This window comes from Emys orbicularis, chromosome 2, assembly GCF_028017835.1.
Source record: "Emys orbicularis isolate rEmyOrb1 chromosome 2, rEmyOrb1.hap1, whole genome shotgun sequence".
NCBI classification, from domain to species: Eukaryota; Metazoa; Chordata; order Testudines; family Emydidae; genus Emys; species Emys orbicularis.
The window spans coordinates 41,117,575-41,261,753 of NC_088684.1; the positions used below are offsets into that span (position 1 = coordinate 41,117,575).

The window sequence follows — 144,179 nt, forward strand, 5'->3', positions numbered from 1 at the left end:
TGCGCACACACACAAACTGGATGCAATCTAACAGCATGATTACAGAATGCCATCACTTACTGCTTCAGTCTAGTTTGAGACTACCATTGTAAAACAGTCATGTTTTTCTTTACCAGTTAGCATGTTGCAAGGGGAGACTTGTATTAAGAATTTGAGTCAAAACAGTAAATACTTTTGAAAATTAAATTATTCATTCTCAAAAATGAATTGTACTTAAGTAGATATAAAATTAACAGGACATTACGAGATATGTTTACAAAGCAGTATAAGCTAAAGCTGTATACATTCATGCAAGAGTTACGTAATTGTCAAGTACCCAAAAAAATGGTCTTCAAGCTGCTGTGTTGTAAACACATGCAAAATTTGGAGGTACCAGGAACTGCAAACCATTACTCTTGAGTCTGCATGGAGGGATGTCACTTAACCCCATAAACTTATTACTGTAATATTTGCATCCTCCCAATGGATGAACTGCTCTTTAACAAGAATGTGCAAAAAAGGCTACTGCTTTTTTGGAAAGAAAAGCTAGGAAATGACTATTTTGACAAGCTGCAATCAAAAGGGAACATGTATACTTTGGACTAGATCTCCTGAGGTCTCTTCCAACACTAATATTCTATATTGCTTGTCTGTACTTTAAATTGTTACATTCAGAGCAAGAAAAAAGCAATATAATCCACTCTCCCAGGAGAGAGGATGGCAGCAACAACCTAAAGGATTTTGGGAGGGAGAGAAAACACCCTTCAGGTGTCTTGGGAATAGAGATGGTTTTCATCTGTAAAAGTGTCCATGTTCCCCTAGAGAACATCTGCTGTCACAGTTGTGGCCTAAGACATGTAAGTAGATTTACTCATGACCAAAAGGCTCCCATAGGTGGTGGTTTTTTTTTTTTCCCCCCCCCAGAGACTGGAAGAGAGGGTGAAATTGCAGTTCAGGAAAGCTTTTGCCCAGCACTGCTAAGTTGAAATCTGGGGTTTTGTTGTGGTAAGAAACAAATTCAGTGTCACTTTGAAACTAACTTTTTTTTTTTTTTTTTTTAACACCACCACATTGAATAATTAGTAATTTGCTCAGCTCTACTGTTGAGTTATCCAACAAGAGTAGGATTGTCCGGCCTGAGAGAATCTGCTTCAGAGAAAACAGTACCTTCTATATGGCTCTCAAATTGGAATATTTGAATGTAAATTCACCTGAGGACCATTCTCCCTGAAACATTTAGTGCCCCATATTCTGCCCTTTATCTGGAGGAAACTTGCATGTCTCCAACTGTAGGCTAGATAGAACACATAAGAAAAGACCCTTGACCTGAAGAGTTTACAATGTGATAGAGTAGAATATAGAGTGGGACCAAATAATTGTGAATTCTGCCCAATGACTAGAGTGCTAGGTGAGAGGACAGTGTGTGTGCGCGCGCGTTCTGGATGTAGAAGGCAGATGGCAAACTGTTACTTGAATGTTGCTCAAACACCTGGAATACTGCAAGAAAACACTGTAGTTGGAGTTAATGTATACATTTGTGATGCAAGTAAAAACCTATTAAGCTAGTCTACATTCCCTCATAGCTAGTTTTCTATAGACAATGTTTTATGCTAGGCAAAGGAGAGTATATATGAAACAATTGTTTCATAGTCGCATTTATGCAGCACACTTAATATTTTTAGTATGATGGGGGAGGAGGGGGGAGAGGTGGAGCACAACTAATGAAGCAAAAATGATTTACAGAGTATATTAAAGTAGAGTCATAGATTCCCAGGCCAGAAGAGGGCCATTGTGATCACTAGTCTGACCTGTGTAACAGGCCATAGAACTTCCCCAAAATAACACACCAGTAAGTCTAAAAATACCCAAACACAGTATGGAGGTTTCAAATTAAAAATAAAAGCATTTTATTAGATTGCATAGCTTATAAATTCAAGTGTTAAATTCTACTTAGAAATTTTGCTAGTTACTATAAAAATTTTAAAGTTCCTTTCAACATTTGTCTTACTGCAATCAATGCAAGAACAAGATGATGCTCTACCTCAGTATGTAAATATTGGGTCCAAAAATGTCCTTTTCCCTCAAACACAAAAAGATTTGTGCTACATAGCTTTGTACTGCTTTAAGAAAATAGCTTTGTTGCAACTTGTATGTATAAATATACAGTACAGTGTATACTTCTGTTAAGAACTCTTGATCAGTATCTTAGTCTGTTTTCCAGGGCTTCCATTCTCTTAGTTATTTCTTCCAGTATTAATAAGTTAAGGAAAAAGCTATCTGGAATACATAGTATTATACAAAAACTTGCCAGAAAGTCCTTCAAATATTAATTTGATTCTCAGCATACTGGAGGGAAGGTGAAATCATTTTTAAAATGACAGTAATTTGACAAACATGTCATGGCAGCCTCTAAAACTGTACACACCTGTATTTGTAACAAGCTAAATATTATAGTCTGTTGTATCCAGCACAACGCTGCATAGTTTTCTACTCAGCATTCTGGCATGTAATGGCTACATTTTTCTTTCATTATCCTTTAAGTGCCCCCTCCACACCCCCAACTTATTATGGAGGGAAGAGAGAATATAACTGCAGCAGATGCTGCTGGTTGTGGGGGTTTGTAGTCTGTTACGGACGTGCTGTCGCTCTCATTCTCCACTCCCCTCAATCCTTGTATTTCACAGCTCAACCCTATTTCCTCCTTTTCAATGCAGGGCTAGACAAAGGAACAAAGGGAGCTGTATGGAGCCCAATATGGAACGTTACAACTGGGTTTCTTTATCACCCCTAAAAGTTTTGTTGCTTAACATTTAAAGTGCTGTCCACTAGCGTTACCAAAAGTACCCATAGACAGGAGTTTCAGGTCACTGCTTATATCTGCTTCGCACAGTGATAGGAGAAAAGGGGCTTCTATTGGCATTTTAAAGTGAAGTGAAACTTTGTTCCTTGCTAGTGCAATCTTTAAAAATGTTTCAGCTACTTACCACTATGAAGCATTATTTATATATAAACATACTATTTACATTAGATTAATATAGAAGACACGAAGTCCCTAACCCACAAATAGATCTGGTACAATACAGGAAAACGTAGTTATGAGTACTGTACTATTTGAGCACCTCATGATCTTTAATATGTGTATCTTCAAAACTTATGAAATGCTATATCCCCATTTTACAGATGGGGAACAGAGAGGCTAAGGGCTGGATCCACAAAGGAGACTGGGCTCCCCATTTGTGAACTCCCCATTGTTGGAGGTTTTTAGGAATATATTGCACAAACACCTGCCAGGACTAGCCACTGGACTTGAGGACCTCTCAAGGTCCCTTCCAGCCCTCCATTTCTCATTCTTTGCAACACCTAACTTCTAGGTTCTCTGCTGCCTAGTGGAATCCGCAGGGGGGGAATTGTGTGCGTAAGAATGGGATACACAAAAGCCAGCAAGCTGAGCTGGGAGCTGTTTAAGCTACTGAGCAGAAAAATTGTAGAATGAGTGCAGCCTAAGCAAGCTTGCCCTTCAAAGGTAGTTAGGCACCTAACTCCAGGCTGCAGAAAGGTGGCTGTTGCTGCTTGGGATTCATAGCCATGAACCTTTCCCAGAGTTAGATGCCTAAGCCAGGTCAGCTTTTTCCTGCAAAAAAGAGGAGACTAAAAAAATGAAAATTGAAGCCAGAAGTGGTTTGTGTGTGTAAAATCAGTCATCATCACTGTTCTCTGTATAATATCCTGACATTTTAATTTGTAAATTATATTAAGTGACTGGTTGCATGTGGCTATTCCCTGAGCACAGCAGGAGACTTCTCTTCTGTATTCTGATACAAGAGTTTCCTGTTGCCAATAAACACTACTCAAAAATAGTATGATGGAGGATTAAAATTTCAGCCGAAGTGATAGCCAAATCCAGAGAATAGGATTATAGTCTCAAAATCAGTATCCATTTTCTTAGCCGCCCTATACCCTCTACTCACCTGATCTAAGATGGAGACTTGTCTTGCTATTCAGTGGTTATGAAACATTTAAGATGCATGTTTATGAATAAAAACTTTGGTCCGTTGATTGAAGGAGCTGTGTAAACAGTAATAGAATTATTTCCATTAATAAATTGCTTTTGGGCCCAAGGAGACATCTGAGACTTTGAGTTTTAAGTGTGTGGCCCTAATTAGCATTTATTGTAACTGTCTTCCCCCCCCCCCCCCCATAAATAACTTCCTTTCTACCTGTGATCCAGGAAACAATTATTCAGAAAGGATATATCGCTGAGTTAGTTTTTTTACTTCAGCGTTGGCATGGTTCTGGAATGTCATGAGATTTTCACAGTTGCACTGCTCCTTATCTTTTGAAGGGTTTGCTGGAAAAGCAGACAGAGGCATTCAGAGAAACTGTGACATATAATCTAAATATACTGAATCTGCAAGAGAATGTAGCCACTAAATGCAGAGCATGTTCAATATTTTCTTGGCATTGAAACATAGTATAATCACTATCAAAAGATGCACATATCAAATCCCAGTTAAATACTTAGCTGTAATCATCACAGAGGAGGAGGCACTTAGAGTGGGTACTATGAAGAAACAGGTAGGCAAGGAACGCCACTCTGTGGCCAGCATTGTTTATGAATTTCCAGTCTTGACATGTCTTTCTAACTTGTGTAATCAAAGGAGAAGGCTGGAATTGCCTAAAGATTACCTGAGCCCTGGTAACTAATTACCTGATCTTGCTGTTGACTGTGAAACACTCTCCTCTTCAAGAAGATACTTGTGATGTACTGCAAAATTGGAACAGGCAAGGAGGTCTGTGACGGCTATGCTGGCTGGTTCAGATCCTGCAGGAAACCCCAAGACAGAACTGTGGTCATGATTATGCAACACATCTATTGAATTTTGTATGTAACACCTTATTCATTTAAGGCCAGATTCTTCCACTCACCCACTGATCAGCACCTTAATCCAGTGGATTTTAGCAGGGACTTCTAATGGTGTAAGGTTCTACTCAGAGTTTGCATTTTACACAAAGAATCTGAGCTATTAGATTGTATACTGTAGACAGACTGTTTAAGTGTTGTATTCCAGGCCAGGAGAGGGACTTCAGCTCTGTATTGGTTACTGTTAAGTCAGAGCACTTTAGAGTCTATTAAGTAGTAAATGATCATGTAAATAAAAAATGTTTTAAAGTACATCAACGTACAAGGTTGCTGTGGAAGTTGCAGTATCCAAATAAACTACTCCGGGGGATAAGGCGGGAGCATGCAGCCATAAGCATGTTGCAGCAAAGCTCAGAAGACCAAAAAGGGTTTGTGGGGGATTTTGTTTTTTTGGTATGGGTATCCCTCTGGGTGAATGATGAACTTTCTATACTGGATGCCATGAGAAGAATGCTGAGTGGGGAGCCAGCTGAGGTGAAAACTCGACACAGATTTAAAGCATCTAACCTGAAGAATGAGAACCAGTCTTGTGAGGTCTCCCTGTCAGTGGATCCTGATGGGGATCTGACTCTTCCAAAGCTGGCAGAAACAATTTCCAAAAGAGAAAGATATTAATAGAAAAAATGATTTTATTACTTTGCACAGAACAGTAACTTCCAATGACAGGAAAATGGTATTTCTTTCCTGATGATTTTCTGTTAGCAGCTTCCCTCCTCCTTCATAACAAGTTGGCAATGGCTCTCCTGTGTGGAATTCAGAGGGGGCTCAGCATTATTGCTGGAGGCTCCAGGACTAAGCCCTGCCTTCATCTTAGGCCATCAAAAGAGTTCTTCTAAAGCTAGAAACACTTCAGCAACTGACAACTAATAACTTAAAATTATATCAACTAACCATAAGTCAGTTACAGAAAAATTTCAGGTCAAACCCGCCATGGCTGTGTGCGCGTGGCCCTGGCTTGCCAGTTTGACTCAAAGCCCCATGGCCTGGCAGAGTGAGCAATGGTGGCTTGCAGCAGCAGGGCATAACTTGCCCTCTGAGGCTCCTGAAAAGCTGCCTATAGCACCTCTTAGACTTGTCTTGATGCTTGAAGGGCTTCTCTGCTACTGGGCAGGGGGTACAAGGGAGCCAGCTAGAGAGATGCTGCACTGGAGGAATGAGGGTGTTAGAGCCAGTGATTCCTCAACTGAAGGGAGGGTGAGAGGAGCTTGCTGGAACAGTCATTGCTGCACAACAACAAATACGAATTAAACTTATAAATAAAACAAAGTGGTTGTGAGAAACTGAGCTGCCAATTTGTTCCATCACTTGGGGAGGAATTTCTGGTGGCCCACGTTAAAGTGTGGTGCTTAGTTAGGGTGACCAGATGTCCCAATTTTATAGGGACAGTCCCGATTTTTGGGTCTTTTTCTTATATGGGCTCCTATTACCCTCCACCCCCATCCCGATTTTTCACACTTGCTGTCTGGTCACCCTATGCTTAGTCCTGGAGCCTCCAGCAACAACCCTGGGCAGCCTCCCAGTTCTGCAGGTGAGAGGTATTACCCATTTGTAATGAATGAAGAGACAAGCTGTGCAGCAGAAAACCAGGCAGCAGACGGACACATCAGAATTTCTAGTTTGGAAACTGCCTCAAAGGGGCAAGCTTTACTTATTTTTGGTTTAGCAAATAACACATTTCTGAAAAGTAAATGAAATGTATGGCAAACAGCACTGCAGCTATCTAAGGATGTTTGATAGGGAGAGAGATTTATTAGAAGAGTTGCCTGAGAATTTTGGACTTGGAATCTCCCTATGCTTTTGAAATTGTCATCATCTGTTTGCCTACCTAGTCTGCAGGTGGATGAACAGAACTGCTTTTCTACAATCTCAGTATTTTGCATGTCCAAGGGAGCTAGCAATAAGCTCCTTAGGGTTGAGGCAGAGGCAGAGGATACACAGTCTGGCTGGAGGGTCCCCAGTCAGATTCTTTTTCCTGACTCCTCCCAAAGCCCGGCCTAAAAGGAGGAATGTGTTACTTCCTACCAGGCAATCCTGCACAGCAAAGAGCCCTCTAGAGTTCCCGGGCTTCATTCTCCTGTTACAGGAAGTGACTTCAGGCATCTATGTGAACGAGCAAGTAATACTGAGTGCCAGTTGTGTGCGAATGGGTGCAGGGACGTCATTGGGTCCCTGGTGAACAGGGGTCCATTCCAGCTCAGAATCCCCCCACCCCTTGAACAGATGCTATGGGAAGCAGGTCTAGAGTGTGGCTGCTAGTGACACAGTGGGAGCAGGGCAGGGGAATGATTTTGGAAAGTCAGGTTCTGCGCTCATGGATCAAAGGACTGGTTTGAAGCACAAACTGGTTGTTTTTCAGTTTACTTACTGGGTACATCAAATTATTTTGTTGCTGTTGTGAACACTGCACAATAGCCCATAAGAAGTCATCCTTAAGTCTTTTTTTTTTTTTTTCCTGCTGAGCCCTACCACTGACTTACATAGGGAGACATCGGCAACATTCCCCTACACTGGAGGTTCTCAAACTGTGGTCCGCGGACCACCAGTGGTCTGTGAGCTCCATTCAGGTGGTCCGCGGATAGTTCCCTCTAAGGTGTGCGCCTGGGCAGCTGCACACGAGACAATGAAGGGCCGCCCACGTAATTAGTGGAGCCGCGCAGACATGGGTCCACTAATTAGGTGCCTGGACCCTGGAGAAGACGCACATGTAAGGTGAGGTGGTGGCCTTGAGGGAAATAGGGGGTAGGGGTGTGAGAAGAGGGGATGGGGGGAATTTGGGACGTGCAGGGCTGCAGCAGCCAGAGAAAGGTGACTTTCCTCAGCTCCAGAGCTGCGGCTGCTGGGGAGAGACCCCCATCCTTCCCAGCCCCAGCTCTGTGGCTGCTGTGGTGGGGGTAGAGACCCCCCTCCTTCCCAGCCCCAGCTCAGGGGCTGCCACAGTGGGGTGACCTCCCCTCCTTCCCAGCCCCAGCTCGGGGGCTGCCACAGCGGGGGAGAGAGGTAGAGACCCCCCCCCTCCTTCCCAGCCCCAGCTCGGGGGCTGCCGCAACAGGTGAGAGAGGGGGAGACCCCCCCTCCTTCCCAGCCCTACCTCAGGGGCTGTGATGGCCAGGGGAGAAAGGGCACATCCATCGCATTACAAAGGTAAGACTACTGATATTAAAATATGAGTTTTGTTCTTCTATTTGTAGAACAAATTATTCTATTTGTAGAATATTAATTATTAAGTTTTTTTATATATAGTGCTTTTATCCAAAGCTCTTTACAATAGCTAGCTAACGGTACGAACAACATTTGGAAAGATCATTAAGTGGTCCACTGAGACCCTCTGCAATTTTCAAGTGGTCCGCAAAAAAAAAAAAAAAACATTTGAGAACCACTGCTCTACACAATTTTAAACATGACTCATATAGACCATAAGTGCAATTGTTCTCTCCCAATAAATCATCATTTGGATTTTCCCTCCCCCCACAACCAATATTCCTAAAGAAATAGCTCATGTTTAGCCTGGGTGGGGTTCACTGATCTAACTGCAGCCTGGAGGAAGGGGGGCAACATTACCAATCCTCCTGGGGTTTAAGTGTATATTTTATGCATCATTTATTAAAAACAGAAGAGAAGCAAAATATAAATGGCTGTTCACTTTTCTTATCTCTCAATGGAAGAGGCATGTGGTACCTTCACAGATTCGTTTTTTTAGTTTTTCACTTATCTCCCCCATGGTACTGAAGTCTTCAGCATAGAAGAGATGTTTGTCTGGTGGCTCAGAAGCAATTTCCAGTAATTCTTCCTCAATTGCTTTTCCTATTCCAACAGCATAGATAGTTATACCTGGGTGCAAGAGAAATTGCACATTATTACTACAGCAACATTTTTTTTAAATCCAGAGTTTCAGTGAAAGGAAGATGTATTATTGATTACTTATAGCATCATAAATGTGCATGCCATATAACTCCAAAGATTCTGTTGGATGAATAATCCTAGTTACACTGAGTTATATAACATCTGAAATGCTGTAGTAACTGACTGCTTTACTGTTGGTTTTATTAACAAACAAGTCTTCAGCTAAAGAAGCCATGGACATATGGTTACCACTGAAGATAAATGAATCCCAAAAGAGCACTGTGACTGCAACATACTGAGGGAGAGAGAGCACCTCTGATCAATTTAGCAGTGGCACTGAGAGACTCTGGAGGGACACAGAGCTCATCAGTCCCTTTTTTGATGAAATGATAGATAGACTTGATGTAGCAGCAAGGCAGGCGGGGCACAGAATCCTGAAAGAGATCAGTAGTTTGCTGAGAAATAGACTTAAACACAGAGTCTTCTCTGATAGAGTCAGCTAGGCAGATTAATCTGGAGCCTTGGAATCTAAGAGTTCTTGATCATCTAAGAGAAAAGCAGAATTTATGTTGGGAGAAGGGACTGAGAGAGAGGAGCCATTTATGGGGCTGGAGGAAAGAGATTAATGAGTCCTGGGGCAGGGATCCTGGGTGTAAGAGTCTCTCCTGCATTGGGTGTTCGTTTTTTTGTCGAGGGAGGGATGGGGAAGGAAGAGAACTGAGAGTAGGAGATCAGTTGTTTAAGGGGATTCATGCCATAGTTAGTCTTAATACATTCTGGTAGCTGGGCTGGGGGCAATGGCTCACATTCCTCTGAGACAGATTTTAAACATACACCACACAAAGCAGAACACACTTCATATTCCTGTTTTCCAACAGCTGGCAATAATTCTTTGCTTCTGGTTTACACATGATCCGAATATTCGTTTCTAATTACATCACTTCTGCCTTTAGAAAATGTACTCACCTTGCACTGACTGCTTTGGAATTTAAAAAAGATTAAAATTTGGTCCTTGTCCTGTCTGCAAAAGGTCATTGTGAAATGAGTGCAGAAGATCTGTCTGGGATCCCAGTCATTTTTTAAAAAAACCCACAACAATTATCCTTTTAAGGACTGAAGCAATTTTTAAGAGAGCTTCAGATGCCAATGACAAAAACTGAATTTTCAGCTCCTTGGTTTCAGATAAAAAGTAGTGCGTGGGGTTAGTATATCTGCTTTCCTTTGCTGTTCAGTGATAACATCTATGTGCTCACTATGAATAACCACTTTCAACCCTCCACTGGCAATGCAGGAGACTAGATGTGATGACATAGTAAATACACCTCTTCCATCTCCAGTGCCAACATTTTTATTAAGCAGAGTCCTGCTTTCTATCAAGACCCTGGATGACATTGTTCTAGCCAGGAAAGTAAAACATCCACCACATTACAGAGGTTGATTCAGTTTAATGAATGGACTGTTCATGCTGAGGTCTGCTGCTTTTTAAAGACATGGAGTTAACAGTGATAAAACATTCAGTGCCAAATTTCTGCTCAGCAAAACTACATTGCCCCCAGTGGGATTACACTGGGGATGTATTTGGCTCCTGGTGTCTCAGTGAAATCAATCCACTGCTGACGTTTCTCACTGAAAGTAAGTGGGGTTGGCTAGTACTTCTCTCCACATCTTTTACTTGTCAAGGTCTGTAACTCTTCCATACACTGTCCCAAATCCTACCTACTCACTCCTGTGCATGAAACCATAAGTTATTGGTTTAATTTTCAAAGCTTCAGAAAGAGGCGTGGTGTTGACATTTCTTTGTGAATACAAGTTTGTTAGCTCTGTTGCCTCCTATTCTGTATTTTTCCACACTGTTTCTTCCTCATCTCCTTGTACCATCACTTCTTCCCTTTTCTCCTTGGCAGAGTCATATCAGGACACACTCCAAACTGGTTGCACAAATGGGGGCCCCTGCCTGCATTCAGGTGTGCAACAAGCTATCATTGTGTCGATATGTCAAAAAACAAGGTCTGAAGCCTCTCTAAGGTCCTGGCAGCTTTATTTGTGCCACGGTCCATCAGCCCAGGTTAGTAGTAGGACTCTTGCAAAACATTTCCTGTTTTACAGACAAGTCCTTTTTTTGTTGAAAATTTTCGGTTTTTAAATCTCTAGCTGTTATTAGATACTGTGTGGGAAAAGTGATTTTTGCCAAGGGCGCCTTACAGAATTGATTTCTGCCACCTTGATCATAGGCTACAGTTTTATGGACTCCCCCCCAAAACAAACAAACCCCAAACAACAACATATTGTAGACCATGTTTACTGTTCAAAATCATCAGTTTCCAATTAAATCTGAACATGAGTTATCATCCTGCTAGGCCCACCTCTATAGCAAACAATGGGTTTCTTTTTCAGCAAGACCAGTGGGATATGGACAATAAAGCAACTGTCACAGGGTCAGCTCACCACTAGGGCACCTCCTCCTGACCGCTCTGGGGATTAGCTCCTTCCAGGCATAGGCACCAACTTTTCCCAGCGCAGGTGGGTGCTCGACCCCCCCCCCCCTCGCCCCGCCCTACCCCACCCCCTGCCGCCCCTGCCCCGCCCCATTCCAACCCCTTCCCCAAAGTCCCCACCCCAACTCCACCCCTCCCTGCCCCTACTGGATCCCTTCCCCAAATCCCCGCCCTGGCCCCGCCTCTTTCCCGAGTGCACAGTGTTTCCCCTCCCTCCCAGCACTTGCTGCCACGAAACAGCTGTTTTGCGGCAGGAAGTGCTGGGAGCTAGGGGGAGAAGTAGGGACGCGGTGCGCTCAGGGGAGGAGGCAGAGCGGAGGTGAGCTGGGGCAGGGTGGAGAGCTGCCCGTGGGTGCAAAGCACCCACCAATTTTTCCTCGTGGATGCTCCAGCCCCGGAGCACCCACCGAGTTGGCGCCTATGCTTCCAGGTGCTGCACCCATCTCTGGCAGTCTCTTCACCCGTCATCCTCTCTCACCATGCCGCCCCTCACTGCAGGAGCTGGAGCTTCCTCTTTGTGACTTGGCCCTCTGGTCTGTGCCACTTCCCTACTGGCTGTTAAGGGAACCCGGGCCCACCCTCTATTCTAGGTTCCAGCTCAGGGACCCTCTAGTCAGCAGCCAAGGACCTCAGTGGCTTTTCCCTGAGCCTTTCCCTACCTGGTTTGTTTAGTCTGAAAAAGAGAAGACTGAGGGGGGACATGATAACAGTTTTCAAGTACATAAAAGGTGTTACAAGGAGGAGGGAGAAAAATTGTTCTTAACCTCTGAGGATAGGACAAGAAGCAATGGGCTTAAATTGCAGCAAGGGTGGTTTAGGTTGGACATTAGGAAAAACTTCCTAACTGTCAGGGTGGTTAAGCACTGGAATAAACTGCATAGGGAGGTTGTGGAATCTCCATCATTGAGATTTTGAAGAGCAGGTTAGACAACCACCTGTCAGGGATTGTCTAGATAATACTTAGTCCTGCCATGAGGGCAGGGGACTGGACTAGATGACCTCTCGAGGTTCCTTCCAATCCTGATTCTGGCTTTCCCCCCATCTCTGGGTTTGCCAGATGCACAACTCCCTCCTCCTCCTCCCAGGGAATAACTGAAGACTACTTTCCTGCAGCCCCCAGCTGTTCGCAGCTCCTGGGTTTTATACCGGCCCTTCCTATCCTCATCCAGCTGAGCCTCATCTAATTAATCCTGTTCACTGGCTCTTCCTCCAGGTGCAGCCTGGGCAGTTAACTGGATCACTTAGTCACCTTAATCCTTTCTGGTCTTGTGCAGGGTGGACACCCAATCACAGCAACATATGATTGCTTCCAAGTCTATGCTGTATTTTTAAAAATTATAGCATAAAGCAAAGGCTCTGGAACAACATATATCTGATATTTTGAGTGCAGTGTTTTATATTAATATTATGTGTTAAACGGAATATTTAATAAAGCTCCTAATATCTGCGATCCTTTAGTGGAAACACGCAGGGCACAGCTCAGCATTCAAGCTATACAATGCAACTGCCTTGTGCTGATTTGGTTCTTCAGTACATAGACTCTCTCAGAGGTACTTATTCATTACTTCCTGAGATAGTAGTTGTAATGCAGTGCTTTGTGGTAAAGCCCCTAGACCAGTGGTTTTCAAACTTTTTTTCTGGCAACCCAGTTGAAGAAAATTGTTGATGCCCGTGACCCAACGGAGCTGGGGATGAGGGATTTGGGGTATGGGAGGGGCTCAGGGCTGGGGCAGAGGGTTGGGGTGCAGGGGTGAGGGCTGTAGGGTGGGGCTGGGATTGAGCAGTTCAGGGTTTTGGGGGGCTCAGGGCTGGGGCAGAGGGTTGGGGTATGGGAGGGGATCAGGGCTCTGGGCTGGGGGTGCGGGCTCTGGGCTGGGGATGAGGGGTTTGGGGTGCAGGAAGGGGTTCCAGGTTTGTGGGGCTCAGGGCTGGGGCATGGGGTTGGGGTGTGGGCTTACCTCAAGCAGCTCCCGGTCTGCCACGCAGCAGGGGTGCTAAGGCAGGCTTCCTGCCTGTCCTGGCACCGTGGACCGTGCTGCGCCCCAGAAGCGGCCAGCAGCAGGTCCGGCTCCTAGGCAGAGGCGCACAAGCAGCTCCGTGCAGCTCTTGCCCGCAGGCGGCACCACCCCCAGCTCCCATTGGCCGGTTCCTGGCCAGTGGGAGTGCAGAGCTGATGCTCAGGGTGGGGACAGTGCACGGAGCCTCGTGAAACCCCCTGCCTAGGAGTCAGACCTGCTGCTGGCCGCTTACAGGGCGCAGCGCGGTGTCAGAACAGGTAAGGACTAGCCTGCCTTAGCCAGGCAGCACTGCCTATGGGACTTTTAATTGCCTGGTCGGCGGTGCTGACCAGAGCCGCCGCGACCCAGTACCTTACATTCTGTGACCCAGTACTGGGTCACGACCCACAGTTTGAAAACCACTGCCCTAGACAGAGAACCAAACGTTTGGGAAAATATAATTCTCTCCAGCAGAGGGCAGTGCTACATGCACTGGCCAGTACATTAATCTTGTCTCTTCATTAATATACGCTGAAATACTTTTTAAAATAAATAAATATAAACATCCTTAAAGAAACAGTGACAAAGAAATACTAGATTACCATTCTGCTTTGCTTTGCTGGCCCACTCAGAGACTTCATCTTGGGCTCGTCCATCTGTAAACACTATAGACACCCTGGGTACTTCTGCTGAAAATGGCCTTGCCCCTTCTGCTTCAGTAAAGCTTCTCTCAAACATTTGTTTCAAGGCAAGTCCAGTCATAGAGCCTTTCCCCATGTATTTCATTTGGGATACTGCTTTTTTCATGTCTTTGGCTGTGCTGAATTGTCTTAATGTGAACTCTGTGCGAACTTGAGAGGAATACTGCAGCAAACCAACTCGAGCAGCTTTGGGAGAAATCTCAAGAGAATCCAAGATTCCAGAGACAAATTCCTTTACAACTTCAAAATTATCCTCTCCGAGACTTTTTGATCCATCAATCACGAACACCAGATCAATTGGGCCTTCAGTGCATCCTGTATAAATAAAATAAAAGCAAAGATTTTAAAGAGAGGAAGGATTTCTCAGTCGTTAGGGAACTAGCCTGGGACTTAGGTTCAGTTCCCTCCTGAGCAAGTCATTCACTCTGTCTGTGCCTCAGTTCCCCATCTGTAAAATGGGGATGATGATACTTTGTTACCTCACGGGCATTATGAGGATAAATACATTACAGAGTGTGAGGTGCTCAGACAACATGGTGATGAAGGCCATAAAAGTACCTAAGATAAAGGAAAATATGACTTCATGGGAGCCCAATAAAGGAGCATGACAAGATCCAGAATAGATTGAAACCACCTCCCCTCACAATCAGATGCTCGAGTTAACAGCTTGAATTCTCATATCCTGTTTTCATCATTTTTTGAAATTCCACAGTGAAAAAATGTGTAAAAGAAAACTGGACAGAACATAGGCCATATTTGGATTCAGGTCTGAGTAACTGTTTAATGAAAGTTAGCATTACTAGATGTCCGAAGCAGATTTCTAGCTTGTAGGCAAACGGTTATTAGAGTAAGGTCATCCACTTGCCCTAGACTTTGCCTCCACCTCTCAGCATTACTTTCCCAGTGTCATTCATTGTCCTGAGTACATGTGGAATGAGTGGATGTGTATATGTTGACAAGTCATTAATTATATTTAAACACTATGTTGTGGGCCTAAGCAGAAGTCTGCCTACCAGCTCCTTATCATATGGCTCTTCTTGTGTTCTATTTTCAAGAGACATCTGTTAGCAGTTACGAACGAACTGCAGTAAGACATGTACACTCTAACCTGGAATCTTCAAGACCAAGTAACTTATGACTACCAGGCTGTAACAGCTAATTGGCCTTTGAAGATATTGGGGTGTCCCCCTGAGGTGGAGGAAAGGGACACTGATCTCTACAAAGCACTCTAACCATGCGGAAGGAAGTGGAGGCTCTCTCACATCAATAAGACACCCAAAATTGTATCCTGCTCAATTTCCTGGACTGGCCATCCAAGGACGAAGACGAAAAGATTCTGACCCTCAGCTAAGCCAAGCCTGAAATCTACATCTGAGAGAGAAAAGACCAGGCCATCCCCCCCCCCCCCCCCCCCACGTCAAAAAGCTTCAAGTTTCATTTTATCATTTATAAAGATACAGGTAAATATCACCTAGGCTATGTCTCCATTACAGACCTTACAGCGTCGCAGTTGTACTGCTACAGCTGCCCTGCTTTAATGTCTCCTGTGTAGCCGCTCTGTGCCGGTGGGAGAGAGCTCTCCTGCCAGCATAATTAAAGCACTCCCAACAAGCGGCGGTAGCTATGTCGGCAGGAGACCATCTCCCGCCAACATAGCGCTGTCCACACTGGCACATTTGTCGGTGAAACTTATGTTGGTCAGGGGGCTGTTTTTTCTCACCCCTGGCTGACAAAAGTTTTACCAACGAAAGTGCTAGTGTAGACAAAACCTTAGTTCCAAAACTAAGGCCTAGTCTACACTTAAAATTAGATGGACCTAGCTATGTTGCTCAGGGCTGCAAAAAATTTCTCCCTAAACCTGTTAGTGAGAGAACTGTGGATTAAATAAGTGTCATTCTGAAACTGCTATGTGTGGGATTCTAGAAAACATTTTGTATCTGTGCAAGACTGGCAGAAAGATGCAGCCATTGTGTTAAAGTGGGGAGGGAAAATAGATTAAATAAACAACAATGTGATGTAGTTTCTGTGAACAGTGAAGTTTAATGGGAGAGAGCAGCTAAAGGAGGCCTGGTCTACACTAGATGGTTAGGTCAATGAAAGCTGCCTTGTGTTGACCTCGCTGTGGAAGTTTCTTCACTTAAATTTGGCTCCTGACGATGTAAGAGCCTCTCTACCCTGATTTAGTAACACCACCCCGAGCAGTGTAGAGTCACGGGCCATGTAATTAGGTTGACGCAGTGTCAGTGTAGACCCGTAAGTGTTGCTTACGTGGACTGTTACTGGCTTTCAGGAGCTGTCCCATAGTGACAATACAATCCAGACTAGCACTCCTGGTGAAGACATACACCACTGACACGATGAGCTGAGTTGCATACACACAAGCAATTTAATAACTGCTGTGGCTGTATGCCAATCTAAGTTAGGTTGACATAATTTTGTAGTGTAAATATGGCCCATGAAATCATTCTAAGGGCTGTATTTACTTAAAACCAAGGCAAGGACTAGATTTTTAGCTGAATGGCTTAACTTAAAGGGAACAGCTTCTCCCCTTAACCTTCCTGTAAAACACAGAGTTTTTTCGTTATAATTAATACAATCACTAATTGTAATACTCGGTGAGCCAAATAAACTGAACCAGTGACTTACTGATTATACTTCATTTATAACCTTGATTTGATTATTGCACTGTATTACTGTAAATTAAGTTAAGCAAGTTAGGAAAACTATAAGTTAAATTAGCTAATGACATATTTCATTTAAACATATATTTGTTTTATAACTGTTTGCTTAATGTTTAATACATTTATAAGAGATACACTGGACTGGCTTATCTCTCAAAATTTCAGCAAAGACAATTTCAACGTAGAGGTAAAAGGTGAAGCCATTAAAAAACATTGCTGAGACCATCCTGTATTTTAATTACCTAAAATACCACTCTATTATCCCTACAAAACTAAAAGCAATAAAATGGCAATGACAATGGCCAATCAACATTTTAGTCCTAACTTTATAATGACATGGGGGGTACAAAATGGATTTCTGAAAATAAGTACAGATTGTATGAAAATTCCTTTCCCCCTCCTCCTACCCCTCCCCAACACACATTCAATGACTATGTGCGGTAACGATGATATTATCACCTAGTCATGCCGCACCAGTAATGTGCTATCTAAGGGCAATATTCTGCTCTTCAGATCCACACTTCTCTGTGCTTGATTTCTCAGCAAAACTCTCACTGATTTTCACCAGCGTAGAGATACCAAGTGAAAAATATGCACTTAGGAAGGATCTGTACTGTGGACAGGAGAATAGAATTTTGCCCTATGTTTGACATCAAACACCATTCCCACTGCTTCTGGGATCTTCTAGTAGAGCCATAATTTATAACCATCTCTTGGAATGCAGCACAGAAAAAAACAAACGAACAAAACATGAAAACTAAATACTCTACTCCATCACACCATTATCAGGAAATAGCATTTAGTTTCTATTCCAGTATTGTCTAGCATGCCGTACTGTGACAGGAGCATTGAGGATTAACAGAAGCAGGGCTGGACTATGCTTGCTGGGCCTTCCTCTTCCTTCTAACAGCTCTCTCCATCCAAGTCTAAGTTTGTGGGAAAGTCTCAGAGAGGGGAGGGAACAGAAGTGGGAAGGTTGGTGGCTTTTCTGCTGAGTGGAAGGAGACAAGACAGAGACAGGAGCTGCCTGTATCCTTTAGTTTAGAGACCTCAGCAGGAATATTTTTGGTATTGTTCTAATTATTTAGTAATAGGATTTTAACTCTCAATCTCTTGGATTTGAGTTAATGCCCAAGCCATCTGATAAGGAACAATAAACTGAGGATTGTACTTTTTGCAAAGGATTAAAAAAACTCCAAAAATTTAATGTAAAACCTGTTTCAAATTTATTCCAAATCCATTAGATCCATTAAACAGAAAACTCTAGAGACAAAAATGGAAATGGTCAGCTAAAATGAGCAAAAATATTGCAAAGTGTATGTGTTTGGGGGTATATTGTATGGATATATACCTGTATTCTATATCAATCTCTCATACACACACAGCACATATGCAATTCACAGGTTAGTAGAAAGCAGTGGATGATACACAGTTTCTTTCACGAAGTAGGACCGGTTCGCCACAGTTCAACAAAGCAGTTACTATGCTTTACTGTGAGAAAGAAGCACATTTAAGGAATTTCTGGAATTAGTTTGTCTTATAAACAAAACAAAACTTGGTACCAGCATAAACAGTCTGTTCATGTAATCATGGTAAATAACTTCAAAATGCCAAACAATCAGGATACCTTTTATTTTTACCATACAGTCTACATTGGATTAAAAATGATACAAGCAAGAAGCATTTGGAAAGATTAATTTCTAAAAGGAAGACAAAACCACACTTATACCATACAACACTAGAGGGAACCAGTCATATCTAAATCACTACAGTCTCTCCCCCTGGGGTTCAAGAGAAGGGGTTCTTATTTGCTATGTTTTGATTCAAATGTTAAAAAATGGAATGGACTGCACAGGTGAGGTCTCAGCCTGCGTTTTTTTTTTTAATTATCATTGTCTATCTCTAATCTTAAAGCAATCAGAGTACAGAGACATGGAAGTGGAATCAGAAAGCAAATTTCAGACACCAAGAAACAGTTTACATTTCTGAAGGACGGTGTTGCAAGCTGGTTTCTTGAGGTGGGTCAGATCTGTCTTTGCCTACTGTCTTTTAAAATAAAATTTCTCCCTTCACCAATTATATTTTCCCATTATATTCATCACTTGACCTAAGTTCAAGCGCTAACAACATGTACCATGCTAACAGGTGGTACATATGGATGAAACAACTGCCTATACTTTAAGAAATGTTCCCTTATGCCTAGTCCAGTTCAAGGGCAGCTACAGTTCTGAAGAATTTAGTAAATAATAATACCTCACTTTGAAGATTAAGGGCCACAATATGATGATAGGTATATGCTGGGGAGGACTAAGGGTGGGGAGGAGAAGAAGGCACATTTCACAGTAGCCTACACACACAGGAGGTAGCCATAATTTTAGCCAAAGGCAGTGAGGAATATGAGGTGGGCTAATCCTGCTGGGAGTGAACCAGTGGGCCTAGAGGAGGCAGAGCATAGGTAGTGATGCTACTGTATCCCCAGCAAGGCCTGTACCTGATGGGTTTACCCGTTGTATAGGTGTAGAAAGCCCCTCTGCCACAGACTTCCTCTGTCCTTAAGCAAGACACTTAGGAGCTTCATCCTGCAAGGTACTGAAAATTTTAACTCCAATCCAGCAAAACACTTAGAATCATAGATTCCAAGGCCAGAAAGGATCATTGTGATCATCTAGTCTGAGGAGCACGGAGAGTCCTATTGGCTTCGTGTGCTTAAAGTTACACATATGGGAGTATTCATGTACTGAAGTGCTTTGGTTGGATCAGAAGCAGTGCTCAGAACTTTACAGGATTGAGCCTTTAATCTCTCTGTGCCTCAGTTCCTTATTTGTAAAATGGAGATAATAATACACCCGTACTTCACAGCTGTGTTGTGATGCTAAATTTATTAATGTATTTAAGATAGGTGTTTAGAAATATTACTCTGACCAGTGCCAAAGAATGCCTTGATATGAATGTACTAATTGTGCTGCATTCAGATATGTATTTGTCAGTTTTGTAAGAAATGAATGACCACCAAACATTTGACCTTATTCGGAAGTTTTCCTCTGTGTTGCAAATCTTACTAAAAACAAAATATATTTGTGGTTTCTTTTTTATCATCCGCTCTCATCTGAAACTTTAGGTTTTTCTCCCTAATTGCTTCCTAACACTGAAGGAACTTTAAGATAGATCAAATGTTGCTAGCTCCAACCTCATCACTGCTATAACCATGGACAGAAAAAAGAACACCTTTGTCTAGTTAACATTAGGCCAAATCCTCCTGTATTCACTCAGTCAAAATTCTCACTAACTTCTAAGGGAAATGTGACTGAGCAGGGACTGGAGGATTTGCACCTTTATTTCTTTCGGACTTTCAATGTCTCCTCTGACCACCCCAAATTAACTTTGATTTATAACTTTTACCGGTGTCAAGATCAGTGTGTACTTTCCTAGTTATAATTCATGATAGACAATATTCAAATTAGATGGAGATTTTTCTCTCTCCTTTGCTAGGTATTCTAAAGAAAAGGTTTATATAGTGTACCAAAACACTAAGCTCTGGTTAGCTGACCATGTGCCCAGTTTAGCTATGCTTTTCATAATAACAATAACAAACTTAAACTAATATGTTAATATCAACTAGTAATAAATCCAGTCTGCAACTTGGCTTAGTTTCTCAAAATACAAATACATACTGGGATATAGCTATGTTTACATTCCAGATGCCATTATCCTGTTCCTTTTCTCTAAGCAATTTAAAATATTTATTATTCTTTACATGTAAATAAAACTTAAAAGCCAACATCCATATATGTTTAGACAGTAATTGATTATTGCAGCCTAACATATCTGTAGGAAAGAGCCAAGAGGTCTTTTGTATATTTTGCAGCATTCTTCCATTGACAGAGGTCAGCAAGGCTACTTGCCTATGCTTTATAAGAGACTTCTAAAAAGTGTCTATTTTTTGTCACAGGCCCCAATTTGGGGCCCTACTCACATTACAGGAAAGGGTCTGTAACTTTCTTACCACTGTTTAGGCTGATTGCACACTGCATCCTGAAGGTGATCATCATCCTGGTGCATGAAAGAACTGAGGAATGGGGATCCTTGGCTGTAGGCTGACCAGATAGCAAGTGTCAAAAATCGAGACAGGAGGTGTGCGTGTGTGTGTGTGTGGGGGGGGGTTATAGGTGCCTATGTGAGAAAAAGTCCCAAAAATCGGGACTCTCCCTATAAAATTGGGACATCTGGTCACCCTACTTGACTGCCCTTGGCAGTGGGAGTTTCCCATTCCCTCAAACAGAACTCCACCGATCCTGCTTCTCCTTCGTTAAGTTCTGCAGCCCAAGCAGGGATTAATCCATTACCCATGGTCCTAGGCAATGAGAAGGTTTGGGCAGGTCCATGAGCATTATATTGCCCTTTGGGGGGCAGGTCTCCCAACCTAAGATTAGAATGGACATCCTTTGTTGCGGAGCCAGGCTGGGTCATGCAGCTTTGATGGGCTGAACACTGCAGAAGTTCCTAGGACTTTATATAGTAGTAGAAATGTACATGGTAGTTCATAGAATGGTGGAAGGGAAGGAGGGGGGCGGAGTTTCTGTCCCAAACACCTAACAATCTAATTTAGGAAAACATTGATAAATGGGACAATGGTCAAGGCTTTTCATGTTAGAAGACAGGAAAGTTAAGCCCGATGTTCTTTTAAATCAGGAAATGCAACCCTATGGTACATGAACCTAATTAAAGTGCAAGTTCCTTGGCAACTTGATTTTTACTTTTGGCTCTTTTCCTGATGTTTGGAAAGAATGATTGCTATACTCGCTGGCTTACAAGGACAATCATTCTTACTTTCTTAATAGCTTTTGCTTCCAAAATCTTCAGGTTAAGTGGTTCAACCTCAAATTTGATATGATTTTTGAAGAAGGGATGCTGGATCAGTTCATTTTAAAATCAAACAAGCAGCTGCTCAATGAATGAAATGTACAGTAAGGATCAGGTTACTTACTTCTGCACATTTTCCCATCTTCTTGTAGTACAAATCCCTCATGGCACTTGCAGACGTAGGAATGGTCATTATTAATGCAAATATGTTCACAGCCATGATCAACCGTTTTGCAGAGATCTTTATCTGAGAGAGAGAGAGAGAGTTGCTAGTTAAAATGCTTTTATAAACGGGATTACAAGGACAATCTGCCAGTAAATATCAGGTTACTTACTTCTACATGTTTTCCCATCCTCTCTCAGTACAAATCCCTCATGGCACTTGCAGATGTATGAACTGTCAGTATTAACGCAAATATGTTCACAGCCAGGGTCAACTGATTTGCAGGCATCCTTACCTGGGAATAGATTAGATATTTAATATTTTATAAATGCAAAAATTACAAGGACGATCTTCCAAGGAAAGGGCACTTAAGATTTTCATTCTCTCATGTAGTGATATCAGCATGAAGTGTACAGTAAATATCAGGCTACTTACTTCTGCATGTTTTCCCATCCTTTCTTAGTATGAACCCCTCATGGCACTGGCAGGTGTATGAAATGTCATCATTAACACAAACCTGTTCACAGCCATGGTCAATGGACTTACAGAGGTCTTTATCTGAGAATAGTTGAGAGTTGGCTGGTTAGAACTACTTTGCATTTATAAAAGATTAGACAGATATTTCTCAAGTAAGAAAGCAATGAAATTCCTTCTTTTTTTGTCCTCTGTAGACATAAATGTACTTCAAAGATCAAGCTACTTACTTCTGCATGTTTTCCCATCCTCTCTTAGCACAAATCCCTCATGGCACTGACAGGTGTATGAATTATCATTATTTACACAAACATGTTCACAACCATGGTTGACTGATTTGCAGACGTTCTTATCTGGGAATAGTTAAAATATTTAATATAGTTTGCTAGTTAAAACATATCTATAAATGCAAAAATTACAAGGACAATCTTCCAGAAAGAGAGCAATGACGTTCCTTCTCTTTTTGTCTGCTGAAGAAACAAATGTACAGTAAAGATCAATCTACTTACTTCTGCACGTTTTCCCATCCTCTCTCAGTACAAATCCCTCCTGGCACTTACAGATGTAGGAATTGTCATTATTAACACAAATATGTTCACAACCATGGTCAAATGATTTGCAGACATCCTTATCTGAGAATAGTTGAGAGAGTTCGCTAGTTAAAACACTTCTACAAATACAAACATTACAAGGATAATCTTCCATTAGAGATCAGACTACTTACTTCTGCACGTTTTCCCATCCTCCCGCAGTACAAATCCCTTACGGCACTTGCAGATGTAGGAGTTGTCCATATTAACACAAACATGTTCACAACCATGGTCAACTGATTTGCAGAGGTCTTTATCTGAGGATAGATTAGATATTTAATACAGTTTACTAGGGACATTCTTTCAGTAAAAGAGCAATGAAGTTCTTTCTTTCTTTGCCTGCTGCACACACAAATGTATGGCAAAAATCAGGATACTTACTTCTGCACGTTTTCCCATCTTCCCGCAGTGCAAATCCCTTACGGCACTTGCAGATGTATGAATTGTCACTATTAACACAAACATGTTCACAACCATGGTCAACTGATTTGCAGAGGTCTTTATCTGAGAATAATTTAGACAGAAAAGAAAGTTTGCTAGTTAAAATTTTTATAAATGCAAAGGTTAAAAGGTCTTAGTTTTCCAGTGAAAGAGCCCTGCAGCTCATAATCTTTCATGTGTTTGCTCAGTGGAATCCAGCAATGCATTTCCAACAACCTCTGACTCTTTCATCTTTTGTTTTTAACAAGCAAGCACATCTTCCTCCTCCTCTTAATCCATGGTTTCTTTATTAAGGGGAAAAAATCAGAAAGCATAATAACTAGGGGCTAGATTTTCAAAGTTGTTTAGGCGCCTAAAGATGCAGGTAGGCCCCTAGTGAGATTTTCAAAAGTACTAGGTGTCTAACTCTCACTGAAACCAAGGGGAATTAGGTGCCTAAATGCCACTGAGGAGCTAGGTATAGTGCTTTTGAAAATCCCCTAGGTGCCTAGGTGAGCACCTAAATACCTTTAAAAAAATCCAGCCCTGGGTCACTGGCCTCTAAGGAGTAAGAAGATTTTGAACTGTCAAGTTATTTACATTTCAATCCAGCTTTTCCTGTGAAAACAAGATATTTATCATCATCTTACTATCTTCAAGCAAAAATACCTGCTGAAACCCAGAACACCCAGGCTTTTTGCCTCTGTGGTTAAATAGATATTTGTCTTTTTGTAATAAAATAGGATTACAAAAGCTCAGTTTATGTGGTGTTTAAGGATGATGTAAATGATCTGTTGTATTATGTGCTGTGATGCCCACAGGAAATCGTCAGCTGATAATGGGCAGGCAGATGGCCAGTGAGGACTACTGATATTTCATTTAATTTTAGCTATGCCTTATACTGTGTTTAAAACAAAACAAAAATTAAAAGCTATACAATCATGTACTAAATATCTTTGTTATGCTCATTTTCCTTCCCCTTTTCTCTCTCTTTGTTATACTCCCTTGTTCCAGCTTGTTTTAAGTCCTGCACAGAGCTTGTCACGGGATCCACTCACCATTAGGGCACTTCCTCCTGGCCATTCTGGGATTAGCACCTTCCAGCGGCTGCACACGCCTCTGGTAGCTTGTTGCATGCTCCGTTGCTGCTCTCTCTCCAGGAGCTACAGCTTCCACTTTGTGACTTGGCCCTCTGGCCAGCTCACTGTGCTCTTCCCCTTGCAGGTATCAAAGTCTTTCAGGGCAAACTGTCTCAGGCAGTCTGCGCTCCACTGTCTGGTCTGTGCCACTTCCCCAGTGGCTTTGGGGAAACCGGGGCCCGCCCTCTACTCTGGCTTCCAGTTCAGGGATCCTCTCATCAGCAGCCAAGGTCTGCACTATCCTATTCCTTGCTGCTTTTCCTAAGCCCTTCCTATCCTTTCTGGCTCTCCCTCCTCTCTGGGTTTTCCAGCCAAAAATCCCTTCTCCCAGGGAGTAACTGTAGGCTGCTTGCCGTTGTGACCCCAAACACACCTCCCTTCTCCCAGGGAATGACTGCAGATTACTTCCCCACAGCCTCCTCTGCTATCAGCTTCCTGTCTTTATAAACCCCACCCAGCTCCTTCCTCCTCATCCCATCAGGGGATTATTCAGCTGTAGCCTGTCTGGTTAAATGGCCCCCCTCCTCATCTTGGCCTACATTAACCCTTTCAGGGCAAGTGTGGGGTGAACACCCCATCACAGAGCTCAATGCCAGTGCAGGAGTCCGCTTGCACGTAACTTCTTGCAGGATCAAGGCCTCAGGTTGTATATACTTTAGGGAAGGGAGCATGTCTTTCTATATGTTTGCATAGTTTAGCACAATGGGGCTCCAATTCTGATTGTGGTTTAATACAAACAGTAAATAATATTATCGATTTAATTTATCACAGTAGTACAGTGGTGGGCAACCTGCGGTCCATCAGCCCGTCAGGGTAATCCGCTGGCGGGCCGCCAGACCGTTTGTTTACATTTGCATGGCCGCCCGCAGCTCCCAGTGGCCACGGTTCACCTGGCCACCACTTCTCGCAGCTCCCATTGGCTGGGAACGGTGAACCGTGGCCACCGGGAGCTGCGGGTGGCCATGCAAATGTAAACAAAAAGTCTGGCGGCCCGCCAGCAGATTACCCTGACGGGCTGCGGGCCACAGATTGCCCACCACAGCTGTAGTGTCTGAGTCTTTTAAAAACTTTCCTAATAACATGCTTTTTAACATCAGATGAGAATCAGTTTAATGGATTAGACCTCAAACAAATGGGAATACAATTACATTACTATACACATTATATCTAGGTGACTTTTAAAGAAGTAAGATACAGTGACTGAGCAGTAGAGAGGGCTGTAATACTGAAGAAAATTTTGCAATGATTTTTTCAGATTTCATTACAGTCTTGCCCAAATTATGCAATCCCTTTTTAACGTTCTTTGTCACACAAGCAGGGCAAAGAAATGGAAACGCCATTCATATTGTGAGCTCCTTGGTTGCAGTACAAGGAGAGAGGCCGTAGAAATGTTAATCTTTTTAACCTAATTTGTGGAGAAAATTACTGTTGCCTGTTGCAAAATACAATTCTGTACTAATGTACCTTTGGTCCCCAGTTTCAGTCCCAGAGTCCAGTTTCAGAGCTACTCATTTACATTGCACATACTGATTTTATACTGTATAGATGCAGGCAACAAAAGATATGGTGCCATGTCACTTGGTCTGATAAAAACTTACGTTTACAAGTTTTCCCATCATCACGAAGCTCATATCCTTCAAAGCACTGACAAGTATAAGATTTTTCACTGTTTACACACAAATGTTCACAACCAGGGTCACTCAGTGCACAATAGTCCACTCCTGCAAATGATTGGAGTTATAAAAAGAAGTTAAAAATTCATGAATTAGCAGCTGGTCGTCTCTAACACAGCTGAATGGCATATGAACAAGCAAATACTGTATTGTTTGAACAATAATTCAGTTCTTTATAAAAAATAAATATACCTTTAAGAAACAACAAAGGAGTTTTTAGGTATGATTTAGAGTGGTCCCTGTGGGCAGAGATGAGAAAAGCTATCTTTCTGTTTGTACTAGCTCAGAAAAGAGTCCAGATACTTCAATATTTTTTTAATAAACTATAAAGATATTTTGCTAATGATGTCATACAATACACAGTTACAACCACAATTTATCAAAACAACAGAGGTTTTCTTCTAAACATTCACCTTTCATTGATGATTCTGCGTACATACTCGATGTGAAAGCATGAGGTGGGTGAGTCCCAGAACTCTCAGTGTACCTGATCTCATTGACTTCAATGGATTCTGGATTAGATCATGTGAGCTTTGATGCTGAACAATAATTGACACAAATCATTTTAATTCAGTTACATTTGTTGTTTTGACTTTCCTACGGATTTTCTTTTCTTTAACATGAGACCTAGTGCTCTCAGAGTTCCATACTTGGCATTCTGTTCAGCTGTGTGTGAGCTTTGCTGCATACGGAGTTCCATTTGCTATTGTTGCTAGAAGTCAGAGCAGAAGCCAGTTTATCACTAGGGTGTTCCCGGTATATATGACAGCAGTCTCTTGATTCAGAAGTGATATATATTAAATGAGCAGCTGAATAGATGTGTTTAACAGTTATCTGAAAGACCCAAAAATCTTTTATGATAATCTAAAAAGATTGCCCATGTGATTTTAACAGGGTCGTCTGGAGCTCAGGAGCAGAACAAAGTCTGTTCCCAAACAGGTGTGCAGAGAGGGGTAAATTGGCAAGTAGAGGAAATACTCAAGAGGGATCAAATTCAGTGCCCAGAGGAGTCCAGGAATCACTGTATAGCTTTAATGCTTCTGATGGGAATCCAAGTAATACCTGGAGGAAACTAAATCACCAGAGTTTAAAAACATCTTTTCTACTACCAAGGAAATAGGACTTTCCATTGGAAAGTTGATACACTCTTAAAACAGCAACTCAGCTGCTTCCCTATATCCATTGGTTCCGCTAGAAGCAGTGGAGCCATCCCTCTCCTCTTTCTGCACAGAAGGCAGGAGTTCTGTCCTGGTAGCATTAGTTACCCCTCTTCTGTAGGGGTGGATGGATCTCTGTGGACTTCAGGGGGCAGGAGAGGGTGGAGCAAAGGCATTTCCACCCTCTGATTTGCATTATCTTCCCCTGGATCCTCTCTGTGACTGCAGCTGTGCGGTTGCAGGGGGACCTTGCCAATGGCAGTTTGACTCTTGCTGAAACTTTGTTGCCCAATGGCAGGGAAAGCAGCAGATTCAGGAGTTGTCCATGCAATCAATGGCTCAGGGAGATGGGGAGGGGCTGGTAGAGTGCTGCCAAAATCGATGGTGAGGCCTGCCAAACTCCTCTAGTCAGTGGGGATAATTCCAGGAAGAGTCAGCAAGGCAAAATTCACTGAGTTTTCCTTTCTCATTGGCCCCTTCTGCAGATTTTTACACTAGAGCGGGCAATTTACCCTACTAACTCTATTAAACTGGACTGAATCTTAACTCTCATTAGCTATATTAAGAATAGAAACGTTGCTAGGGCAAGTTTAATTTCTGATGTATTGGGGCTCCTATGAAAGCTGCATTAGTGACATCTCTACCTAGGACTTTAAGTTCCTGAATAAAGAAGAAAGTCACTTAACATAATGTGTTCATCCACACGCAGGGCTTCCAAAGCATAGGGTCCATTGATTTGTACGTGTGTCCACACATGCAAGAGGGGTAGAAGATGATGAAAGCAGCAGCACAAAATTTGTGAAAAGGGCCAATGAGCTGGCTGGCTTTAGAATAATATCTACAATAGATCACTCACCAAAACCCTCCTCTTCAACAGCAAAGAGGACAGGATAAGAATGCCCAGTAACATCTTCCTCCCTGCCAGCAGGAGAGAAGAACAGACAACCAGAGATCCCAAGTGAAGGGTAAATGAGACAGAGGCCTTCCCCACCAAAGAGATTTTAGAACTGCAGCCTGAAGATGGACACTAAGCTGCTCTCTGCAGTGCAGTCTGCTATTGGTCACTGACCTACCTGTAGAGAGATCCCGGAGCCCAGGAGCTGAAGAGGTGTGTATGGGGGGGAAGGCACATGGAGCAAGAGCACTGAAAACAGATTTTCCCAGGAAGCACTTATTTGGTCTCTCAGAACACAGGAACACCTGACTGCAGATCTCTTAGGGGATGTGGTCTTTGTCGGAAGATACATATTTAATGGAGAGTGATGATGCATGTTCTTTGGAGGGCTTTGTACATACCTGTATTTTGTGGATGATGGATAGCATAGCCTATGTTGTGTAGGATACCTGACTAGATGATCATAATGGTCCTTTTTGGCCTTAAACATCTATAAATATGTATCGACAACCAGGAATGGGAGGATTTTTTGTACATATATGGGGCGTGAAGATACTTGGGGAGCATAGACTCTTGTAAGTATATTTCTATGGTCTGTACAGTCTTTTATTAATAGTTCAGCTGGGGTTTTCAAAGGAACCTGAAGGGAGTTAGGTGCCCAAATTTCATTGATTTATGCGCCTAACTTCCTTAGACTCTTTTGAAAACCCCAGCCTTTGTAATTTCATTGGCCAGACTTCTATTTCTAATTCCATCTTCCTGTAACTGTCCATGCACAGGTGCCAACTTCTAGTTTGCTCTGGGGGTACTCCACCCCTGCTCCGGCCAGAGACCCCACTCCACTCCACCCCTACTCCATAGACCCCCCCCACCCTGTCTCGCTCCACCCCCTCCCCGAGGCCCCTGCATGCCCACCCGCCACTCTATGCCCTCCCCCAAGTCCCTCCCCAATCTGCCAAACAGCTGTTTGGAGGTGGCTGCCGATCAGCTGTTCGTCGGTGTGGCCAAACAGCTATTTGGTGATGCCCCTGATTAGCTCATTGGGGGCACCACCAAACAGCTGTGGCTGGTGGGGTGCTGAGCACACACTAGTTTTTTTCCATGGGTGCTCCAGCCCCGGCTCACCCATGGAGTTGGCGCCTATGTGTCTATGAGTACTCAGAATTTGTTCTCACTATTCCATGCACTTTAAAAATGCAGAATTCAAGCACAAATTGAAGATTCAGCGCACTCCTTATATGACAACGTACACACTCAGCAATGGCAGAAAAAACGACTTTCAATTTGAGCTACTTCAAATTTACAGTCTCAGCTGCTCAACTGGAAGCATAGTTTGACGCAGAATAAGCTATTGTCTCTGCTTTTCTTAAAGTTACTAGGAGTTCTTAGTCATTGGGTGAGAAGCAAATATATTGTCTCGGATAAAGAAGTGGCTAGGAAACAGAAAGCAAAGAGAAGGATTAAATGGTAAATTTTCATCAAGGCAAAAGGTTAGCAGCAGGGTGCGTCAAGGTTGTTTAATATATTTACTAATGGTGAGGTAGCCAAAACTGCAGATTACTTAGTTATTTAGGTTAGTCAGGACCAGAGAGGCCTGTGAGGAACTTCTGAAAGACCAAAACAAGCTAGGTGAATGGGCAATATGATGCCAAATGAAATTCAGTGTAGCTAAATGCAAAATAATGAACATTGCAGGAAAAAAATCAAAGTCCTTAAGAATTTGTACACTTTACAGGATACTAAATTAACTCAAGAAAGGGACCTGGGCATCACTGTAGACGTCAATACATAGCTATGGTCTAAAAAGCTAACAAATGTTACAGCGCGTAAGGAACGGGATGGTGAATAATATGGAGACTATTGTAATGCTATTATATAAATTAATTGTGTGGCATCATCTGGAATACTGTGTGCAGTACTGGTCATGCCATCTCAAAAAGGCTATTGCAGAACTAAAGGAGATTCAGAAAAGGGCAACAAGAAAGATCAAAGGCCTAGAAAAACTCTCAGATGAAGAGGCATTGAAAAGATTGGGACTGTCACCTTAGAAAGGAGATGAATAAGAGGGAACAAGATTAAAGTATATAAAATAATGAATGGTGTATAGAGAAGACAGATCAAGCGCTTCTGTTCTCCCTATCTCATAACACAAGAGCAAGGGGACATTAAATAAAATTAAAATGTGGAAAGTTAAAAAATCACTAAAAGGAAATACTTTTTCATACAATAAGTAATGAAACTGTGGAACTCTCTGCCACTGGCAGTCATTGAGGGCAAGAACATAACAAGAGTCAAATTATTCAGAGTTGTCGCAATTAATGATAATAAAATTTTTTTGTAAGGGATATCAAGCCTCATGTTTTAGAGCTTATGTCAATCTCTAACTATTATAGACCAGGATGAGACCTAATGTGGGGGTCAGATTACCCCACATCTGTCTACTGCACGGTTCTCGCATCTTTCTCTGAAGCATCTGGTACTGGCCACTGTCAGAGACAGAATACTGGATTACATAGACCTTGGGTCTGATGCAGTGTATCAGTTTTATGTTCCTAGTGTTTATTTGCTTCCCTCCGCTTTAATTCTGATCAAAGAAATTATCAAGAAACTTACGTGTGCAGGTTTTTAGGTCTTCATTAATGATGAATCCTTCAGAACACTGACAGACATATGAGTCGCCTGTGTTCAGGCACAGCTGCTCACAGCCATGGTTGTTCTCAGCACAGTGATCCACTCCTAATGGTTTATGTTAGGAATTAAGAAAACACATTAGAGAGTTAAAGACCAAAACCATGACATTGTACTAAGTGCTAGAGAATCTTTGTACATATGATTATCAAGAAAAAAACCCATAAATGTTTGCACTTACATAGCTATCCCATCTAAGGATCCATTTGAGAAACGTGAGTTAATTTATCCTTATAACAGCTCAGTGAGGTAAGTATTTATTATCCCTATGTTACAGACAATGAATGTAAGGCACGGAAAGGTTACGATTTGCCCATAATCACACAGGGAATCTGCAACAGAGTTGGGAATAGAGAACCCAGGAATCCTAATAGTGTTGTGCCTTAACCACAAGGCCATGCTCTCTTTTTCACACACAGAAATCTTTTCTTTGTTCACCACGTGTTTTTCTCAGCCAGTAAATATGAGTGTTAATCATTTATGAGTTTCAACTTATTCCACAACAACTAGAGGATTATAAGTAAATTCTGTTTAAACTGACAGATATAGTAATTTAAAAATATTCCTTTGCTGCTAGGTTCTATCTGCTAAAGCCAAAATATGTGTGTGGTGGGGCGGCTGCCCCACCCCCATGTGAAAGGGGGCTAGAGTAGGCCAGAGCAGCTGTGGTAGGCCAGCAGCCAATCAGGGAAGGGCCTACTGAGAGCCAATCAGGGCTGAGATTAGAGCCAGCCAATCAGGGCTAGGCTGGGCCCTATATAAAGGCTGCACAGGAGAGCAGCAGGGAGTCTCTCCCAGATCTTCAGAGGGGAAGGTCTGTCTCCTGAGCGAGGAGACCAGCACCTGGGACAGCGCAGTGCTGGGCAGATTCCGGGGAGCAGAAGGGAACTCCAGCCCAGTACCTGCCAGGCTGGAGGCCCTGATAGAAGGGCCCACAAGGTGCAAAGGGGCCGAAGGGGAAGCGGCCCAGGGAGGAGAGACGGACAAGGGGAGCGAAGGAGGTCTGGGCGGCTGCTGCCAGAGGGCCCCTGGACCGGGACCCAGAGTAGAGGGTGGGCCTGGGTCCCCCCCTTACCCCTTGTATTGCACCTGGCTGTTGGAAGTGGCCATAGCGGACTGCACCAGACCCCTGATGAAAGGGGTTAGACTTTGGGGTGTGGTTGGCCACTGCGGCTGTGGCATAGTGAAAGACTGCTGTTAACCCCCCCTGGCCCCCCCAGAAAGGGGTGAGGATGGACTAGGGGGCACTGCCAGAGGGCAGTGGCCTGAAAAGGACGTCGCCGAGCAGGGAGCAACGCGGGTCCGGTCACTAGCAGAGAACAGATAACGGACGGGACACCACCAGCAGAGGGCATGCCCCATGGACTGAGCTAATTCCCGGAGCGACCAGCGGGAGGCGCCACAGTGGTGAGTCCCAACCCCGTCACAATGGGACACTTAAAAACGGAGAGTGTAGGGGACTTAATGTAACCACTTTGCATTTTATTGATTCTGTATTTGTGATGGAAATGGTCTCTATAAAAACCAAATATATGTGTGAATTTGAGTTTAAAGTCTGCACTGTATCTCCTAACAAGGGACAATTGAGAGGTATGGTTGATAGTTCATAAAGCAAGATATGTGCTTGTGTGAACGTGCAGTGTAACTTTGCTGAGTTTGTAAAAGTACAGAGCAAAGCACTTTTTAGCAAGAAAAAAATCTTAAAAGATTTTTATAGCAAGCTTCCCCCTTAACATTTTATAGTGGACATTCTTCACTATTCTTAGTCACATGGGTGAAATTCACCCTAGCTCAACTTGACTGAAGTCAGTGTTACCCAATATAAATGTTGTCTATTATGTCTCAATTCTGCAGAGCATTTACAGATGCAAAAATTTACTGGATTATCAGTCATATCCATATCCATTTGCTAAGCTGAATAATATTGTGTGAGATTTTTTTTTTTAAATTATATAAAATATATATACAGGAATCTGTCCCAATTTAACATCAGACATAGTTACAAATACTGTTGGCCTGAACAAGTGAAGCCAAGATTGAAGTTTTTTACTAGTTACAAGAAGTTCCAGTTGGCACATTCTCCTTTTTTCCATAAGTTTACATCATCATAAGTGGAGCTGTGCTTTGGGGCCATTGTACAAGAGAAATGCGAAACAACTAAAATAAACAAACCACTATCCTATTTGGCAAATTACATTCTCAGATCACCATCATCTGTTACAAAGAAGAGATGCCCATTGTAATATGTATTATTAATATCACTTTTAAAACCTAAACATTCTAGCTTCTCACACTAAATCTTTCCTTATGTTCTTTCAAGTAACAAAGTAATCACAAATCTGCCCATCACCAGGCTTCTGGAACTACAGTAACTATAAATTTAGGTCAACATGTTTTGATACCTAAATCTGCAAAAATAAAAACTGCAATGCTAAAAAAGAGAAAAGGGCCAAGATTTTCAAAAGCGACCAGTAAATTGGGTTGCCTCAATTGTGGAGTGCCCTATTTGTGACACCTCAAAGGGGCCTAGTTTTCAGAAAGAGCCAAGCACCTGTCCCTCTGAAAATCAAACCAAGTTGTATAATTTACTTTTATTACAATGTATCATAGTTTTCTTGTATGCTGCAGAATCCATCAACATTTTCTTTTGATCATTGAAGATAATAATTTTCTTAATTATACAAGTCTTTGGGTACTTTTTTCCAAATGGCGTAAGTAAATCAAGAAAAATTGCAGCTCTCTGCATTTTTAAAGTGCTGATTTAAATATGCAAAATGGTTCTGGGGAAAACAATATCTTTTGACAACTAAGTGATTGCAAATATACAGGGTTGGCATGATTTTTGGTAGAACATCATTCCTTTAGCAGTATTCTCATTACCATATAGCAAGGGATGTATTTATATCAGATAGACTTCAGAAGAAAAAAAAAATAAACCAGCCTTTGAGGGGAAAAATCATTAGTATTAGGTGTGTAAACTGTCTAAATATCAGCTAAAATTGGATGTATTTTTAACAAGCACTTCAACTAGGGTGACCAGATGTCCCGATTTTATAGGGACAGTCCAGATATTTGGGGCTTTTTTTTTTTACATAGGTGCCTATTACCCCCCTCTCCCCCCCACCCTCTGTCCAGATTTTTTTACACTTGCTATCTGGTCACCCTAACTTCAAAATATGTCAGGCACTCCTGTTAAATAAACAATTCCTGTTATAAGAATGTTATAAAACGATACACTTGTTCTCCACTGGGTGGACATATGCAGGCATTTTACCAACATTACCTCACTAGAGCTGGCTCTTGTTGGACTTTACAGTTACAGCAGCTTACATAGCTCTAAAAGATCCCAGAAGGGCCCCTGGAGAGTTCCCTTGTTCTTTTCAAAACTTAGCCCAATGCAAGAACTAATTGCTGCAGTTTGTGTGAAACACTCACTTCTGCACGTTTTGCCATCACGGTTTAGGGTGTATCCACTATGACATCTGCACACAAAAGAGTCTTCTGTGTTAACACATTCCTGTTCACAGCCATGTTTACCCAAAGCACAGAAGTTTATTCCTGTGGAGAGAGAGGTTAAAGAATACAAGCTAAGTATGTATGCTGGTTACTGAACAAAACATCATGCTTCTTAAATGGCACTAACTTCCACGTGACAGACAGTTAATAAAACTGTGGGAAGCAGCTGATCTGGTGGCCTATTAGTAAAAACGTGCAAGACTTTGCTTTGATCCCCATACTTTTTCTTTCCCCAGCCATCAGAAGTAACATCAACACTTTGGGGAGGAGGGGTGCCAGGTACTGCTCAGCAGTGACACACCCAGTTTGGCTTAGAAAAGAGGAAGTAGAAAAGTTGATGGATTGTTTTATTTTATAAGTCTGTTTAACGTGAACCATGAAGTAAAGTGTTTGGGAATGAAAATACTACCAAACTGAAGGGCTGATCCAAAGCCCACTGAAGTCACTGAAAAGAATCCCATAATTCACAATTGTACTCCTGGTAATAAACATTATGCTTGGAAATGTCTGCAAGATTGGATCCTTTGTTCCTGTGTTCCTCTAGGAACACCTGTCCTGTAAAGTCCTGAATATAATCACAATGCTATATAAAATTATAAAAATAGCAGCAATCCAGACTGCTGTTAAAAATGATACTGGTACATGAAAGCACATACCAAAACACACATTTTTTGTGAAGATGAAAGACATTTAATCGTGTTCCAAAAGAGGCTATTTCCTTAGTTTTACTCTATGTGAGTTTACAGTTAGAGAAATATTAATACTACCTCTTGCTCCTGGCTTTCATAGTGCTTAGGTACTAAGGAAAGCTAGCTGCTTCACCTGTGTGCAAGTTCTATATACGCCTTAAGAATCTCTCGTGATGCATCTGCTTTGACGCAAGCTTGCTGGGTCCCACACCAGAGGAGCTGCGTCATAGAAATGTAGGACTGGAAGGGACCTCAGTAGATCACCTAGTCCCGTCTCCTGCACTGAGGCCTGGTTTACACTACAAAATTAGTCCACCTAGCTGCGCTTCTGTCTACACTTAAATTTGTCTCCCACTGATGTAAGTGCTCCTTTATGTGAACATAGTAGCACCAGCTCCCCAAGCAGCGTTGAGCCAAGGTTGATGTATGGAGGTCAATGCAGCGCAAGTGTAGACACTGAATTACCTATGTTGACCCTAACTAGTCCTCCAGCAGCTGTCCCACAATGCCCAACACTGACCGCTCTGGTCACAATTGTTAACTCCACTGCCCAGAGGTCACATATATCACAAGCCCCCACTCCTTTAAAACCCCTGTGAATTTTTGAAATGCCTTTTCCTGGTTGTCCAGTTTGGTGAGCACACTTCTATCTGCTCTCCTTTGTTGTGTGCAACTGCCCAGCTGACCATGCCAGCTTCGTGCTCCAGATGCACTCCTGCCTGGAGTAGATGGGAGATATTGGATCTCCTGGGCCTATGGGGAGAAGAGGCTGTGCAGGCACAGCTCCGAACCAGCTGTAGAAACGTCGACATCGATGAGCAGCTTGCTCTGGGGAGGCAGAAAAAGGGCTATGACAGGGACCAGCAGCAGGGAGAGCCATGAAAGTCAAGGAACTGTGGCAGGCATATCAGAAGGCCAGTAAGGCCAACAATCGATCTGGTGCCACGCCACAGACCTGCTGCTTTTACACAGAGCTGCATTCCGGACTTGGTGGAAACCCCACCACCATCCCACACACCATCATGGATACCTCTGAGGAGCCCGAGTCACAGGCCCCTGCTGTGACCACAAGGTGGAGAAGTATAGGGTACAGGTGACGGGGGAGGTCCAGTAGTGCTGCGACCCAGGACCGTTTTTTGACTCCACCGCGGTCCAGCTAGTCCTCGCAGTCAAGCATGGGTGAGCCCGATGCAGGGGAAGGAACCTCGAGTAAGCATGTAAATGAAATTCCCATTCAAGTTACAGCATCCCCAGCTTAGCTGGACACAGCTATCAACTTTTCATTAATTCACTCATACAACAAGAGGTAGTGATACAACAAAGAGATGCAATTGCTATCTGCTTTTCATTCCCCTCTAGAGTTAGGCAGGGGAGGGGGCCAGGCGGAGCAGTTTGTTTATGTACACAGCGATCTCTCTTGAGTCCTCCTGAGAGATCTCGATGAAACTTCCCTGGAGGTACACTGCAATCCTCTCCCAAAGGTTTCTAGAGATGGCAGCCTTATTTTTTCCTCCGTGGTAGGACACTTTCCCATGCCAGTCGGCGATAACTTCAGCAGGCACCTTTCAAATACACAGTCTAGCAGCATTCAGACCCAGGTGACTTGAAGCCGCCAGCAACAGTTGTTCTCTCTGTGCCTTTGTTACCCTCAGGAGTGAGATATCAGCCAAAACCACCACCATCTGTGGAAAAGCGTGCCAGTATTCAGTGCCAGTGCCCTATACTCATAGTTTCATGCAACTGAGCAATTCCCTTCTCGTTTCCCTCACCCCTGGCAGCACATACTCACCATGGCTTGAGCAGAGAGTGGCACCAGGCACAAGCACTCCAAAGTAGAAGTGTCAATAAGCTCATTTTGTTTAACACTCTAGAGCAGCAAGGGAAGCAGGGAGTGCTGAATCGGAAGTTTCACTTTCCATTTCTATGGGTATGTCTACACTACGAGAGTAGTTCGATTTTACTTAAATCGAATACGTGGAATCGATATTACAAAATCGAACGTGTGTGTCCACACTAAGGACAGTAATTCGACTTTGAGTCCACACTAACGGGGCAAGCGTCGACATTGGAAGCGGTGCACTGTGGGCAGCTATCCCACAGTTCCCGCAGTCCCCGCTGCCCATTGGAATTCTGGGTCGAGCCGCCAATGCCTTCTGGGTAAAAAAAAAGGGTCGAGGGTGCTTTTGGGTAATTGTCGTCATCCGTCTGTCACTACCGCCCTCCCTCCCTCCCTGAAAGCGCCGGCGGGAAATCAGTTCGCGCACTTTTCGGGTCAGTGACAGCGCGGACGCCACAGCACTGCGAGCATGGAGCCCACTGCGACCATCGCTGCAGTTATGGCCGTTGTCAACACCTCGCAGCTTATCATCCACCTTTCCCAGAGGCAGATGCAGAGAAATCAGGCGAGGAGGCTACGGCAGCGCGGTGAGGGCCTGAAGTCTGAGAGTGGCACAGACCTGTCAGAAAGCACGGGACCCCGCGCCGAGGACATCACGGTGGCAATGGGTCATGTTGATGTTGTGGAACGGCGATTCTGGGCCCGGGAAACAAGCACGGACTGGTGGGACCGCATAGTGCTGCAGGTCTGGGATGAATCCCAGTGGCTGCGAAACTTTCGCATGCGGAAGGGGACTTTCATGGAACTTTGTGAGTTGCTGTCCCCTGCCCTGAAGCGCAAGGACACCCGGATGCGAGCAGCCATGACTGTCCAGAAGCGAGTAGCCATAGGCCTCTGGAAGCTTGCAACGCCAGACAGCTACCGGTCAGTCGCGAACCACTTTGGCGTGGGCAAATCTACCGTGGGGGCTGTTGTCATGCAAGTAGCCAACGCAATCGTTGAGGTACTGCTCTCAAAGGTAGTGACCCGGGAAACGTGCAGGTCATCATAGATGGCTTCGCCGCGATGGGATTCCCAAACTGCGGTGGGGCTATAGATGGAACTCACATCCCTATCCTGGGACCGGACCACCAGGCCAGCCAGTACATCAACCGAAAGGGCTACTTTTCAATGGTGCTGCAAGCACTGGTGGACCATAGGGGACGTTTTACAAACATCAACGTCGGATGGCCGGGCAAGGTTCATGACACTCGTGTTTGCAGGAAGGTATTTACTTCCCGGACCACAAAGTAACTCTTGGGGATGTGGAGATGCCTATAGTCATCCTCGGGGACCCAGCCTACCTGCTAATGCCCTGGCTCATGAAGCCCTATACTGGCGCCCTGGACACTGAAAAAGAACTCTTCAACTACCGGCTGAGCAAGTGCAGAATGGTGGTGGAGTGTGCTTTTGGCCGTCTCAAGGGGAGATGGAGAAGCTTACTGACTCGCTGTGATCTCAGCGAAACCAATATCCCCATTGTTATTGCAGCTTGCTGTGTGCTCCACAATCTCTGTGAGAGCAAGGGGGAGACCTTTATGGCGGGGTGGGAGGTTGAGGCAAATAGCCTGGCTGCTGATTACGCCCAGCCAGACAGCCGGGCGATTAGAAGAGCCCAGCGGGACGCGCTGTGCATCCGGGAGGCTTTGAAAGCTAGGTTCCTGAGTGAGCAGGGTAACCTGTGACTTTTAAGTTTGTGTACAGAGAAGCTGAACCTGCCCCCGTTTCTTTACCCACAAATGTTCAGTATCCTCTCCAGTTACATACCCCGTTCCCCCCCCCTTCCAACACACGTTTAAAAATAAAATCACTTGAATTTTGTTAATGAACACCGTTTTCTTTATTACTGTTTTCGCGGGAAAGTGTTGAACCTGGGACGCAGACTGTGGTGGGGAGCGGGTGTAGTGATGCAAATGACGCTTCTAAACTCCAGGAATGACAGGCTCCGCAGTGGTGGACTGGTTGTTTCAATGGAGCCTGCCACCCCTCCTGTTCGGGACTCTGTGTGTGTGGGGGCTATGTGACTTTGTGGCAGGGGGAGGACGGTTACAGATCCCCTGCTGCGAGGCTCTGTGATCCAGGATAAGGACCGCTGCATAAGATCTCTAACTGCCCTCCCCCGCCACAAAGTCACAGAGCAACACCCCCCCCCCCCCCGAACATGAAAACCACCTCCCAGACTGACCAGGGTAACTAGTGACTGCACTGTGTGTGTGCCCTGCTGCTGAACCTGCCCCCGCCTCTGTACCCTGCTAAAGGTGACTGTCCTGTCCAATTACCAACCCCCTTCCCCCCCCTCAGACAGACTCTCCTCTAAAAGAACATGATGGAAACAGTAATTAACAGAAACGTATTTTTTATTAGCAACTACACATGAAACTGGGGGGTGAAACTTGGACGGGGGCTTGGGTGAGGCGGGAAGGAAAGGACTTGTCAAATTTTGGGGAATGAGAGCCTTCTAGTACTAGAGCAGTCTGCAGGGGTGGAGTGAGAGTTTTCACGGACTCTGCCGTCCCTCCTTCTTTGGACTTTGGGTGAGGGGGGGTATGGGACTTGGTGGTGGGGGAGGGCGGTTACAGATAGACTGCAGCGGGGCTCTGTCCTCCTGCCTCCGGTCCTGCAGAACATCCACAAGGCGCCGGAGCGTGTCCGTTTGCTCCCTCATTAGTCCAAGCAGCGTTTGAGTCGCCTGCTGGTCTTCCTGCCGCCACCTCTCCTCCCGTTCCATGTGTGATCGGTGCATTTGGGACAAGTTATCCCTCCACTGGGTCTGCTGGGCTGCCTGGGCTCGGGAGCAGTCCATAAGTTCTGTGAACATGTCCTCCCGTGTCCTCTTCTTCCTACGCCTAATCTGCGCTAGCCTCTGGGAGTGTGATGCCAGGCTAGGTCGGGAGACAGTCGCAGCTGTGGGAAAGGGAAAAAGGGAGTGAATTCCTCAGAAAGATAAATTTAGTTGTGAACAAAGAACATAGTCTTTCTCTGTGAACAAGACCATGCACAGCACCTATCACATGCGCACTCAGGACAAGGTCGAATTTTCGGCCTTCGCATTCAGTGCCTGGGGTCTTGCAGTGCAGATCAGAGAAGCGGGGCAGGACACCGTAATTTGTGTAGCAGGCCGACATGGTAAGCCGTAGACTTGTGGCTGCTTAAAACTTTAATAGTAGCACTGGCCTCCTTTCACATTGAAAGCAATGCCAGTCCCTGCTGCCAGCAATCCGGCAAGCATGAACTCTGCCCCTGTCCCACCCCCTCGCGGCTGTCCCAGGGAAAGATCCCTGTATGCTGCCCCTCTCCCGCCTCCACCGCGTGGCTGTAAACCGCCGGTTACAGTTCTGTAAAGGAACAGGCAAGCAGTCCCAATACTAACATTCCCCTACCTAATTCAAAGCAGGTCACCATGAGCGACATCACTCTGATGAGGATTTCAGAGACGGAAAAAGAAAGGATGCTTCGGGAAAGCCTGCAAAGACCAGGGCCGTATGCCGCCATGCTCTGCAGGGCAATGATCCCGGAGTACTTGCTTGTCTCCTGGCGCGGAAATGTTTGCTACTACGGAGGACCCAATAAGGCCGCTCTCCCCAGGAACCTGATGCAAAGGCTTTCCAATTACCTCCAGGAGAGCTTCATGGAGATGTCCATGGAGGATTTCAGCTCTATCCCCGGACATATAGACCGGATTTTACTGTAGCTGCACTGGCAGGGACTAAACAGTAGAGCGGCTTGGGCAGAACAATCATGCTAAACCGGACATTGTTAGATTTTTTTCAGTAGTTGCACTGCCAGGGACTGAAAAGTTAAGCGCCTAGGGCAAAGTAATCATGCAAAACCCATTGTTCATATTGTTAATATTCCTGTTCTGTTAAAAATAAATGTTTAGATGTTTTAAACACTTACTGAGTGATCCTTCCTCTGATTCTGTGTCCGGGTTAACGGCTGGGGATGGTTGGTAGGGGATCTCTGTAAGGGTGATGAAGAGATCCTGGCTGTCGGGGAAATCAGCGTTGTAAGCGCTGTCGACTGCCTCGTCCTCCTCATCTCCTTCCTCATCTTCCCCGTCCGCTAACATGCCCGAGGAAACGGCCGTCGACAATATCCCATCCTTAGAGTCCACGGTCAGTGGTGGGGTAGTGGTGGCGGCCGCACCTAGGATGGAATGCAGTGCCTCGTAGAAACGGGATGTCTGGGGCTGGGATCCGGAGCGTCCGTTTGCCTCTTTGGTCTTCTGGTAGCCTTGTCTCAGCTCCTTGATTTTCACGCGGCACTGCGTTGCATCCCGGCTGTATCCTCTCTCTGCCATGGCTTTAGAGATCTTCTCGTAGATCTTTGCATTCCGTCTTTTCGATCGCAGCTCGGAAAGCACGGACTCATCGCCCCACACAGCGATCAGATCCAAGACTTCCCGATCAGTCCATGCTGGGGCCCTCTTTCTATTCTGGGATTGCATGGCCATCTCTGCTGGAGAGCTCTGCATCGTTGCCAGTGCTGCTGAGCTCGCCACGATGTCCAAACAGGAAATGAGATTCTAACTGCCCAGACAGGAAAAGGAATTCAAATTTTCCCGGGGCTTTTCCTGTGTGGCTGGTCAGAGCATCCGAGCTCGGACTGCTGTCCAGAGCGTCAACAGAGTGGTGCACTGTGGGATAGCTCCCGGAGCTATTAGCGTCGATTTCCATCCACACCTAGCCTAATTCGACATGGCCATGTCGAATTTAGCGCTACTCCCCTCGTTGGGGAGGAGTACAGAAGTCGAATTTAAGAGACCTCTGTGTCGAACTAAATAGCTTCGTGGTGTGGACGGGTGCAGAGTTAATTCGATGTAACGGCGCTAAATTCGACATAAATGCCTAGTGTAGACCAGGCCTATTGTACTGACAATAGTACCTCTGTGTGTTTTAGCTGCAGCTGTTGCGGCCTTGAGAGGTTCCCCCTCCACACCAGAAGTGGTGCTCCACCGTCTGCTGCTGCTCTGTGAATGCCACCAATAACCTTGAATTGGTTCTCGCTATGTCCCACAGCAAACTGACCACCATGTTCCCTGAGGCTCTTCTTGCAGCTCTATAAATACCGGAGAACGGTGTGTACTGTGTTTGCAGTGCTCATGACAAAAGTGCAGAGCTATGCAATCTTCATGCTTCTGCCAGAGACTCCAGGCAGCGACAAGTCCCATGCAGGTTCACAGGAAATTGAAAATAGGTGCAAAAATAATGGGATAAAGATGATATTATGGGATAGATAATAGTGCATTATGGAAAGTTGACCCCTGTTCCCAGTCACCCCTATGCGAGTTGTTTCTGCCAAAACTACCCAAAAGATAGCATGCTGAATGGTGGCAGGTTGCACACTGGGATACCTACCCATTGACACAAGCACTCCTGGAGAGTACACGCAGCGCCGACGCAAGGAGACAGGTATGCACATGCACAAGTGATATACTAACTGCTGTGACTTTATGCTGACGTAACTTGTGTCAGGAAAGCTTTGTAGTGTAGACATGGCTTAAGTATTATCCAGACCATCCATGATAGTTATATTTCTAACCTGCTCTTAAAAACCTCCAGTGATGGAGATTCCACATCCTCCCTAGAAAATCTGTTCTCTACCAAGGTCCATTCCCCATTTAGGAAGCTAATACAATGGAGGCTGTTTTCTAAGTTTTGTAAGAAACTGGGATGGTGATTTAAAGGAGTGGTTTTCAGCCAGGGCTCCGGGGCCCCCTGGCAGGCCGCAAGCTGGTTTCAGGGGGCCGCCAAGCAGGGCCAGCATTAGACTCTCTGGGGCCCAGGATAGTAAGCTGAAGCCCCACTGCTTGGGGCTGAAGCCCTGAGCCCTGTCACCAAGGGCTGAAGCTGAAGCCTGAACAATCTAGCTTCACGGGGCACCCTGTGGCATGGGGCCCAGGCAATTGCCTGGCTTGCTATCCCTTAATGCCAGCTCTGGCTTTTATATGCAGAAAACCAGTTATTGTGGCACAGCTGGGCCATGGAGTTTTTATAGCATGTTGGGGGGCCTCAGAAAGAAAAAGGTTGAGACCCCCTGATTTAAACTCTGTAGTGTTTAAAATATAAATGTAAACTGCTTTTAATAACTAAATAATACATCCCCTACTTTCCCAAAATTAGTCAAAGGCATCTGTCCTTGGCTACAACATAAATTTGAAGTATTTAGGCCAAAACCACTTGTGTTACTACAAGCCCAAATAAGAAAATTTCAAAGAAGTAATGAACGTCCTGGTTTTGAGCCATCATATGTCCAATAGTACTCCCCAGAATTGCTTCAAACTCTTCAGAAAAATTGTACTGTAGTGTAAAATCTGGTCTGTGAAATATCAAGGAGTTTGGTTTAGTTTTTGGCAAAGTTATGGGGTGAAGGAAGGGGCTGAGGTTAAAAATCAACCTTAAAATAGGTTTGTTTCAGCCTTCACTATGGAAGAGGCTATGATCTTTCTGTAAAGTCAGCCATATAGGTTTTCAGAAGTAAAAGCAGGTGAACTTTATTAGATCTAGTAGGACAACTTACTTTTGCAAGTTCTCTTATCTGGATTAAGAGTAAACCCGTGTCGGCATTGACAAAAATAGGAATCATTTGTATTAACACATTCCTGTTGACAGCCATGGGTCTGCAAAGCACAGTAATCTGGTCCTGTAAAAAGAAAAAAATGTGCAGCAATGAGGAACATAGACAAATAAATTAAATTAAAAACAATTACCTCCGTTTTTTTCAATGAGCATCTCTCTTTCTGGACACGCTCCTGACACCTTGCCATACTGTCTCAAGCTGTGAAAACAGAATGTTCCATTTTCACACAGACTATAATACATCAGACATATTTTTAATGAACCCTTGGGGGATAAGCTTTCAATGGGAGGATGTACAGAAATGAGTGTTAGTATTTTTGCGATTTTTGCAACTAAATACCCATAGAGCACACTGAAAATGTATCACTTGGTTTTCTAACAAATTACCTGGTAATACTATTTTACTGCATGCAAGTTAGATATGATTTATAAGAAGAAGTGTATTAGTGTGCTTTTGGGTGCCTTTCGCTAGATCAGAGCATTACTTTAGCTGAAAAGTCAGGGTCTGAACAACTCAGGTTTGTTTGCTTTGCAGTTCCCTCATTTAAGTTGCTCATGAGATGATAGTCATGAAGATTTATAGGTTTCAGAGTAGCAGCCATGTTAGTCTGTATCTGCAAAAAGAACAGGAGTACTTGTGGCACCTTAGAGACTAACACATTTATTTGAGCATAAGCTTTCGTGGGCTACAGCCCACTTCTTCGGATGCATAGAATGGAACATATAGTAAGGATATATATATATATATATATATATATACATACAGAACATGAAAAGGTGGAAGTAGCCATATCAACTCTAAGAGGCTAATTAATTAAGATGAGCAATTATCAGCAGGGGGAAAAGTCTGAAATGGGCCATCTGGATTATCACTACAAAAGTTTTTTTTTCTCCTGCTGATAATTGCTCATCTTAATTAATTAGCCTCTTAGAGTTGATATGGCTACTTCCACCTTTTCATGTTCTGTATCTATCTATCTATCTATCTATATATATATATATCCTTACTATACGTTCCATTCTATGCATCCGAAGAAGTGGGCTGTAGCCCACGAAAGCTTATGCTCAAATAAATTTGTTAGTCTCTAAGGGTAGGTCTACACTTACCCGGTAGTTCGGCGGCAAGCAAATCGAACTTTTGGGTTCGACTTATCGCGTCTTGTCTGGACGCGATAAGTCGAACCCGGAAGTGCTCGCTGTCGACTGTGGTACTCCAGCTCGGCGAGAGGAGTACGCGAAGTCGACGGGGGAGCCTGCCTGCCGCGTCTGGACCGAGGTAAGTTCAAACTAAGGTACTTCGAACTTCAGCTACGTTATTCACGTAGCTGAAGTTGCGTACCTTAGTTCGAATTGGGGGGTTAGTGTAGACCTGCCCTAAGGTGCCACAAGTACTCCTGTTGTTTTTTTTTTGAAGATTTATAGGCAACCACTACCACCAATGTATAAAGTATGTTAGAAAAGGAAGCTCACTGTGCAGTGATCAGTGGGATCCATGTACACTTAGGGCCTGATTCTACACCAGTGAAGTAAATGACAAAAATCTCATTTGGCCATTAGGACCTCACTGGTGACTTCAGTGGAGTTACTGCTGATTTCTACCAGTCAGAGTTAGTCACTAACATTTCATTCCTGGCAAAATTAGAGAAGAGGGCAGAGGTTAGTTCCTTAGGATCAAATTTTTAAAGATAGTCAGGCTGGCTGGAAAACATGAATCCAGTTTGTGAAAATTGTTGAGGTTTTGATATGTGGTTTCATTCCTCATTGGAAGAAAACTGAGACCCTTAAAAAATTTTCATGAAAAACACAGAGAGGCCTGCCCATGGCAGAAGAGCCAGTAGTTTGGGCACTTGCCTGGGAGAGACTCAGTTTGACTCACTGCTCTGAATCAGTTACTCTTAATCTCTCCTTCTAGAGGTCGTCCACTCTGAATCAGGCAGAGCAGGGACTTGAACCCAGGTCTTCCACCTCCCAGCTGAGTGTGCTAATCACTGGAATACTGACTATTCAGGTCCTGCTCTTGTCTCAGAAATTCCATCTTGGACCTCAGAAACATTCCCAAGGAACATTTCATCACAACCAATTTGTTTCCATGAAAAGTTTTGGTTTTGACAGATCAGCATTTTCAGATGGAAAAATGTTTTGCTGAAAAATTCTTGACCAGTTATTGTTTAGGCTCCTAAAGACAAAGGTAGGTGCTTTTGAAAATCCCAGTAGGTGCCTATCTGCATCTGTAGGTGCCCAGTTACCCTTAAAAATCTGACCCTTAAAGGTGAGTCAAAGGTTACCTAGATAAACTTTGTGGTGTAAAGACTGTCTTTTTGATATGTGTTTGTACAGAGCCTTGCACAGTGGGGCCCTGGTATATGATTGAGACTTAGAATGCAGGAGGCTCCTCTCCTCCCCAGAGGTAGCAGCTTGGGGTCCCACTGCATCCCACAGGTAACAAGAAGGGCTCCCCTCCCCTTAGAAGGAGCAGAATCAGCAACCAGGGTGGTGGCAGGAAGGCTCCTAATAAGTATTCCAGGAGCCAAGGTGTACACGGTATACCTGCTTGGGCTAGTGTTGGCAAACCCCCAGAGCAGTGTGTCTTGCTGTTAACTTTGAAATGGATGGGTAGTTCACACCTCTCAGCGCTTTTGTTTCAAGCTGTCTTGGTAACACTTATTTATGTTTCGGGCTTTTCTTTGTGACCATAAGGGGCTAGAAGCTTAATATTTTTTCTTTTTGTAAATGAAAGCCAAAATTATGATGTAATCAAATGACTCTGGGAGTTGGAGCCCTAGGCTTGGGCTTTAGTGCTTATGCCTTAATCCAGTCGTGCACTTATCAAAGCTCCCCCCCACCCCCCAAAAAATGCTTGTTTGACCATTTTAGCTCCATCTTTCTTAGCATGGGTTGAATCTTGGCTAGTTTTGCTGCTCTCACTGAGACTTACTTGTCAGGCCAAATTTTTAGAAAATAATGTTGAGTTTTAAACTTTGAACATTTAAAAATTAGTTGTTTGAAGCTTTTTCTTGTGTGTTCACACTGACCTAAAGCCAGTGTGACTTAGAACACAAGGGAACTCTGACACATCCTTGCTCTGAATCAGTTTAGTCTAATCCCAGGCTAATCTGAACAATGTTCTGACTTCAAAGCAATTGCAATTTGCAGTCCATTTTCTTCATTCTTGGTTTGGTTTGCAAGACATAAAAGAAGTCCAGTTTACAGAGAAGTGGTTTGGTAAGTTTTAAAAAAATAACAGGAGTACTTGTGGCACCTTAGAGACTAACAAATTTATTAGTGCCACAAGTACTCCTGTTATTTTTGCGGATACAGACTAACACGGCTGCTACTCTGAAACCTGTAAGTTTTAAAGTTATTTATGTTTAAATTCAGCAAGGGCATCCTGAACTGAGCTGATCTTAACCAATGCTGTCCTGGCTCCAGCCCATTCTTGCTTGGCTGCTGCTTCTTATTCAGTATTATATTACCTTCCCCACTACAACTATCCAACCTGTTTTTGTTCAAATTGTAGTTTTGGGAATGTTTTTTGCACTTTAAACTGATTTAAAGTATTTAAAGCATCTTAAACAGGTTAAAATGCTCGAGAGGTTTAGATCTGTTTAAATGCATACAACAGTTTAAAACTAATATCAGTTAATCCCCATAGCTGATGTAAAGATTTAACTTGCTTTAAGCTTTTTTATGATGTTTTAAGGTCTTTGATCAGTTTAAACTGGAAAAAAAAAATTCCACATTCTAAAATCCTCCACAATTTTGGGGTAACAATGGATCTGGATTGCTGCCCAAGCAGCGGGAGGCACTTATGCTGTACTGAGAATATTTCAAACTGCATGCTTATGTGGATATATACACACACAAGTATAGAAATATGTATTTCACTTAAAATTCTAATAGACCTGCATCTGACTGGCGCCTGCCAAGGCTACCAGGGCCTGCAAGTTGCCAGCTACATTGACTGGCACCAAATGTACTCTGACTAATAGTGTTTCATTATCATACAGCCTTTTATTACAATCACAGGTTGTCTTAGACACCCATGTGTTTCTAGGGTTGTATAAAACTCTTTGTCATATTGTACTGCATTATTTCATAAACTGTATTTGTTCACACTGTTAAAAATATGGGCTAAATTAATCACTGGTATAAGCAGTGTAACTCTACTGAAATTAATAGAGCTGCACCCACTCACACCCACAGCAATTAAGTTTCTTTATCATAATCCATATATAGAAAGAAGCAGAGTTAATGTTGTACATTCAACCTTTCCTTTTACATTTCCTGAATGTGGCATACTTAGCTATGCAACCTTAATAGTGCCTTAATACAGGGCATTTTGCATTTAATTATTAAACTTGTTTTATAAACAAAGAAAATTTAAGAATTGTGTTGTATAAAATTAATATGTTTTTCTGATCTACTGCACGAGGAAGGAGGACACTCAAAATAAAGGACTCTGGCAATCCAAAGGGATCATGCAACATAAAGGCTTTTGATTTTACTACCTAGGGAGAAGCATGGCCTCATGTTAAGAACTCCTTGTCCCCAGAGAAGGAGGAAACTTCCACTGCTTTTATTTCCTATGGCTCCAGGAGCTAGTCCATCCCTGACATTCTACTGAATGTCCTCAGCATCTTCAGGAACAGCAGTGGGAGAATCACCACTGGAAATTAGGACGTATAAGGAGAGCAAATTTATCATAGTACTTAAAAATTCATCACAACTTACTTCTGCAAGTTCTTCTGTCTGGATTTAGAATAAATCCTTGATGGCATCTACAGTAGTAGGAGTCATCCATACTTACACACTCATGTTGACAACCTTGGTTATCCAAAGCACAAAGGTCTACAACTGAAAAAGAAAACAAGAAGAGTACATAGAATTAAGATAAATGGAATCAAATAAAAATATGATTAAATATTTATATTATGGCAGTGGCTAAGAGTCCTGATCAATGTCCAGGGCTGTACAAATAATGAATTCTTATATAGGCTTCTATTACCCTCCACCCCGTCCCGATTTTTCACATTTGCTGTCTGGTCACCCTAGAAACAGGCCAACAAATTAGAGCAAAGTTGAGGGGAAAATGGAAAAACTATTTTTTTTTAAAGATTTATTATCAACGAGTAACATATGAGCAGACATGATTCAGACCACTTTATTTGCATTTGGTCCCTCATTCCTCTCTCTCTTAGTTGGTCTGTCTTTTTAGACTGATCTTTTTGGTGAAGGGATTGTGCCTTCTTATGTCTATACAGCTTCTAGAACATTGGGAGCACAACTGAAAAATAAATAATAATAATTCATACAGGACCTATATTTCTCCAGTTTTCTCACTAAAAGATAGACTGTGCAACCCTTATTCTTTGCGGTGAGCACACGCTCATAGGAGCAGTCCTATTGGCTTCTACCAGTGGTTAGCTTGCCAGTTTCTCTAGTGTAAACAAACCTTGGTGACTGACTGTATGTGGCTGAAGTGCTCTCTTGCCAAGTGCTCTTGCCAGTTGCACTGTTGTAATATTTTTCATATACAAATTAACCACACTCTAGGCCAGCGTTTCTCAAATGCGGCCACCAGGGGCCTTTCCTGTGGCAACAGCCTTCTAAGCAGTGACTGGGGGTGGGGGGAGCAATGGCCCCTTCCCCGGGACCCCAGCAGGGGTTGGGCCCTGCCCCCTTCTGGAGCCAGAAACGCTAGAGGAGCAGGCAGCCGGTAAGTTCCCCACCTTCCTGGGGCCAGTGGGGCTCGGGCTTCTGGCTTCAGCCCTGGGGTGGCGGGTGGCAGGTTCTGGTCATGGGGCGGCGGGCTCTGGTCCCTGGCTGCAGGGCTTCAGCCTGGACCCCAGGCTTTGGGCACTCTCCCTGAGCTCACCCCCCCCTTATCACCGCTGGCCCCTGCTGCCTCCCCCGTCTCCCCATCCATTGCCTCTGGCCCCTGCTGCCTCCTTACCCGCCTCCCCATCCAGGGCTTACTTTGTACCCCAGCTTGCTGGCATTGAGTATTTTGCTATGAAAAGTGATATTTGAATGTTTGTTAATATCGCTTTTCACTGCCTCCCAGCTAGCTAGCAAGTCTGCTTCTGTGAAAAATGATATTAACAAACATACAAATATCATTTTTCACAGCAGCACACTTACTAGGTAGCAAGTCTAAAACAAAAAAGCAACCAAAAAAGCAAAAGAAACAACCGCAGCAAAAGACAAGAACATGCGAAGCACCTTATTTATGTTTCTATTCTGTTTAGGTTCAGTAAAGAATAGAGACATCTGTACATTATTTTGATTGAGTTTGAAAAAAAGATTACATAAATAAATTACAATTATTTGGACATGTATATGGACATATTTATTTGTTTTTACTAAAGTTAATTACTGGTAAGTATTTTAGGAAAAATTGTCAGAGTGGTCACCAGCAAGAGGTGGTGGCCGCACTCTGAGGCCACCAAAAATTTTGTTTTGAGAACCCCTGCTCTAGGTAGGGTTAACCCTGCTGGGCTGTGTTGGTAGTCTCACTATTTATTCTTTTCATCTTCTTTTACACCAGCTATTAGTGGTACTTGCTCAGAATAGACATCTTCCAACAAGTTTTCCATTAGTAAATGGGATATTAAATCCTCCATGGAGTTAAATATCCATGGAGTTAAATATCCATGGAAAGACTGAGAAGAAGTACCAGGAAAGAAAGGAGAGTGAATCCAGCAGCCCCTGAAGGAAAGATCCCTCTCCCCTGAAGGGAGAGAACATGGTTTAACACAAGAAAGTATTTTATTGTAAGATTTTTGCTCATCTGAAAAGAGGCAGTCACCACAGGATGGTCTTTTGCCCTGCAGGCCATCCAGAAGACCGAGTTTCCTTTCCAACATGGTCCTGGGCCGTCTTGTTTCCTTGTCAATAAAGCCTCTAAGAGGTAGTCTGTAGCTCCTCTAGCTGAATATGGAACAGTGTTAACAGGCTTCTACAGGCACCACACCTAGAGCCAGGTGACTAATTCCCAACACACGATTTGGCCTGCAGATTTAACCTTTTCTTTGGCCCAAGTTGTCCATGAACAGACTGATTTTTTCAGTTTTGTTCAATGAATGTGGAGTGGACAAATGTCATTCTCTGCACTGTTGGTGAACTGCGCACAGTGAGGATTCCTTTGAGTATCAATATTGAAGTGTATAACTGGTCACCTAAGTTAGATGGTGTTGTTTCTGTTCCTTAACTGGATAATGTAAACCTTTCTAAATAGGAAGAGGGCCTGAATAACTCACTGGGCCCAGCAGATGATGTTTGTGTGGTCTGCTCTTTACCACTTCCTCTTGCTATGGTTAAGGTGCTGAGATATCTTGGAGAACCATCTCTGCCCCTTTGATAGTACTCATGTGTGTCCCATTAAATCCTTCTCTTCATCCCCTTAATCAAGAGCAGAGAGAATGTCAGCACCTGTAATGAAACCAATGTTTTATGCAGAAGTCTGCAGTGTTGTATTCCCTGCCATACATGCTATGTATCAGCCACAGCAGGGAATGCTGCTTTATTGGCACTCTGCTCTCTGCTTTGCCTGACTGAGCAGATCATTACCTTGGGTTTAAACCAGGTGAAGACTCTGTACTTTAGAATTCAGCAAGCAGTGATTCCTATTTAGCTCAATGCCTGGTGTTGGAACAGTGCTGAATTGCTGTGACTGATGTGAATAAATGTGGCAAGCATGAGTTTGATATGGCTTGGTATGTCTGAACTTGCTAGAGGATTCTGGGAGCAGGATTCTCTTAGCACTAGATAAATGAAGTGGAAAATTACTGAAAGTGCAGAAGCTGCACTTGAATGGTTAAAATAAGCTCAATATGTGCGTATGTTTCAACATCGAACTTTGGAATATCAGCAGGGGAACCAGCCCACAAGGTAAAGAACACGTAAAATCATGCGACCAGTGGGCTTGGTGCAAGCAGACATGGGTCAAAATGACCCTTTCTGGATGACGTCACGCTGATTGCTTAAGTGAATGATTTATGAGGGGGTAAATGTTGATTGAGTTTTGGTCTGGGTCTGTTGTGCAGCCCCTCCTTCCAAATTATTAATTAGGAGAAAATTAGTAATGACATGCCCACAAGGCATATTTCTGGGACATGAGACTCCTTTGAGAACAAAAGGGTATATATGCTAAGCAAAGTAAAGTAGTTAAGTTAGTGTTCCCCAATTAACATCTGAAGAGGTTCGAGACTGTGAGATAGAAGTCCTCGGGATGACCTAGACCCTGCTTCGGGGGACATTTAACAGACCAAGTACCTAAGAGGGGAAAGAAGAGAAGAAAAGAAGTCTTCATCTAGAATTGGTAGCTATATCTGCTTGTTTGCCAATCAGGATACTGTGCAAGGCCAATATAGTTACTGAGGATTTATGCTTGGGGCGGAGCTAAGGCTTGTAGGAAAAGAGGAGTAGTGTGTAACTTTAACTGCCTGTGTGATTCTTTCTCAAATAAATGACTATGCATTAAGCATATTGGTTTCCAAATTCTCACTGGTACCGGTAACACCTGCCCAGCTGTGTGCCATTTAAAGATCCATTTCAACACCTGGCATCAGTGCAAACCTGGTATACATAATCAGCTAAAATAAAAACATGGTACACACATCAGAAGGAAAAGGTTAAAAGATCTTTTTACCTATTATTTTTCTGTCTTTTTATTGGCCTATTGGTATTAGGGAAGTAACATCTTGGCCATCACATTTTGACCATTTGACTGTAAATCTTTAAATACACAGTGCATCAGACTTTTCCTTTGATCATGCCTATTTTGTAATAAATCATTTACCTAGTAAATACTATCCACAAAAATGAATGATACTTTAATATAAACTAATGAACACTGAGAGTTATAGCTCCTGATTGAATACTGCACATATTCACATTTACAGGATTTTCCACCAGGGATCAGCGTGCATCCTTGATGACATTTGCAGAAGCAGGACATTTTTCATAATAACATATCCATTTTAAAGTCTGAAGTTGCTCAAATCACAGAAATCAGTTCTTGCAGATCCACTGCTAACAGGAATAGCAAGTTAGCCAATCACTCTTTTCTTTGCAAAAAAATGTAGAATGGCTGATTTCTACATAGTTTTAACACTTTATGGAAACATTATTAATGATCGTATATTGACCCATGCATATGTATTGTAGGGATTCAAAAAAGTTAAAAGAGAAATCATGTATATGATGCAAAAAAATAAATAATCTACAAATAGAAGTGTAACTAGGATGCTTTGCGTTTACATTTGAACCTGCCAGCACTGGCATCAGCGTGAATAGCATGAGTTAGGGGATTCCACCAAAATAAGTATAAGTAAGCAGTACTTGAGAGATCAAGTGGATTTAGGTCAGAAGGAAAATGCAAGATATAAGAGGGAATACAAGTCAGAACCAGATCATACAAATAATTTGGAGTTGAGGATATGAATGCTTTGAACATTACCAAGAGAATTTGGAACTTGATTCTCCGTTTCAAAGGAAGCCAACACACTAGTGGAATGAAATGGGAAAAACATGAAAAATTAAAGATGCAGCTCAGTTCTGGGTAAAACATTAAAGACTTTATGGAGAAGTGGTGAAGAGACTGACAAGACAACAACTAGAATGTCGAGGCAAGAAATTACATAGAAATGTATTAATGTTTGAATAAGAAAAACATGTACTTTTTGTGTATTAAAGAAAGGATAGGAGCTGACATCAGAATAGAACCTATAAACAATCTCCAATGAAGCAGGTGCATTTATTTATATTTGTATTGCAGTAGTGCCCCAGGGTCCCAATAAGGATTGGGGCCCCATTGTGCTAGTTGCTATAAAAATACAAAGGAAGACACAGTCCTTGCCTTGTAGAATTTATAATCCAGTTTAAGACAAGATGCTACAAGTAGATGTAACAAACAATAGAAGAAATAGTGAGGGAGGATGAGGACAACAGTGATAATAATAATAGGGGGTTATATAGGTTAGTTAATGTGACTACCTTTCTGATTCAGAGAAACTTAAATTGAATCTTTTATGTGCTTAAATACATATATATCCACAAGTTCCACTAGCCCTCTGTATTCAGCATTAGTGAGACTGATACTGGAATACTGCATCCATTTCTGCTGACCACATTGTTAAAAAGATGTTGAAAAACTGGAAAGGTGCAAAAAAGAGCCACAAAAATGATACCAGGGCTGGAAACAAAATGCCTTACAGGGAGAGACTTAGAGAGCTCAATCAGGTTAGTTTATCAAAAAGAAGATTAAGAGGTGACTTGACTATCTCGTATAAGTTCCTTAGGCAGAAAATACTGGGTATAAAGGGCATTTTAATCTATTAGAGAAAGACATAATAAGAACCAATGGCTGGAAGCTGAAGCCAGACAAATTCAAGTAAGAAATTTGTAATAGTGAGCGTGATTTACCACTGGAACAAACTATGAAGGGAAGTGGTGGATTCTATATCTCTTGATGTCTTCACATCAAGACTGGAGGCCTTTCCGGAGGATATGCTTCAGTCAGACAACACAGGAGTAACTGGGCTCAACACAGGTGTAACTGGGTGAAATTCTATGGCCTGTTCTATACAGGAGGCCAGCTAGAAAGAATCCAACTTCAGAGGACAAGAACCTAAAATGGTACTTGAGTCCTAGGACCTATGGAGAAGCATCAGTTATGTAGCATGAAAAAATTCTGATGCATTCATTGTGAAACAAGCAGATGAATGTCCTCTGAAAAGCCAGACATGGATCTGAACCGCATCTGCTTATGGGTGAAAATGAAACCCATATGTTTTAGATCTTCAAAAAGTTGCAAATCCAGGAAAACAAAACAAAACAATGAGCTAAGAATACTGAGGCAAGTAAATATTCCCATATTTAAATCATGAGACCAAGTGTAATTGAAACATTTCAAAGGACTAAGCATACAATTGATTCCTCTGCAAAGGGCACATAAACCATAGCTCTCATAAAAAACAAAATGGGAAATGGCATGAAAAATGCCCATTGGTATGGGCAATTACTTGTTTTACATACTGAACTAACATCCTGCTTCCTAGGGCATTCTAAGAAATTACTTAAGGGGGCTGTCAAGATGCAGATTACATTGTGTTACGGGGCTTTAAACTGGCAAGAATTTAGCTGGAAAGAAGGTACAGCTGTGGAAACTTAGTTCTTACAACTTGAGAAGAATTGTGGTGGGATTGCGTATAGGGGCCTAGGCTCCAATTCAGGAAAGCATTTAGGCACATGCTTAACTTTAAGTATCTGCTTAAGTCCCATTAATTGCAACTTAGCTTGGAGCATGTGCTTAAGTGCTTTCCTGAACCAAGGCCCGAAAGAGAAAGGCAAACATCTAGCACTTATTAGTTCTTCGACAGAAGATACCAGAACAGGATATTCTCCTGAAATATAAGACCAGGAAGGAAGGCTTGTGAGAAGGAAAATAGCCTGAAGAGCTAGATTACTCTAAAACATACTGTGATATAAGTATGGAAGAAGGAAGAATGAATTATTTACAAAGTTTTAAGGACAAGTTTGTGTTTCACATTTAATATTTGTTTTCCTGAAGTTTCATTCTCTAGCTTTCATCTTGCAGTACCCTGGGCCTATGTTTGTTTCTTTACCGTCAATGGTACGAATTAGAGGCACAGAATGCCCAGTTCCTTTAAGGGAACTAAGCTTAGCCAACACATTCTACAGACAGACTTGATTCATAGGTGTAGCTTGACTTCTATATTTGGGGGGGCGGCTCCAGTCAGGCCAATGGGGCCACGTGCATGTGTGTGTGGCAAATTCTGTGCCTGCCCACAGGGGTGTCATTTCAGGGGTTTTTTTGAGGGGGAAGGGGCAACTTTCACCATGATTCCAGGAGCTACATAACTGAAAACGCTAGGTTTTTTTCCCAGATAATAGCTTAGAAATTATCTGACATGAGCACTGTATCTAATTCCTATATCAAGAAAGAAAATTAAATATTAGACCCACTCAGCTCTAATACTAACATGTTCTGACATCTTACGGCAAGTCACTTAAGAGACACTGGTTAGGTTTAAAATTGTAATGTATATTCTTACTCAGATACACTTATTAAAGTCAGAAGTGACCATCATGATCATCTAGTCTGACCTGCACCTTGCAGTCCACAGAACCTCACCTACTCACTCCTGTAATAGACTCCTAAACCCTGGCTGAGTTACTGACGTCCTCTAATCATGGTTTAAAGACAGCAAGTTACAGAGAATTCACCATTTACACTAGTTTAAACATGCAAGTAGCCCATATCCCATGCTGCAGAGGAAGGCAACCCCCCCCTCCCCCCCCGCCAGGGTCTCTGCCAATCTGACTTGGGGGAAAATTTCTTCCCAACCCCAAATATGGTGATCAGTTAGACCCTGGGCAAGTGGGCAAGGCCCACCAGGAAGACACCTGGGAAAGAATTTGCTGTAGTAACTCAGAGCCCTCCCCATCTAGTGTCCCATCCCCAGCCATTGGGGATATTTGCTACAGGCAGTCAACGATGGGCCACATGCTATTGTAAGCAGTCCTGTCATACCATCCTCTCCATAAACTTATCAAGCTCAGGCTTGAAGCCAGTTAGGTTTTTTGCCCCCACTGCTCCTCTTGGGAGGCTGCTCCAGAACTTCACTCTTCTGATCGTTAGAAACCTTTGCCTAATTTCAAGCCTAAACTTGTTGATGGCTAATTTATATGCATTTGTTCTGGAGTCCACATTGATGCTTAACTTCCATAACGCCTCTCTCTCCCTGGTATTTATCCCTCTGATATATTTATAGAGAGCAATCATATCTCCCCTCAGCCTTCTTTTGGTTAGATTAAACAAGCCAAGCTCTTTGAGTCTCCTTTCATAAGGTAGGTTTTCTATTCCTCAGATCATCCTAGTAGCCCTTCTTTGCACCTGTTCCAATTTGAATTCATCTTTCTTAAACATGGGAGACCAGAATTGCATGCAGTATTCTAGATGAGAGCTCACTAGTGCCTTGTATAATGATACTAACACTTCCCTGTTTCTACTGGATATATCTTTCCTGATGCACCCCAGGACCATGTTAGCCTTTTTTCACAGCCGCATCACATTGATAGCTCATAGTCATCCTGTGATCAATCAATACACCCAGGTCTTTCTCCTCCTCTGTAACTTCCAACTGATAAGTCCCCAGCTTATAGCAAAAATTCTTGTTGTTAGTCCCTAAATGCATGACCTTGCATTTTGCACTATTAAATTCCATCCCATTTCTGTTACTCCAGTTTACAAGGTCCATCCAGATCTTCTTGTATGGTATTCCAGTCCTCCTCCATATTGGCAATACCTCCCAACTTTGTGTCATCTGCAAATTTTATTAGCACACACACACTTTTTTTTTTGCCAACGTCAGTAATAAAAATGTTAAATAAGGTTGCTCCCAAGACTGATCCCTGAGGAACTCCACTAGTAACCTCCCTCCAGCCTGACAGTTCACCATTCAGAATGATCTGTTGCAGTCTCCCCTTTAATCAGTTCCTTATCTAACCTTCAGTTCTCATATTAATCCCCATCTTCTCCAGTTTAACTAATAATTTCTCACGTGGAACTATATCAAATGCCTTACTGACATCCAGATAGATTATATCTACCGCATTTCTTTTGTCTAAAAAATCAGTTATCTTCTCAAAGAAATATATTAGTAACTTTGTTACTACCTCTTGAATACAATTGAAACAACTGTAGAAAATTTTATTAAAGCTAATGTTAAAAAATTATATAGTACACAGGTTAAGAAAAGAGTGGCTGTACATCTGGGTATAGTGTTTAGATTAAAAACAAACTTTGTATTTGTGGATAAAGTCATAAGATACATAAAGTGCATAATCAGCAATAACCCAAATTTAGGTGAATAAATTTAAGAATACAGTTTAGATATTAACATTCAAGTATTCGGATACATCACTCATGAAAAGTTATACAGAGTTGGTTGTGGAAAGCAAATATAGCAATGAGTGAAGATTGTCCCTCAGTAATTGAGAATTTAGGGTAGGTTGTCCATTTAGAAAATACAATCCATCAGGGAAGTATTTCGGTTACTTTCCGATTTCGCTTCTCATCGGCACTCCATCTCATCTCGCCTGGTATTGCCGATGTCCGGTGATGTGTTCTATGTAGATGGCCCTCGACCACCTGATGGCGTCTGACTCCAGGAGTTGCCACATCAGCCGAGCGTAGCGCTGACCGATTCTACATTCTCTCAACACTCTCTTATTACTGGAGTCCCATGTGCCTAAGGCTCCGACGATCAGTGCATGTGTCTGAACCTGGTAACCCTTAGCTCTCAAGGTTTTGGCTAGAGGGACATATTTCTCTACCTTTCGAGCTTGGGTGTTGCGGAAGGCTGGGGTCCTGTTCTCGAAGGGCACTGTGACGTCCACCATCACGATCTTCTGGTCCTCATTGGTGATGACGATGTCCGGTCGCAGTTGGCTGTCGGTTCTGGGGATGGCGGAGTTCACAGCCACGTTCCCTATGGGTGGCAGGATGGCTCTGAGTAGGCGATTCTGGATGGCGTTATGCTGCAGCTGCCAGGCTCTGGAATGGGGCTTGCAGTTACACAGGATGTGGGGTAGTGTCTCGCTGGCATAGCCGCACTTCCTGCATCGCTTGTCCCGATTCCCGTATCTACAATTACTTTCTATCATTTAGGCTACTTACTTTTTGCAGTTCACCAAGCTTGGAACAGATATTTAACTTTAGGAGACATCCTAACAGCCCTTTCTTATCTTAATCACCTGTTAAACACTCTGTTTATAAACAAAATTCTGACTCCCTGCCTGCCTCAAGGGCATAAGCTCGGAGCAGTCTCCTGTCTCCTCTGCAGAACTCTCTATATAGCACACTAAGGCTGCCTCCCTGAGGCTTGCCATTTGCGGGGGGGAGCAGTGCCCCCCATGCCCCACCCAAAATCCGCCCATGACTTGATTCTCACACAACAAACCACTACATAGTGATCTTTTAGTGCCACCCCTTGGAAAACCTCCTCAGCATACCCTGGCATGGAAACAGATGTTTCAAGGAATGTCTACCTTCTCCCAGATTTTCCCAGGATCTGATTCCTACCTGAAGAGATAGCAAGCCTAGAGTAGTATTACTAGCACTCTGAGAGTAGTGTCTATGCTTTTGTTTGTTTTTATGCTACCAGTTTAAATACTACCATGCAATGCATTTCTGACAACCCACATGGATTCCGAATAGAAAATCAGGTACTTGATTTCAAAATGCCAGCATAACCCTGTGTGAAATTAGTTGGAGCAATTTTTCACCTTTTTGCTATTTCAGAGTTCATTGAAAAAAAACCCTAACAACAAATCTACATACAATATGTTATGCTTAAAATCTGTGTGAGAAAGGAGAATTTTCTATCAAGGCTTGTGGCTGTACTGTATATTTAGTAGAAATCTTTCTTACTATTTAACTTATCCTGACTGCAAAATTTGGTCACAGAAGTCAATGAGATTGGAACAAAATTAATCAGGTTGTTCGTGTCAAACTCTCTCCCCTCCAAAAACCAGCCCCCCAGAACTGAATCTTGTCTCCCATCTCTTTGGCTTGTGTGCCAACGGGAATGTCTAAGATAATACTTACCGATACACTTCTTTCCATCTTCATCGAGCCCATAGCCATCATAACACTGACAGACATAGGACCCAGGTGTGTTCACACAGATCTGTTCACAGGCATGTTTCTCCACAGCACATAGGTCCTGGGCTGCAAAAAAAATCACATGACTATGAGACTCCTTTACCTTCTATATTGCATAGGTTTATATATTGAAAACGCTGTTCAGGAAGATATGAATAAATCATCAGAGAATGACACATTCTAATCAAGAGCACATATTTCCTGGACAAAGTTTGAAAATTTTATGCTCTCAAGAGTGACCACATACTGCTTAGGGGCCTGATCCTGCACCCACTGAAATCAATAGCAAAATTCCCATTTACTTGAATGGGGCAGGATCATGCCCTAGTGGACTGGTCGGAAAATAAAAGTTTGGGTTTTTTTGTTTGTTTGGGTTTTTGCAATAAAAAAACAAAACAAAAATCTTCTGCAGGTGTCTGAACTTAATCAATGTTTCATTTATTCATTTTTTTTTTCATTTTTTGGTTTTACATTTTTCCTTCCTTCTCCTTTTCTTTTTTTCCTTTTCCCTTTTGCCACTGACAAAAGGGGTGCAGGGTAAAGGAAACAGGGGGAGAAAGGAAAAAGGAAACCAATAAATAGAAAAACCAAAAATTGAGAAAAAGGCCCATTTTTTTTCAATTTTGTCAAACAAAACACAGAAAATTTCTAAAATAAAAAAATCTCACAAAAATTACTAATTTTGAAAAAAGGCTCTTTTTGTTTTTACGTAAAATTTCAATAGAAAAATGTAGATCAGCTACACTGCTTAATTTAGTACATTTGACATATAAACATGACGATCTATATATAGCTCAAGAACAATGTGAGGGATTAATTTAAATAAACAAACACAATGTAAAATGAATGCAATATGAACATTGTTTGTTAAAACAGTTCTTTTCTAGAAATAGAAAGTTAAACCAGAAACTAATGTACAGGACATTAATGCTTTTCAAAGTTTAGGATACTGTTTTGAAAATATTATGCTGTGAAATAACAGTTTGCTTCTCCACAAAAGGACAACATAATGGCTATCCTGCAAGATACACACACACACACACATATATATATATATACACACACACACACATTATATATATATATATATATATATATATATATATATATATATATATATATATATATACACACACACACACACACACACACACACACAGAGGGAGAGATGTATAATCCAAGCACAATGCAGTTACATCACTTCAGTGTTTAATGCAGAATGTCAAGATTCTCCAATGGAAGGCTCCCAAACCTTTCAGTTATAGCCAATTTAATGCTATTTACATATTCACAAATGTATTAGGTACCCTGAGTGAACAGATAAAATGCTTAGCACTTCTATACCAGAAGCACTTTTCATCTTCAAAGCATGTTACAAATATTTATTATTTCTTCAAATGTATAAAATACAACTAAAGGTGCCTATACTCTGGGCATTTGTCTCACAAATTAAAAATCACAAAATAAATATAACCATAGAACTGCCCATAAATATATCCACCTCAACCCTCACCCTCCTCCACAGCTGTTAACAAAGAGGGGAAAAAAGAAAAATATTAACTAATTAATCCTTAGAACACTCTTTGGAGCCTGTGCTGATTAAATTATTTTTCATGAACAATTAATTTGGTATATGTTTCTGTTTGTGAAGTGTCACGGTTATTACAGATATGTTAGTTGTTCAAAATTGTTTGACAATTAATGGAAATAAATCCCAGCCTAAGGATTGCTCTCCAACTATTTATAGCAGGTATGGACTTGATTAGTAAATAGTCAGAATTCACTATTCAAGTTATGATTGTTCACGAAAATCATGTTTGTTTCCTTTTTGTTTTGTTTTGTTTTCCTGTTCCCTGATTAGATAACACTTACAAACTACTTCTATTCCCTCAAAATTCAGTTTAGTTCTAAAACATTTTACTTCTTGATTAAACATTTCTTGGTCAGTGAGCCAAAATTCACATCCCTCAAACAGTCATAGGACCAATATTTGCTTGTGCAAATATCTGTGAAACATTAAGGGGGAAAAAAGGGTGCAAACACAGTGGAATCAATATATGATTCAGAGGAAGAAGATGAGGCATAGAGGTTAGGTGATTTGTCTGAAGACATGGAGAGAATAAGTTTTTGCCTCAGACCCCTGCTCAGACTACAGCTCTACCTCATTCTGCAACATATTTCAACATAATGTAAAAACAACATAGACAGTAGTCAGTGATTTTATGAACCAACAAGGTACAGTTCTGTCACACAGTGAGCTATGACTTTTCACAACGTGCTAGAGAAATCCTGAGAATTTCTGAACACCCATCACTTTATTGTTAGCTGCTGACATGCAGTAAGCTACGTTCTACTGTCTTGATTTCCTGTAAGCTTTACAAAGTATTTTACCTTCTGCTGCTGCTTTTGTAAATAGGCACCAGAATTCTTGTCGCAGGCAAGTTTATATGGATGGTCTCAAAATTACAAATGCTGTCACTGCGATGAATGTGCTGAGCAGTCATAGGACAGCAGAACAAAGGAAAAGGTTTGTTGCATTTGTGAGGACTGTTGCTCAAGAGTGGGTTAGGTGTCATAGATGCAGTGCATCATTTGAAGGCAGTTGGGTTATGAGAGCTGGCGCATGGAATGTTACAGCTGCCCCAGAGTTGACTACTGAGTTGGACACCCCCCAAGCACAGGGGGAATAGTGTTCTGTTGGGAGCAGTCCAGGAGCTGCTGCATCAGCATAGAGGAACAACACAGAGGTGTCCCCAATGAGACCTACCCCAGGACTGCACCCTGACTGGGAGACCTGCAGGATACATAATCACCTCTAGTCAAAGGGGTGGAGTGGACTAAGAGGGGCACCAGTGGGACAGATGAGCCCATATCTTATTTTGGATGTCCCCTAGGAGCCAAGCTAGGGACTACTCTTGTCGTTTCATTGTAACTGTTGAAGCTAGCATACCTAGCGTATTTGTGACCTATTCTGCTACCCCTTGTCAATCATATTTTTGTTTGAGCCATGCATTGCAGTGAACCCACCAGGAGCTGGAGCCCATAGGGTCCAGCAGCTCATGCACCATTTATGCTTGCCTTTGAGTTGTGGTACATTAGGCATGCTACAATGTACTGTATGCCTTATTTACCGCAAACTATCTGAAAAGGGTTGATGTACGACAGTGATCCCACTATATTCCTACTAAATACACACCAACACATCATGTATTCTTTAAAGCTTGTGCTGTTTTACAAGAACCTATATCCTCATGCACTAATCAACGGATTTAAGTTTCTTTGAGAATTTGTTTTACAGAGCTCAGTCCTGCATTCCTTACTCAGGCAAAACTCCCGTTTGTTTTAGATAAAGTTTCCCTGAGTAAAGAAGCGAATAGTTTGTATTCTAATTAACTTGTAAATGTGTACGCTTACCAATCAGAACAGCCCTAGACATTATGGCTGTCCTAGACATTATGCTGGTGACAGCGGCTATCCTTCGTCGAAGTGATCTGAGCTTCTGTAGCAGGATGACATACCGGGTTTTATCCCCATTATTGCCATGAGGTTCTGAATAACTTGGAGTGCAGCACTGTGACTCAGAACCCTGATGCCTTGGATTTGCTGTGGGAATATCTTACAGTAAACTGTACTTCATCATCAGCTTTATAAAACTCACAAATATCGACAAAACAGAAATTCAATATTGTCACTCTGTAAAGAATGATTTCTTCTAATACTTTCTGCATTTATTACAAGAAATATTCTACTTACCACTTCTTAAACTGAATACAAACACATTCTGAAGAGAAATCCAATGCTGTATGTTACATGAAAATGTAATTCCAGGAGGCCAGAGTTTAAGTGATCTTATATAAAAACTACATTAAAAGACCGTTAAAGTTGCAGAATCAAGCACTCAAAAGTTAGGAAGTGCCAGAATTAAGAATGCATGTGGAACTGTAATTCAGACCTCTTGTGTATATGCATTCTGAGTAGGTTGGCAGAAACCATTTTTATTTTTGTATAATTTCAACAGATAATATTGATGTTTATTTTTAAGCATTTTTAAAAATTATTTTTTATGTATTTAAATTTTCACAGTTGCACAAAGTTATGTGGGGGGAGGTCAGACAATATTTATTTAATGACAGTAGATGTTGAGATTTTAAATGTTAAAGCTTTTAAACTATTAAAACACAAACTGTTAACATCACATGTCAAAATATACAAAGTAAATAGCCTTACATCAAACTCTAATAAGGTCTCAAGCAGCATTTTTCTTACTTTGCCTATCTGTAAATTTCAGTTATCATCGATGGAAATATTTTTCCGTCTGTTTGTGTGTGTATGGTGAAATAGACATTTATCGACATTTACCGATAAAAAGCTAGTTCTTCCAAGACTAACTATGAGACAGTCTTTAATTACATGATCACAAACTTTCTTTCCACAAGATCCCGCCTCATTCACTGCATGGGATGCATAGTACTCACTGAACTGCTAGCTATTCAATATTTCATTTTATCCTCATTGTTCAGCATGTGGTCCCAATGCCGTATTAACTGCAAACTATCCAAACCTTACTCTGAAGATAGAATGATTAATTTCCTCATGGGCTTTTCTATGGCACTCATCATTATACTATCTGAGTGCTTGACAAACATTAATCAATTTATCTTCACAGCATCCTTGTGAGTAATGTGGTATTGTTTTCCCATATTACAAATGGAAATCATTGCACAGGAAACCTTAATACTGGCATTTTCTTAATTTTGAGGGCTTGAATTTGCAAATATAATATTCTTTTAATGTAGTTTTTATGTACAATTTTCTAGGTTTTAAAAAAACAGAAATTCTATTACATGGAAGAATATTGACTCCCACATGGTTCAAATCAGCAGGCTCGGAACCTTTCGATCTTCAGAACAGACCTCTGGCACTTGAACTAACCAAGTAAATGGTAGCAGTAGTAGGCTCTCATCCTCTATACAGACACTAGCAACAAAATAATTGTAAGAATTTTTTATAGGGGCAAAAGAATGCATTTTCCCCTAATCCTCTGGGTTTGTCTATATGGCAAGTCACTGAGTGGCAAGCCGGGGTGTGAATCTACAGCACACCAGCTTGCTGCACAGTAATGTCCTGTATGAACCCTGCTACAGTGGAGTAAAATCTCAGAGTGAGGCTTGATGTACAACTATTTGAAACTGTAATATGCCACGCCGCACTTCAGAATTTCACTACCTTGTACAATGTCCACATGGAACATTACTGTGTGGCTAGCTGGTGTGCTGTAAATTTACATCCTGGTTAGACGTGCAGTAACTCGCCATGTAAACAAGTCCTCTGAGAAATGGCTGGCTATTTTTGCTTAAATTGATAATTTAAGATCTACATGCAGGAGATGGGTCCTTCTTTCTAATGGGAAATTATTCTGTGAAAACTGTATGTTAATTTAACAGTTTCATGATGAAATGTATAAAATACAGGAGTCAAAAAGACATCCATACATACGGGGGAACTACCACCTTTTCCAGTCTGCATTAAAATCAGTAAAACCTTGCTGACTGCAATTAATTTAAGGACTCTTAACAATAAGAGTCACCAATCTGCTGCATTCTCACAGCAGAATGGCACACAATAAAGAAAACAAACGATCAGTTCTTCTGAAATATGCCAGCTGCTGTTTGAATCCTCTTCTCCTAACGTAACTATTCACCACTTCTCATTTGTTAATTTAAAAAAGGTGTTAAAATATCTAAATAAGGAAACTATGCAGGAAAGAATGGAAAACTAAACTTATAAACTTAGATAAATACATCTGGTTCATGTTGATAATGTATTGCCCTAAATGTAAACATGACAGAGGTTTATTTTGCACAAAGGTCAGGTAGGGAATGTGTTTTTGTCTCTGTGTGCTTGTGAAAATCAGAGGCCAACAGCAATAGCTAGGGGTCAGGGTCTGTATAAGCTTCCCACACACAACTCTACCAATGCACTTAACACCAGAAGTACAACACATCTTCTCTTTCCATACTTGATCTCTCCAGCACGTACGGTGCTGTTTGCCTCAAACTGTTTGGTGATGTAAAAATATGTCTAGTAGGGAGTATCCTGAGAGCAGACTACATAATTCATTTCACTTTTGAGGTTAGCTAACTGGAACCAAGTGTCATCTGACTGACAGATGGATGGATGAATGAATGCATTCATGCAAGCAAGCAAATATGGAAAAACAAGAAAACACATATTTAAGACAAAGTATGGGAGAATAATGTAAAATTTAATCTTGCATATTTTGAATCACAGCTGGAGGAAGGAAGAACAGGATGAGGAGAAATCGGGCTCTAAAGAATGCTATTGCAGAAACAGCAGAGGAAATGCTAACACATTAAAGGCCATTGTGCGATGCTCCCCTTAGTGATTCACACACACAACTCCAACTGACAACTTTGAAGTCCCACTAAAGATTGAAAGCAGAGTAGGGTATATGTCTACACAGCATTCTGGAATAAGCCTCTCACCTGGGTCAACAGACTTGGCCAAGGAAGACTCACAATGCAACTTCAAAGGGCTGTCACACAGCTATTTTTAGAATGCTAGGGCGAGCCCCGCTAGCCCAGTTCTGTCGATCAGGGCTAGGAGGCTCGCTCCAAAATGCTGTACAGACATACCCATAGAGCCCAGAATCTGCAATTCCAGTTGAGTTCCTGGCGATACATAAGCGTATAACATAATAGAAAACAGCAAGAGCTAATAAAGAAAGGATCTTATCCAAAAATGAATAGCAATTAAATTCAGTTATCAGGTTCAATTTTTTGAGAGGGGGATAGCAGTGTGAAAGTGAGAGAAAATAAAATAAAAATGCTGAATTTCAACTAGTTTTCAGGAACTATGATCTATTCTAGACAGCCGGGGAAGAGGGAATATTTCTTCAAAAATACATTTGTTCTGTGAAAATGACGAGCTGTGGAAGGAGTGAGAGAATAGATAATTTATCTGATGTGATCATGACAAAAAAAATTAGCAAGTCTCAGAAGACTTCCTTTTCTAATCTTCTTTTTTGAGGCAGGGAAACTGGGAGAGCAGAGTAATTTAAACTACATTTTGGAATTGATTTTCATCAAAAGGAAGAATGGGATAAGCACAAGAATAGGAGTCAATAGATCTGGATTCAATACCTATATGCTGCCTGAGCTTGAACAAGTAACTTATAAGTTTCAATTTCCCCATGTGTAACACGAGAGCGCAGGAGAAGTAATACATACAAGTGTACATGGGTGTATTGTGAAGTTTAGTTTATTATATTTGCAAAGTAATTTGAGAGTCTTGGATGGAAGAAGTTGTAGAAGTAAAAAGTATTATTCTTAAAGTTTTGTTACAGTAAAGGGGAGACCCCACAGATGAAATCTCATTGTGAAAGGGTAGTCAAAAAAAGCAAACAAAATGATAGGGTGCACAAAGAATGGGTCAAAATAATATATTATTATCTTTAAATAATTGGTACCCTCACCTGGAGTACTGTAATCAGTTCTGATCCCCCTCTCTTAGAAGATAGATAGCAGATATAGAAGGCATTGACAGACTTCTATATGAGGAAAGGCTGGAGTGACTGGGACTGTTTCATTTAATATGGAGATGTTTAAGAGTGAACATGTGCCTCGCGCATAGTGTGTGGTACCACACATAATAAACATGATAGAGATATTTAAAATGGATGGATGGTACAGAGAAGGTAAATTAGGCACCTCCAATTTACCCTCTCACATAATATAAGAACAATTTGATATTCAATTACAATGAAAGGCAACAAATGTAAAACTGATAAAAATAAATACTGTTTATACAAAGCATAATTAACCAGTGGAACTCATTACTATACAGCAGTGGTTCCCAAACTTGTTCCACCACTTGTGCAGGGAAAGCCCCTGGAGGGCCGGGCCGGTTCGTGTACCTGCCGCGTCCGCAGGTTCGGCCAATCGCGGCTCCCAGTGGCCGCGGTTCGCTGCTCCAGGCCAATGGCAGCTGGTGGAAGCGGCGGCCAGTATGTCCCTCGGCCCGCGCCGCTTCCAGCAGCTCCCATTGGCCTGGAGCAGCGAACCGCGGCCGGTACACGAACCGGCCCAGCCCACCAGGGGCTTTCCCTGCACAAGCGGCGGAACAAGTTTGGGAACCACTGCTATACAGCATCATGGAGGCTAATTGCTTAGATTTAAAAAATATATTAGCCCTTTATGTGAATAACAAGAACATCCACAATTATGTTAGATAAGAAGAATTAAACAGTTTATTGAAAGGATATAAAACCTCATGATTTAGATAGGGGTTAGGAAGAATCTTCCCCTCAAGTTATTTCATCATTGTCCCTCGAGGGGTTTATTGCACCTTCCCATACTATCTGGTACTGGCTATGACCTGAGACAGGATACTGGACGAGATGGACTGTTGGTTAGAGCTGGTATGGAAATGATTGTTTCCTGTCTTGGTTCTTTCCAAGACCTCTGGCTTTCATACACCAACAAATATAAATACCATTTCACTTTGTTGCAGTACAATGCTACAGTTTTTAAAAATTAACTTAAAGCTGACAGGCTTTGGAAGGGCTCACAAGAGCTTTTCCATTTACCAAAAAAAGAGGCAAAACTTTGCCCCATCTAATTTGTTTTGGAGACCTCCAATGGTTTTATGCTCACTTGAGTCCTCTTTTTTCCCCTCGTTGAAGGTGAGAGAGTTTGCATGTGTCATGGGAATAAGAAAAAAAAAAAGAAGTTAGAAAAGATAACTTACTGCTGCAAGTCTTCTGGTCAGCGTTCAGAATGTATCCCTGTTTACATTTGCACATGTAGGAGCCAGGAGTGTTAATACAGAAGTGATCACAACCATGCTCAGTTATACTGCACACATGGGGCACTGAAAAAAGAAACATCAGTCATTACCATGATCAGTTAATGGTGACTATAACTAAAGTGAAAATAAATTGCTTGTTAAGGATACTATAAAAATCTAGAGTTTCTAAAATTAATTTTCAACAGCTGAGACAAACACAGAAATCTTAAATCTCCATGTGTTATTATGAAACATACAACAAAGCCATAATAAGGAGTATATATTTATGCCTGAAAATATTTTGTACTTAAGGTATTTCTGTGCCTTGTTGAAATTTATATTATGTTTTTGTGAATGGAGTTACCCATGTGCAAGTTTTCTACCTTAACAGTTAAAATTTTACATGGAGTTAATATAAATAAAACACAAATTATAGAAGAGTTATTTTCATACACAGTAAGTCAGATATCTTAAAATGTTGAATACTGTGGATTTTAAAGAGATATAGAGTCCAATAAAACAAATATATCACATTAAGCTAGTTCGAGAAATAAAATGACTTTAAATACATTCACTTCTATGGAGTATTTCATTATATGACGGTTGAACGAAGAAAATAACCCTACATCAGACTAATGAAATAGAGTGAGTAGCAGACAAACTGATGAGGAAACTTACACTATTCAGGTAATACAGTGCTGAATGTCATATAAGCATGCAGCTAGATTAAACTGAGGCCCATTCACCTGTAGTCCAATACACAAAAACTGAGCACTAGTATTTTTTTCCCCAGGAAAAGCAGAATAACAGCCTTTCTGAATTAAAAAAAAATATTTTTTACTTTCTCACCAAATTAAATTGCAAGTTAAAAGTAGCAAAACGCAAAAGAGTGGGAAAGGAAGAAGGAAAGAAAGCAGTTAGGGCTAGCTCTGTAGTGTTCATTGCTGTTTTATTGGGCTTTTGCTTTCTAGATCAGACTGACTCTGGGCATTAAGAATCCCCTACAATCTTTACTTTCCACTTGAACATTGCTTAGATGTCACTTCTGTCACATATGGTGAAACCCTTCCCAGTGAATACCTAGTTACAGATAAGTATACTTTGTGCAGTAGCCAGCTAAGAATTTAAGGGGTCTTCATTGTACTAGGTGGATGAACCTCTAAATTTATGGACTATATACATTTAACCGCCATATTTTTCTAATGGTCCCAACAGAAACCAGAGAAACAGCTCAGCGTGTGGTGAGTGTGGTACTTTTAAAGAAAAAACGTGGTTGAGAAACACATACCCTGCATCTAGTCTTTGGAACAGTCTCCAGCATTATGAATTCACAACCAATGTACAAACCAACACTATTTCTAACCCTCATATTAAAATGTTTGGATCATAATATCTGCTGTACTACAACTACAACTTTTCAAGTGCTTTCATTTATGTGGATAAGGATCTGCTGGAAGGAACTCCTTGTCTTTTTCTTTTGCATTAATACTCTTCTGAAAGTGAAATGTAAGCTCTCTGATGCTTCTCCAAACACAAGTCTCCTGCTGGCTGTATGCCACTAGCCACAATAATTAAATACTATCTTATTATGACAAAAAAAACCTTTTAAATCTGCCAATTGCTAAGCAGAAAATGAAGTCATTTTAATGTCCCAGGCATTAGGGAATCTTCCATTTACAAAGTGAGCAAATGCAGCACAAGCTGTATTTATAGACTATTACATCAAAAAACCACACACTACCTTAGAAGAACATCCAAGTTGCAAGAACATTCAAGTACTCAGAAGTCAGGAAATACTAGAATTAAGGTTGCCTGTGGGTATGTCTATACTGAAATGTAAGCCCAGGTTTAGACTCAGGCTCAAACCCAAACCCCACTTCCACCTACACACAGTTCTGTCTGACTCAGGCCCGGGTACTGGCCCCCAGGACCCTGCAGTGGGTGGAAGATTCGAGTCCAGCCCCATGGCAGCCCGAACTCCATCTTTTGCATTGTGATACAGCTCGGTCCTGGGTCCCCCAGACTTGGGACCTGAGAGTCTCACAATGCTATCTCACAATTCCATGGGCCGGTGTTCTTTATCCTCTCTATAGCCAGTTGACGCCCAGGAAATGGAAGCAACCCTCTTTGTTCAAGTACAGTAGCTCAGTGTTTAACCCTTCCATTTTATTCTGACCACAGAGCTGCAGACACATTGAACCTTCTCCTGTGTTTGCAATGGCCACCAACCAGAAGTCTTTTGCCAACAGCGCTGCTTCCTGATCACAGGAGCACAGCCAGATTTTGGTGAATCTCTGGTGCAAGGTGAGCAAAATGTTAAATTTTAGCAAGAGTTCCAGGAATGACCATGCGTCCCAGGAAATAGTGAAGAAGCTGGCAGCATTGGGGATTCACCAGACACATGTCCAGTGCAGGGAGAGGATTAAGTGGCTCAAGACCGACTATCGGAAAGCCAGGATGAGAACCGCACATCTGGGAACTTGCCATCATCCAGCCTCTTTTATGAGGGGTTTGACCAGGTGCTGGGTACTGCACCAAGCACAGAGCCACCAGAGCTTCATGACAGCCTGGTCAGCCAGGATGGCAACCTTCTCACCCCTGAATCCAGTATAGGACCAGATGATGCTACCAAAATGACTGTTCCTGAAACCAGTCCTGAAGGAGGCTTTGCTGCTGGAGCAGCTGCAGCACATCCTGGGTCTTTACTCGGAGGAGCTTTTTGATGTCTCCCCAGAGAAGCAGCCCGCGATGGAACTGGCAACAGAAATGGAAGAGGCAGAAGTTGTCCCAGAGCCTGGTAGGTTTCTAGCTCCATCTGTGTTTTTATTAATATAGTAATGGGAAGGATTTCTGGATTATGAACCAATGCAAAAGTTATTACAGTCACAGATAGCTGTGGCTAATGGCAGATTGCACGCTAGCGGCTTAGGAACCTGCCCCACCCTTTGGAATATAAAATGGACACCAGGGAGTAGAAACAGTGGAACAAGCATTTTTAAAAAGTTTTAATAGAAGTCCACACATTCTTGCTATGATGTGGAGGGATGTTAAAAATATGTACCTTATACTGCCTTCCCTGTTACTGTGCCGCTCCACTTCTCCCCAATGGTTTAACAAGCCTCATGTAAACAGTGAACCGTATGAGGGGGAGGGAAGTGAAATGTAGTCCACTTACAAATGTAGTCCATTTAAGCTAACTGTAGCCCATGTAGCCCACAAGTTATGAAAACATTTGTCTGAAATATAGCTGGAAGTTCGTATGCAGTCCAGAAATATGCCAGGAATGGGTGGAGGTGGCTGTTGAATTCTTGACCAGTCTGTATTAGCATGTGTGTTTGCATGCAGTCCTAACAGGCTGCACTGGAAGCCATGGGGAGGCAGTAATACATGGGGATGGTAATGCAGCATCCTGATTGCCCCATGAATTTTGACCCAATCTCAATTGCTGAAAGCGCCTCTCCCCCCAAGCTCTCTCTCCCCGCAGCAGCACCTGGGCTGGAGGGAGAGGCGCCTCACCCCGCAGCAGCAACTCTGATAGGCACCCCTCCCCCGGCCCCAGCAGGTCCGGGCCAGGGGAGGGCCACCCTGGCCACGCCTGGGGCTGTCCTGCTCCGGCTGTGCCTGGGGCCGCTCCGGCTGTGCCACCCTGGCCATGCCTGGGGCTGGGCCACTCTGGCCGCAGCAGAGTTGGGACCAGGGGAGGGGCACCCCGGCCACCGCAGGTTGGGGACCGGGGAAGGTGCACCCCTTTCCCAACCGGGTTCCCGGAGCGCCTGCGTGGTGCTAATAGGGTGCTGCGCCGCCACGCAGCTTACAGGGAACTTAGCTGATCACTATTCTCCAGGCAGTTCATGTACCTGTCACAAATCTGTCCATGGTAGAGCTGTATGGGGAGTGCACATACATAAGTCCAATTACCCCCACCCCAGCAGGCATTGTGGGGTATGTCTTTCTGGTGGGCCAGAGCTCAACCCTCCGCCTGAGCCTCTTGGCTGTTTCTTCCCCTCTTGGGGCCCCAGGTGAAACAACAAAACAGCCTACAGTCAACAAACAAGGTAACTCACCCCCTCCCCCTCTGCTCCTACACACACACACACACACACACACACACACACACACCCGTGGCAGCTCCTGGATTTTCATTTTAATAATGTATAGCAGGGGTAGGCAACCTATGGCACGTGTGCCAAAGGCGGCACGCGAGCTGATTTTCAGTGGCACTCACACTGCCCGGGTCCTGGCCACCGGTCCGGGGGGCTCTGCATTTTAATTTAATTTTAAATGAAGCTTCTTAAACATTTTAAAAACCTTATTTACTTTACATACAACAATAGTTTAGTTGTATATTATAGACTTATAGAAAGAGACCTTCTAAAAACGTTAAAATGTATTATAGGCACACGAAACCTTAAATTAGAGTGAATAAATGAAGACTCGGCACACCACTTCTGAAAGGTTGCCGACCCCTGATGTATAGCAAAACCTACTGAATCCCCTTAACATTAAATTAAACAAACCTTGGAAAAGACATTAGTTATGCAACTTCCACTTGCAAGAATGACAAGTTACGAATATCTCCCCTAATTTTCCCGTTTTGTCAAAAAATTCCCAATCAGCTCTATCCATCCTGTGGCCTAATAATCTACCACAGTGGCTCTCAACCTTTCCAGACAACTGTTCCCCTTTCAGGAGTCTGATTTGTCTTGCCTACCCCCAAGTTACACCTCACTTAAAACCTACTTGCTTAGAAAATCAGACAAAAATTGAAAGTGTCACAGCACACTATTTCTGAAAATTTGTTTACTTTCTTATTTTTACCATATTATTATAAAATAAATCAATTGGAATATAAACATTGTACTTACATTTCAGGGTATAGTATATAGAACAGTGCAAACAAGTCATTGTCTGTATGAAATTTTAGTTTGTACTGACTTTGCTAGTGCTTTTTATGTAGCCTGTTGTAAAACTAGGCAAATATCTAGATGAACTCCCTGGGAGACCTCTGTGTACCCCCAAGGGTACGCGTACCCCTGGTTGAGAACCACTGATCTACCACACCATTAAACAGACATGGGCTCAACTACTAGCCTTAGCTGCTCAAACCCTGAGCCAAGAAGTGCTGTGGAGGCATTCCCTGAGCACAGGAAGTGCCTTTTGTCAAGCAAAGGCAATCCCGCTCATCCTCCATATCTCTTCCTCTGGAAGGATAGCGGCTGTACCCCAGGGCATGTATGCTGAGGACTTAGAAGCAAACTACAAACAAGGCTTGTATTGTTTACTTGTCACCTACTACCCTGAGAAGTAAGTTACTAACCAAAGTAAAGAACACTTGTGCTGGCCCCACCTCCATATAATTTAAAGTAATAATAATAATACTTTTAAAAAACCAGTTGTGTACTATTTAATGTTCACTCTGTTTAAATTTAAGGTTGTCAATTCACTTTTTATTTATTTATTTTAATGTAACTCCCTACCATGGCTGATAATATAGCAGAAAAAAATTGTCAAATATATTATCTGATGAATTTCACTGTCAGTAGGTTGTGATATCACTGCTTCCACTGGAGTCCTGTTACAATCTGGAGTGGTTCTGGAAATAGTAGCTTCTCCACACTGCCCTACCCATATGCATCACCCCTATTCTGGGGGGATCACTTCTAGATGTGAGAGGGCATTTTGGTCTCCCCATCCATTCAGTCTCTCCTGAGAATGCCAGCAAGAACAACAAATTGTGATGGCTCACGTGAGGCAGATGCATATCTACTTGGACATGGGTTCCATACAATTCTGAACACACTAATTTGCATTAACATCTTCCAACGCAGTCTCTATGCATCAGGGTAAAGTAAAATAGAAAAACGTATTTTAACATATGGATTAGAACAGATCTTCTGCATTAATCTTAATATATTAGGTATGTCATAGGACTTTTTAAAAACCTGTCTAAATACATAATTACCTGATATAAAACTGTGACCAAGGGACCTCTTGGTGCCCATTAGCAGAAGGAACAGGGCTGCATAGGGTTACAGGGATCCCTTTGGTCTACAGAATAGTTTATCAACGGGTGTCATGTAAGGTCTCTATTGAAAGCCTGCATCACTGATCATCCTAATCATTGAGAAATGTATGTAGGGATAATATGTTATGTTATCTCTCTCTCTCTCTCTTTCTGTGTATATATATAAGTTAGGGTCTGAATTGGGGCTGGTCACCAGAACGTGATAAACAAGTTTTGTTCAGGCAGGACATGCTTATCCACCTGTCCGGCTATATGTAAATTGGATATTGTATAATTCACAATGAACGCCTATTTACAGCCTGAGCAAAACACTACTCAAGTGCACAAAATGCTAATCAAGATATTACAGGGGGAGATTCTCTACAGGAACAAACAAGCAGCAGGAGTTACCCTGTTTACAAGTGAAGACAATGGATCATCATGAACTATATCTGGGACTGCAGCAAGGGCAGGCTGTGGGGGCAGGCTGCCAGCTGTCTTATGAATGGAGGATCACAGCCAGTCTGACTGTTTAACCCTGGCAGAGAAACTTTGGGCAAGCTATCCTTTATGAGACAGGAGAATGACTTGTTAGTTAAGTTCAGGCTCTAGAAAGCATATTATGATTTTATTTGTGTCTATTAAATCTGTTTGCTTCTTCTTGAATCTCTGTTCTTTGTTAAATAAATTCATAGTATAGTATAGTATAAACAAATCTAAGTGCTGTGAGTTGAGTGGAGCCATGATGCGGAGGTGAAACTGATATGCTAGTGTGAATATTCCTTTGGGAGTAGCAGATGTGTGAATGTTGTGACTGTCTAGTGGCACAGGGGCTGGACATTCCAGGGGGACGCTCAGAGTGCTTGGGGTTTGGAGTGTGCCTATTGCTTACCTGCAGAGGGACTGCGGAGCCTGCATGAGCTGAGAAGGGAATGCTTGTGTGGCCTGTGGCTGATGGAGTTGGGGAGATTCATAGATTCATAGACTCTAGGACTGGAAGGGACCTCAAGAGGTCATCGAGTCCAGTCCCCTGCCCTCATGGCAGGACCAAATACTGTCTAGACCATCCCTGATAGACATTTATCTAACCTACTCTTAAATATCTCCAGAGATGGAGATTCTACAACCTCCCTAGGCAATTTATTCCAGTGTTTAACCACCCTGACAGCTAGGAACTTTTTCCTAATGTCCAACCTAAACCTCCCTTGCTGCAGTTTAAGCCCATTACTTCTTGTTCTATCCTTAGAGGCTAAGATGAACAAGTTTTCTCCCACCTCCTTATGACACCCTTTTAGATACCTGAAGACTGCTATCATGTCCCCTCTCAGTCTTCTCTTTTCCAAACTAAACAAACCCAATTCTTTCAGCCTTCCTTCATAGGTCATGTTCTCTAGACCTTTAATCATTCTTGTTGCTCTTCTCTGGACCCTCTCCAATTTCTCCACATCTTTCTTGAAATGCGGTGCCCAGAACTGGACACAATACTCCAGTTGAGGCCTAACCAGCGCAGAGTAGAGTGGAAGAATGACTTCTCGTGTCTTGCTCACAACACACCTGTTAATGCATCCCAGAATCATGTTTGCTTTTTTTGCAACAGCATCACACTGTTGACTCATATTTAGCTTGTGGTCCACTATAACCCCTAGATCCCTTTCTGCCATACTCCTTCCTAGACAGTCTCTTCCCATTCTGTATGTATGAAACTGATTGTTCCTTTCTAAGTGAAGTACTTTGCATTTGTCTTTATTAAACATCATCCTGTTTACTTCAGACCATTTCTCCAATTTGTCCAGATCATTTTGAATTTTGACCCTATCTTCCAAAGCAGTTGTAATCCCTCCCAGTTTGGTATCATCTGCAAACTTAATAAGCGTACTTTCTATGCCAATATCTAAGTCGTTAATGAAGATATTGAACAGAGCCGGTCCCAAAACAGACCCCTGCGGAACCCCACTCGTTATACCTTTCCGGCAGGATTGGGAACCATTAATAACTACCCTCTGAGTACGGTTATCCAGCCAGTTATACACCCACCTTATAGTAGCCCCATCTAAGTTATATTTGCCTAGTTTATCGATAAGAATATCATGCAAGACCGTATCAAATGCCTTATTAAAGTCTAGGTATACCACATCCACCGCTTCTCCCTTATCCACAAGACTCGTCATCCTATCAAAGAAAGCTATCAGATTGGTTTGACATGATTTGTTATTTACAAATCCATGCTGGCTATTCCCTATCACCTTACCACCTTCCAAGTGTTTGCAGAGGATTTCCTTAATTACTTGCTCCATTATCTTCCCTGGCACAGAAGTTAAACTAACTAGTCTGTAGTTTCCTGGGTTGTTTTTATTTCTCTTTTCCCCCTGGCAGACACAGACAAGACTTCTCACGCGAAGGGCAGGTTTTAAGGAGGTGCCTCACAACCCCGGGTACCCCCAGGAAGGATCACAGAAGCCATTTGCCTATTGCAAAGTAGTGTACATTAGCAAAGATTACTTTTAACTTTATTGCATGAATGAACAATACGGCAGTAATGGCTGTTCATAAGTTTTTGTACACAAAAAGGACTGCAGATGGAACAAAAGTACTACTTAGTTTTCATGTCTCATTTCTAATATCAAGGCACGTGCAGAGATATTTCTTTGCACACTGTCAATATTTAAGGATTTGGAAGGGTTCTATATATACTGCCTGAACTCTGTATTTTGATTATAGCCAAGAGATCATTGTGACCCTAACAGCAGCCCAGTGCAAGAGGGCAAGGGGCTCATTGGTATCTGGCAGTAAACTTCAAATGGCATGACCAGTTTGGCATACCCCAGGTCATAAAGGTCATAAACTATATCTGATATGTGTCCTGTAAGGTGTCACTGGAAAACTAGTAATGCTGATCAGTAATATTCTTGCCTGGTGTATGTACAGTAAATGCCCAAGGAACCATACAAATGTGAAGGGAGTGGGTAAACAGGTTTCTCCAAGATAAAGACAAGCTGATGCCTCCAGCCAGGTGTCATCAGAGTCATTTGGTAATCACATGGCAAGGATTCATTTGCATCGCAGCGGGTGGAACAGAAACATTTGCATTTTTGCAAACACCAATGGTGGAAGAAACCAGCATGGAACTTCCTTCACCACCAGATTCCACGTCTCCTTCCCCACAGCTTGAATTAACCTTACTTTGTGTGGGGGGGGGGCAGGGGAAAACCTTCAGAAGAATCCATTTCACAAGGTCACTGGACTCTAAAAAAGAGGGGCAAAGAACCCCACGTTACCTTTCAAAGGAACAGAGCTCTCTGGAGTTTATGGAAGATCCTGGCCAGAGGGGTGGTAATGTGTCTTGCTGGATGGTAGTGTGGTAAGAATCTGACCTTGAACTAAGACTACAGATTTGTTAAATCTTAATCTCTAGGAAGTGTTTTTCACTTTTATTTGCTTGTAACCATTTCTAACTCTATGCTTCATACTTGAATTCATTTATAATCCTATCTCCTTTTGGTAATAAACTTTTTACTTTTAATCTAAATCCACTCAGTGCTGTTTGAATTGAAGTGATTGTTAACTCCAGTTAAAGTGATAAACTGTGCATTTTGTCCCTTTAGTGGAGCAAACAAACCTCTGATTGGTCCAGGAAAGGATTGCACATTGCAGAGCCCGCGGTTTTGGGAAAATTCAGGACTGTGGGGTGTTGGGGTCATCGTGCAAGGTGTAACCAAAAATCTGGTGGATACAAATGTGAGACTGGGGTGTAACAAGCAGGCTGCTGGAGTCAGAGTTGCAGACCCAGAGGTACGTATCTCACAGACACTCAGTGCATGCTTGTAAGATAGCTGGGAGTGTCCAGAGAAGGGAGCTACAGCAGCATTGCTATTCAAGGCACCCAGGGTTACAGGACAGGCAATGACACAACCCCTCACTGGTTTGGACTGTATCCAGAATCTGACAACCATGAAGCTTAGAAATTTAAAGATCAGTACTAAATGAAAAATATTTTAAAATTAATTTAAATCAAATTACTTATCTGACATTTAAGTAGCAAAGGATGGTAAATTCTGCTAAAATAATAATAATAATAAATAATAAATGGTAAAAGAAGGGTATGTGTATTTCACTCGTTGCATATTTCCACTAGGAATTAAATCACATTTTTAAAGGTCCAACAACAGAATTGGCTCTCTCCCTCCCAGATATGTCTGCTATGCTGAGTGTCTTTTGGATAAACCTCTTTTATTGGTGTATACATTTTATATGAATTAAGCTCCAATGTTTTCTAGTTTAGTTAGCTTTCTGCTTAGCTTTTATATTGCACCACAAAACCTAGGTAATTTTTCTTTGATTTTTTGCATGTTTGTTTTTTACTCTGAATATTTTCACCCAGGCTTTCAAATCCACAAATAGTTGTCTTACCGCAAAGTTTAGTCTGGAATGCAGAGGTTAGCGTTTCAATCTGACTGAAATTAGCCACCAAAAAGACATGCTCTTCATGAGGTTCACTTCCAATGGACTTCAAGGTGTTCATATCCACTCTCCCCACACCAATGGCAAAAATCAGGATGCCTGAGTTCCGGGCTTTAGCTGCAACCTCTGCCACGGGATCCTGTGGTCTCCCATCTGTCACTATCATGATAATTCTGGGCACATTCTGGCTCAGTGGCCGTGCCCCTTCCGATTCTGAAAATGCAATGTTCAGTGCATACTGAATAGCCAGCCCAGTCATGGTGCCAGTGGCCAGGTGCATCATTCTTTTCACTGCTCGTTCCACATCATGTTTCCTCCTGAACGTCTTCAATGAAAACTCATGTTTGACTGTGCTGCCATACTGAATGAGGCCTACTCGGGTGACGTCAGGACTGATGTCTAGGAACTGCAAGATGGTTAAAATGAATTCCTTCACTTTTTCAAAGTCGTAAGGACGTACACTGCGAGAGCTGTCGATGATGAAGACGAGATCAAGACGTTTGCGGTTGCAAGCATTCTCTGGAAGAGGGAAAAAAACCAAAGATAATTTGACTAGAATTCTAAAATACAAAGCAGATCAGCCTGGCCCAAAGACTCAACTGTGCTGGCAAAACAATGAGCTACTATGTATCTCAAGGGAAAGCAAAGTCCAGCCACGGACCAAATACTATTTTTCTACAATTCAGCACCCAATGCAGAGGGGTGATCTCCAGAGAGTACAATTTCCATGGCATGTGTGCGCTTGCACACATGCACGCACACACTTTCTAGTAACATTCTGGTCATTTCTGTCCCTCACTGCACTTTCCTTTCCCTCTCTTGTACCTCCTATCCTGCTCCTCTGGCTTTTTCAATGCCTGTTATTCCCTCTTCCCTTCTCTCCTCCTCCTCCTCCTCCTTCCCCTACATTTTCTGTCTGTCCTTCCCATCATCTTCAATGCTTTTTCAGTCTCTCTCTTGTTCCAACAATCTCTCTTTTCTCCTTCCTCCTCCACTTTCCCGAACCCAAATTTCTCATTCTTTTAGCTATCTCACAAACGTTTTAATCTTTCTCTATTCCCATTACCTTTCAGCACTTTTCACCACTGTAAGGAGGGAAAGAGGAGGAAGAGGGAGTTGGCATAGGTATTTATCATATAGTCTTTAACTGCATGGTCACATACTATTTTTTCCACTGGACCCCTGCTTCATTCAGTGCACAGGATGGGCAATGCTGACTGAATGAGCAGCTATTCAATATTTTGTTTTGTCCTCATTGTTCAAACTGTGGCCCTATGACTTATTTACTGCACACTATTCAAACTCTGCTCTGAAGACAGAATTATTACTTTCCTCATGGGCTTTTCTATGGAACTCATCACTAAAGTATCTGATTGCTTCACATACATTAATTAATTAAATTTTATCTGTGATGAATGGTGGTATTATTATCCCTATTTACAGAGGGGGAACTGAGACACAGAGCATTTAAAGGTTAAAACTATCTGCTAGTTTTGTATCCTATTTGAGATGCAATGGGCCTGATTTTTCAGAGAAGTTGGCATTACATAGTGCTGTACACATTCAAAGCACAGCTCTCAGTGACTTCAACAGCAGCTGGGAATACTCAGCACTTCTGCCAATAATACCTCAGGGTAACTTGCCTTCCATCCACACATGGTGGAATTCAACAATATTCACTTTGGGACCATCTTTTTCTCTTCCTGCAGTCCCTTGTCTCATTCACTACACACCTTTCAGCTTCTGCAACAAATGGGGCAGGATTGTATAGACAATAGCCTACTTCACTATCCAGAGCACCATCTATCTTGTGCTCCAAATGAGGCAGGAGTCCTATGAAAAATATAGTATGTGATCAGGTCAGTCAAGATTGTATAATACATACGCACAAGTAGGGTAGCCACTCGCAGGTTCCTGGGATACTGGAGGTGCCAGAACTTCCAAGAATGGCGTGACCCTCCCCCACACTGGTGTCACCTTCCACAAACAGTGCATGTGAGGTTATGCCATACAAAAAGTGCCCCCACTGGTGTGACCTCACATGTACAGTGCATGTGAGGTCATGCCATCTTTAAGTGCATGCTCTCTGTCCCACTAGTGTGACCTCAAACACATGTTGCGTGAGGTCATGCTGCATGGTGGGCACCATGTTTAGGTGATGTCCCCCCACCAGTGTTACCTCGCACACATGGTGTGTTCAAGGTCATGCCAGAGGGAGTAGAGCAGCAGGCTCTTAAAAATGGCGTCCCCCATGCAATACCAGAGAAAACCACATCCAGTTTTGTTCCAGTGCCTGGCGCAGGACAAACCACCCCAAAAGAGGACTGTCTGGCTCAAAGCCAGACAAGTGATCTCCCTACACACAAGGGAGCTGATTTAAAGTTAAATCGGTGCAACTTCTGTGTGTAGACAAGCCCTTAAGTTCTCTTGTGAACAGCTGAAAAATTAACTACATGTTTCTGCCAATGAGAAGAAAGAAAAGGATCCTGTTTCCATTCACTAAATCAGAGGCCTTTTCACAGGCAACCAAAAACATTTGTAGGCATAGAATAGAAATGCTTTTTGCTGACCATAAAGTAACTGCATGAATTTATTCCTGTGGAATCTACAGTACAGCTTTATTCATAAGCAGACGAATAAGCAAGAGCCACATAGTCTTGCAAAATCAAAGGATGTTGAACATAAGCCAAAATGAGCAGAAATGGAATTCCAGTTCTAATGGGATACAGGCTTGCTGGCATATTAACCAATTTTCCATCTCATTATCTTACTGCTCTAATTATTACTTGTTTTAGTTAAAGCAAAATAAAACAAACACCACACAGGTGTGATGTGGGGTAATTGACAGGACTGCGTGCAAAAGGGAAGAAAACCAGCCACTGAAGAAGGGCTAAAGCTGCTTCTCTGGAAAGCTGGTGTTAGAACTGGCATGTCACCAGTAGGGACAGGCCAAAACTGGAACCTCCCACCTGAATCCCTTTGTGTTTCACAGGGAATTTTCAATTTAAATCTAAGAATTTGGACTCACCTCAGTGGCTCTGGTTCCCTAATTCCCCATGTGGGGATTCCGATGGAGATCTCTGTGTAGAGAATCTTGCACAGTATCTGCACAACAGTACTGGAATGTGCTATAGAGCACTGAATGGATTGATAGTAAGGGATAGATTCCACTAGTGATACAATACATCAGTATTATTTTCATCAGTAAAATTCTTATCTATGGTAACCTCAGCTACTTGAAAATAAGACAATAGTTTCTTTGTGGATTTAAATCTTTGTCTTCAAATTTATTTTTTTTTAAATCAACAATTAGATTGTTTAAAGGTGCTATTTTGATGGGTTGGTGGCTATTGTGACAGCTGTGGCATTATTAATGCTGATGTAACTCTCAGTTCAGTGAAAAATAAAACTTTAATCCTTGTATAACATACAACTATTTAACTGAGGAAAATAATGGTATCTTGGGGTGAGTAGACCAACCAGTGTGAGAACAATTCTCTTCCGTTTACATTTAAACTTTTGCTAGACTTCTGACCTTTTGTTTGGCACTTCCTCATTTCCTTGATATTGCAAATTTTAACTTCTCACTTGCCCTATGTACTTTCTCCTTAATTTTGGGAGCTCATCCACTTATTCGCAGAGCAGATAAGCATTTCACAACTTTGGCAAACAACTCCAGACCTGATAGTAATCACCTTCAGTAGTTCATATGAGAAGTGGCACATTCCTAGGCTCTAGAAATGGGAAAGACCTGTTCTGTCATCTAGTTCAACTCCTGGCCAAAGCAGATTCAGTATTGTCAACCCCAGGAGTCCAAAAATCATGAGTCACATCCCTTCAAAATGATGAGATTGGCCCAAAAAACATGACAAAGAAGAAAAGTTAATATCAGTTTTTGGTTCCTTTTGATTTTTACACTCCCTCTGCCCACCTCCAGGGGGAGTGTGAAAAGGATAGTGTTGCAACTCTCCCAAATGTATAGAATAAGGTGATTTTGGCTCTCATTGAAAGGATCCAACTGAGATCAAATTACATACATTTGTATAAAATGCTGCTATACAGTTGGCGATTATGTGGTCACCAAGAGCTTCGGGGGCCCAATAATATCACCAGCAACAGACAAAGTCTATTTAAGAACCAGTTAGACAAACAGCTTTCAGGGATGGTTTAGGTATACTTGGTCCTGGACTAGATGACTTATTGAGGTCCCTTCCAGGCCTACATTTCCATGATTCTAGCTTCTCCCCAACCCCACAAATCTAATTAAGTAATTCTATGTCCCCTCCATCTCTCCATCTGCCCATTCCCCAGCCCTGCAATTAATTATACACACCCAGCCCCCACATCAACTTTGACCTCCTAGCCTCACACTGATTCTGCTCCTCACTCCAGCCCTTTGCCCCATAAGACATCTCTGCATATCTGGCAGCTGTGGGGGTTCTTCAACCCCTCCCCAGCTTCAGGCAGCAGCTGCAGCAGGGTCTTCTTTCCCCCCTCTACCCAAGCGCAGGGAGGGAGGTCAGTTCCAAGTGTTTTTCACTCCTGCTCCCCCTTCACAGGCCTCCTGTTGCAGGGATAGAGAGTGGAGAGGAAGGAGGGATGAGACAGAGCAGACCGACCAATGTTTCACAGAAGGGGAGGGGGAAAGTGCCACCCTGAGCTGCTGGGCTTTCTTCTCCTTCCTCCTGTCTTCTGAAAATGTTATTGGCTGCTCCATCTCCCCTTCACTACCCCAAAACTCATCTCTGCTCCTGAGAGAAGTGGGAAGCCTTGACTGGCTACTGTTCCACAGGAGACAGGAAAGTGGGGAAGGCAGCCAATCAGAGGATGGTTTCTCTTGGACAGGACTGAAAATCCATGAGCACTGGAGCTTCTGGGGAGACTGGCTCCAGTCAGGGCTAAAACCATGTTATTAAATTGCAAGAGCTGGCTACAGTGAGATTTAATATATATTTACTAGTTTGCCAAGCAGTGGGACTTCCACTACTGCCCCTAGGAGACGTAGGCTAACAGATCTCATTATCAGGAATAATTCTCTGATATTTAGTCTACATTTTTCTCACATATTATTCCTAATTATACCCATTATACTAAATAACGCTCCTCCCCCTTCATGCTATTTACAGCCAAGATTTTGAAAAGTGACTAGTAGTTTCGGGATCCAACCAGAGACTCATTAAAAGGGCCTTGTTTTCCTAAGATGTGTTTGCAATACTTTCTGAAAATCAGGCCCCTCTATAGTGTCTCCAGTTAGGCTCCCAAAAACAGTCACCAAAAATCACTAGTCACTTGTGAAAACTTGGATCTACACCTTTATGTCCCTCCTTAGGTGTTTCTTAATCAAGTTATTTATATTTAGCCTTCACCAAAGGCTCTTAAGCAAAGTAAGCAATCATGGGATAAGAGGGAAGGTCCTCTCATGAATCAGTAACTGGTTAAAACACAGAAAACAAAAAGTAAGAATAAATGGCCAGTTTTCACAATGGAAAGAGGCAAATAGCGGGGTTCCTCAAGGATCTATACTAGGACCAGTGCTGTTCAACATATTCATAAATTATCTGGAAAAAAGGTAAACAGTGAGGTGGCAATGTTTGCAGATGATACAAAATTACTCAAGATAGTGAAGTCCAAAGCTGACAGGAAAGAGTGACAAAAAGGGCCATCCCTAGACATTTTGGTGCGCTACGCAGCCCCCGCCCCTCCACGGGGTGTGTAAGTGTATGGTCCCAGGCCTTTGCGGGGGGGAGAGGGGGCTGGCCCCAGGCCTCCACGGGGGGGGGGCAGGAGCAGGCTTGGGGAGCAGGGGGGAACCGCCCCCCAGCACGAGCCGGCGGAGCGGAGCGGGTTGGGTCGTTCCACTTCCTGCCGCCCAGTGAGTGCAGGGCAGGCCCAGCCCAGCCCGACCCCGCACTCACAGGGCTGCGGGAAGTGGAGTGACCCGGCCCCAGTCCACTCCGCTCTGCTGCCCTGGCTCCCGGACTTTCGGGGAGGAGCGGAATCACCCCCCAGCACTCACTGGCGGCGTGGCTGGGAGCCGGCAGAGTGGAGTGGGCTGGGGCTGGGTTGCTCCACTTGCCGCCGCCCGGTGAGTGTGGGGAGCGCCCAACCCCTGCTGCAGTCCCCCGGGACGTTGCTCAGAGGAAGGAGCGGAAGAGGTGGGGCGGGGCTAGGGCGGAGCAGGGGCGGGGCAGAGGTTTTGGGGACAGGATAGAGTGGGGGCAGGGCTGGGGTGGAGCAGGGGCCGGGGCCATGGGGAAGAGGCAGAGCAGGTGGGGGCAGCTTTCCTGGGCGTCTCAGCTGGCTGTGGGATCGGGCTGGCCACTGGAGCAGCACGCAGCTGCGTAGGGCACCCGGAAATCTGGGGCAATTTGGTGCCCTAAATTTCCTGGTGCCCTATGCAGCTGCGTACTTTGCCTATGGGTAAGAATGGCCCTGGTGACAAATGGATCTCACAAAACTGGGTGATTGGGCAACAAAATGACAGATGAAATTCAGTGTTGAAAAATGCAAAGTACTGCACATTGGAAAACATAATTCTACTATCCCAAAATGATGGTGTCTAAATTAGCTGTTACCACTAAAGAAAGAGATCTTCGAGTCATTTTGGATAGGGCTCTGAAAACATCCACTCATTGTGCAGCAGCAATCAAAAAAGCTAACAGAATGTTAGGAACCATTAGGAAAGGGATAAATAAGAAGACAGAAGATATCATAATGCCACTATAAAAATCCATGGTATGCCACACCTTAAATACTGTGTGCAGTTCTGATCATCCCATCCCTGAAAAGATATATTAGAATTGGAAAAAGTACAGAGTAGGGCAACCAAAATGATTAGGGGTATGGAATAGCTTCCATCAAAGGAGAGATTAAAAAGACTGGGACTGTTCTGTTTGGAAAAGAGATGACTAAGACGGGATATAATAGAGGTCTATACATTCATGAACGGTGTGGAGAAAGTGAATAAGGAAGTGGTATTTACCCCTTCACATAACATAAGAACCAGGGCTCACCTGATGAAATTAATAGGCAGCAGATTTAAAACAAAAGGAAGTACTTCTTCACACAACACACAGTCAACCTGTGGAACTCATTGCCAGGGGATGTTGTGAAGGCCAAAACTGTAACTGGGTTAAAAAAATAATTAGATAAGTTCATGGAGGACAAAGCCATAACTCTTTCTCTAGTTTCCCACATCTCCACACCTTCTTCTTCTTTTTATAAAACGTAGAAATTTAGGGCTGGAAGAGACCTCAAGAGGTTATCTAGTCCAGTGGTTCCCAACCGTTTCTCTGCCATGGCACACCTCGAGTTCCAGGGGCTCTTCCCCTTGCCCTCAGCTGGCAGTTGCAGGAGAGGGAAGAGGCGGGGCAGAGGAGCCGACTGATTGCTCACACACGAGGGGAAGGGGGAAAGAGTGGGAGCTTAAGCTCTGATTGATTGCTCCACTCTTGGAGGAGGCAGGGCCATCGGGCAGATGGCCAATCAGAATGCAGCTTCCCCCCCCTTGTTCTCACAAGTTCTTTAAAAAAAAATTCCGCAGCACACCTCTTTGGACGTGATGGCACACTAGTTGGGAAACACTGATCTAAATCCATTCCCCATGTTAAGGCAGGATTAAATTTTTCTTGTTTCTTCTCTCTCTCAATCTTTTCCTCTTCTCCTCTTATTCTTGCCATCTCCCATGTAGAACAATGGAAACCTTACCAAGCTTGTCCCAAAATGGGTTCATTAATTCATTGTGTGCCAAAAATAGTTCTTAGGCACTGACATTTACAAAGGTTTGAGTTCTGGTTTTCTTCTGCTATGAAAACAGACAAAGTTTGGGTTTGACAAGCTCTCACATATTCACGCATATTTGCATAAGATTTCTTAGTTTGTCAGGAGTAGGTCTGGCCTCCTGGCCATAATAGCAGAGAACTTATGGCTTTTCCTTAATAAACAATATTCAAACTTGAAATTCACTAGCAAGGAGAGCCTCACTTTATTCACAGAGATTTAAGATAAAAAATGCTTGCCAAAAGCTTAGATAGGAAGTGGATACAAATAAATAAATAATTCCAGGGAACTGCAAAAGCTTTGCAAAGGCACATCAAACTTGAACCTACACTGCAAGCTCTTCAAGGCAATTACTGTCTCCTCTTTTCTGTTTGGAAAGTACTTATATCACATTTTGTGGTTATCATCAAAAATAAATACATATGAATAATTCTGAGTGCTTTTTTTGCACAGCCTTTCTTCAGCCTTCATTTTCTTTTCTCTCCTTCCTCCCTTCGCAATCTTCTCCTCCATTTTTTATTGTAAAGCAGGGCTGCCCGGGGGGGGGGGGGGGGGACCTGCGAGCCCTGGCCGAGAATCCCTTTCCTGGCTAGAGGCGCCTTTTTAATTTTTACTTACCCGGCGGCGGTCCGGGTTTTTGGTGGCGGGGGGCCTTCAGTCGTTCTGGGTCTTCGGTGGCGCGGGGCCCTTCAGTCACTCTGGGTCTTCGGCGGCAGGTCCTTCAGTGCTGCCGAAGATGCGGAGCGACTGAAGGACCCGCTGCCGCCGCCACCGACTCGGAGCGCCGCCCGGTGAGTATGTCCGCTCCCCCGCTTTGCCCCAGGCCCCCTGAATCCTCTGGGCGGCCCTGTTGTAAAGTCCTTCAGTAGGGTGACTTGGAGAAAAGTTCTCTCTAATATTTTACAACCTCCAGTCACTTCTTCATTCCCTCTGTGCCAAAACCTTCCATCATGTTCCAGCAGTGATCCTGCCCACAGTCTCTTCCATTTCCTTCCATACACAAACGCTCCATTACCAATCACTGCAGGAGATCATTACATTGTCCCCTTCTTTACCTCTTCCTTCCTGCTTTTTCCGTATTCACCCATACCCAAGCACCATGGTTATGATTAATAGCATTAGTTAGTACCTCCCCTCCCAGAGCACCAAAGAAAGAAATGAGTTCAAATAGTTCTTTAATTCCCTACTCGGGTATGGAGTATTGATATGAAGCACACATCTTGCCATCTACATGGATAACAGGGACACAGATTCTGATGCCCTAGAATTCCTCAGTTGTCCTCACTTGTTTCAGCTGGTCTCAGCTAGGTCTGAATGTCACTTGTGCTCCCAACTCAGAACAGAGGATACATGTAAGGGACTAAGAATCAATTTCCTGAGCAACCACAGGGAAGTGCTGTTGTGCTCCTGCACAATTAGTGCTACATTTAATCCAGTTCCTATGCAGAGTTTGGGGGCAATTTCCCCTCTTTGCTTCCTCCTCCTCCTCCTCCTGCCCATGTAACAAACCATAACAAAAATATGAACGTAAAATAATGTGTGTGTATAGATTCTTAATTTCTTTCTTCTCACAGGCCTGAAACTTCTATGTGGCCTACTTCTCAGCCTTCCTATGGCATCATACTGGGGACATGGAAATAATTATAGCTGAGAAAGGCCAGGTTTAAAAAATAAATAGCTTTTGGAGGACTTGGTTGGAAAATTCAACAAAAAACAATATAACTTTAATGAGTTTGTACTGTTCTCTCAGGATACAATATTAAAATATTTTAAAAGGTATCTAACAATCTTCTTTTAAAATGTGAATTTCTGACTCTGTATACCAATGGAAGTTTCCTATACATTGTAAACTGTCAGTCATCTCAACATTAATCATTAAAGGGATTACTTGTATCCAGAGGGAACACATTCTCACATTTCAGGAGTTGTCTTTTCTGGTTGCCATAAATTCCTTTGGAAACAATACCATGAGCTTTCAAAGCAATTTTCTCCTCTCTTTGCTCACAAGACCACTTTTCTGCTTACCCACCCTTCCTTGTAAAGTGAAAGAGTTTCTCAGAGTCCCCTGAAAAATGCTGCTTACAGTATTTTCACAATCATTTTGCACATCTGCAGTTTTTTCATTGGTAAATTGAAGAGCTCACACTGGAGCCAGGAATGCTACATTTTTGGATGTTTCATGTTCTTTTTTGGCCTGACTTTCCCCTACAGGGAAAATATGCACAGCAGGTTTAGTATTCTGTATGAATGAACACACACACACGCACACAAAGTGGAGTTTTTAATTTTAGAGTTCAGAGTGGTAGCCGTGTTAGTCTGTATCAGCAAAAACAACGAGGAGTCCTTGTGGCACCTTAGAGACTAACAAATTTATTTGGGCATAAGCTTTCATCAAAGCAAACTGTGTTCCAAACAGATATAGTACATAACAGTAGTTTGGTGGTTGTGTTTTTTCAAACAAGCAGTTTCAAGTAGAGTAGGAGTCGGCAATCTTTGGCACGCGGCCCATCAGGGTAATCTGCTGGCAGGTCGCGAGACAAGTTCTTTACATTGACCGTCCGCAGGCACGGCCCCTGGCAGCTCCCAGTGGCTGTGGTTCGCCATTCCTGGCCAATGGGAGCTGCGGGGGCCGTGCTTGCGGATGGTCAACGTAAACAAAATGTCTCCTGGCCCGCCTGCGGATTACTCTGATGGGCCGCGTGCCGAAGGTTGCCGACCCCTGAAGTAGAGAATGCACAATTTAAAAAGAATAAAAACTTTTTGCAGTTTGGTACATGGTTTATAGTATTGTCTCTAGAAACAGTTGTTCCTTTAGTGAATTACAATCTCTATTTAAATAAAGATAGCTAGAGAAATACCAGTGTAATCAGAGAAACATTATGGATACAATTAGGACAGCTTTCAGAAAAAAACTGGACAAAAACATAACTTGTTTTTATTGTACCACTAACAGAACACTTCCCTCCCAGTGTCACAATGGTTACTGTATTAGTAACTATCTGCTGGAAAGAGGCCAGTTCTGTTTGATGCATGACTTAAAAATAACCAGTAAAATCTAAAACACAACAATTTGTAAACTATGTTAGTGTTAAAAATGTGAATAGAGATTGTCCAAAGTTGGGCTATCAAGCGATAAAAAAATTAATCCCAATTAATCGAGTGATTAAAAAAATTAATTGCGATTAATTGCACTGTTAAACAATAGTGGAATACCATTTATTTAAATATTTTTGGATGTTTTCTACATTTTCAAATATATTGATTTCAATTACAACACAGAATACGAAGTGTAGAGTGCTCACTTTATATTTATTTTTGATTACAAGAATTTGCGATGTAAAAAAACAAAAGAAATAGTATTTTTAAATTCACCTAATACAAGTACTGTAGTGCAATCTCTATCATGAAAGTTGAAATTACAAATGTAGAATTATGTACCAAAAAACCTGCATTCAAAAATAAAACAATGTAAAATTTTAGAGCCTACAAGTCCACTCAGTCCTACTTCTTATTCAGACAATCGCTCAGACAAACAAGTTTGTTTACTTTTGCAGGAGATAATGCTAACCGCTTCTTGTTTACATCACCTGAAAGTGAGATCAGGCATTCGCCTGGCACTGTTGTAGCCAGCGTTGCAAGATATTTATGTGCCAGATGCACTAAAGGTTCATATGTCCCTTCATGCTTCAACCACCATTCCAGGGGACACGCGTCCATGCTGATAACAGGTTCTGCTCGATAACAATCCAAAGCAGTGCGGACCAACGCATGTTCATTTTCATTATCTGAGTCAGATGCCACCCACAGAAGGATGATTTTCTTTTTTGGTGGTTCGGGTTCTGTAGTTTCCGCATTGGAGTGTTGCTCTTTTAGACTCCATCTTTTGCCAATAACTTTCCATGCACTTGAGCTGAATGTATAGAAGGAGACTGTGACATCACTTCTTTGTCTTCAATCCTGTTCTTCACCTCTGGACTGTGATTTTCTAACAAAAGGAAGCTTTGAACAAAGGACTGATGACCCCCAGTCCCTTTGGGTGAACCAGAGGGCTTTTTTGCAAGCTAGCAGATTTACCATCATTGCTATGAACCTGATCTACAGACTCTGAAATCACTTGTAACACTGGTCTACAATTTTTGAGAAGTCGTCTGCTTCAGAGATAAAATGTGCTATTTATTATGTATTTTGATGTGCTGAATTCAAATATGACAATTAAAACAACTGATTGGCTACTGTTTCTAAGATATTTAAGTTTTTACATTTTATGTCTATGTATATTGTGTAGATAGTAGAGTTTTAATCATAAATTGTAAACCTAGGTCTTTTCATGTGTTTATGGTTGCTTTACATGATAATATTTCACCTGTCCTGTTTATGTAACACTTTAAAAATCAGCAAAAGGGTTATATAAATAAAATGTATTATGAAACAAAAGGCAAAAAACTATTATGTACATAGTTTAATCCTATTCAGTGTCTACTCGGCGCTTCTTGGCTTGTCTCTTGTATTCGTTAAATGGAGCATCTCTTGTCACTGTCCAGCAATAGTCTGCAAGCATTGATGGGCTCCATTTGCCCTGATAGCGTTTCTCCATTGTTGCAATGTCCTGGTGAAATCGCTCGCCGTGCTCGTTGCTCACTGCTCCGCAGTTCGGTGGAAAAAAATCTAGATGAGAGTGCAAAAAATGTATCTTTAGTGACATGTTGCAACCAAGGCTTTTGTATGCCTTGAGGAGGTTTTCCACCAACAACCTGTAGTTGTCTGCCTTGTTGTTTCCGAGAAAATTTATTGCCACTAACTGGAAGGCTTTCCAGGCCGTCTTTTCCTTGCCACGCAGTGCATGGTCAAATGCATCATCTCGAAGAAGTTCACGAATCTGAGGACCAACAAAGACACCTTCCTTTATCTTAGCTTCACTTAACCTTGGAAATTTTCCACGGAGATACTTGAAAGCTGCTTGTGTTTTGTCAATGGCCTTGACAAAGTTCTTCATCAGACCCAGCTTGATGTGTAAGGGTGGTAACAAAATCTTCCTTGATTCAACAAGTGGTGGATGCTGAACACTTTTCCTCCAAGGCTCCAATGACTGTCGGAGTGACCAATCTTTCTTGATGGAGTGGGAATCTCTTGCACGACTATCCCATTCGCAGAGAAAACAGCAGTACTTTGTGTATCCAGTCTGCAGACCAAGCAAGAGAGCAACAACCTTCAAATCACCACAAAGCTGCCACTGATGTTGGTCATAGTTTATGCACCTCAAAAGTTGTTTCATGTTGTCATAGGTTTCCTTCATATGGACTTCATGACCAACTGGAATTGATGGCAAAACATTGCCATTATGCAGTAAAACAGCTTTAAGACTCGTCTTCGATGAATCAATGAACAGTCTCCACTCATCTGGATCGTGAATGATGTTGAGGGCTGCCATCACACCATCGATGTTGTTGCAGGCTACAAGATCACCTTCCATGAAGAAGAATGGGACAAGATCCTTTTGACGGTCACGGAACATGAACATAAGAACATAAGAAAGGCCGTACTGGGTCAGACCAAAGGTCCATCTAGCCCAGTATCTGTCTACCGACAGTGGCCAATGCCAGGTGCCCCAGGGGGAGTGAACCTAACAGGCAATGATCAAGTGATCTCTCTCCTGCCATCCATCTCCATCCTCTGACGAACAGAGGCTAGGGACACCATTCTTACCCATCCTGGCTAATAGCCATTTATGGACTTAGCCACCATGAATTTATCCAGTCCCCTTTTAAACATTGTTATAGTCCTAGCCTTCACAACCTCCTCAGGTAAGGAGTTCCACAAGTTGACTGTGCGCTGCGTGAAGAAGAACTTCCTTTTATTTGTTTTAAACCTGCTGCCTATTAATTTCTTTTGGTGACCCCTAGTTCTTGTATTATGGGAATAAGTAAATAACTTTTCCTTATCCACTTTCTCAACATCACTCATGATTTTATATACCTCTATCATGTCCCCCCTTAGTCTTCTCTTTTCCAAACTGAAGAGTCCTAGCCTCTTTAATCTTTCCTCATATGGGACCCTCTCTAAACCCTTAATCATTTTAGTTGCTCTTTTCTGAACCTTTTCTAGTGCTAGAATATCTTTTTTGAGGTGAGGAGACCACATCTGTACACAGTATTCGAGATGTGGGCGAACCATGGATTTATATAAGGGCAATAATATATTCTCAGTCTTATTCTCTATCCCCTTTTTAATGATTCCTAACATCCTGTTTGCTTTTTTGACCGCCTCTGCACACTGCGTGGACATCTTTAGAGAACTATCCACGATGACGCCAAGATCTTTTTCCTGACTCGTTGTAGCTAAATTAGCCCCCATCATGTTGTATGTATAGTTGGGGTTATTTTTTCCAATGTGCATTACTTTACATTTATCCACATTAAATTTCATTTGCCATTTTGTTGCCCAATCACTTAGTTTTGTGAGATCTTTTTGAAGTTCTTCACAATCTGCTTTGGTCTTAACTATCTTGAGTAGTTTAGTATCATCTGCAAACTTTGCCACCTCACTGTTTACCCCTTTCTCCAGATCATTTATGAATAAATTGAATAGGATAGGTCCTAGGACTGACCCTTGGGGAACACCACTAGTTACCCCTCTCCATTCTGAGAATTTACCATTAATTCCTACCCTTTGTTCCCTGTCCTTTAACCAGTTCTCAATCCATGAAAGGACCTTCCCTTTTATCCCATGACAGCTTAATTTACGTAAGAGCCTTTGGTGAGGGACCTTGTCAAAGGCTTTCTGGAAATCTAAGTACACTATGTCCACCGGATCCCCCTTGTCCACATGTTTGTTGACCCCTTCAAAGAACTCTAATAGATTAGTAAGACACGATTTCCCTTTACAGAAACCATGTTGACTATTGCTCAAGAGTTTATGTTTTTCTATGTGTCCGACAATTTTGTTCTTTACTATTGTTTCAACTAATTTGCCCGGTACCGACGTTAGACTTACCGGTCTGTAATTGCCGGGATCACCCCTAGAGCCCTTTTTAAATATTGGCGTTACATTAGCTAACTTCCAGTCATTGGGTACCGAAGCCGATTTAAAGGACAGGTTACAAACCTTAGTTAATAGTTCCGCAACTTCAAATTTGAGTTCTTTCAGAACTCTTGGGTGAATGCCATCTGGTCCCGGTGACTTGTTAATGTTGAGTTTATCAATTAATTCCAAAACCTCCTCTAGTGATACTTCAATCTGTGACAGTTCCTCAGATTTGTCACCTACAAAAGCCAGCTCAGGTTTGGGAATCTCCCTAACATCCTCAGCCGTGAAGACTGAAGCAAAGAATCCATTTAGTTTCTCCGCAATGACTTTATCATCTTTAAGCGCTCCTTTTGTATTTTCATCGTCAAGGGGCCCCACTGGTTGTTTAGCAGGCTTCCTGCTTCTGATGTACTTAAAAAACATTTTGTTATTACCTTTGGAGTTTTTGGCTAGCCGTTCTTCAAACTCCTCTTTGGCTTTTCTTATTACACTCTTGCACTTAAGTTGGCAGTGTTTGTGCTCCTTTCTATTTGCCTCACTAGGATTTGACTTCCACTTTTTAAAGGAAGTCTTTTTATCTCTCACTGCTTCTTTTACATGGTTGTTAAGCCACGGTGGCTCTTTTTTAGTTCTTTTACTGTTTTTCTTAATTTGGGGTATACATTGAAGTTGAGCCTCTATTATGGTGTCTTTAAAAAGGGCCCACGCAACTTGCAGGGATTTCACTTTAGTCACTGAACCTTTTAACTTTTGTCTAACTAACCCCCTCATTTTTGTATAGTTCCCCCTTTTGAAATTAAAGGCCACAGTGTTGGGCAGTTGAGGTGTTCTTCCCACCACAGGGATGTTGAATGCTATTGTATTATGGTCACTATTTCCAAGCGGTCCCGCTATAGTTACCTCTTGGACCAGCTCCTGCGCTCCACTCAGGATTAAATCTAGAGTCGCCTCTCCCCTTGTGGGTTCCCGTACTAGCTGCTCCATGAAGCAGTCATTTAAAGTATCGAGAAATTTTATCTCTGCATTTCGTCCTGAAGTGAAATGTTCCCAGTCAATATGGGGATAATTGAAATCCCCCACTATTATTGAGTTCTTAATTTTGATAGCCTCTCTAATTTCCCTTAGCATTTCATCATCACTATTACTGTCCTGGTCAGGTGGTCGATAATAGATCCCTAATGTTATATTTTTACTAGAGCATGAAATTTCTATCCATAGAGACTCTATGGAACCTGTGGATTCGCTTAAGATTTTTACTTCATTTGAATCTACACTTTCTTTAACATATAGTGCCACTCCTCCCCCTGCACGGCCTGTTCTGTCCTTCCGATATATTTTGTACCCCGGAATGATTGTGTCCCATTGATTGCTCTCAGTCCACCAGGTTTCTGTGATGCCTATTATATCTATATCCTCCTTTATCACAAGGCACTCTAGTTCACCCATCTTATTATTTAGACTTCTGGCATTTGTGTACAAGCACTTTAAAAACTTGTCCCTGTTTATTAGCCTGTCTTTTTCTGATGTGCCAGATTCTTTTTTATGTGGCTGTTTATCATCTGATCCGGCCCTTACATTATACTTTTCAGTCCTCTGCTCCTGACTATAACCTGGAGATTCTCTATCATCAGACTCTCCCCTAAGGGAAGTCTGTGTCCGATCCACACGCTCCTCTGCAGCAGTCGGCTTTCCCCCATCTCCTAGTTTAAAAAGTTTAAAACATGGAAACCCTAACCTCACCTGCCAGGAGATTCCACTGCTGTAGTCTGGAGCCCAACAGCTCTGCCTTACTCTTGGGTAGTTCCAAATCCCTGACAAGGTCATTCAGTTCACCTAGTGTTATGAGGTGTGGTTCAGAGGAGGAGGATGGGAGAAAATGTGGGTCCTGTGACATTGATGGTTCAGGACCAGAAGTTTCATCCTCTTCCTCTTCCTCGTCTGACTCAAGTGAGAATGATTCTGGTGCATCAGGAACCGGCAGTCCTTCTCCGTGGGGTACTGGGCGTATAGCTGATGGAATGTTTGGATAATGCACAGTCCACTTTTTCTTCTTTGACACACCTTTCCCAACTGGAGGCACCATGCAGAAGTAACAATTGCTGGTATGATCTGTTGGCTCTCTCCAAATCATTGGCACTGCAAAAGGCATAGATTTCCTTTTCCTGTTCAACCACTGGCGAAGATTTGTTGCACAAGTGTTGCAGCATATGTGTGGGGCCCACCTCTTGTCCTGATCTCCAATTTTGCAGCCAAAATAAAGGTGATAGGCTTTCTTAACCATAGTGGTTATACTGCGCTTTTGTCATGCAAAAGTCACTTCACCACAAACATAGCAGAAGTTATCTGCACTGTTCACACAAGTACGAGGCATTTCTGCTCACTTTGGCTAAACAGAAATGTGTCCCTTTGCAAAATCAAACACTGACAAATAAGAGAGCACGACACTGTATGATTTCTAGAGCTGATATAGGGCAATTTGTTCAGCAGAGTGATGTAAGCTTCGTTATGATTGCATCATCCATGACTTCTAGGAATAACATGATGCAATTCATATCATGTATGATGCAATACCAGCTTCAGATTGCATCATTCATTGTTTTGCCTAAAAAGCAAGTACTGTCCAAACCCAGTCATAGATTTATTCATAGATCCAGTCAAAGATGTATTTTAGTCATTTCTGGTTTAAATTGAGATCCCTTCCCTTTATAACTCACTTATCCTCCGCCATTCCCAAGTCAAGGGTCGTATATACTGACCCAATAGCATATCTTGAAAACTAGAGCCAATCAACAATTTTAAGCATCATTTTCGTTCTCAGTGACCCAGAATTAGTAAAGTTTGACTACATTTATTTCAGAAGCATTTTGGCTGTAGAGCAGTGTAATGTATATGATTCCTTTAACCATTTAATAACTTTTTTTCCTTTTCTTTTTTATTAATAAATCTTTAGTTATAGTTTTACTAAAGGAATTAGCTACAGTGTGGTATTTGGTAGAATCTAAAGTATATATATTGACCTGCTTTGGATTGTTATCGAGCAGAACCTGTTATCAGCATGGACTCATGTCCCCTGGAATGGTGGTTGAAGCATGAGGGACATATGAACCTTTAGTGCATCTGGCACATAAATATCTTGCAACGCTGGCTACAACAGTGCCATGTGAATGCCTGTTCTCACTTTCAGGTGATGTAAACAAGAAGCGGGCAGCATTATCTCCTGCAAAAGTAAACAAACTTGTTTATCTGAGCGATTGTCTGAACAAGAAGTAGGACTGAGTGGACTTGTAGGCTCTAAAATTTTACATTGTTTTATTTTTGAATGCAGGTTTTTTGGTACATAATTCTACATTTGTAATTTCAACTTTCATGATAGAGATTGCACTACAGTACTTGCATTAGGTGAATTTAAAAATTCTGGTAACCATGAAATATCACCCATTACTTAAAAGTGCACTTAATAATTGGGTGTAGGTGAAGCACTTGACCTAACAAAAGGAGCGGATCTCAATAATATCTAAAATAAAAAATAATAGTGCTTTCAAACCCAATATGAATAAGGAAGTTTTTAGATGTTGGGGCAAATGTCGCTATGATAAGTGGTAAGATTTCTTTAGGGATGGACAATCCTAAAAACAAACAGATGTAGCGGATGTATTTAAAAGAGAGAGAGAGACAATGTGCAACCTAGGTTTATAGGCAACCTGAGAAAACACTTTCAGAGAAGAAAGGAACCAACAAAACTATCTGTATTAGGAAATTTCATACGTAGGTTTGAAGTATCAGCAATCAAGGTAGTATCTAGAATGTATAACCTCATGATTATGTTTTTAAAGGACAATCTGGATAAAGCTATTAAGTCAAGGAGTGCAGCTTGTAAATATGAAATAAAAGGAAAAGAATGGAATGGGATAATGCAGATGATAAATATTGGCTTTACTACTAACCAAATAGTGTAAGTGCAGTACTTTTTAGTTTACAGAACATATGTTCATCTACCTCTATATAATAAAACATATAATATTGCCTCAGATATCTGTATGAAATGCAAAACAGCCAGACCCTCTTTCATATACATGATATGGGACTTCTGGATGTTACAAACATTTTGGAAAACCATCCTGAGAGAAATAAAAAAAATTAGAGATAGAACTCGAACAGGATTTAAAGACATTTCTATTAGGGCCTGTTAAAAAGTTTCCTATTGGGAATAAGCAAACTACTCCCATTCTTGCTCTTTATAGCAAAAGCAGCAATCTTAAATATGTGGACCCAAGCAACAATTCCTAGCATAGGTCACTGGAAAAAAATATTAATAGACTACATTGTAATGGAAGGCTTAACAAATTTTGTGAAAACAGTGCCAGACAAACTCACAAAAAATGGATAAAAGTAACAGTGTACTTCACACAGGAAAACAGTACAATAAAAATATTGAAATATTTTAGATGCTTTGATATAGACACAGTAATCATATACTTACAGGATAGTCAAAAAGAATATACGGAGAGGATAATCCCTCCTCCCCCTTAGTTTTCCTTTCTCTCTATTTCCTTGAGACTCCCTCCATCCTCAGAAAACATTCAGCTTCCCCCCAAAAAGACAAAAATTAATATGAATGATCACACCCACCCACACACCCAACATGTTAAGGTTGTATTTAAATAATTTTGGGGAAAAAAGGGGGTGGAAATGGTAACAAGATAACAAGATATGGTCAACATATAATAGGTTGCTTCATGCTGTTAATTCTGTATTAAGATATGAATGTAATTGTAATGTCTTATTGTCAATGGCTGAAAATATCAATACATAAAATCTCAACCCTCCTGTGATGGGGTGTACTTGCCCTGCACTAGAGCGGAAGGGGTTAAGGCAGCATTCTTAGCAGCGGAAGCCACGCCCCCCTCGACCCTGCTGGGCATGCTCCAGCTGCTGCTGCAATATTAAAGAGAGCAGCCTAGCTCAGTCTGGGCTGACTGCAGAGGAGGAAGGATGCACCTTGCCGGCTCCAGCCGAGGAGCAGCCGGGATTCTGGACCAGGGGAGCAGGAGACACCAAGGCCCAGGCAGGCGCCTAGGTATCTGCGGATGCCCAGGGAGATTGCAGTCGTTTCCTGAGTAGCCCAGAGACACCGAAGACACTCCAACTTCAACTGCAGGAGTCACAGTAGGAAATAGCCCAGGGAGGGACTAGCCAGTGTCCCTGTAGCAGTCGGTGTGGTGCAGGCGGATTCTCAGCCGACTTAGTGGCGAACCAATTCGCCACTACCAGGGCTCTGGGCTGGGACTCAGTGGAGCAGGGAGGGCCTGGGTCCCCCTACCCCAGCTGCCCCCTTTGGGGGGCGGCCCATCAAACCCCCTCCTACTGACATTGGCCATTGGGCCGTGCTGCCCTGCAGCCTAGGGGAGCCCTACTGAAACCGACCCTTAGGCCATGCAGCCGTGAGGCTGAGGGCAGCCACATCGACTTCAACTGCAGGGCTACCACGCCCTTGCCCCACTCCTAGGGTGAAGGCGTGTTCTTGTCCCACACCACTTCCCCTCAAAAAGAAAAGAAAAGAAGGCCATGCTAAGCAGTTTTCTGGACCAAATGCAAGATGAGGGAGATAAGAAACCATGTTTTCTTGTGTCTCTCTTCCTCAGAGCCACATGAAAATCTTTTTAGTTTTTATAATTTTTCATTTTATTTTGGGGAATTTTCTTATTTCTTTAAAATGTTGTTTCATTTCTTTTTATTACATTTACATTAATAAAATACCTCAAATGACTGTATATACATAAAAACAGTATATAAACCTTATTTATCTATACTACATCATTTTACTAAGCATTATTCATTATTCTACACCTTGAGACACTCACCAACCCCACTACAGTTACCCATCCCACAATACCCCAGACAGCTCGTTGAAATGTACCCAATACTGCAGCCCTCAAATAACCCCCTCTTCTGCATCCCACTCAGAGAGACAAAGCCTATGGGACAAATCTTCCCAACCCTTACTGCTTCTTTCTGCAGCCATCCCAGTCCCCACATCTATATCCCTAGGGTGCCCCATCACCCCTTATATATTCTCCCTCCTCCACTGAACCTCAACCCCCCACTAATCCTGCTCCCTTCAGGGTGGGAGACCCGGGGGGGAATTGGGTCCTGTCAGGGGGAGCCAAGCCAAACCTGAGCAGCACTGTGACCCTGTGTGCCAGGTTGCAATGCGGGAGCAGGGAGTCAGGCCCAGCCCCGGAGGACAGGAGCAGCAGGAGCCTCCACCAAGGGGCGAGTTTTTCATTTTATTTTGGGATATTTCACACATGCAAAATACATGGGGCTCTACTCATCCTGCTACAATACTTATAGGTTATAATTACCAGTTCCCTGAGCCATCCTATCTTCCTTCCCTCAGCCTGCAAGGTCTTACATAACTCTCTCTCTCATATATATATATATATATATATATATTATATATAAAAGAGAGAGAGAGAGCGAGAGAGAGCGAGTAAGCGAGCTCATAGCTTAAACATTAAGAGAGAAGTTCATATACATAACCAATAACACTTTTTATAGCAACAGACACTTTTCTGAAGTTAGGTCAGTGTAAATATTTCACTATATTTATTATATATACACAAACACACGCATGCATACACACACATCTATTCTTAATCAGCTCAGTAAAAATAACACTGTATATTTGTTATAATTATTGTGTTGTAAGAAACTTTAAAGAAAAAGTGCTACAAAGGAAGTGAATTGGAACTGAAGTGGTTTGATAGCTAGGAATACAGGATAACTTTAGGGGGCGGGGAAGGAAGCTTGAAATTAAACCAATTTATAGTAATCCAGCATGCTTGGCATAATTTCCCCAGAGTGAATTCCAATAACATTATTGCTACTCAGCCTTTGCAAACAAAATGTATTTCAAATCTTTAAAAGGAAAATTATTATTATTTAATAATAATAATAATTTTTAAAGATAAGTGGGGCAAAGTAAGCAGCCACAAAACAAAACAAAAAAATACTCTGAAATGTAGGAGAAAGATTGGGGTGAACCAAAAAACAAGTTAAACACCAGAGGTCATTCCTTCTAAAGCCCTCCTTAAACTCACTTCTTCTATTAGACCTAACAAAGTATCATGGATCATCAGAAGAAAGTTCTTGCCTTATACAGTTACAAGTCTTTTCTTATGATGGCTATGTGATAGCATTTTATACTTACTGTTTTTCATTAAGTCTAGATTTTTATCAACCTGTCAAAATGGCAGGGATAAGGCACAACAGAGATTAAAACCCAACCAAACATGTTTCACTGACCCAGACTCCTAAGCACAATTTTCTCTGAAGTCATAAAGATAAAATAGCAACTTTAAATAACAGCTGATGTTTCCTATGCAGTCAGCCTAAGAGAGCTTAATCCTTCAATAAATAAGCCATCATCTTCAACAAGATAGTGCATCAATAGAACATACAAGGATTCTAATAGTCCAAGAAGATTCTCATTTCATTATGTGGGATTTTTTAGATTTTTTTTTGTAAATATTTGTGTTTGTATATTTTAATTCCTGTAAAAGCAGCTAATACTGTAAGGATAAGTTCTTTACACAAATCAAATTATTTAAGTAAATACATTTCTTCCTCCTTTCAAATGTCAGAGCAATTTTGTGGGCTATGCTTCTTCAGGAAACTCTGGTTCACTATGCCATTTGGCATGGCCAAGACACAAATTATAGCAGCTCCTGTTCAGGGAACTTTTACAAGGCATTCATTAATGGAGAAAATGCAAGGCATTTTCTGGTCTAGCCCATGAATACTTGGAATCAGACCCTTTGGTTCCTACATCACATTACAATTAATTGAGTCCCCCACCTAGAATTCAATAGCTCTGTGACCCATACAACATATAGTCATTTATTTCAGGGTTTAACTAACTGCTATTTCTCTAAATTCACTTAATAGTTTCTAGATTTCAAAGAAGCCCTGTTTTTCTATCCCATACAAGTAAGATTCAGACAGTACTAAAGTTTCATCTAGTATAAAATATGGGTATTTCTTTGGTGTTCATAAATTAGACACATTTTGGAAAGCACAAATCAGTGCTAACAAGAAACAATCCCAACAAGAAATGTGTCTATAGTCCACAATCCCAGGTGGCTCATTGGAAAATATCTCCACTCTGACAAAACGCAGGTGCTCCTTTCTCTTCTGCCACTCCAGCCCACAACCAAACTCAACACCCACTTCTTCCTCATGCTTCTGAGGAACCCCCTTGGTTCATTAAGGTCATGCTACATGGTGAACCCAGGAAGGATAAATGGGGATGTGTGTGTTGGGGGTAATGGGGGATTTAGATTGGAGCTAAAGACTGCCTAGTTGAAAGAGAGGCTGGCAGCATAAAAAACTGAAGTAGCTAATAGATCTGAGCAAATCCATTTTAGTCCTATTTTAAGAGAGAATCAAAATGCAACCTTAATTGTAAAGTCAATTCCCGTGGCTCTCTAATATGGCATATTTGTAATTCATCCACTCAGTTATATTAGATTGTGAGTAGTGGAACATGACCCTGACTAATTCATGACTTCCAAAAAGCTGACCAGACCACTATCTTATGAAGTGGGATCCATGATCAACCAAAATGTACTGGGCAGCTCTATATAGTCCAGCCACTAGCTAAATGTTAGTCTCCTCCACAGCTTTTCAGCACAGCAGGGGAAATCTCTACCCATTTGAAGAAAATCAAAGTGATGAAAATGAAGGGATTATCTTTGAGTGTCTAAATAGGAGACCAATAAGGTCCATTTTCATCAGCTGTTGATTAAATTTGATACAAATTCCCTCATCCCAGCAAACACATGCACAGCTGGAACTTGGTAAAAAGTGCAGTGGTCAGACAGCTGTGACAGGACCTCACATAAACATCCTCTCTCTAAACAGGTAAGACAGGGTCTCTCTCCAATGCAATAGTCCCATATTACACATTTATTTGGAGAAAGCACACACCAGTTAGAAATAAATTACATCGGTCTAGCAGATTGATAGCAAACTCCTTCTCCCAACAACAAACCAGTAAGTCAAAATCTCTCTCATTCCCCCCTGCAGACTCCCTTTTACTATAATTATCCCAGCCAGCATCTGGCCAATAAGCCATGCATTTACAGTTTCTGTGTGAGGGAGGCTTATTACAACTCACCAAGTAAAGTATCTTCTGGGTTAGCACCATTTCTTTGGCTTGAAAATGCTGGTGGAAGATGTCTCTCCCTGGCGGAGGCACTGAAAAGTAGAGTTTGTCCAAACAGCAGTAGGAAGCATGTAATCATTTTCTTCATTTTCGTGAAGAAAAAGCAAGATGGACAATCAGGGATGCAAAACTGTGACAAAGAAAAGAAATGAAATGAACTCTTTGATTAACCAAACTATGTGTACTTATGATGTGCTTATGGCAGCCACCCTGCCCTCACTTCCCCCCTTCTACTACATACAAACACCCAGGCCTGGTCTACACTAGGAGGTTATGTCGAATTTAGCAGCGTTAAATCGAATTAACCCTGCACCCGTCCACACCACGAAGCTATTTAGTTCGACATAGAGGTCTCTTAAATTCGATTTCTGTACTCCTCCCCAACGAGGGGAGTAGCGCTAAATTCGACATGGCCATGTCGAATTAGGGTAGGTGTGGATGGAAATCGACGCTAATAGCTCCGGGAGATATCCCACAGTGCACCACTCTGTTGACGCTCTGGACAGCAGTCTGAGCTCGGATGCTCTGACCAGCCACACAGGAAAAGCCCTGGGAAAATTTGAATTCCTTTTCCTGTCTGGGCAGTTTGAATCTCATTTCCTGTTTGGACATCATGGCGAGCTCAGCAGCACTGGCAACGATGCAGAGCTCTCCAGCAGAGGTGACCATGCAATCTCAGAATAGAAAGAGGGCCCCAGCATGGACTGATCGGGAAGTCTTGGATCTGATCGCTGTGTGGGGCGATGAGTCCGTGCTTTCGGAGCTGCGCTCGAAAAGACGGAACGCAAAGATCTACGAGAAGATCTCAAAAGCCAAGACAGAGAGAGGATACAGCTGGGATGCAACGCAGTGCCGCGTGAAAATCAAGGAGCTGAGACAAGGCTACCAGAAGACCAAAGAGGCAAACGGATGCTCCAGATCCCAGCCCCAGACATGCCGTTTCTACGAGGCACTGCATTCCATTTTAGGTGCGGCCGCCACCACTACCCCACCACTGACCGTGGACTCTGAGGATGGGATATTGTCCACGGCCGGTTCCTCGGACATGTTAGCAGATGGGGAAGATGAGGAAGGAGATGAGGAGGACGAGGCAGTCGACAGCGCTTACAACGCTGATTTCCCCGACAGCCAGGATCTCTTCATCACCCTCACAGAGATCCCCTACCAACCGTCCCCAGGCGTTAACCCGGAGCCAGAATCAGGAGAAGGATCAGTCGGTAAGTGTTTAAAACATGTAAACATTTATTTTGAACAGAACAGGAATATTAACAATATTAACAATGGGTTTTTCATGATTAGTTTGCCCTAGGCGCTTAACATTTTAGTCCTTGGCAGTGCAACTACTGCAAAAGAATCAAACAATGTCCGGTTTATGATGATTAGTTTGCCCTAGATGCTCTACTTTTTAGTCCTTGCCAGTGCAGCTACTGGAAAATAAGGTCTATATGTCCGGGGATAGAGCTAAAATCCTCATGGGAAATCTCCACGAAGCTCTCCTGGAGGTAATTGGAAAGCCTTTGCATGAAGTTCCTGGGGAGAGCGGCCTTACTGGGTCCTCCGTGGTAGGAAACTTTTCCACGCCAGGCTATCCTCAAGTACTCTGGGATTATTGCCTTGCAGAGCATGGCGGCATACGGCCCTGGTTTTTGCTGGCTTTCACGCAGCATGCGGTCTTTCTCTGTCCCAGAAATCCTCAGCAGAGTGATGTCGCTCATGGTGACCTGCTTTGAATTAGGGGAATGTTACTGTTGGGACTGCTTGCCTGTTCCTTTACAGAACTGTAACCGGTGGTTTACAGCCACGCGGTGGAGGCGGGAGAGGGGCAGCATACAGGGATCTTTCCCGGGGACAGCCGCGAGGGGGTGGGACAGGGGCAGAGTTCATGCTTGCCGGATTGCCAGCAGCAGGAACTGGCCAACGCTAGGAGCATTGCTTTGAACGTGAAAGGAGGGCACTGCTATAATTTAAGTTTTAAGCAGCCAAAAGTCTACGGCTTACCATGTCAGCCTGCTACCCGAATTCCGCTGTCCTGCCCCGCTTGTCTGATCTCCAGTGCAAGACCCCAGGCACTGAATGCGAAGGCCGAAAATTCGACCTTGTCCTGAGTGCGCATGTGATAGGTGCTGTGCATGGTCTTTTTCACAGAGAAAGACTATGTTCATTGTTCACAAAAAATTATCTTTGTGAGGAATTCACTCCCTTTTTCCCATCCCACAGCTACGACTGTCTCCCGACCTACCCTGGCATCCCCCTCCCAGAGGCTGGCGCAGATTAGGCGTAGAAAGAAAAGGACACGGGACGACATGTTCTCAGAACTTATGGGCTGCTCCCGAGCCGAGGCGGCCCAGCAGACCCAGTGGAGGGAGAACATGTCCCAAATCCATCGATCACACATTGAACGGGAGGAGAGGTGGTGGCAGGAAGACCAGCAGGCGACTCAAATGCTGCTTGGACTAATGAGGGAGCAAACGGACACGCTCCGGCGCCTTGTGGATGTTCTGCAGGACCGGAGGCAGGAGGACAGAGCCCCGCTGCAGTCTATCTGTAACCGCCCTCCCCCACCACAAAGGCCCATACCCCCCTCACCCAAAGTCCCAAGAAGGAGGGGCGGCAGGGACCGTGAAAACTGTCACTCCACCCCTGCAGACTGCTCGAGTACCAGAAGGCTCTCATTCCCCAAAATTTGATAAGTCCTTTCCTTCCCGCCTCACCCAAGCCCCCGTCCCAGTTTCATCCCCTAACTGTGTAGTTGCTAATAAAAAATACGTTTCTGTTAATTACTGTTTCCATCATGTTCTTTTACAGGAGAGTGTGTTTGAAGGGTTGAAGGGGGTTGGTAATTGGAGAGGACAGTCACCTTTAACAGGGTACAGACACGGGGGCAGGTTCAGCAGCAGGTCACACACACATTGCAGTCACTAGGCACCCTGGTCAGTCTGGGAGGTGGTTTTCATGTTCTATGTGGGGGTGGGCTATGTGACTTTGTGGCGGGGGAGGGCGGTTAGAGATCTTATTCAGCGGTCCTTACCCTGGATCACAGAGCCACGCAGCAGTGGATCTGTAACCGTCCTCCCCCGCCACAGAGTCACAAAACTCCCACACACAGAGTCCCGAAAAGGAGGGGTGGCAGGCTCCGTTGAAACAACCAGTCCAGCACTGCGGACCGCTCTAGGAGCAGGAGCCTGTCATTCCTCGATTTTTTAAGTGTTCTTTCCATCACTACGCCCACTCCCCACCACAGTCTGCGTCCCAGTTTCAACCCTTTACCGCAAAACCCGTAATAAAGACAGGTGTTCATTAACAAAGTTCCATGTATTTTATTTTTAAACATGTGTTGGAAGGGGGGAATGGGGGGAACGGGGTATGTAGCTGCAGAGGATAGTCAACATAAACTGGGTAAAGAAACGGGGGCCGGTTCAGCTTCTCTTTAAACAAAGTTAATAGTCACAGGTTACCCTGCTCACTGAGGAACCTAGCTTTCAAAGCCTCCCGGATGCACAGCGCGTCCCGCTGGGCTCTTCTAATCGCACGGCTGTCTGGCTGGGCGTAATCAGCAGCCAGGCTATTTGCCTCAACCTCCCACCCCGCCATAAAGGTCTCCCCCTTGCTCTCACAGAGATTGTGGAGCACAAAACAAGCTGCAATAACAATGGGGATATTGGTTTCGCTGAGATCAGAGCGAGTCAGTAAGCTTCTCCATCTCCCCTTGAGACGTCCAAAAGCACACTCTACCACCATTCTGCACTTGCTGAGACGGTAGTTGAAGAGTTCTTTTTCAGTGTCCAGGGCGCCTGTATAGGGCTTCATGAGCCAGGCCATTAGCGGGTAGGCTGGGTTCCCGAGGATCACTATAGGCATCTCCACATCCCCAACAGTTATTTTGTGGTCCGGGAAGTAAATACCTTCCTGCAGCCGTCTAAACAGACCAGAGTTCCTGAAAACACGAGCGTCATGAACCTTGCCCGGCCATCCGACGTTGATGTTTGTAAAACGTTCCCTATGGTCCACCAGTGCTTGCAGCACCATTGAAAAGTAGCCCTTTCGGTTGATGTACTGGCTGGCCTGGTGGTCCGGTCCCAGGATAGGGATGTGAGTTCCATCTATAGCCCCACCGCAGTTTGGGAATCCCATCGCGGCGAAGCCATCTATGATGACCTGCACGTTTCCAAGGGTCACTACCTTTGACAGCAGTAGCTCAATGATTGCGTTGGCTACTTGCATCACAGCAACCCCCACGGTAGATTTGCCCACGCCAAAGTGGTTCGCGACTGACCGGTAGCTGTCTGGCATTGCAAGCTTCCAGAGGGCTATGGCCACTCGCTTCTGGACAGTCAGGGCTGCTCGCATCCGGGTGTCCTTGCGCTTCAGGGCAGGGGACAGCAGCTCACAAAGTTCCAGGAAAGTTCCCTTCCGCATCCGAAAGTTTCGCAGCCACTGTGATTCATCCCAGATCTGCAGCACTATGCGGTCCCACCAGTCCGTGCTTGTTTCCCGGGCCCAGAATCGCCGTTCCACAGCATCAACATGATCCATTGCCACCATGATGTTCACGGCGCGGGGTCCCGTGGTTTGCGAGAGGTCTGTGCCACTCTCAGACTTCATGTCCTCACCGCGATGCTGTAACCTCCTCGCCCGATTTCTCAGCATCTGCCTCTGGAAAAGGTGGACGATAAGGTGTGAGGTGTTGATAACGGCCATAACTGCAGCGATGGTCGCAGCGGGCTCCATGATCGCAGTGCTGTGGCGTCCACGCTGTCACTCACCAGAAAAGCGCGCGAAATGAAATGATTGCCCGCCGGCGCTTTCAGGGAGGGAGGGCGGGAGTGACGGTTGGATGACGACAGTTACCCAAAACCACCCTCACCACATTTTTTCCCTAGCAGGCATTGGGGGCTCGACCCAGAATTCCAATGGGCAGCGGGGACTGCGGGAACTGTGGGATAGCTGCCCACAGTGCACCGCTTCCAATGTCGATGCTTGTCCCGTTAGTGTGGACTCACAAAGTCGAATTACTGTCCTTAGTGTGGATACACACGTTCGACTTTGTAATATCGATTCCACATATTCGATTTAAGTAAAATCGAACTACTCTCGTAGTGTAGACATACCCCCAGACACACTGGTTTAGAACGACTCTCATATCCATCAAAAGACGGGTCGACATAATTAAGTAATTCACGTTAGCAGACTACAGTTTGGCCTTTATGAGACTGGTATAAATAGATGACCTTCATAGTTGACATTGTTAACAGATCTACTCCTAGGTCATTCACAAGAAGCAAATTGATGGAAGTCTAGAAAAGGGACTTTCACTATGTGATCCTACCACTTACTATAAGTAGGTTTGAAATAGCTAAAAACAAAGCACCACCCTGTTCAAAACCCTGAACTTTCAGTCGGTGGAGTGTATTTTCTAAAAATAAATGGTCACCTTATACCATCTAGTAAACTCTCAAAAAACATGCTCGTGAAGAGTTGCCATGGATTTGGTAGAAGGAAGACACACACCCACACACACATGAATTTCAAGAAAAAAGCTCGATTGGCTGCACCTTTCACGCTTCACTTCTCAACTCCTTTTCCCGTTTACACAGGGCCGGAGGTTCCTGAGATTTTTTGCCACTACTTCTGGTCCATGGCACAGATTTGAAGATCACAGAGTTCCAGTCCGTTTCTCTTCCAACTTACTGTTGACAGTGTCTTTCCATAGTATCCTCAGTCTTCCATGTCCTTTCTTGCTGTCCTCTTCCTGATCATTCTTTTCCCATTCTTATCACAAGTCCAGCCCACTTCAAACATGCACTCTCCAGCCTATCACAGAGTCACAAGTTTCTCTTCCCTGTGCACTCATTCTCCTCAGTATATTATTTTCTACTACCTGTATCATCTTCTTTTCTTCCATCTCCATAAGACCCACAATTTCCAGACCATAGAGCAGGCATGGGCAAACACACACAGCATACATTTTTCCTTTCAGTTTGTTACTTACTTGCCAGTCCCACAGAACTCCTGCCATCTTTTTCACTGCTGCCCATGCACATTGATTCTTCTTTTCAATTCTCCAGATCTCTCTTCGAAGGCACTAAGTGTGCTTCCCAAGTACACAAATTCTGGCTTCTGATTCAACTTCTCTCCTGAAACTTCAAATCAGCAGCTCTTCTTCCACCTCCCCTACTTTCATAATTTCAGTATTCTTTGTGATTATCTTCAAACCATGGCCTTAAAACACAGACGTCTGCTCTGATAGCAAAAAGCAATTAGTAAATAAGGTGTCAGCCAAAAGGGCCAAGTCATCACCATACATTAGTTTTACCTGAGTCTCCACAGGCTTGGTTTTCCTGCTCATTAACTCCATAACTAGGATGAAGAGAAGCGGATTCAGTACACTGCCTTGTCTCAATCACACTGTCACCTCAAAACTGTCTGAAATTCCATATATTGTCATCACCTTAGCCCTGGATCCTTGATACAGTTCCTCTATCTCCGCCACTTCTTGAAGTCCTTTTACTGTCCCTCTCAATGCCCCAAACACCAACTCCTGCGGAATCAAACCATATGCTTTCTCAAGATCAACAAATGCTACATAGCAATTATGCACTCCATTTACACTACTTTCAAACTTCTGTCTCATTGCAAATATTGAGTCTATAGTACTCCTTCCCTTCCTAAAGCCATGTTGCTCCTCGTCTATATTGTCCTTCACCTCAACCTTGCTTCCAAAACTCTCTCAAGGACTTTGAGAGGCTGACATAACAGGGTGATGTCCCAATAGGTGGTTGAATCATTTGCATCACCCTTGCCCTTCCAAAGAGGTACAATCAATCCTGTTCTCCAGTCATATGGTAGTCTAGCCTGAATCCAGCAAGCAAATAATAATTCATTAAGCCACTTTATTCTAGTATCTCCAACTGTCTTGATCATATCATCAGTTCTCATCTTCACCAACTGGTTTACCATTTTTTGTTGTATTCAGTGCTTCTTCTACCTCCTCTACAGAGATCAATACCTTTTGAGGCTTCCCCATAATTGTCGATGGTGCTTGCTTGAGTAACTTTCTCTTCTCATTTAACAGCTTCCATACCTCTGTCACCTCTGTAGGGTTAATCACCACACAGTTCCCATCCTACACACATAAAGATTTATTCATATCTTGTGTTTCATGATTCCTTTTTTTTTTGCCAACCTAAAAACCAATTTCCTGCCATCTTCCACCAACTTTCTATATAATTCCTCTTCAGCCTCCATTCTTGCCTTAGCAACTGCTTTTTAACCCCTTTTTGCCAGTATGTAGCATTTTTTTTTATTGTTTCATTATCACAATCTGCTTCCTAAAACTCTTGGAATAATTCTTGGTTGCACCTTTATGAACATAAAATCCATCTGTAATGCCCAAGAGAAGCAAAGGTAGGTCTTGTAAGCTAAATTTGAGGCCATTTTACCCTTTCCTAAATGATTGACAAGGGATTCCAAATATCAAGGTTCAATCATAGTGCTACAGGCACCCCAGAGGTTATCTAGATAAATTTTGAATGTCTACCAGTACAAAACAGCAAATCGTTCATGCTGAGATTGTACCACTATTAAGCCTTCATCAGTCCTGACTGGTTATCTTTTTCCCTGAAGGGACTGAGTTCTCCTACCTCCCAAGTGCCAATGAGAAACCATGTACCTCTATCCACCCACAATCCAAATTTCAACCTAATAATTTTGCAAGGACTACCTGAAACAAGATACCACTATGCCCTGTCATGCTTGGCACTGAAAGGGAGTGGGGGTGGGGGGAAATTCTGAACACTCTAGTCTGGCTTCTGGAAACTTCTGCAACTGCTACTTAGCGCAATCTTCTTTGACTCTAATCAACACCATTCCATTTCCTGATATCCCATATTGCCCCCAAAATAAATTGTTTGGTCATCCTCAGTTCCCATACATGTCACTGATAAGGAGCATAAGCTGGTTCCAGTGCATACCCTCAATGCTTTCCTAAGTGATCCTGACTGCACCCTATTTGAATCCCAGCCCTCCCCCTTTTTGGCCATCCACCTCCAAACCCAGAACATGATGCTGTGGTCAATGGTTCTTACAACCTGAGGGGCACCCAGTTCAGAACGCATGAGGAAAGAAGTTGAGAGGTAAGGTAACACATCCCAGGAATCACCCCCCAACACCAACTGCTGGCTACCCATACTTCACCACCAAGGAGCCTTGCATTGGTAGCTGGCATGGTGATATCAGTGCAGAAAAAATGGATTTAGTTTTCTCAGGAGGTGGCTATATGAGAAAAGATGAAAAATGGCAAGGATCTGGTAACGGGTAAGGAGAAGTCTCAGCCACATGGAGGAACAAGCTGGCAAATTTCACAGGCAACGTTAAATCTCATAAGCACTTTTTAATGACAATTATCATCTACACAATGCTTTATAAGATGCTAGAAATGTTTTATTTAGTACATAAGCCCCAAACCTGACATGCAGAATCATATAGGGCTCCAATCCTACCCCAGGAGCTAGCAAACTAAGGGTCCCAATTCTGTGAGGCTTTGAGTAAGTATTTGGAATCAATGGATGTTCAGCAGCACCTCACAGGAGGTGCACGGTACCATATAGGATAGGGTGCTAAATCTGTCCCTCTGAAGAGCAGAGACCCAGCAATGTGGTTATTCATGTTATGGCCCATCGTCCACTCATGATCTGTCCTTGTGTAGGCCCCACTCCACTGCAACCAGACTCAGCTTCTGACCAGCAGCCATGCAACAGGCCTTAGAAGCAGTGGATCTCTCTACTGGGGATGTGGTGTTTTGGTGCCTGCCCCAACTCCCCTTCAACTGTTTTCATACCAGGCCCCTAATGCAGAGAATGGGGTGCAAGTGTGGCCCCTTCTCTTAGTAGCAGCAGAATTTGGGGCCTTGCAGGCCAGTTTTCCCTCTGAAGTAGAAATTAGTGAGGCAGACTCAAGTATTTCCTTACTGTAATTTGTTTCCTTGAACAGAGATGAGACAAACTTACACTTGGCACAATACTATTCAATATCTTTTATTAGTGGTCTGGAAAAAAATATAAAATCATTGTTGTTAAAGTTTGCAGATGACAAAAATTGTTGGAGTGATAAATAATAAGGACAGGTCAGTTCTATAGAGCCATCTGCATTACATGGTCAACTGGGCTTACTCAAACAACATGCAAGGAGATGTTTGTAGGAAACAAGAACATAGGTAACACTTATAGGATGATGGACTATTGTTTGGAAAGCACTGACTCAAAAGGATTTAGGAACTTTTGAAAATTGGAGCCTAAGTGTCATTGAAAGTCAATGGGATTTAGGCTCCTAGATTAATAAGTGACTTTTGAAAATAGGACTTAGGTGCTTTTGAAAAGTTTGTCTTAGGGATCATGGTGGATAACCATCTAAACATGAGCTACCAGAGTGATGTGATGGCTAAAGGGAACAAATGTGATCTTCAGATGCATAAGCAGGGAAATATTGAGTAGAAGTAGGGAGATATTATGATCAGTGTATCTAGCATAAAAAGGATGTTGACAAATTGGAAAGGGTTCAGCAAAGAGGTACAAAAATGTTTCAAGAGCTGGAAATCTTGCCTTACAGTGAGAAAGATTAAAGAAGCTCCATCTGTTTATCTTAACAAAAAGAAGAATAAGAGGCAACTCGATCATGGCCTATAAGTATATTGGGATTATATACAGTAGAAGGCTCTTCAATCTAGCAGACAAAGGCACAACTTCCATCTAGCGACTGGAAGCTGGTTAGGTAAATTCAGACTAAGGATGTCGTAGATTCTCTATCACTTGAAATCTTTAAATGAAGATTGCATATATTTCTAAAAGATAAGCTATCACTAAACCAGGAGTTATGGACTCAATTCAAGATTCACTTGGTGGGCCTGTACTATGCAGGAGGTCAGACTAGATGATCATAATAGTCCCTTCTGGTTTTAAAAATCTATGAAAACAGCACACAAGCAACAATCACTTTCAGAAACTCAAGAAAAGGAACTTCTCCCTTCTCCCAGAAGCAGTTATCTTGCACCTCTGTCACTCTGCCTCAGATGTCTCACTGATTCAATCCATGAGTTATCTGGGAAATCTCTAGTTGAAGGCTCTGGATAGCTACATGGCCTGGAAACACGAGCCTGGGCATAATCTCCTTTTGCAGCTGCTCTGGCACATAAGGAAACCTTAGTGCTTCAGCTAAGGATAATGCTTTAACCCACACAATACAGTTCACAATTCTCTGGGTGCAGTTACAGCATGGCACCTTTAGCTCCTTCCATGGGGAGTTTCAACTTGAATGCTTAAAAATCAATGGGCACTACTGTGCAAACCATTAGAAATAGTGGACATCTCTATTTGGGCTGTGGAGTTCTGATGCCTGCTCCAGCTCTGCTTCAACTGTTCTCATAGCATGTCCTCTCTGCTGAGAATGTAGTGTGAGGGAAGAGCTCCGGACTGACCACAGGGATCCTGGAACAGCAGCTATGGACCCCACAGCATGCCATATTGATCACATGAGCAATAAAGAAGTTGTGGCTAATATGCTGAACTCTAAGCGCCAATGAAACAGCAGGGACATTCTGAGACTGAGGGTCAGCTGAAGACAGGACTGTGTTTTTCTGGTAGCTCTAGCTGATACTATTGGAGCTTATAGGGAGTTACGCCTTCACTGCTTCCTCACCTCCTTCACCTTAGGGGACACCAGCAAGGCACTCAGAGACCTCTGCAGCAGACCTTCCTTTCTCCCTGGATTGCTGCTTCAGTACAGGAGCCAACCAAAGTATCAGTATCAGAAAATCCTCTTTAGAAAGCCAAAAGAAGCTCTCTCCAGGACAGAAAATGTAGAGATTTCAAGACATCTTTCCCACAACTGCTCTTATGATCACTATAGAAATTGGGCAAGCTAATAAGGAGGTGAGTTTATACACAGCAACTAAAGTGGGGTATCAAGCTGAACCACCAATGTGTCCCTCCTCTCCACTCAGCCCAAACAATCTGGGAGACTGGACCAACCACAAGGCAAACCCAGTTTACCCATTTCCTATTGCACCCTCTAATGGGGAGTCCTGGAGACAATGGCATATCACACCCCTCCCAACTGAACCACTGACTTTTTGAGGTCAAAGGAAACCACTGCTTTCTGTTTTCTTCCTTTGCTTTGGGCAAACTCAGCCCAGCTGTAGGGCTGGACTACAGGAGGCTCAAAAATAATATGAGCAATCAGACATTTTGTGATAATTCAGGAGAGTAACACAGAGCAACTGTTCCACTAGTTCTGTGACATTACCAAATCCCCATATTCTTAGTTTTGATGCTTGGTAACTATATCGAATTAACTGGACTTTATAGTGCAATTTCTCAGAAACAACATGAGCATTCACACAAAAAATGATTTGTAGCAATTTTTAAGAATTCAAATTTTATTAAACATCTTATATAGTCTAACACACACAAAAATCATAAACATAGCTAAGCATGTAAGCAAGTACACATCTGAATACATTGCCTGTTGTAATATTGTGCATGCAGCTCACAATCAGACCTACACCAAATATCTTTTCATTTTGTCTGAGTTGATTACAATTAATTTTAAACTACATGTGGTAAAAGAAAAACTTGGAAAGTTTTTAGAACCTCTTAACTCTTAGTTCTCTTATTAGATCCTTACTAATAGTTTTTGACTTACCAATAATATCTGCTAACCCATTAATATTTTATTTGTATGTTATAATAATTTGAGTGTAGCTCATAGTTAGAGCTCAAGACCTTCACCAGCGTAGTCACTGAAAAACAATTATAAGCTCCATAAGTTGTATGGTTCAGCCCAAAAAAAAAAAAAAAAAAACCCCTCAGTGATCCTTTATCAGCACTAGGGATGTAAATATCATTTAAAAAGATAACCGTTTAAACTATTAAAATTATATCAGTTAATCGATTAAAGGGAGAGGGGCCCCAGCCAGCTAGTTTGGCCCAATGCGGCCTCCACAGACGCTCCATGCCAACCCAGCAGCAGTTTCCCTTCTCTTCACTAACCAGCATGCCATCCACCTCCTCAGCCGAACCCCTTCCAGTGGCACAAAGGGAGGCCGGGGAATACTTTACCCCACGACAGGGCTCGCAGCACCTACCTGTCTCCCCAGCCTAAACACGTTCTCCCTGCCCAGCTGGCCACCCCTCCGTGAAGCTCCCAGGGCCGGCCCAGGGCTGCTCCGGCCAGCCCAGGGCTGCAGTCAGCCATGGGCTGGGGTCGGGCTGGCGCGGCCCGGGGCAGGAGAACGGGATCGAGACCTGCGCGCAGGTGGGTTAACAGACTAATACTTACCAGTTAACCATTTAATATTTTACATCCCTAATCAGCACCTACTAAAAATTTTACCATGTTTACTTTTTACTGTTGATGTAAAAGGATTATTTAGTTTTCTTATCTTACAATTTTTGACAAACAAGATATATTAAGAAAAAAGTAAAATGAAAATAAAAAACCTTTTGCATTCCTTAGAAACACAAAAGCATATTATAACATATTCAGCATTTCAGCTTCCACATTGCAATGTCATTGTGCTATATAAATGTCGTAGTAACACGTTCTTGCTCACACTCACTCAATTTAATTATCTAATGAACTTAGTGAAAGTGTTAAGTATATTTTCTTTGAGAATACATTTCAAGTTATATTTTATATCACTTCATTTTCTACATCTCTAATGAAATAAGAAACAGTAATATAGCATCTGTTAGTTATTTCTAATGCACCCATCTCTGTGATATCTGGCCCCATTAATATCACTGTGGCTAATATTGACAACATTATTAAAAGCAACTAATGATCATTTAAAGAATTTCAGAAATTTACCATAATAAAAGTTTACAGTGATCTTGGAAAGCAGTACACCCATAGAATGGTTCACTCTTCACAATTTCCACTGAGCAGGATTTACCAAGGGGGATTCTTATTTTATGACAGCATCAATCTCCCTGTTATTTTTCTTCAGTTGCTGCTTGGACAATAGATCTTTTCATTAAACTTGTTCTTTTGGGGCACATACATCTGCACTCTCCGGTTATGGATCTGTTCTAGACATCAGAGTTTCAAAATTACCAGAATAGTAGCACTGTGGTGCTGAGAAATTTAGTTTTGTCCACTCTGAAAAGGCACTATATTTGTAAAGTGCATATTATGTGACATATAATACAAGTTGGCTGTTCAGTTTTGTCTCCTAAAGTACAGCTACTTAGGGTATGTCTACACTACGAGAGTAGTTCGATTTTACTTAAATCGAATTTTTGGAATCGATATTGCAAAGTCGAACGTGTGTGTCCACACTAAGGACAGTAATTCGACTTTGTGAGTCCACACTAATGGGGAAAGCGTCGACATTGGAAGCAGTGCACTGTGGGCAGCTATCCCACAGTTCCCGCAGTCCCCGCTGCCCATTGGAATTCTGGGTCGAGCCGCCAATGCCTTCTGGGTAAAAAAATGTGTCGAGGGTGCTTTTGGGTAACTGTCGTCATCCGTCCGTCACTCCCGCCCTCCCTCCCTGAAAGCGCCGGCGGGAAATCAGTTCGCGCACTTTTCTAGTCAGTGACAGCGTGGACGCCATAGCACTGCGAGCATGGAGCCCGCTGCGACCATCGCTGCAGTTGTGGCCGTTGTCAACGCCTCGCAGCTTATCATCCACCTTTCCCAGAGGCAGATGCAGATAAATCAGGCGAGGAGGCTACGGCACTGCGGTGAGGGCCTGAAGTCTGAGAGTAGCACAGACCTGTCAGAAAGCACGGGACCCAGCGCCGAGGACATCACGGTGGCAATGGGTCATGTGGATGTTGTGGAACGGCGATTCTGGGCCCGGGAAACAAGCACGGACTGGTGGGACCGCATAGTGCTGCAGGTCTGGGATGAATCCCAGTGGCTGCGAAACTTTCGCATGCGGAAGGAGACTTTCCTTGAACTTTGTGAGTTGCTGTCCCCTGCCCTGAAGCGCAAGGACACCCGGATGCGAGCAGCCCTGACTGTCCAGAAGCGAGTGGCCATAGCCCTCTGGAAGCTTGCAACGCCAGACAGCTACCGGTCAGTCGCGAACCACTTTGGCGTGGGCAAATCTACCGTGGGGGTTGTTGTGATGCAAGTAGCCAACGCAATCGTTGAGGTACTGCTCTCAAAGGTAGTGACCCTGGGAAACGCGCAGGCCATCATAGATGGCTTCGCCGCGATGGGATTCCCAAACTGCGGTGGGGCTATAGATGGAACTCACATCCCTATCCTGGGACCGGACCACCAGGCCAGCCAGTACATCAACCGAAAGGGCTACTTTTCAATGGTGCTGCAAGCACTGGTGGACCATAGGGGACGTTTTACAAACATCAACGTCGGATGGCCGGGCAAGGTTCATGACGCTCGCGTTTTCAGGAACTCTCGTCTGCTTAGACGGCTGCAGGAAGGTATTTACTTCCCGGACCACAAAATAACTCTTGGGGATGTGGAGATGCCTATAGTCATCCTCGGGGACCCAGCCTACCCGCTAATGCCCTGGCTCATGAAGCCCTATACTGGCGCCCTGGACACTGAAAAAGAACTCTTCAACTACCGGCTGAGCAAGTGCAGAATGGTGGTGGAGTGTGCTTTTGGCCGTCTCAAGGGGAGATGGAGAAGCTTACTGACTCGCTGTGATCTCAGCGAAACCAATATCCCCATTGTTATAGCAGCTTGCTGTGTGCTCCACAATCTCTGTGAGAGCAAGGGGGAGACCTTTATGGCGGGGTGGGAGGTTAAGGCAAATAGCCTGGCTTCTGATTACGCCCAGCCAGACAGCCGGGTGATTAGAAGAGCCCAGCGGGACGCGCTGTGCATCCGGGAGGCTTTGAAAGCTAGGTTCCTGAGTGAGCAGGGTAACCTGTGACTTTTCAGTTTGTGTACAGAGAAGCTGAACCTGCCCCCGTTTCTTTACCCAGTTAATGTTGACTATCCTCTCCAGTTACATACCCCCTTCAGCCTCTTCCAACACACGTTTAAAAATAAAATCACTTCTATTTTGTTAATGAACACCGTTTTCTTTATTACTGTTTTCGCGGGAATGTTTTAAACCTGGGACGCAGACTGTGGTGGGGAGCGGGTGTAGTGTAGTGATGCAAATGACGCTTCTAAACTCCAGGAATGACAGGCGCCGCAGTGGTGGACTGGTTGTTTTTTCCATGGAGCCTGCCACCCCTCCTGATCGGGACTGTGTGTATGTGGGGGCTATGTGACTTCGTGGCAGGGGGAGGACGGTTACAGATCCCCTGCTGCGTGGCTCTGTGATCCAGGATAAGGACCGCTGCATAAGATCTGTAACTGCCCTCCCCCACCACAAAGTCACAGAGCAACCCCCCCCCCCACCACAGAACATGAAAACCACCTCCCAGACTGACCAGGGTAACTAGTGACTGCACTGTGTATGTGCCCTGCTGCTGGACCTGCCCCCGCCTCTGTACCCTGGTAAAGGTGACTGTCCTGTCCAATTACCAACCTCCTTCCCCCCCTTCAGACAGACTCTCCTCCAAAAGAACATGATGGAAACAGTAATTAACAGAAACGTATTTTTTATTAGCAACTACACATGAAACTGGGGGGTGAAACTTGGACGGGGGCTTGTGTGAGGCGGGAAGGAAAGGACTTGTCAAATTTTGGGGAATGAGAGCCTTCTAGTACTAGAGCAGTCTGCAGGGGTGGAGTGAGAGTTTTCACGGACTCTGCCGCCCCTCCTTCTTTGGACTTTGGGTGAGGGGGGTATGGGACTTGGTGGCGGGGGAGGGCGGTTACAGAGAGACTGCAGCGGGGCTCTGTCCTCCTGCCTCCAGTCCTGCAGAACATCCACAAGGCGCCGGAGCATGTCCGTTTGCTCCCTCATTAGTCCAAGCAGCGTTTGAGTCGCCTGCTGGTCTTCCTGCCGCCACCTCTCCTCCCGTTCCATGTGTGATCGGTGCATTTGGGACAAGTTCTCCCTCCACTGGGTCTGCTGGGCTGCCTGGGCTCGGGAGCAGCCCATAAGTTCCAAGAACATGTCCTCCCGTGTCCTCTTCTTCCTACGCCTAATCTGCGCTAGCCTCTGGGAGTGTGATGCCAGGCTGGGTTGTGAGACAGTCGCAGCTGTGGCTGTGGGAATGGGAAAAAGGGAGTGAATTCCTCAGAAAGATAAATGTAGTTGTGAACAAAGAACATAGTCTTTCTCTGTGAACAAGACCATGCACAGCACCTATCACATGCGCACTCAGGACAAGGTCGAATTTTCGGCCTTCGCATTCAGTGCCTGGGGTCTTGCACTGCAGATCTGAGAAGCGGGGCAGGACACCGGAATTTGTGTAGCAGGCAGACATGGTAAGCCGTAGACTTGTAGCTGCTTAAAACTTTAATAGTAGCACTGGCCTCCTTTCACATTGAAAGCAATGCCAGTCCCTGCTGCCAGCAATCCGGCAAGCATGAACTCTGCCCCTGTCCCACCCCCTCGCGGCTGTCCCAGGGAAAGATCCCTGTATGCTGCCCCTCTCCCGCCTCCACCGCGTGGCTGTAAACCGGCGGTTACAGTTCTGTAAAGGAACGGGCAAGCAGTCCCAATACTAACATTCCCCTACCTAATTCAAAGCAGGTCACCATGGGCGACATCACTCTGCTGAGGATTTCTGGGACAGAGAAAGACCGCATGCTGCGTGAAAGCCAGCAAAAACCAGGGCCGTATGCCGGCATGCTCTGCAAGGCAATGATCCCGGAGTACTTGATGATAGCCTGGCGTGGAAACGTTTCCTACCACGGAGGACCCAATAAGGCCGCTCTCCCCAGGAACCTGATGCAAAGGCTTTCCAATTACCTCCAGGAGAGCTTCGTCGAGATGTCCCAGGAGGATTTCTGCTCTATCCCCGGACATATAGACTGGATTTTACTGTAGCTGCACTGGCAGGGACTAAACAGTAGAGCGCCTAGGGCAAACCAATCATGCTAAAGCGGACATTGTTAGATTTCTTTTCAGTAGTTGCACTGCCAAGGACTGAAACGTTAAGTGCCTAGGGCAAAGTAATCATGAAAAACCCATTGTTAATATTGTTAATATTCCTGTTCTGTTAAAAATAAATGTTTACATGTTTAAAACACTTACCGACTGATCCTTCCCCTGATTCTGTGTCCGGGTTAACGCCTGGGGATGGTTCGTAGGGGATCTCTGTAAGGGTGATGAAGAGATCCTGGCTGTTGGGGAAAATCAGCGTTGTAAGCGCTGTCGACTGCCTCGTCCTCCTCATCTCCTTCCTCATCTTCCCCGTCCGCTAACATGTCCGAGGAACCAGCCGTCGACAATATCCCATCCTCAGAGTCCACGGTCAGTGGTGGGGTAGTGGTGGCGGCCGCACCTAGGATGGAATGCAGTGCCTCGTAGAAACGGGCTGTCTGGGGCTGGGATCCGGAGCGTCCGTTTGCCTCTTTGGTCTTCTGGTAGCCTTGTCTCAGCTCCTTGATTTTCACGTGGCACTGCGTTGCATCCCGGCTGTATCCTCTCTCTGCCATGGCTTTAGAGATCTTCTCGTAGATCTTTGCATTCCGTCTTTTGGAGCGCAGCTCGGAAAGCACGGACTCATCGCCCCACACAGCGATCAGATCCAACACTTCCCGATCAGTCCATGCTGGGGCCCTCTTTAGGCCTAATAGTAAGGGCCTAAAATATCCCTTACTATTATATTCTTCGGCCTCAGTCCTGCACACACTTAAGCATGCATTATACTTTACTCATCAGTAGTCCTACTGAAGTCAATGGAACTACTTACAGAAGTAGTTAAGCATGTGCATATTTGCAGGATTAGGGCCTTAACTGCAGCCTCATATAACCAGCCTAATGTTGTATTTTCTTTATTAAAAACTTAACATAGAAGTACATCAGATTTAGTTTTAATTATATATATATAATTAATATACACACACCCCCACACACACACACACACCCCCACACACACAATTATATATTATATAAAGCCAAATTTTAAAAATCTAGATTTTAAAACACACGTTTGAAGGAAATCGTATGGAATATGATTAAAGCTGTTTTCAGTTTCAAAGATTTCAGTTTTCATAGAAAAATCATATGCATGTCTCACTGTGCCCATTATTAGAGTTCCTTATCCCTAGACGTGTTGGGATTTGTTAAAACTATGCCTTCTATCTTAGTGCTCCGTATTAGGGCAGGCATACCAAATCCCATATGATTTTTTTTCCAATCTCTCAAGCTAAACAGAGTCAGGCCTGTTCACTTCTTGAATGGTGGCCTAAGAAGAAAAGCCAAATGCTTCAGAAAGTGCTTTGTAAATCAGTAGGTTGCATTCTTCCCCTCTGAGTTAACACTAACCTAATGTCCAGCATCATGTTAGGGATCAGTATGATACTGAAATGCAGTCTTCTAAAACTGAGATACTGACCATTTGTGGTCACTGAAGATCCCAGAACAATTTTCATGAGGCTAGAGAGTATCAACTGGCTAATTTCCAGATTAACTAAATATATTCCATTTAATTTATATTCCCCTGCCATTTCAACTGGCTACAGTGTTCTTCAGAACTATTTTTTGTCTTGGCAAAACAGTTCCTATGTTTTACCCCAGAGGTGGCCACGATTCAGCGATGAGCCATTTGTAAAGAGTTTAAGGATAATATATAACTGTAAGATATCATATATACTTTTGGGCAACTATTAAACAGTTATTGTGAGGTCAAATTTGCCCCCAAATTTACATCAGTAAGTAGCAGTATTAAAAACAAGTTTTTACAAAACCTAAGACCAACATAAATGTTAAATGTTACATAAGATACTGAAGTACGTGAATGGCCCCATAAAACTGGGAGCTTAGTCTTACATAATTCATAATCATATTGAATATAGGATAGGATACGGAGTCACTTCACCCACCACTGAACTGTAGGTATCTGTGTGGTGGCAGGAGTGTCAGTTAGTTGCTTGACAGCACAAAAAAATGAAGAAATACACTTATGTGCCTGCTCTGGCAAAATACATTCCTCTCCTCTTCACTCCTCAATATTAAACAACACAGTTAACACTAGAACTTAAAAATCTGTGGCTACTCAGGACTTCATAGTTGTCATAATTCTCTACACCATGACCACTTAGAACTTTACAGCAGAAACTGGGGACATAACTCAGATTCTCCTACTCCAAAAGCATAGGCCCCTACCACCTGAGTTCAAAGGAGAATCTCCTTTAGCTACAGTATAGTGTTTATGACACACCATTGAGCTGTTCTGCGACTGTGCAGGAGAAAGCAGTGAGGCCCATACACATTAGCTCTTTCATTACATACAAAATACAGTCATAAATATAAAACAGAGGTTGCTAATGGTGTTTTCACATTTACTCCCCGCAGCAGCACCTGGGCTGGAGGGGAGAGGCGCCTCTCCCGGCCACAGCAGCTCTGGGTCTGAGGCTGCAGTTCTGGGGCTGGGTTGGGGCCGGGTGAGGGGCGCCTCTCCCCCAGACGTGGCAGGTTTGGGGCTGGGGGAGAGGCATCTCTCACCAATATGGAGGTGATGTGTGACACACAACAAAATTCATGTGGAAGGGGTGGGGCTGAAGGGTTTGGAGTGTGGGAGGGGGCTCAGGGCTGGGGAAGAGGATTGGGGTCCCGGGGGTGAGGGCTCTGGCTGGGGGTGTAGGCTCTAGCTGGGGGTGTGGGCTCTATGGGGGATTCAGTGTGACTATTTTTTACTGCCCTATAGTACCTAAGAATAATAGCAAGGATCTGGTTGTCTATAAGAGAGGCAGGGCAGGTAGCTCTTTCAAGCGAGGACTCTAAGCACCAATTAATCTTCTTGACTCCTCTATAAAAAGGTTTGACAGAATGTGAGGGTTTCTTTTATTTCTAATTTCAGTTGATAATCTCAGTGTTTATTTTTAAGCATTCTCTTCTGTTTTTATTGATGTACACGTTCACAATTGCCCAAAATTTTGGGTTTTAAGCATTTTTTCTATTTTTATCCATTTAAATTTTCACAGTTGTGGGAAAGTATGGGCAGGTGTCAGATGCTGGGAGAAGCAGATAGTTAGTTATTTAGTGACAGTAGAGGTTGAGATTCAAAAAGCTAAAGCTTTATAACCATTACAACACAAATTGTCCACATCACATGTCAAAAGATACACAGTAAATATCCTTAAATCCAACTCTAAGAAGTTCTCAAGCAGCATTTTTCTTTCTTTGCCTCTGTAAATTTCAAGTATCCTCAATGGAACTATTATTTCACTAGTTGGTGTATGCACCGATACAAGCTAATGCTGCCAAGCCCAGCTATGCATCTGGAGAGTCCATCTCAAACCCCAGCGCTGGAACTGGGTAGTGGCTGTAGACTTCAGACAGGGAGCTAGATCTCCCAAACTGCCCCAATCCCCGCCAGCTCAGGAGCTGTTCGGTTCCAGCCCTGCTCTGACCCAGCCACACCTGTAGCCCAGCGGGCTCCGCAGCTTTGCGCTCTGGCGGGGCGCTGCGCCCCAAGGCTTGCTCGTGCCCGCCGGGGAAGGGCATGGGGGAGCCGCGCAGGTCCCCGCGCAGCCGGGCTCTACCCGCGGAGGGTTGGGCTGCCAGGGTGCAGCGGGGCAGAGACGGCGCTTACCTGCGGCGCTGGCCCGGCGGCTGCAGCCCGCGAGCCCGGGCAGGCTGAGGGCGAAAGCCGGGGCGCTCCGCACAGAGCCGGCGAGCGCCCTCCGGGGAGCGCGGCAGGCCGGGGGAGAGCCGCCCGCCGCTGTGGGCGGGGGCCGGGACGGCTCTGTCTGCGCGCACGCGGGGGCCCTCGGCTGGCTGGGGCGGGCGGGTGCCTCGCTCGGAAGCGGCGGGGGGAGCGGGGGCGCCCGGTTTCGAAGCTAGACTCGGCTCATCTCCTCCCGGGCTCGCCGCGGGGGAAGGGCCCCACACCCTTGTGCCGGCCGGGGGAGGAAGGAGACACTGCCCCCCCCCCTCCCCCGACACGCATGAGGCCAACTGAGGCCCGGCCGAACGTGCTCCCAGAGCCAGTCCCTCAGTGGGTGCCGGGAGAGCCCCTGGGGCCGCCGTCCCCGCAGGAGGGCCCCGGGATCCCCTGCTTGACCCCGGGCTAGCGCAGCTGCCAGCTCGGCTCCTGGAAGATGCCTCCGCCCCCCGCCGTACCCCCACCCCGTTATTGCCTGTCTCAGACCTGGCTCTGCTGAGGAACGTGCTTTCTGCACAGCAGAGGTTGGGGGGAGTTCCTGTCGCGGCTCCTTGCGATCCCAGGCAGGAGAGGCTTTCCCGGCCACAGGGAATCTCCTCTCAGGAGCGGGGCAGGGAGCCTCAGCTCGTCGTGGAAACTGGGAGCGGTTTGGTTTTCCCGGGCGCCAGAAGTTCAGTCCAGGATCAGCAGCATCCTTCTTCTCCCAGCCTCTGATCTGAGCGTCAGCCATTGGCACCAGGCCGGCGCAGTTAGTGATTCCTTGCCAGGGAAATCCACCAAAGGAAACGTTGGGAAATGGAAATCCCATTCCCCACACGAAGCACCTCCAGGGCCAAAGCAAACCGTCCCCAGTGAATCATGCGGTCTTCCTGCCCTCAGACGTGGTTTCTCTGTCTGTATGGAGGCTGTGGGAGTTTCTGTAGGGGAAGTAGATTGCAGACCTAGTAAAGTAAAGGGATCAGATAGGGGTAATGATTGTTTATTAGTTAACACTGGAGTGAAGCCTGCTAAATAATAAATTGCTTAGATGGAAAAATCTGGACATGGGCTTTATAGCAACAGCTACAACTTTGTTATGCAAGAAAAGACTTGAGTCACTACCTTTGTTAGTCCAAATAACTTGTGATTTCTTCCTTCTGGCACACAGAGGGCCTAAGGGGCTCAAGTCCAATTGGCAAGAGGGCAAGCTAGCCATTCTACCACTACCAGGTAGGAAGCTCTAAGCAGAGCGCTGCAATTTTAGGTTACAAAAAGCACACATGAATTGTTGAGTTCAAACACTTAGAAAATTTGTCTGTGCTTTCAACAGTTACTTAAGGGTAGGCACATGTTTTTAATCATAAAAACTACTTTCAGTGAAAGATTTGTAGGAGAAACAACTCACAGCCTCTAAGGTATGCAAAGGAAATGGATCCTAAGTGCATCACTCTACACCCAGGGACTACAACTGGGAGACCCGAACATGGAAACATGAAAAGAAATATCTTTCTTTCAGAGTTGGCTGTTGTGATAGACCCAGTAACAAATGACAGGTGCAAATAGAATAGAAAAGACAAGACCCTGATGTATAGAAATGCGGCACAAACCATCTGTAAGTCTCAAACTGAAGGGGAGAGCCAAATCACTGGGGCTTTAGTCTTGCCTCTATCCAAAGGGAACAACAAAATAAAAGTGAATATTTAAAGTAATAGTTGATCAATCTCATCACTTTAAAAATAAATTCTGAACAGTTACTATTGAGTTCTGTTTCGTTACCATCAGTATTTATTTGTACCAGTATTTTCCCCAGGAATTGAAATTTGGGAGGAAGGGGGTTTGAATTTACAGGAGAGGTGATGGCTGGGGGATGAGACCATGAGGGCGAAGGTGGGATGTATGGCACCATAGTAAAAGCTGAAAAATGTTTCAGGACCATTTAATTAGATTTAACTCATGTTTTAAAATAATAATACAAATTAAAGTTGGATACTCAAGCCTTCTATGAAGCACTACATCTACATCCTTGTTGGTTTCTTGCTGTAATTTTTCACAGCTCTGTTAATGAACTTTTTGAATGTAGTGCATTCATCTTTGATAACTTCTTGTGTGTCCAGTACTTCCAACTCCTTCAATTGATATGCTAATTAGTTCATTCACATGATCAGGCAGAAGGCAATTTCTTTCAGAACACAAAATTCTATTCCAGGATGAAAAACGAACACTCAACTATAGCTGTTGTGACTGGGAAAGAAATGAATTCCTACTTCTTTCATCCCAGGAAACAGCACAAAGATCGGGTCGAGCCTCTGGTGATGATAAAAAAGAAGTTGAAGTCAAATCTTCATTCATTCATTCATTGTATGATATTGCATTCTGTGTTCAAATTCTCTATTCTGTCCTGATCACATGGCAGTTCCATTGCTGATAGTGCCTCACTCCACTCAACTGTCACTGTTGTAGATTTGTAAGAATCAAGTCTGTGTACTTTTTCAGCTGGTTTAACAAACACTTCTTGTTCTCTTCACTTAAGGATTCAATATAAGTGCCTTCATTAGTCAACTTCTGGACTGAAGTCTTCGATTCTTCCAGTACATTTTCAATGGACAGCTCTCTGATCCAAGTGTAGCTTCCATTGCTGGACAAACATCTACTACTGTTGTTGCAGATGCCTTGATGGCATTGTTTAATGACCCAAGTGGTTTCAACACTAGACTTACAAGAGAGAGAATGGCGATTATCTTCTCTGAATGTAGTAGCAAAAGTAGTCCACCAGCCTCACTACTTAGATCTATTCCATCTTGGTAGATACTTTCCAAAGCCACTAATAACAGTTGCAGTAATTTTAAGACAACATCCAAGGATCACTCATGAGAAAGCCAGCGGGTTTTCCCAGGTTGGACTAATTTGACCTTCAGTCCCAAAGTATCTTCTATTTTTTCCAAGACATTCAGGTTTTTTTGGACTCTTGTTGAAAAAAAGACATTAAATTTATGGCTTTTTAAATGTCTTTTGAAGATTCTGCATCTTGTACTAGTGCTAGTTGAATAGATCATAGAGCATCACAGGACTAGAAGGGACCTTGAGAGGTCTTCTAGTCCAGGGGTTCTCAACCTTTTTCTTTCTGAGCCCCCACCCCACCCCCAACATGCTATAAAAACTCCACAGCCCAGCCATGCCACAACTGTTTTTCTGAGTATAAAAGCCAGGGCCAGTGTTAGGGGGTAGCAAGCATTGCAGTTGCCTGGGGCACCACACCATAGGGGGCACCATGAAACTAAGTTGCTCAGGCTTCAGCTTCAGCCCCGGGGGGTGGGGTTCAGGGCCCCGGGCTACAGTCCCACATGGCAGGACTTCAGCTTTCTGCCCTGGGCCCTAGCAAGTCTAATGCCAGCCATGCTTGTCGGACCCCCTGAAACCTGCTTGCAGCCTCCCAGGAGCCCCCGGACCCCTGGTTGAGAACCACTGTTCTAGTCCAGTCCCCTGCACTTAAGGCAGGACTAAGTATTATTCTGTATCAGTATTATAAGTATCCCTGAAATGTGATTGTCTAACCTGCTCTTAAAAACCTCCAATGACGTAGATTCCACAACCTCCCTAGGCAATTTATTCCAGTGCTTAACTACCCTGACAGGAAGTTTTTCCTAATGTCCAACCTAAACCTCCCTTGCTGCAATTTAAGACCAGTGCTTTTTGTCCTATCATCAGAGGTTAACAAGGACATTTTTTCTCCCTCTTTCTTGTAACAACCTTTTATGTGCTTGTCATAACTATAAAGGGAAGGGTGGCAGCTCTCCTGTGTACAGTGCTGTGGAATCCCTCCTGGCCAGAGACTCCAAATCCTTTTACCTGTAAAGGGTTAAGAAGCTCAGGTAACCTGGCTGACACCTGACCCAAAGGACCAATAAGGGGACAAGATACTTTCAAATCTTGGGGGGGGGGGGAAGGCTTTTGTGTGTGCTCTTTGTTTTAAGGGGTTGTTCGCTCTTGGGACTGAGAGGGACCAGACATCAATCCAGGTTCTCCCCATCTTTCTAAACAAGTCTCTCATATTTCAAACTTGTAAGTAAAAAAGCCAGGCAAGGCGTCTTAGTTTTACTTTGTTTTCTCAACTTGTAAATGTACCTTTTACTAGAGTGTTTATCTTTGTTTGCTGTACTTTGAACCTAAGACAGAGGGGGGTCCTCTGAGCTCTTTAAGTTTGATTACCCTGTAAAGTTATTTTCCATACTGATTTTACAGAGATGATTTTTACCTTTTTCTTTAATTAAAAGCCTTCTTTTTAAGAACCTGATTAATTTCTCCTTGTTTTAAGATCCAAGGGGGTTTGGATCTGTATCCACCAGGAGTTGGCGAAAGGAAGGAGGGGGGAAGGGTCAATTTCTCCTTGTTTTAAGATCCAAGGAGTTTGGATCTGTATTCACCAGGGAATTGGTGAGAGGTTTCTAAAAGCTTCCCAGGGTAGGGAATGGTGGCAGCGGACCAGAACTAAGCTGGTAGTTAAGCTTAGAAGTCCTCATGCAGGCCCCCACACTTGTACCCTAAAGTTCAAAGTGGGGATACAGCCTTGACAGTGCTTGAAAACTGTTATGTCACCACTCAGTCTTCTCTTCTTCAGGCTAAACAAGCCCAAATCTTTTTCCTCATAGGTCATGTTTTTTAGACCTTTAATCATTTTTGTTGCTCTCCTCTGGACTTTCTCCAATTTGTACACATCTTTTCTGAAATGTGGCACACAGAATTGGACACAATACTCCAGTTGAGACTGTATCACCGCAGAGTAGAGCAGAAGAATTACTTCTTGTGTCTTGCTTACAACACTCCTGCAAATACATCCCAGAATGATATTTGCTTTTTTTGCAAGTGTTCCACTCTTGACTCATATTTAGCTTGTGATCCTCTATGACTCCTGTGACATTGCAGTCTATATGGTTTTATAAAAATATGCTAATAAGTGAATATAATGTAACTGGAATATGCTTAATGCAAAAGGTCTCTTGTAAGGTATTATTACAAAGCTTATAATCTACTAAGTGTAATTATCCTATTTGTATAAATGTACCACTCTGGTATCTGAAACTAGAAATATGAAATATAACTTTGAGGCCTCTAGTAATTATGCAAAGTGTGGGCCATTAATGGTGGTTTGGAATCTTGATGACTCCCATTAACCAGGTTAATTGTCTGCAGATGGGTGTGTTTTACCTGTAAGTCTTCCTGTATATATGTGTGCTGGCAAGTGGGCAATGAAGTCTTGCAGTGACATGTGATCATGTCACCTGAACTGGAATCCATCTTTAACCTGGTGTCTTTCCATTGAGAAGGTGGGGGGGTTGGGAACCCAGAGAGGGACAAAGGATTCCCGCCTTATGCAAAAGATATATAAAGGGGAGAGGAGCCATCATGAAGAATCCCCTAGCTACCACCTGAGCTGGAACAAGAGCTGTACCAGGGGAAAGAATTGTGCCCAGGCCTGGAAGGTGTCCAGTCTGAGGAAAAAACTTACTGAAGCATCTCTGAGGATAAGATTATCTGTATTCAGTTTAATTAGACATAGATTTGCGCATTTTATTTTGCTTAGTGACTTACTTTGTTCTGTCTGTTACTACTTGGAACCACTTAAATCCTACTTTCTGTATTAAATAAAATCACTTTTTACTTATTAATTAACTTAGAGTATGTATTAATACCTGGGGGAGCAAACAACTGTGCATATCTCTCTATCAGTGTTATAGAGGGCGAACAATTTTTGAGTTTACCCTGTATAAGCTTAATACAGGGTAAAATGGATTTATTTGGGTTTAGACCCCATTGGGAGTTGGGCATCTGAATGTTAAAGACAGGAACACTTCTGTTAGCTGCTTTCAGGTAAACCTGCAGCTTTGGGGCAAGTAATTCAGACCCTGGGTCTTTGTTGGAGCAGACGGGAGTGTCTGGCTCAGCAAGACAGGGTGCTGGGGCCCCGAGCTGGCAGGGGTAGAAGTAGTCTTGGCACATCGGGTGGCAGCTCCCAAGAGGGTTTCTGTGATCCAACCCATCACTCCCAGATCCCTTTCCACAGTACTCCTTCCTAGGCAGTCATTTCCCATTTTGTATGTGTGCAATTGATTGTTGCTTTCTAAATGGAGTACTTTTCATTTATCCTTATTGAATTTCATCCTATCCTCCAAAGCGTAGGCGCCAACTCCGTGGGTGCTCCGGGGCTGGAGCACACACGAAAAAAAATTGGTGGGTGCTCAGCACCCACCAACAGCTGCCCGTGGCCCCGCCCCCCCGCTCCAGCTTACCTCTGCCTTTGCCTCCTCCGCCGCATCCTGCTTCTCCCCCCTTCCTCCCAGCGCTTGCACCATGACACAGCTGATTTAGGGCGGGGACTTTGTGGATGGGGTTGGAATGGGGGCGGGGCCAGGGATGGGGTGGAGTTGGGGCGGGGCCAGAGGCGGAGGGTGCGGGCACCCACCGGCACCAAGAAAGTTGGCGTCTATGCTCCAAAGCACTTGCAATCCCTCCCAGCTTGGTATTGTCTGCAAACTTTATAAGTGTACTCTCTGTGCCATTATCTATCTAAATCATAAATGAAGATATTGAACAGAACTGGACCTAGGACCAATCCCTGCGGGATCCCACTTGATATGCCCTTCCAGCTTGACTATGAACCATGGATACCTACTCTCTGGGAATGGTTTTCCAACCAGTTATGCACCCACCTTATAGTAGCTCCATCTAGGTTCTATTTCCCTAGTTTGGTTTGAGAAGATCATGCGAGACAGTATCAAAAGCCTTAATAAAGTCAAGATATACCACATCTACAGCTTTCACCCATCCACAATGCTTGTTATCCTATCAAAGAACGCTATTAGATTGGTTTGATATGATTTGTTCTTGACAAATCCATGCCTACTGTTACTTATCACTTTATTATCATCTAGGTGTTTGCAAATTGATTGCTTAATTATTTGCTCCATTATCTTTCCAGGTACATAAGTTAAAATGGCCTCTGCAGTGTGTAGAGGAGAGATTAGGGTTACACTTTTCTCTGAGAAAGACATGTCTTCCAGAGAAGTTTGCAGCTCCATCAAATGCACAAGCTGCCATCTGTTTGGTGTCCAATTTACAAGCATTTAACTCTTTCTAAGATGTGGGCTGTCACAGATGCAGCCGATGTTCTTCTATAACCTGAACATCTAGAAATGCATCTACTGGCCTACCATTGACATCAAGATAATGTATGCAATGACTTTATACTTGATGTCCATTTGCATCCGTGCATTCATCAGCCATGTATGTGAATTTTTTGAATGTGGTGAGAGAGTTCTTCACTTTTTTGACTGCGGAGTCTTTCACTGTTGCACCACATGCTTCTAACCAGTCAGCTGAGTTTCTTGCAGAAAGACAGTGACCACTTGCTGGTCTTGTTTGGAACCAGTGTCCAACTTCAGGGATAATAAGTGACAATGCACTTAACATAGGCCTCCAGTTTGTAGTGTGTGGTATTTCTTGCTTAAATAGGAAGTATGTTGCTACAGCCATGTTTATTGCATAAACTGTGTTGTGTCTCCAGCATTCTTAACAGCCTCATTAAGTACTTCTAAAATTGGCTTTAGTACAAGCTTTCAAGCTTCACATGTTATGCCTGGCTTATACAGCTTTCTGTATGTCAATGCAGTCCAGAGGTTTGGTGTTTTGCAGTCTTTTCATATAGTTTGTCAGCACTGGCTTTGCTGATCAGTCTGGCAAACCAAGCTCCTCCAGTTTTACCAATTGTAGCAGTGGGAAGCTTTCCTTCTTTGTAAGTTTTTTGCAAGAGATGCACTAGTAGCTATCTTTTGTAACTTCAATAAATGGGAAAAGTTTGACCAACAACCATCAGGAATTACCTTTAGGTTGTGGAGAAACTGTTTCTTCAGTAGGTAGCTGTATTTGTGCTTTGGGGTATTCAGATGTAGATACACCACTTGAACCTTCAGATAACATGTTGATATATTCTTGGTAAGCATAGGTGTAGTTTGACTTCTATATTTGGGGGGGCAGTGCCCAGCAGTGCTAGAGCCAGCTCTGCACAGTGGGGCCCATGAAGAGAGCGCTACCTCTATTCCCCGATTAACCTCTGCAGGCTACCCAGCCTGTCTGGGTTGGGGGGAGGGCCACAACCAAAAATTATAAATCAAAGGTGTGGGTGGGGCTCAGCTCAAAAAGTTTGAAAACTGCTCAGGGTGCAGGCAGTGGTGTAGCTCAGGGGGGGTAGCTAGGGGCTGTGTGCCAGGAAAGGGTGCCCTCACCCACGGTTGCTGCTCCCTGAGGGTTCTGCCAGGCCTAGAGCCAGGTCCCGTCACCTGAGCAGCTCTTACCGAATGGGCCACTGACTGTTGTTTCTATAGACCAAGCTCCTTGATTGAATGCAGCATTCAAAAGCTATATTGTTACTTACTGACAAACAGAGAAATACCATCAAGTTGAGCGGAGGGCCTCACTTCGCTTGGCTAGCAAGACTACGCTCGTTCTTTAGGGCCTGGTCCATTGCTTACTTCAATTTAAGAGTTTGCATTGGCATCAATGGACATTAGATCGAGCCCTAAATGTAAAAAAAGCTTAGCATTAGTTCCTTCAAGCTATGATGGGATTTCAAACAGATATGGTGATTTAAAAAACAATAACAGGAATGTTTTTTAATTTTTTTCCCACTGAGGGAGTTTTGTTCATGAATATTAGTTGTTCATGGTGGTTAAAAACTAATGTCATTTAAGGCAGGCATAATACAAACTATACCAGATGTCACTTTTTCCATGCTTGATAGTGCCTTCAGTAATATCAGAAGGGACACATCTTTCAGAGTAAGCAATAAGAATATAACCTTTTAAAAAACAAACTCGATAATGCTGTTCTTTTATTACTGAGTTGATGGATGTATAGCACATCTTAAATCTTATCACCGTAGTTTAAGAACTTACCTTTTGGCTACGCCCAGAGCTTCCCTTATACTCCAGTCATATGCCCAATCCCCCCTCTGAACTCAAAATTCTTTTGCTATTTGTGGTCATTTATTCCAGTTAATCCATCCTTTGTGTAAAGAAGTTCTTTCTGAGTTTGCTTACATGACTGATAACACTTACCCAGCATTTTACACTCTTCTAAAATGTAGCTTCAGCAAAGGAATGAAGGCGAAATACTTTTAAAAAAACCATAAGGTTCTCACAAATGGCATTTCCATTCCTTACAGTTTATAATTAGCTAAATATATTATTTAGTGCTAATGACTATATTTCCATATTTATAGATATCTAGTACATTGGTAAATATATCTAGTCAGGATTCAGGCGAGCCATAGAGTGGTTTATGATCACTATCCAGATTGCCAAGGAGACATTTCATGATGTTTACTGGTGAAATAAGTTTGAGAGATGATTTGAACAGGGGCTGGATTACAATTAAATCAGTGATTTCAATATAATGAATGCCCTGAACTCTTCTGGAGATTGTACATTGCCTATTTTCATGCAGAACAAATGTATTGGGAAATGTCACTATGTTAAATTCATTCACAGAACTTCACTGGTGCTGTGAAAACTGAACATTATGTACTCTTCCTAGGTAACTTGAAGCTGGTGTGTTCCCACTTTAGAATCCACTGAAATAATTTCACCTTGGACCAGAAGGAATGGTAGAAATTATTTGCACTTAGGCCTTTAGTGACATATAGTATCTAATGATGTTTGCACAGAATTCTTTAATTAAAGGAGTTTTTAAAAGATTAAATTACAGCAAAATTTAAATTATGCTGATTTAGGACCAAAACCTGCTGGTTGTGCAGGCAAATAATCAATCCAATGTTTTCCCTTGGTGCTTCAATAGGACAAGATTGGCCTTTATGTATTATGGTTCAGTGTCTGAATATTGTCCTTGACCAGGGCTAGTGTGCTGCTAGGTTTTATTTTTTACTGAGATTAACTGGCTATATTGCTTCTTCAATGGAAGGAGTAATATTATGCTGTTACAAGGGCCTAACAAAGAAAATGTATTTTGCTATTTTATACTTGTTACTTCTGTAAACATAGAAACGTTATCATTAAAACTTATCTGCTTTTAATTAACAAATAGGAATATAATTTGTTAAAAATGTATAAATGAACTATCTCTATCCACTATAGCCATTTGATGAACATAGCCTGTTTCCCATATAGCTGTTATAAGTTATTTTAGTGCTAGTATAATACTCATGTATAGAACTGAAATAATTTAATGGAACACTGCAGGTATCAACTGCAGCACACACAGGCAGGACTCAAACTTCCCACCAACTCCTCTCCCCCAATCAGATACAAGACAACAACTCAACACTAAGATAAAGATACAGCATCATCTATTGGTGGCAGTACAGTCTATCATGATCATTACCAGTTTCACTCCTCTAGCTGAGTAAGAATTCAAAACAGTAACTAAACTTTTAATATTGTTGTAACTCCTAGGAATCCAGGAAGTCTGCCATCCACACAAGTTTCTGGGTTGTTCTGCCTGTTTGAGTCCTATATTCAGTCATGGAGACATGATTCATAGTTGGATCTAGGCTATCAGTGAATACAGGGTCCATGTCCTACAGGTTAGGCCTATCTGTTGTGGACAGACTACCTATTGAAGACTTTAGGATAGTGAGGTCTCAAGGACACCCTGGCAATTCTTCACAACCTGTCCCCCACCACAGCCACAGAAACCTGCCGAGATACCTCCAAATCCTCCTCTGCAACCTTTTAGGATGGTTGTTGAGCATCCTCAGTATTTGCATTCTCCTTTTCTTTCAATGAATCTGTTCAGTTCTCTGTGCACTGCAAAGGAGTGAACTCTCACTTTTTGCATCAGTGAAGATAAATTGTTAATTTTCTTAATTAGTGTGTAAGGTCCCCTCCAAAAAGGAGTAAGTTTGGAATTTTTTCCAGGATACTTTTTCCAGTTGCATAGCCACACCATCTCTCCTTCTTGACTGGGCACAGAATTCTCCTTTTTCCTGGCATCTTGTGCTTGACATGTGCTTTTCCAGCTCTTTTGTTCCTTCACCTTCTGGAATGCTGTCCTCAGTTAACTTACATAAGACTCTGCTGTGTCAAAAACCTGGGTAGGTTCAAGGAGGTTTACTGTGTCTTACTGCCTGAACCTCAAATCATAGGAAAGCATGGTTTTGTGGAGTCCAAATATAATCTCATAAGGAGAATAATGAATAGTTGAGTGCCAGCTGCTGTTATATGCAAATACGACAAAAGGTGTCTCAGCATCCCAGTCTTGTTGGTCTTCACTGACTTAGACTTAGGCCTTGGCTACACTGGCGCTGTACAGCGCTGCAACTTGCTGCGCTCAGGGGTGTGAAAACGCCCCCCCCCCCGAGCGCAGCGAGTGCAGCGCTGTAAAGCGCCAGTGTAATCAGCGCCTGCAGCGCTGCACGCTCGCTCGCAGCACTGCAAGCTATTCCCCTCGGAGAGGTGGAGTACTTCCAGCGCTGCGAGAGAGCTCTTGCAGTGCTAGCGGTGCGACTACACTCGCGCTTCACAGCGCTGCCGCGGCAGTGTAGCCAAGGCCATAGACTCTAAGCATGGAACCAATGGTGCAGTTTACTGTCTCCACTCCCTCATTTCTCACAGGATGGACAACATTGGTCCTCATCTTAGTTTTCTGGAATTGTTGCCAAACCTCACGTAATAAGTGATTTAAATTCCTTCTGATTGCTGCAGATGTAGCTTGGTGGGCTGAATGCAATACTACATATTTCATCAATGCTTTTGAAACTGTCTCTGTCCTTTTATCTGTTAAAAGCTGCACCACCATGTATTCTGGGGAGAGTCATACACTACCAGCAAATACAAATTTCCAGATGGCATTTCTGGTAGTGGGTCTTTCAAGTCAAGCAGAATGAACTCCCAGTCCCATGGCCTACTAGCATGGGGCATTTCCCCTAAAGGAGTTCTGCCTCTCCTTGCTGCTGCTTTCCTTTCTTGACAGACAAGATAGGAAAAGCCCACAGTCCTTTACAGCTGCAGCCATGCCTAGCCAATAATATCTATCAGATACCTGGCTCAATGTCTTTTCATACCACAGGTGGCCTGCTGCTTCATTATCATGAAGACACTCCAGCACTGTTCTCCCTAAGCTTCTTGGCATGACAATCCTGTTCTTGCCAGATGTTGTCGCAAGACCAGGCTGAGTCTATTCTCACTGCCCTCACCCAGGTGAGAGCATCTGCCACCACATTTTGCTTTCCAGGTTTATAGTGAACTGTGAATGTATATTCAGACAGTTTGTGAATCCACCTCCACAGGCATCCTTCTGGGTTGTAATAGTTGCTTACAGAACTCCAAAGATTTGTTGGAACATTGCAAGTAACAACTCTGGCACAAACAGGCAGGACACAAACTTCCTACTACTACTCCCCCCCTCAACCCCCCACAACAAAATACTAAGATAAAGTTACAGCACCATCTATTGGTGGAAGTGCAGTTAGCTGTTATCATTACACTAGTTAAATCTGCCAGACTGAAAGCAGAAGCCCTCCATTTATCCACAGAATAGCTACAATATTGCCCTCAAATGAAGCCTGATTGGAGAACCACTTTGAGATGATTGGAGAACCACTTTGAGTATTTCAGTCTCCATATGGCTACTATGGCCCTGTGGCACTCTGTACCTCAAGGCAGCACCCTGGAACCCCCATATTCAGCCCTGTCATATAATTATGATATATTTCATAGAAAGTAAGCCATGTAAGATAGCATATGAAAGGTCACGATCTCCTGAAACCCATTGTTCTGTCCAAATATGTATATCATTAGTGTGTATGAAGTTGTGAGATTTGTCTGGTTGTAAGTTTGAGAGTCTCTACTGCTAGGTGGTGGTCCACTCCCAGGAGGGTGTTAAGTGACCATTAATCAGCAGGGGAGTTGTAAACATGGGATTTACAATACTGTAAGAGGGCTGCACAAGCCTCACACAATGGGGGATTGCTCAACCCTGTGACTCAGCAAAGCCCACCAGGACGTGTCTGGGCTAGTATTTTCTAGGCACATGGACTGAGGGTATAAAATAAGGGACAGTGGCATCGTGCCTTGGCCTTTCTCCTCCTTCACTTACGCTGGAAGCAACAAGAACACTGGGAAGACAAAGATTTGAACTGAGAACTGTAACATCTAGTGGGGTGAGAAAACTGCTTATTCCAAATACTGCCTAGTGTAATAAGGTTTAAAATTTAGACTGTGCGCTTACCTTTTATTTTCTTTGGTAACTCTCTCCAACCTTTTGTGCCTACCACTTATAATCACTTAAAATCTATCTTTCTGTAGGTAATAAATCTGTTTTGTATTTTACCTAAAATACCGGTAGTGTATTTTGGTTGAAGTGCTTGGGAAATCTCAGCTCAGGTTACAAAGGCTAGTGTATGTCCTCTCCACACATAGAGAGAGGCGGACTGGATAATAAACTTACACTGGTAAGGCTTCTGACCAGGGCAAGACAAACAATACAGTTCTGGGGTGCAAGGTTGGGGAGATGGTGGGGTGAGTGGGAATTGGCTGGAGCCTCTCTCTCTGTGATTTGTGAGTGGCTCAGGGAGCATTCATGCAATCTAGCTGGATGTGAGGCTCTACATGCTGTTGTGCTGAGTGATAACAGTGCCTGGAAGGGTTTGCTGCTTGTCACTAGCAAAGCATTGTGAAAGAAAGCCCAGACTAAAGAGTTATGTGGGCATAACGGTACCCCAATTCCAGGTTGCACCGCGGGGATCCCATCAAAGGCCCCAATCCAGAATTGATTCCCGTTTGAAGTAGAACATATCTTTTAGAAAAAACATCTGATCTTCATTAAAAAATTTCCAGCAATAGAGATTCCATGACAACCCTTGGTAAATTGTTCCAATCATTAGTTACCTTCATCATTAACAATTTGCACCTTATTTCTAGTCTGAATTGGTCTGGCTTAAACTTCCAGACATTGGATCTTGTTATACCTTTGTTTGCTAGATTACAGTGCCTTCAACTATCAAATTTCTGTTCCCCATGTTGGTACTTAAAGATAAGGCTACAATTTAGTCACGGAAGTGACGGCAGTCACAGATTCCGTGACTTTACCGGACCTCTGTGACTTCTAGGGCTTTAGAAGGCAGAGGCAGGACTGTGCACCCCTGCCCTGCAACTGGGGCTGGCTGGAACTAGGACCCTGCAGCCCCAGCCCTGCAGCTTCCACCGGGGGCTACACCCGGGGCCACATGCCCTAGCCCCATCGCTTCTGCCTGGGGCTGCAGCCGGGGCTGTGTGCTCTAGCCCCATGGCGTCCTGGGCTTGGCAGGGGTGCGCTGCCCTGGCTGTGTCCCCGCCCTTGGGACTTCCCAGGGCTGTGTGCCTTCCCCGGAAACTCAGGTTGGAATGACGATGTTTGAGGATACTGATACCCTATCAAGAAAAATATTAGCTAAAATAAATGGTTGAAAGATAAAAGAACTTCTGACTGGTATTAAAGCATCTTGGAAAATAACATCCACTATCACGACAGTGCAGACAGAACACACTTCAGGAATGAAAATCAATACATATGAGACTAAGATAAATCCACTCTGCAAGATGTGCTGCTTTTGAATGTAATATTGTAAGGTAAGTGATGCTCTTAAGATTTGACACCTTGGATCAAGCCCTTACAAAGGACCTTGTAAAAGTTGCCAAATTCATTTTTGAGTTTCATGGGTTGATATAATTACTGAAGGACAAGATAACGACAACAACAACTTCTTAGCTTTCGTGCGATATAATTCAGATGCTACTGTTGAGGAAAACTTGCTCTTCTGTAAAGTGCTGCCTAGCCCACAACATATTTGTTGAAGCTACCAATTATTTTCAAATCAATTGGGAAAAATGTATTGCTTTATGCAGTGATAGTGCCAAAGCAATGACTGGAAAGAACAGTGGGCTTGCTGCAAGATTAAAAACCAATATGCCACATATAATTTGGACCCATTGTTTTTTACATGGACAAGCACTTGCTGCAAAAGGAATGCCTTCTGAGTTGCATCAGGTGCTTGATGAGTCTGAAAAAGTTGTGAATTTCATAAAAAGCTGGCCTCTATCAGCTCACCTGTTTGCAGTTTTATGTGATGAAATGGCCGCACTTTATAAAAGTCTTCTCTTGCACACTGAAGCAAGGTAGCTCTCATGGGGAAAAGTGTTAAGCAGACCAGTAACCCATCGTGGCTTCTTCAGTTAGCTTACTTAGCAGACATCTTCTGTCATCTGAATTAGTTGAATATGAGTTTTCAAGGATGACACAAAAACATAATTGTGTTGGGAGACAAAGTGAGAGCCTTTGGAAAGAAGGCTGGGAACCTGGTCTGCTTGGCTTCAGAGTGGAAACTTTGAATCATTTCCTCTGAATTGCGAGTTCATGAAATTGATTGCTGACGACAAGAAGTGGACATTAAACAATTAAAAAACATTATGATTGAACATATACTTACATTTAAGCAGCTCCAGGATTATTTCCCAGGTGATGATGTAGAACTTGGCAAGAGGTGGATAATTAATCCGGTCAACAAAAGAGTAGTCGAGTCTGCCAAACTTACAGGAAGCCTGCAAGATAAACTGATCGAGCTTTCATCTGATAAAATGCTGTGCACGTTTTGGATAGCACAGAAGCATGAGTATCCCGAACTTGTAACTGAAGCTTTGAAAGTTTCAATCCTGTTTGCAATGTCATACTTATTAGAATTGGGATTCTCATCGAGAGTTGCGATAAAAACAAAGCAATGAAATAAATTATCTGTGGAGAATGACCTGCTGCTGAGTGTTTCTTCAGTTCAACCCAACATAAAAAAATTAGCTGGTACAAAACAAGCACAAGTGTCTCACTGAAGGACTCTGTAAAACTCAATTTGTAAAAAAGTGAATCTATAGTTTGTTTTATGCAAAAATAAACTTTGATTTGGCACACAAATGTTTTTTTCTTACCTTCCCTTATTTATGTAGGTTTGAAATATTAGTTTATTAATGCTGGTAAGCCAGTATTATTCGTAATGTACTTGATATTTAAGATAGGGGGTCACAATTTTTACAAGTCTTAGTATGGGGAGCGGGGTCACAGTTTTATTTTAAATACAAAGGGAGTTGCAAGCACAAAAGAGGTTGAGAAACACTGATCTAGTCCAATAAAATTGGAAGAATAGCAATGTGAGCCTGGAAACTTCTATTATTAGAGATCAAAAATAAGATCAGAAAAAAAATAAATTCCTGCTATTTCAAAAGCAAATCTGAATCAAGCATGCATTCTATTATCTGTGATCAGCACAAACAACACAGAAAGGTCAACTGTCTGAAAGATGAACCCAAAATTGACATATAATGATGGATGAATTCAGATAATGTCATAAGCACAGCTCTTTGATCAGAGATCATATCTCAATTCAAAACATCCCAGCCTGTGATTCAATCCAATCTTATGACCTCTGGGTATGAAGCCTAACTTTCCCAAAAGCATTCTTCCCCTTCCCAAGCACCAGCTCCTATATCCCTTCCTCTTACAACCTGTGGAAGGAGATGGGTGAGCTGATCTGAGCTGAGATTAACCCCTTTTTCATTGGCGACCACGTAGTGCCCCATGAGGGGTATGGATATGTATCAACATACAAAACTTTTGGTTATGTGAAATCCAACACTTTCGAGCGGGGGGAGATGTAATTTCCAGCTCAAGGAGGGATACCCACGCTAGATTGAGCTAGTACACTAAAAATAGACCTGTAGCTGCGACGGTGTGAGCAGTAAGAGGGATTAACTGCCTGAGCCCATCCAAGATGCTACGTACTTACTTGGGTGGCTAACCCCTTGTGCTGCTGCGCTTAACACTTCTATCTTTAGCATGCTAGCTTGATCAAAGCTAACGCGGGTATGTCTTCTCAAGCTGGAAATTACACGTTCCAGTATAGACGCACCCTTAGATTCTCACTGTTACAACTGCTTAGTGTCCATTTTAATGTTTTGCAGGACTACTTTGTTCCTGAACTGTTTGCACTGCTTATGGTGATAAAGTTATCCCTTTTTCAGGCAAGCGGTTAGACAAAATTTGGAGTTCTTCAGGTTGTTTTGATTAGGAGAATAAATTGAGGATACAGTTAGGTATCTGTGATGCAATCCTGTTTATTTCAAAGAATTTACAAAGTCCTGTTTCTCTGAAAACAGAAGGAATCAAACAACCACAAGAGAGATCTTCTTTGTTTGAATGTTTCAAGACTCTTTTAGCCAGCACTCAGCCCCAAAGCTCTCTCGCTCTAGGTGTTTTTCTCAGGCCCATGCTTCCAGTGCTTGTTCAGACTGTGTCCTTGACCTTTTGCTGATTTTCTAGTCTCTCTCCTACTTCTTTCTCACTTACACATACAAACAAACCTCTACCCCTCCAAACAAACCTCTCCCACCAAACAATACTCAGTGAACCCCCACCCACCTACACAGTTCTAATTTATTTTTGGTGGTGACATGTGCCTGTGTTTTGGGTGGACTCTCCTATTGTTCCTTACATTTATCCTGAATGACAGGTGGCTGTTACACTCATCAGTTGATATATAAAATATATTTTATAACATTTTATATGTTCAAAGGCATGCTACAGATATTAATTAAGTTAGATGGCATTTACTATTGTCAATAGTAAAATTTGAATTACACGCTGAGGTGAAAACAATCAGGAGATAACCAGCAACTAGAGTTTGTTGTATGTTTTGAAATACTAGCAAAAATTTGTATGAAAACTTTGAAACCAGACCACATCCTCAGATGACATTTTGGCTCAAGAACCTTGGACTAAACATCCATAGCTCATTTAATTTTTTTTTAAATTGTAAATTGTGAATTATTTTTTTAAAAACAACAAATTGCTACATCAGCTACTCTCACAATTTCACTGGAAGTGTTCAATGCCTCTTATTTAGTTGCTCTCTGCTTAGGAAAGGCAAAACACCCTCATATAATAGCAGGAAATTTAAATTTATCTGTGCCTGGAGCTCTGGCTACAATAGCACTTGTACCATTGCTACCCCTGGGGAAGCTGAACCATAAACTAGTGGTAGTGACTTTGGAAATTTTTAAAGGGAAAATCGATGCAGAAATCTAGAAGCTTGCCCCATACCTTGAGTTTCTGGTTTTGGAGTTTAGTGGGAAGGAATCTCAGAGCAGGTCTACACTACTGCTTAAGTTGATCTAACTTGCATCACGCACATGTGCGAAAAAGACCCCTCTCCCCCACGAGCAACGCAAGTTACAGTGACCTAAGTATTGTCCACACCGGCGCTATGTCGGTGGGAGATGCTCTCCTGCCAACATAGCTTCTGCCTCTAGCTGAGGTGGAATAATTATGCTGACTGAAGAGTGCTCTCCCATCGGCATAGTGTCTTCACCAGACACGCTACAGCAGCGCGGCTGCATTGATGTAGTGCTTCTAGTGTAGACCTACCCTAAGAAAAGGCAGGTCCTGGGGTTCTTGATGCCTGCTGCAAGCAGGAGTTAGACCAATAAAAGTGGCTGGAATGAGAGCAATACCTACCCTGGAAGCAAAAGAATAAGAAGAAAACCACTTAGATTTATTAGCAGGATAAAATGAAATGGATTTAGGTTTCCCCGTCCATGCTGGAACAGAGCCTCATTCCTGGCTAAATTCTAAAAGTTTTGCTCAAGGGGCTTTGCTATAAAAAAGAGCCATGAAAAACTTGATGGCAAATCCCCCCTTCATCCAAAGCCAGGAAAGGAACCAAAGGACAAGTCTGGTGGCTGTGGTAGACTCTACATGAATAAGTAAATAAATAAAATTATTGCCTTTTCCTATTGGCTTATTAGATTTTTGTATTACATTAGCCAACACATTGTTCTTAAATATTTGTCACACAGGAGCAGTACCACACTTCTGTAACTAACTTTCTTCAAGGCACAGCTAATACTGGAAATCCAGTGGGACACAGAACAGGAATAAGATGGTAGCCTGACAAAACTGTTGCACCCTGACTGGCGCTTTTCTATTGCTATGGAAGCCAAATATCCAGAGTCTCAGACTGATGTGACAGTGCCACAGAAAGTCTCTGCATTGCTATAATCAGAGAGCTCAACCCAATGAGTATCTATAGGTCTTAAAGTTGTGTGTCTGCCAGTTCCCCTATTTTTGAACACTTAGAATCAAAGTGGTGGCAGGGAAACCTCAAGTGGCTGCAAACCCTCCATGCTGCAATCTCTCTCTTTTCCGAGTGGGCTCTGAGTGTAGCTTTGCAGTGCTTACCCTCACTTGCTCATACACAACTCCTCCCGTAGGCCAGTGAGGAGCCCGACTCATATCTTTACCATGCTTACCCATACTCCCAAATGACAAGCCAAAATCTCTGTGCCCTAGTCTCATGCCTATTAGGGTATGTTTACACTGCAAGTGGAGGCCTGATTGTAGCATGTATAGGCATACCCAAGATAGCTTTAATATAACTAGCATGGGGAACAGTAGAGAAGATGTAACAGCACAGACTTCAACAAGGGCTAGCCATCCAAATACAAGCCCACTGTGGACCCTGGGTATGTCACACAGGTTTTTAGCCCAGGCCATGCCCTAGGTACGTACTCAGGTTGTTAGCCCATATCATGCTGTTGTGCTAGTGATTAAAACAATGCCTTCCCATTCAACAGTTGCACCTTCATTTCCAGTATAGGACATACTCTTACATAACCCAGCCCTGGTTATACTGTTTTGCTGTTTGAAAGGTTTGGATACAGTGAAGAAAACAACAACAACTCCAACTGCTTTACATTGCACTTTGCTTGCTCATTTAAAATAAGCAGCTGTTCTAATTGTCCAGGATCAAATGAATGTTTGTAGAACAGTCTTTTGCTGTGAAGTAACTTTATATTTATTGGATGGGTGACAATGAAGTTCTTCCTAGGACATAGAAATGCAGAAAAGAATAGTTATTAGGCTGAGTATTTCTTACAGAGCAATGGAAATTAGAGATGGAACAGACTTATTTTGTTAGCATCCAGAAATGTTGTCTGAGTTTGGTCTCCAAAGTGCCAAATAAAGAAGGACTGACCTCTCTGGTCTATTCTGTGATACTTCCATAGCCTGGTGATGGCTTTTTTTTTTTTTTTTTAAACCATTACATTGTATAAATTCATATTTAGTTTGCTGTAGGTTTTTCTTAGCAGAACTTTTCTCCCAGGTATCTCTCATCCACGTATACATTTTGTTTCTGTTGGTTCCCCTCCCCACTCCCTTCTGCAGATGTTATCAGCATATTATTTTTCCAGGTTGCATCTCATTTTATTTTTTATATTAGTTCTACATTCTGTGGTATCATTATTAATAGTTGCCAGATCATCAAAGACTGGAATGAAAAATACTAAAAAGGTGCACTCAAGTCAGACATATAGGTCCAGATCTACCAGCTAAGGAGCTGGGCCTTGGTTTTACCAGATGTGTAAATATATACTTGGCTGAAATTTTCTGAATCATAGAATATCAGGGTTGGAAGGGACCTTAGAAGGTCAACTAATCCAACCCCTTGCTCAAAGCAGGACCAATCCCCAACTAAATCCCTAAATGGCCCCCTCAAGGATTGAACTCACAACCCTGGATTTAGGAGGCTAGTGCTCAAACCACTGAGCTATCCCTCCCCCCAAATCTTTTTGTGTCAACTGTAGAATTTTGTAGGCTTCTTAAACTCAACAGCTACTGAGTCTAAACCCCCAACTTTCTCTTCCTCAACTGCAGCTCTATTATTACTGCTGTATTTACATAAGAACTATAGAAAATAGTATTCTCCCACATACTAAGGGTACGTCTACACTTACCTCCGGGTCCGACGGCAGGCAATCGGTGTTCTGGGATCGATTTATTGCGTCTTGTCTAGACGCGATAAATCGATCCCGGATCGATCCCGGATGTGCTCGCCGTCAACGCCGGTACTCCAGCTCAGCGAGAGGAGTACGCAGCATCGACGGGGGAGCCTGCCTGCCGCGTCTGGACCCGCGGTAAGTTCGGACTAAGGTACTTCGAATTCAGCTACGTTATTAACAGCTGAATTTGCGTACCTTAGTCCGAAGTGGGGGGGTAGTGTGGACCAGGCCAAAGATATTGCACTGTAGAGGGTGAGCAGAAAAGCTATGGTGGTGATGTGCTTTTGATGCTTCTCAGTGC

At 43.1% G+C, this 144,179-nt stretch overlaps 1 protein-coding gene across 1 annotated transcript; it reads right to left on the bottom strand.

Moving 5' to 3' along the window:
* Nucleotides 1–2,176: 2,176 nt before the first annotated feature.
* MATN2 (matrilin 2) lies at nt 2,177–102,412 on the bottom strand. The gene is made up of 22 exons (XM_065398125.1): nt 102,277–102,412; nt 78,243–78,812; nt 67,793–67,915; nt 58,967–59,089; nt 48,064–48,186; nt 43,274–43,396; nt 34,109–34,231; nt 30,599–30,721; nt 25,859–25,981; nt 23,083–23,205; nt 22,836–22,958; nt 22,621–22,743; nt 22,342–22,464; nt 22,073–22,195; nt 21,810–21,932; nt 21,599–21,721; nt 13,835–14,248; nt 8,576–8,728; nt 5,408–5,479; nt 4,688–4,801; nt 4,232–4,327; nt 2,177–2,229 (listed from the first exon to the last, which is right to left on the bottom strand). The coding sequence occupies exons 1-22, from the start codon at nt 102,410–102,412 to the stop codon at nt 2,177–2,179; spliced, it is 3,330 nt and encodes a 1,109-aa protein (XP_065254197.1).
* Between the last annotated feature and the right edge of the window lie 41,767 nt (nt 102,413–144,179).

Coding starts and splice junctions, on each gene's coding strand:
- MATN2 (XM_065398125.1), bottom strand. CDS start 102,412: ATGAAGAAAATGATTACATGCTTCCTACTGCTGTTTGGACAAACTCTA. Junction 48,187..58,966: donor AGATGGAAAGAAGTGTATCG/GTAAGTATTATC, acceptor TTTCTTTTTCAG/TTGTAGACCTTTGTGCTTTG. Junction 21,722..21,809: donor GGATGGGAAAACATGTAGAA/GTAAGTAACCTG, acceptor TCTCTCTCTCAG/ATAAAGATCTCTGCAAAACG.